Source organism: Sinohyriopsis cumingii, chromosome 17, assembly GCF_028554795.1.
Source record: "Sinohyriopsis cumingii isolate HCF-2022 chromosome 17, ASM2855479v2, whole genome shotgun sequence".
In the NCBI taxonomy this organism is placed as follows: Eukaryota; Metazoa; Mollusca; class Bivalvia; order Unionida; family Unionidae; genus Sinohyriopsis; species Sinohyriopsis cumingii.
In genome coordinates this window covers 101,196,570-101,340,748 of record NC_142977.1, presented here as the reverse complement: position 1 = coordinate 101,340,748, position 144,179 = coordinate 101,196,570, and the positions used below count along the sequence as shown (strand labels likewise).

Here is a 144,179-nt window from a genome sequence, read left to right as displayed (position 1 = left end):
GGAAGGTCGTATTCTCTTCGGTCGTGATAAAGGAGTCTGATACATTTGTTTCAGACTTCTTAACTCCGCTAAAATGTCCAACAGTACCGTAGCCGTTTGATTTTCACCCTCTTGTTTCTTTGCTGCTACTTCTTCTTGCTGTTGTTGCTGTTGTTTTTTTCTTACCTCTTCTTGTTGCTGTTGCTGTTGCTGTAGGAGAAAAGCTTGTTCCGCTTCCTTTTGTCGTTGCATAAATTTCTCCAATTCTTCTTTCTGTCTCTGTCTAAAATTCTCCACTTGCGGTAATGAAGAAGGTAACGAAGGTTCCGGAACAAATTCTTGCGAGGTAAGAAAATCCACAAAATCCCAATGTACCTCTTCTGAAAGTAAGTCCGGGTTCCCTTGGGCAGTCTCCCATGCTGGTGCACCCCAATGGATCGTTTTCTGAGTTTCCGTCATGTTGAATCACTGTCGCATAGATTGACTGCACACAAGCGCTAGCGAATCTATATAGACCAACTGACGTCACAGACTACTCTCTTCGGATTGGATGCGGGCTGACTGAATTTTGTAACGCGTGTTTGGATTGGTGAATGAACTCAATCCGTTTCAATCCTACCTCTACCTATAAATAAGCGCAGTTCAGTGCATTGATTCACTTGTTCTCGTCGCTTCAAGATGTGGACCGATGTGCAATCTTCTACGCTTGTGTCTTCCATGATGTTCCGGACGGACATACCCATGTATGTCCGATCCAAGTGGACCGTTGTCCACAGGACAAACACCAGCCTGTGGATACGTAGGATCTACGTTGAAAGACAAGGATGCCTGAAAAGAGTGCTGATTTACGGACCAACAGTGAGACGTAGCCTAAGGACAAGAAGAAGACCAATGCGGTACCCTTTATGTTAATGAATACATTAACATAAACCCAAAGGCCCTTTTCAGGGCCAGCCATATTTCTCGAAAAGAGATAGCCTTTCAATTGCCTAAATTTAAATTTAAATTTAAAAAAATTTAAAAAAAAAAAAAAAAAATCCCGTGTTCAATTCCCCTTGTCCCTAAACAAACCCAAACTCTATTCCCCCATGTTAAATTCCCCTTGTACGTAGAGTGACCCACGATTTTTCGCCATGTTAAATTCCCCTTGTACGTAGAGTGTCCCACGATTTTTCGCCATGTTAAATTTCCATTGTACGTAGAGTGTCCCAGGGGTCCCTGTAATGCTAATTCCCATTGTACGTAGGATATCCCACCTTACTACTAAGTAAGCTTATAATGAGTTGCTGATTTACAGAACTTCGTAAGTGTGACTTAATTTAACTAGATCTATTTCTCATATTATTCGCCAGATATTTTCAAATGAATGAAGGAGGTTCTATGTATTTTTCACATACGTACTGCAACTAAATACATGTTAAAGAACTTAAAAGCAAATTTCAAAATGATGTGTTTTTCAAATACTTCATTGATTATTGATGACAGAAAAATTCACTGTATCCTTTCTTGAAACAAAAAAACTTTTTTGTTACTCTTGCATGTGTCTGCTTGAAAAGCAATAGCAACCCTAATGCCTTGAAGTTAAAGAGATCGTATCAGAGACCCTCAAGTATATCGCAATGCATCGAAGAGGAAAAAAATACAAGCCTTAGCTTCCTGAGATCCTATTCATCAAAAACTGCATTCGAGTTTTTTTTCTTTGTATGAATTATGTTTGCAAAAGTGGTTACATTTCTAAACTGCAAATAAAACCGATTGTTATCACATTGCCAGGGCCTGCCAAACTTTGAGTCAACAACAAAAATTACATCCCACTTGTTCAATCGGGCAAGTGCTTCCACTTGAAACTTGACTGAAGTGAATTAGTAGGCCAAGTTAAAGACTACTTTTATGCAAACTGACTTAACCATCCACTTTCCTGAATTGGCAATCAAGTCCGTATGTTACCGTCTTCCCCTTCTTATAGGGAGGCACAGGAACCGTAAGGAAAGTTTCATGACACTATTTACCTTTACATATGTAAGCATGTATGATATATGACTTTTTTTCAAGTATCAAAATTGTCTTTGAAATTTGCTGGAACGTGAGCAGACGATGAAGACTTTGTTGACTTTGTTGCTAAGGAGACAGATAATAATATGAAATCTTTATCAAAGCTTGAAGAAGAAAAAAAAAAGATGCAACAAATAAATAAAGTGATAATAAAATATATGCTGTGTTGTGATCCTTTTATATACCCACTTATTCATTTTTAAGCATAAATGTCTGCGTCTTCGGCGTGTAAATCGTGTTAGCAAAACAACATGACGAAACAACTTTGCAAGTATTTTCCTATGCTTATGTACAATATAAAGGATTTTCTTACATTAAACAATATTTGTCTTTAAACAACGTTAAAGCAACTATAATGAAACTGCTTGACCTAGGCAAAAAACAAATTCAGAAAGAACGTACCCTTCATAACTAGATGGTCTGCAAATTTGAATCCAGTTTAGTGAATATCATATTTGTATCCTCATATCCTCAACCCCTGCATTAAGAGCACCTAAGTCTGATCCTGCCCATCGTATGGCCCTCCACCCCTACAATTTCATTAAGTATGAATTTTAAAAGAAAAGCAATTTAAAAAAATGAATGTAATGTTTTGGTTATTATTAATATTAGTGCCCTACTTCATTTTTCGACAGCGTACTAATGTTACAGCTAAATTCAGGCTTTCCACAGAAACTTAGACTGACTAATTTTGCAAGTGTGATTACTTAAAATATTGAATTTCGTCTGGGAACATATGCACCTCGTTTCGATTAGCCAATCAAGATTAACTTTCTCTAATTGCCAAATCTTTAACACGCCCATCGAAGCTAGTATAATTCTCTCTTTTCCGCTTATATTAAAATCTAGTCTGGAAAATATGTTATTATCTTATTTAAAATGGCCCAAAATTGTCCCTGGGTTGTTTCTATTTTGTCGATTCATCTACTTAATCCTGCGTTAGCATATCTGTCGGACCTTTACCCTAGCGGGACCTAATTAAAATCCAATCATGCATCAAACAGAGCGTATCTTATCCTCCGCAGCAGCAATTTATTGCGAGCCTAGCCCATATGTTAAATCAAATTGTTACGTGTGAAGCTGCCCACAACAGAATGTTCTTTGAGAGCATCTACAAACATTTTGCACCATTACAATCTAAGTACATGCATTTATAATTATCACGCATGAGCATTGCAGTTACATTTATAACAGTCAAACTAGTATAGTCTTTAAATTCTTCAATACGTGTGATATTATTGGCATATTTGCTTACTTGAAGTTATATTTATTCGATCACTTTTCATTTTATGTTCACAGCACGTGTGTATTTTAAGCAAACAAAGCGGATTTGTAATGTATACATGTCGTTCGGTCGATGAACAAAGACGTGTGAGCACGAAAAGTAGTGCAAATACGAAGCGATGAAATTTCGTAAACTCAAAATGTTGACCCAAAAAAATTGGACCAAAGTTTTCGTACTTTCGAGTTTTCCTTTTACACAGGGACTTGGTGAATCATTCGAGTAACGCTGAGTATTCGAAATATAGATGTTTTACTTTCCAGGGAAATACTCAAACGTACATAACTAACAATGGTCTATGAGAGGAATATTTGGAATACATTTTTTTTGGGGGGGGGCTCATTTCGGTATGAAAATCATAATGATTTTATCAACTTTATATCACCATTTTGAATTGTTAAGCACTGACATATATGTCAAAAAGGTTTTTAGAGAGAGCTATATTTATTGCGGAAACTATTTTGTTTTGATTGCATTTATTGAAACTGTATTTATATATGCAAATTGTCATTAAAGATTGAATAAGGTTCACTTTACAGTACTGCACTTTTAGAAATAGTAGATTAAACGTATATTCACTTCGTATATTTCCCGTCTGCAGAGAACGATATATGTAAGGGTACGTTTAAAATCAACATATTGTCCAGAAAAATAAACAATTTAACTTAAAGCCCCAAAGCCACCGTTTATCATAAATTTCACCATTCTTCCAGACTAACTAAAGTTTGGAATTAAGGAAATGATTTGTTAAAAAAGCTATCTGACATAAACCGTTCTTTGAAATAATTAATGTTGGTTTTAAACAAAGGTCAAATATTCAATTTAGAATTAAGAGGTGCCACCCCTTAATTCAGCCAACGAAGTTGTAACTCCGTTCTTTTTCGGGAGTGCTCCAACAGTGCTAATGCGATACATTCGACAAATTCTGTTAGCGACTAATGTATTATCAACAACATTCGCACGTGGCGCACAAACTGATTCTTGAGGGAATGACGAGAAGCAGGCCCGCTTTTTTTTAGCGAATCTAAGAAGGAAAAGAGTGCATTAGATAAAAAAAAAACCAGTTGAATATTGGCGATCAGCTGGTGCCCTGAAATACTTTGAAGCTCGCACTTACGCCGAAGACAATCTGACATCTCGAGCTGTTGACCTCTTAGGTTGGCAGGTTTTATCAGTTCGGAGGAGAAATTATCTGGATCATAATATGATGAAACGTCGATGTTATCTGGTTTTAATGGAACCCAATGCTCTTTAGGACACATATCTTTCAAGATTCTTTATTATTCGGATGATTTGGCATATATGACTTTTTGCACGTAATAGCAACATTGGGAATTTAAGAGTTTAATGTTTCACCTAGGACTTTTATGTATACTACAAGTGAACATTTTCAGTATATATTTTGAAGATTTGTTAAATAAATAACTGATACTCGCATTTTCCTTACGTAGCAATATATAATATTATACTAGAATAATTTGGAAAAATATTCTCTTCCCTTTCCTCATTACAACTGTATTCGAAACAATTTTGTGTTAAAAATGATGTCCTATATGGCTAAGGATCTGGTTGAGGCTTATATGCAGTGGACCTGATTCATAAGATGAATAGATTTTTGACTGGCATCAGTGATAAATTTATATATTCATACTATTATAAGGCATAGAATAAGAGCACGATATCGAAAATAGAGTTTCGAGCATCAAAAAACGGTCTTCAACTTGACTAAAATATTTGGCTCTCACAGTAGATTTAAGTTCTTGCGTGAAATGTTCGGTATTCCTTTTTAAGCGCTAGGAATACATTTGTATCTTTGAAAAATATATCCCACTCAAACAGATAAACTAAGTTACATCTGGTGTTCCTGACCGATAAACTAGCCAGTATAATACAGTTTCATACCCTACAGCAGCCAGTGCCATAGTTAAACTTCTCTGCCAAGAATTTAAGCTGCATCATCAACCAGATCGCTACTGCTTGGAGAAAATTACAACTTAAGTCTGAATACCAAATGTGGGTGCTCTGTGAAATTTACTGTGCAGTGAATGTATTATTGTTACTATTTTGAGATATTGTTTGTTTCTGGGCCTCAAAAAAAGCTGACAGCATCTTCCCAACAAAATCAGTAGTACTTACGAATGGAGGGACACATAGCTCACCATAAACAGATTCAGTGTAAAGGAAGATTTTCCACTTTCAATTCTATCTCAAGACCTCGGTATCTCAGGAAACAGACAGATGGCGTATCTGTCGACATCTCGTCAAGTGATGCGCAATAGATATGTTACAGATGTTTGAGTTAATGTCAAGCGTTTTAGTACAAGTAAGATTCCTACAAGTGGCAGCTATTGAGATTTTACTAGTATAAGAGGAAAAAAGACATATTTTGTTTTCATGTTTTGACGTGAAATATAGATTTTGTTTGCTGTTGTTTTTCTTTTTCTTATTGATTTCATCGTTGCCTTTATGATGCCATTTGTAACAATGCTTCGTCTGGTTATTACATAATTCATTGAATTCCTTGTTAAATTTTAAACATGTACGTTATCAATTCCTAAAATTATTGTTAAACATGTTTTCGACCTTCCCATTGGATGCCATTTTGTCACATCCGTACTCCGATTTATTTTATCTTTCCAAATACATAGCTCTTTTCAATTCAGTTTCAGCTGTGTGCACTACGTTGACCTTGTACCTCAACATGCGAGCGACCATTTCATTCCACAATCGGCTTTGCATTTCTGTGACGATCTTGCGGTTCTAATTTATGATGTGTTTTCTCGCACAAGAAATAGACACGGGTTCATGTAACAATTAAAATTCTTCATTTTTTCTAAAATTTTATTTAATAAAACACAACAAAATCTGCTTCTGCATCAGATGTTATTCTAAAATGGAATCATAACTCTGCTCTATTCCAACTGTCATCATCTTCAGAAAACCAATTATCGGATCCAATCTCACATATAATAATTGTTAAAACATCATTTATTTTCAGATCACAATATCTGGACGATATTTGTAAAAAAATTCAATTGATGGCTGTAAAACCTCCTTGTTCATATGGTGTTTATGATCGAGAAATCTTATTTGTAACACAAAAATTTTAAATAGGATTAGTACCAAATCCGCGAAATACATTGATCACGAAATGTAATATATATATATATATATATATATATATATATATATATATATATATATATATATATATATATATATATATATAAGTTCATCTTAAATTTCATTTTATAATATTGAAACTCCCTTCAATGCTTGTATCATTTTTGTCTACTGGCTATAATATTTACATATAAAACCAGTTGAAAATCAGAGCATTGACCATATTGCAGTATATATACAATCATCCTGTGAACTATTATTTTCATGTGGCTAATTAGATGTTGTCCTTGTGGTGAACAGAATGTCATCTACACGTTAAAATCTCAGACATGTTTATGGTGGCTTTTGCCATATCAAGCAACCGCTAAATCGTCTTTAGACAGATTTTTAGTGACTTTTGCCATATCTAGAAAACGACGTCACACGTCACAAGTTCCTGTGTTTTTCAAAAACCGATCGTTTACTTGTATGTATTGGTTCCTCTTCACAGTTGTTATGTACTTCTGACAGAGGTACAGGAGTAAGGTGAAGACCTTTGCATTAACAACGTGAACAATGGAGAGAATGTGGCAATGCCTCTATGCTACTTTCATGTGCTGTGACCGAAAGTTCTTTACATGTGGTAATCTTGAAAACTTTGCACCATCTAAAGTAGACCACTTATAAAAGTGTCTGCTCTATGTTCTCGAAAAATGAGCCTGAAATAGTTTAAAGCACACAACTTCAGTAGATATCAAAATAGAGAATCTGACTAACATTTGCCACAGAAGACAATATCGGCTTCTGAAAGTACAATAAATAAATAATCAAATACTTAACTAATAAAAAAGTTATTGTGCTGTTTTATTACAAATTACCTCTAAGATCCAGGAACTAAAAATGACCTGGCGGAACAAAGTCTTTAAAGATGTGCAGATCTGAAATAAAACAAGACTTTATACAATATGTTACCCATCATCATACACCAAAAATAAAAGGAGTTAACGCTTTCTAAGCAAGCTCCATTTTTAAATAACTAGGATAACCAGTGAAGAAACTATGAACAACTATGTTTCTTTCGAAAGCAAATCCTATGCGGAACCATTCTGATATTGCAGACTGGTTTACTTACCTAGAAAGCTGAGAGCCTTTCACTCTCTGAAACTGAAGACTTGACAACAGAGTACCATGTGAGCATTATCAATTTTACGTTTTGTAAGCCCTAGTATTAAAGGAGCAGTGCTACATAATATTAAAAAAAAATATAAAATTAAAGGAAACTAAAAAGGAACGTTGTCCTAGTAAAAACATAACTTTCTGCCCCATAAAGTTCGCATCAAACATTTGGACCGGATAGATAATCTAAGTCAAACTTCCAGATCTAAAAAAAAACAAAACAGCGACATCAGTTTTGAGTTCTGTATATAGAGCACAGCAATAATGTTTACGCATTGGAAAACTGCGACAATTACAGTATTAGCTCATGATTCCATGTTCACATTAAGATTATCGATGTTCACATTAAGATTATCGATTTCACATTAAGATTATAGATGTTCACGTTAAGATTATCGATGTTCACATTAAGATTATCGAAGATGCACATCCCAAAAGAAATGTGTTTTGTTGGAAATCTGCCTTTACATACTGGATTATTTTGATAAAGATGAAGGAGAAAGAAGAAATAGAAGACAGGATATTAGATACAATGGAGATAGACGCTTCCAATCTATATGGATAATGGATTAAAGTAATTAGATATAAGAAAACGAGAGGCGTCCCAGAACAATTATACAAACACTGCATTACTAATGTTCTAGAATCTAGATGGTACCATAATTTGCAGGCGATTCTTGCCGAAATATAAATCACAATGATGTTTTACATTAGTGATAGAGGAATGGATATGCATTCAATATAACGAATACAGTTATCGTTAGTGGAAATTAAGGTGGCAATTAAACGCGTGCATGGAGAGCATGGATCCGCGTTCACGTTGCACTCCCCATCACTACTCTGCCAAGGATCTTCTCGAGGCTGGTAAAGCAAAGGATCCAACTTGCAAACCGAATTCAGAATTGAATCCCGTTTACGTGCCACTACCGAGAGCAGCCCCCGGCGTGCCAGTGTCCTCTGACTTTCAAGCCATTGGACCGACCCTACGAGTTTTACAACTTTCCGTGGAGGGTATCTCAGCAGCCAAACAAACCATCATCAGCGCAATAGTTCACCGTCATAATGTTGATATAATTTGTCTGCAGGAGACTCACGTAGCAGACCAGGTAGCAGGACGATATACCATTGGAGGCTTTGATCTCGTCTCATCATTGAGGGACACCTAATTCAGCCGTGAAACGTATGCACGCTGTGACATTACTGATGCCTTTCCAGATTCCTCCACCAGATTCTGCGATGTAGTTCAGTTTTGAGGGTACAAGATTGCTAATGTCTACAAACCGCCCAGTGGCCATGGAGACAAAACTATGCTTTTAACTTTTGAACAGCTCTCTATATTGGCGATTTCAAAGGTCATCACCCTAACCTGGGCTACTCGCACCCCGATGAAGACAGGGAACATTTAGTGGAGTGGACCCGATACCGACATATTTTGATGTGACTTTGGACAGGTCACTGACATTCTACAACCACCTGAGGAAAGCTACAGCAAAACTGAGCACTCGAACAACCTACTCCGCAAACTGCCTGGCTCAACATAGCGGGCTAGTGCTCCGACACTCAAGGCATCATTCTGGCCATCTGTTAGTCAACAGCCGATTATTGTACCCCTGTCTGGACTCGATTGTCCCATGTCAAGCTAATTGACATCCAGCTCAACACAGCAATGTGCATGATATCTGCAACACTATGTCCTACTCCTTTGCCATGGCTGCCGGTAGTCAGCAATATTCCACCTCCACATCTATGTCGCCAGGAAGCAACCACAAAACTGTTCGCTTAAGGTTTAAGCCAGTGAGAAACTTCCACTGTACAAGATGAGTGGTCTTCAACCTATTTAAACCACTTCTTCGTTGCTAAGCAATTTGTGTGCCTCCTGGCTTCAAGCTTCCACGACATATGTGGACCACGTTGAACCGTTTCCGAACAGAACAGGGTCGTTGTGCAGTTAACCTTGTCCGATTGGACCAGGCCAATGATTCTTCCTGTAGCTGTGGAGCTCTACATACCTTGTCACACATTGTGAAAAACTGTCCACTGACAAAGTTCCCGGGTGGACTGCAGGATCTGCACCTTGCTAACGATGAAGCAGTTAAATGTCTTGACATGCACTACACACGATCGCGTGCATAACTGCAGTGCATATTATCACACGAGCAGAAACTCTTTCTTATCTCGTTAATATTGTTTATTTCAAAGACCTGTTAATGTTAAACCAGAATTCATTTGCCTTACTCCACATTTATTTCACTGTGTAATCAGCAGGGCATACTACTTTATCAATTTATTTTAGTTTATATTTTGTTTTCATTATCTTTGTTCATGTAAAACATCACACAAAGGAACTTTAAAACCATTGTTTAACAGAATTATTCAAGCCACCTTAGCAGAGACCAACCAGTGATTTTCCTTTTATTAGACTCCAGAATCATTTTGGTTGCTCAGACCCATTATGAACACAGTGTAACTGGTATGGTTAGGGAGGCTATTTATATTTTTTACACTGATAAGATCTATGCTTTACCTACAGTGCTTTCGTTGAATGGGTATAGTTTCTGTTTACAAAATACATTTAAATTTGTGTTATTGGACAGAGGAAACTGGTGTTTTGCATGAATATTTGCACGTAAAACGTTATTTATTTACGGTACCATAATAAAGATTATAATTCAGTATCTTAAAATTATCATCTGAAGGGAAGATATCAAATTTTCTTGCTTGCCAACATAAGTAAACTTTGAATACGTTGTATTCACAGGAACTCGGCTATCACAGATACCATGAAATCACTTACAGTTAGTTTCACACAACACTACAAACTTTAAAAGTTTGTATTCCAAACATAAAACTGGAGGAAATAATAATAATAATAATAATAATCGACTATAAGTGCACATGTCGCTACATGTCGCTTATCTTTTCCCATTCTCTACTTGTATGTACCTCACAACCATTCCTTCTACAATAATGACAATTTAATGGAAAATGTACATTTTATAAAAAAAAGAGGACGAAAATTGGAACATCATATTAATAGGAAAGATGAAAAAATGTTTTAGCTCGAGCTTCTGTTTTCTGTCGTTATAAAGGTATTGTTAATATTTTCCTTATGTAGTAATCTGTGTGGTTTTAGTTACATCATTATATTCAAATATAGATGTATGCAAATTTGTTTTGTGTTTATCATTTCATGAAACGCTGCTTTGTCAACCAATCAGAGATTTGTTCATATTGTTTGAAATCTTTGCATAATTATCATTCAGAATCATAACGTTTAAATTTAAAAAAGTAACGGTGACTTTTATCATCATGCATCTTTTAGAAAGTTGGGGATTATGTCCTTCCTGCCAATCTGTCTGTCTGTCCCTCCTTTAGTAACGTAGTGTATCTCCTACAACATTAAAGACAGACTTGTAATTATGCAGTATGATTGGGGGTAGTCTTGTTGCACACAATTGTTTAAAATGAATGGTTAACATTTCTGCAAAAATTTTATACATATAAGTATTTTAGGTGTAAATCTCAAAGATGGTTTGAGTCATCTTCAGTGCTAAGGCTATGACACATGCATTGGGATTTTGCTTTACACTCTCTTGTCTCGCTATGTGTGTATACTTTTGAGACCCCCAGTCAACAACCATATATGGTTCTGAAGGAAATGAGACAGAACTAAATATACCGCCATATCCAACGTAGAGCTGAGTCATAACTTGGAAACAGTTGAGAGATCCACACCTGTAACCATATATTGGTTGAAGGACATGAGAAGAAATCAAACACATTTCCAGTACTAAACTTGAGGAAGGAGACTTGCTCCTGGGTCCTCACCTGGAAACTGTTGATGTCCCGGGCCCATAATTATATATGGATTTGAAGGGAAAGAGGAACCAGAATTAGACATATATGCAGACCCTGACTCATAACATTTAAATTACTATGGTCTCCATTCTACAACTATATATACATTTAATGGGGTAATACAAACGATATATATATATATATATATATATATATATATATATATATATATATATATATATATATATATATATATATGTATGTATGTATATGTACATATATATTTGAAGAAGCTATCTGAAGGCTGGTAATTTATAGTTTTAATGTTAAAATATTCCAGTACAGTACCCTCCTACTTCTGAAAAGTAAAGGCTGGTCCTGGATTTTAACGGAAAAAAGGAGAACCCTTGTTCGAATTACCTTGTTCAGATGTAATATAAATCATGTATTGTAGGAATTTTATGCGTTACTCTGATACAAATTGTGATAATTAATTCAAATGTATTAAAAGGATGTGCAGCATGTATGTTAATAATTTATTTTACTATGTCTATGTCAATAAATCGCTAATTAGCAAGTAATGAAGTTAAGACAAGACGTGAAGTCAATTAATTAATTTGTATAATAAAGTCGTCTCCGTAATTAATTCAACTTTAACATGTGTTGTTCGTATAAAAAAATAACTGGTAAATTTTGTACACGTATATGACAACTACTAAAGTTAAAACGTGTTCTGATTTCTCTGGGGAAAAAAATACATTTCTCTGGATATCGCCGAATAATGTATGCCCTTCGCTCTATATTACTATCAATAGGATTTTTTTAAACTTAATTTACATCGATGTCTGCAAGGAAATTATTGTCAATTTGTCCATTTAGGCCGTCATCGTCGCCTCTTTATAGAATATATAGAAAAAAAGAATAATAATGTAAAAAGTCATCACTTCAGACTGAAATTGAAAACAGTGAATTAATGAACTGGAATACATTGAACGTTTGGAAGGAAACTTGAACTGGAATACACTGACGGTACAAAGGAATTGTAATACTCTGATGTGACAAAGTAACAAAAGAAGTGGCGTACACTGTACAAGGTACACATGAATCTGGCATATCCTGACGGTGCAAATGAATAGGAATACACCAGGGGTGTACAACCTTTTTCGGCCAAGGGCCAGATTGCATTTTCTAAGACCAGCCAGATTTCTGTGTTGTTTTAATTTGCCCTGAGGGCCGGACATAGCACGTTCGCGGGCTGATTCGGCCCTCGGGCCGGGAGTGTGCACCCCTGGAAAACACTGATGGGACAAAGGGACAAAAGAACTGGAATACACGGACGGTACAAATGAAATGGAATACACTAACGGGACAATGAGACAAAAGAACAGACATACATATACGGGACAATGGGGCAAAAGAACTCGGATACACTGACGGGACAAATGAATTGGAATAAGCAAATGGGACAAAAGGACAAAAGAACTGGTATACACTGACGGGACATTGGGGCAAAATTATGACTCGTAAGGAAAGGAAAGCGTTAACATAAATATTCATGAAAGCAGGTTAAACACAAATGGCGGTCTTCCAGCAAAGTATAAACGATATACATGCCTCACACAGATATTCGAGTTGGTCCCGATAACTGGCAAAATACTTAAATTCAGTCTCTTTGTAATGTTCGAGGTAACCCAGTGAAACACGCGGTTTTTTTAAATTTAATAAATAGAGCTTCATTTGGAGAATAAGAGAATAAAGAAACTTGTTACAAACCAGCAACAATGCATAATCCAGATAAAGAGCTTCGTTTATATATGGTATGTACTTGATTTAAGCGCACTGTGCTTGATGTGGGCATGTGGACATCTGTCTATCGAATAGTACAACATTTAAGACTTCTTTCCACTTGTTAAACTTTGTTGAAGGAGCATTAAAGAACGAAAACATAACTAAAACTGTATATGAATTTACTCAGGATGTATATTCAATGTCACGTGTTATTCACTTTTGATTCACGGGTGATCTTTCGGCTCTGCTTATTTGCTTTGACGTTCGGCTGGAACGGTTATTTTCAATATTTTTAGTCAACATCCAGCATTTGTCGTTAACCAAACTAATGCAAAATGAGATAATAATAATAATAATAATAATAACTATAATAATAATCATGATCATCATCAGCAGCATCTAATCACTTATATATGTCTTTTTGTGCCACATTTGATAAACAAGAGGTCGCGAGTTCGAACCTCGCAGCGACACCCCAATTTTTTAAATACTTTTTCGGTATTTTAATGTTCAAACTTTCTAGGAAACTTGCTCATCCCAATTTTTTTTAAAAAATTTTTTTAATTTTTGTTTTATTCCTTCCAATTTCGTGCATTTAACATAATAATAATAATAATAATAATAATAATGACAATAATAATGACAATAATAAAACAAATCTACTATTTATTATAATGCTGATCGTCGTCATTAGCAGAAGCCAGAAAAGGCATCTATTACTTCTCCTTTAATGTGATAATGATATAGTAACAATAATACAGTAGATGTTGTTGATGATGACGATAATAATAAATTGATTATGATCAATCTTATAATATATAAAATGAGTAGAACTGGGGAGGTGAATGTATATGCGCTGGGATAAACTTAATGTACAACGCAAACAAAGAAAACAGAAAGCAACAATGCTGGCAAAATCTACACAAACGCGTCTAGACTGAATAAGACAACTTGTACAAATTCATTAATAATTACAAAGATGCCATCTGCTCAAAAGGCAAGACCAAATAAAGCCTTGACGCCTGAAACACCAGTACGAGCAGACACCTGAACTGAGAGTGAATTACTAAATATGAGTGCTCAGTGTGCTACTGTGAGAAATAAGAAAAGCAACACTACCAGTGAAAAATATTAGACCCAACCCACAAAATGAACATCTTCCCTTTGGCCCCAAATGTAATACATACTCAAAATCAAGTAAAGAGAGATATTAAAGACATGACTAGAATTATGAAAGCATTCGATGCTCCTATCTGGCTCTGAAAGACGTATGGAATACAAGAGACTATGGAAACTGGAGAAGCCAGTAACACAAGACGAGAAAAACTTCAGGAAGATTCGAACTTATCAAATTCCATAAAGTGATTCATTGCACTATAATTCAATCTAATTTCAAATATGTAGTGGTAAATAATAATGAAAATAATAATAAAGAAAATAATCAAATAGGCATTAATCCCCAGGCGAAGGTGAAAAATTTAAACAACAATTTCAATTTAAAATATTTGACAACCTGCAACAATTCCCCTAGTACAGTATATATTAGTATTAAGGGCAAAGCTCTGGAGACAACTCGATCACAAGACTGTATTACAGGCTGTAGCTGTTCATATGTCCATTGATAATAGCCTGTACAAATTGAAGAAGATGTCACCCCCACAAAAGCCAAAATCAACGTATCAGACATTAGCCATCTTATAGAACAATTTGCAGATATTTTTTATTTATTATATCCGGCTTTTTAACCACCACCAACCGCTGTAAAATTGTCAAAAAGAGACGGAAGAAGATAGAGGGTTTCATTTTAAAGCACATTCTTTGATTTTTTTAACGTCTACCGTATACCTACCTACATCCTGCCAGAGGATCATACACCTCTTTTGATCTGACTATCTGCAATTCATCTCTTTTGCTTTACGTTTCTTCGAAAGTTGTTGAACTTTTCATTATTTTAAAATGTCATCGGTTTTCTCAGGAGGTACAGCATCAGAAAGTTTCTTAATTGCGGTTCACCTTGCAAGAGGTGTCCATGGATCAGGTATGTCTGTGCTACACACGAAAGGCACAAAGCTACCTCATCTCTTATGTGTGTGGGATGCAACTCTCCAAAGACGGCTTTGATGTTCCTTGTTGACTTTTCATTCCACGTATTTTGCCAATAATATACAGGGTGCCGATTTAGATAATATTTGAAACCAGTATTCGAAATCTTCATTCATAATCTGCAGACTGAAGGCCAGCTTTGGCTGAATGATTAACCTTTACATCGATGTGACTATGCAGCGAACTGTACGGAATACTCTTTCTAAACTTTTATGAGCAAATCATATTTCTTTAAGTTTCTGATATTAACAGATTGTCAAATGTAATGTTTTCATGCAAAGATCTTACTATGGTTGTATTATATACTGTACAGACCGTACTATACGCAGCACATGTTTAATATGGTTGTACTGTATACTGTACAGACCGTACTATGCGCAGCATAGGCTAAACTGTATGATGCATAGGCTGTCAAAGCTGTACTGTCTGGTAAACGTTTCGAGACGATGTGTTGCAATGGCATCTGCAATCTTTTGGCCGTTTGTCTGAACATCAGTATAAAGCGAAATGTGGCCTCCAAGTTCATTGAATCTACTACGAAAAATTATAGGATCGATAGAGTATATTATATGAAGGTGAAGGACAAATATTAATTTTGGTGTCTTATTGAATTTGTTTCTCATCTCACAATGATTGGTATCAGGACATAAAAAGACTACATTCTGTGATGAATCAGATGAATGTTCTTTGAAGGTGAAGTTATATATGCTCCAAGGTTAAGGCGAAGTCCCTCTTACTGTATTGGTTCAATCAGCTGCAGGTAAGATGTGCGAGCTGATCTGTACAGAATCGAGCCATAATTTAGTTTGGGTCTTAACAGAGTCGTGTATGCCAGGAGTAAGACCTACTGGTCTGCTCCACAATCTGTGCTTGCAAAACCTTATATTAAATTCAAGACTATTTGACTACCGTTGCATTGAAAGTCTGATAGGCGCTTATTGGATTCGAGACACATTAGATGTATTTCATTTATCATTCGTTCCTTAGTTGTTAAAATAAAAATGATGGGTGCATAATAATATTTTGATATTGACAAAACCGTTCAAGGGCACGTGAGCATACAATAAGCAAGAAATTGCTTGAAATCATATTGCAAAAAATGGATTTAGTAAAGTGATTAAAATGTGGTAAGAAAAGAACTTGCAAATGAAATGTTGAAAACATTTAGCAAAGCGAAATCGTTGCACTATAGCATGAAAAAACCAACCTGATGAGAAAGATCTAAAGCGTACCCGCATGTCTTATGATTAAAGTCTATATGTGGTGGAACAATTAAATGCGATATCTTTACAAACATAGCAAACGATACACAAAAAATAGGAACTGCAAAACTCTTGAGAGAAAGACTTTATAGCAGAAGCTTGAGACAAATATCAGAAGTTACCGACCAACACAACCACAAACAGACAAACACAGATAGTAAATGTGTTATAGTGTACGATCTGGTTGATTTTAGTGAACTGTGATCAGTCGTAAGTGATGATCTTTTAAAAAAGTCTTTTACAAAATTACTAGATCAATCATTCTTGTGGATATTCTGAAAAGTATTGTAAAAACTATAAGATCGCTCATGGTAGATAGCTGGTTCTGCAAAGGGTAGTAAAAGACAATTTGCATGCACCTTATTGACAGTGAATATATTGTACATAATAATACACATCATCCCTACAAAGACTGGACACAATGTGCAATTGTTTCAGTTTGTATTATATTAATATCGTACTGGATAAGACCTCACTTCCATCATTGGCAAAAAGAAGAAGGATTTGCAGTTCATAAGATACATTTTGCAAGAGACAATTGTTCAGAAGGTTAAATACATCGAGCCTGTGTTTTGTTTAGAAATATTTTGCTCCTTTCTAAAACGTTTTCCAGAATATTAGGTTCGTTATGTGCCGTTATTTTTTGGAACAAACTGTCTAATTGTTATATCCGCAAGCTTAATTTATTTTGTTCGTAGCTTGTACTTTTCATCCGTTGGATTTTTCTGTCTTGCTATTGTAGGCTTCTTCGATTTTGTTCCTTTAATTCAAGTGACTGTGTATCTCATTCAATCGTTACTCTGCTTGCGTCCATTTGCTTGCTGCTTTGCTTGTGTTAAATTACACCGTTTTCTCGGTATGTTCGATTTCCATATACTGTAGTAAATTCTACGTTTGACTTGTTGAGTGAGGGCGACCGGAGAAAATTTAAACATAACAATATTTAGATTACGAAAACAAGTAACAGACTGGTTTTTACCACAACTTTAGCACTGTACCAACTTCATTTGTGTTACTACAGTTCTAAACCATTTCCCAGTCAAACTGCTTTTATTGGTTGTGCAAACACATTATTGTGCAGCAGCAATGTTGAATTTTGATTCATTTTTATTTATTCATCGTAGTATTATTTCAAGCTATTCCTTGTTTGTCTGACTCAATATTTTATACATTTATTCTCTAATGTTCTCGCAAACCAATACGAGTTTGTTAGGTGGGAAATAACTATACTGCAAAAGTAATTTTTAAATTTTGATATTTAATGTTCTGGTATGTCCCCTATACGAGATGTTTCTAATGTTCTCATAAGGCTATGCAATCATTTTAGCATGAACCAGTAATACTGATCAGGTAATATTTAACTTAGATTCTTCATGTTCCTTAATTCCAATACCAGATCGTAATGAACACATATTGTATTAACGATGATTGGGTTAGCAATTTATATTTTTATTATTTATATACTGTTATACTCACTTATTTCGACTGCAAGAACAAACTTAAAGACCTAATAATGTTTCCTACCTTAAATATTCTCAGCATGTTTTTTAATGTTTTCTAATTTCATGGTGTTTGTTTTTGAAATCATATCATTATATGTTTTTTTTTTACCTTATAGGTGTTGTCTAATGTTGTAAAGCGCTTAGAGCTTCTAAAGATTAGGCGCTATACAAAGTCCTCATTATTATTATTATTATTATTATTATTCAATTTGCATCGTTTGTTTGTTAGATTTCTGTAAATTGTTTACTTCATTATTATGCTATGGGTAATATAAAATTGTATGTAATTGCTGATCTTGTCCAAGATTAGTGACATGTTTGTAAACAACATTGGCTAACTTTTAGGATTATTATCTTAAGCTGAGTCAGGACATTTGAATTTATTCACATAGCTAGAACTTGTGTACGTGATGTGTGTCACAAGCTTTGTTGTAATATATATAAAAAGAGAGAGGTGGGTATGAGATCTCTCTGGTTTATCTAAAGAATATGACTTAATCTTGAAACTACAATGAGAAATCTTGAATAGAAATTCGAGCCAGTAGGGAACTAACCGTCAGAGGGGGGCACTGAAACCACTCCCAATTTGGGCCTTCATCGTCGCCCCAAATATGATCAATCAATCAATCAATCGATCAATCAATCACTCAATCAACAGTCATTAGCGAATTATGCAGCGGGTACTTTTTTATTGTTGTATCTCCTTACCGTTGACTTCAAAATCTTCAATCAACTTTTATGCTAGCACATAAAAGGTTATATATGATGGAGACAGGATACCGCAGCACAAGAAAGGCTTGGAAAAACTGACAACAAAGACATAGAAAGTTAAATTGTGTTATTAAGCTTTGTTAGAATCACATACATATAAAGTATCTAACGAGATCAATGGTATAACTTTTCCTTTGCTATTTTCGATCGTAATTCGATTGTTACAAAATTCATTTTCAGTGGCATTTCTAAAAATGATAAAACTGCTGATCTGTTTAGAAAATGTAAGTTAAAGTAAACAGCAAATCGATCTGAAACGTAGGCTGTACTTTTATCTACCGGTGCATCCGAGACAAATTACGCAGTGAATATCTCAACATCACATTTTTCTTTCTGCTCTAAAAGTGCAGCATAGTACATTGCACTTCATCCATGATTAATGCCAGCAGTCAACTGAAAGAAATTCAACCTGGATGTGAGGAATGTTTTCGCAAATCAGAACTAAGTCAGAAACCTTCTGTTTTAGCTTTATCAATGTCTAATCGTTTTTTTTTTTAAAAAAGGTGATATGAATTCAAACAGGATTATTTAGATAGTCTTCCAGTGGCAAAATGCCCGCAACCCACTCCAAAAAAATATATATATAGACATCCTACCATCCATCCATCCATCCTTCCATGCATACATACATACATACATACATACATACATACATACATACATACATACATACATACATACACCTATACATACCTACCTATCTACCTACCTACCTACCAACATACCTACCTACCTACCTACATACATACATACATACACCGCAATCGAATGGACCAGTTTCTTTCAGCTGTATGCAATCTATTAGAGGATCGATCTACAATAATGATGAAGTAAGCCGCATATCCTATGTGTCGATGTGGAACGAAATGGAGGATCGACGATCCTTGATCTGTGAAGATGGTACTAAACGTACCAAAAATGTTCAAGTTGAGCGTCTTACACTGCAGATAACATAAGTGTACAAAGGCATGACGGCCAGAAACAAATGGGTATATTTATTTCTGATAGAAGTGACTACTTGCTAGTTTAACTTCGGTTAGTTGCAAAATTAAATTTCGTAGTCATTAAACAGTAGCCAATGCACGGAGTTGTGACAGTATGTTAATCTGTTTTAAGTTCCTTTCACAAGCTTTTACACAAAATAAATTATGTACGATTAAACGATATATCGTATTAACGAAATTCAAAATAACCTTTCAAACCTCAAAAATGTAACTTCACAATAATATCATAACCAACCATATCCAATAGTGTTCGGCCAGTCAGCAATCTTATATATATATATAAGATTTCTTATAACCAACCATATCCAATAGTGTTCGGCCAGTCAGCAATCTTATATATATATAAGATTTCTTATATAAAAAAGTATATATATATATATATATATATATATATATATATATAAAAGTATGTATATATATATATATATATATATATATATATATATATGAAACGGTTTTATTGTATTACAGCATGACAAACATAACAACAAACACAGAAATGTGAAATATTGTTTTGTGTATATATATATATATATATATATATATATATATATATATATATATATATATATATATATATACATATTGCTCTTATTAAAAAATATTGCAGAAAATTATAGGAGGTGGTTTTTATATTACAGTATACGAGCATGCATTAGGCTCAGTCAGATTGCCAATTATTTAATTAACTTAATGCTAATATCTAATGTATATTACATTTTCTGACTCTTTGAAAACAATCTTTCACTCCATAAACCAACTTTCGTTTCATGACCTCTTCGGTGGCCTAGTGCTTAGAGCGCCCACCTCGATGCTGTGGGTCGCAGGTTCGAACCCCGGCCGAGTCATACCACATACTTTTAAAAATGGTACTAACAGCTGCCTCGCGTAGCGATAAGCATTAAGATGTTAGTGTTAGGAGTGGTCGGCCTGGTGTCAGGATCATGTGACTGGATGGGACATGATGCTACATGGCTGCGGCATGGTGCTAGATATCACTATAAACTGCCAAACTGCAGACATTGTAGCGATATGACTGAATTTTTTTTAAGCTAAGTTAACAATCCAAAGCACACTCACACACACCCAAATATCCTTTCTTTTGTGTTCTTGTCAGAATTGATCACACTTAAATTCTATGCGTAACTGTTTCCACTAAACTGATAAAATGTAAAGTATAACTGGCATTCCCGACATAGAAATGGGGAAAATACAATTTCATCACCTACTGCAGCCAGTGTCAAAATGAAAACTCTCTGCCAAGAATGTAACCATCATCTGCTAGCACGCAACTGGATGCAGATAACGAAAGACTTGAACCGAAATAAGAATGAATGTTTAAAGACGATATATTATTTACAGGTCGAATTCCTTTAGTTAGCAACACTCAAATTAACCATCGTCTTAATTTAGTTAACTATACTTATAACAAAATCCTTGCATCTGGCGTTCGTTGAGTCATAAACCGGAGGTTCGAGATAATTGCAAAGTATCTTTTTGGCACCGAACATTCAGTACAGTTAGTAAGTATTTACCATGATATCTCAAAAGGTCGGGGTGGGGTGGGGTTTTTACAAAACAATATTTCAAATTTCTGTGTTTATTGTTATGTTTGTTATGCTGTGATTCAATAAATCCATTTCTGTATTTATTTGAAAATACAGAAATGTGAATGTCCAAGATTGTTATTCCAAAATAATTTTTCTTCTCGCTTGTGGCCGAATGCAGACAATTTTGTCATCAGAACTATGAGCATAAAACTACATGGTTTTTTTTTACCTTTTGTTGGTAAACTAGCATTTTTCCCCAAGATGATTTCCAAAATGCACTGAATGCTGAAATCGTTTCATCCCAGCATTTTCTTACGATTATACTTAAAGACAACAATTTTTTATTAAAACAAGACATTCACGCTTTTCGTTCTCTACTATGTAGCATATCAGAGAATTCATCCTGAATTAAACACATGCAACCTGATTTATTAGTGTAATAAACTCACATACCCCAGATTATTATTAAAACAAAAAGATTTTCCCTGTATAACAATGAAAAGAAAAATCCAGAGTTGCGTGGCGTGATATGTGGCGGTGGTTGGTCAGATGACGTTGACGATGACTAGTAACACCGGAAGTTCGCAACAGGCGAATATCGTAACACGCGAGCGTTGTATAATGGTGTGAACGACACAGACGGGACCGTGGAATAGACTTTGTATCCTATTTAATTACACTCAGTTTCCTTATAACTGGTAAGTGGTCTTTACTGTATTTTTTTTTAACAAAAAAAAGCCAACATCCAAAGAAAAATATGTATTATATGGTGTTGTTGTCGTTGTTATTGTTGTTGTTAGGGGTTCCTGTCTCGCTTTTGTAAAAATTTCAATCGTCACATCGTCACATTGTTCATGTTTATTTTGTGCTTAAAATTAAAGTAACCAATACCCAAAGAATTATTGCGCCTGATAGAATCCTAAATTGACCTCGCTGATCCTGTCATCCACCGACGGATGTGTTAGTGTTATATTTATACCATTCCAAGGTATCATTCTGATATCAACTGCTGAACCATTTCCGACCATTCCAGTCACAAATCATTATGTCCAGCTCCATAATCATAGTCTGGCTGAATTCTCCTGGCTTTTCTTAAATTAACCACAACTTGAAAATCTTCAGGCATTTACGAAACTCATATTGGATGCCGCCAGTAAGGTCTGGTAGGCAATTTCCAACAAATCGCTCAGGGTTATTCTTTCAAATACTTTTGGACCTTTTCTTGTTGTAATAGCGATCAGTCTGTCTAAGATACGAGTTGTTATTGGTAATGTTACTGGTAATTGTTATTGGTAATGATATTGTCCGCATCATTATGATCAATTTCAAACAACAGAATTGTGTCATTGTTTATGAAGCCATCAACTTCTTGAATTCAGAAGTTTAGTGGTTACTAAGGAATTGATCATTATATAACACCCTTTAATGACCACCCCATCCTAGCATTCTCTGCAAAGTCAAACATACAACCGCAGATTTTATTGTAGTCACTTTTAAGAAAGGCTATGATAATAAACTTACGTCTAAATAAAAGGTGGAAGAATGTAAAGCACAAATTATTGCACAACCCATAGGGCGGATTATAATAGTTAAGTCATTGACAGGCTTAACTTTTCGTGACAATATTTAATTTATAATGACTGATTGTTTGATATTTTGTCTTCCAACCAAGATGTAGTCCAAGAATGTCGTCATCGTTGCCTTCATTCTTGCCGTATTTGATTTGATTATTCAATGAACCCGTATGCCAGTCTATTTTCTATCATCTAACTATTTCAGTCATGTCAACGCCTATTGTCCTTTCCTTTCCAGATTCCTTTGGTTTTTTTTGGGTTTTTTTTGTTAATTAACCCCGTAATAGATTGACCAATGGGTCAGGGAACCATCCCAAGGTCACCTTACAATCAAACATTTCTGGTTATCAGATAATCTAGGGATAATAAATATAATCTACAGAGAAAGAGAAAAAAACACACACACTCATACACACATGCATATGGCACACAATCTAGGTGACATGGACTTTACGATATTACAGTATTTTGTTCCTGTTTACCATCAGGTCAGAGACAAGTTACATGTTCATTATTGAGGTCCATTTTTGAAGAAATTGGTCCTCTTTTTTATTTACCTTAGCAGTGTATTTTTAAATGTTCTTATGCATTGCAACTATTTGCTTAAAAGCAAATATAGAAGGATTTTTCATATTGAATCTGCAAGTATAAATATAATATTTTGCCAAAATAAGCAGGAAATTACCCAAACTGTCCAGTTGTTCACTTCCTAAGAATGTTTCTTTTTTGGACAGATGTACAATATTTGGGCACAAAGGTGCTAAAACTTCAATAAAACGGTACCAAAAACTGAAGTAATACTGCAGTCATATTACGGATTACCAATGCGGATTTTATGCTACGATTTACAGTAATGCATTTGGCTTCTCCAGTTTCTTGTTAAACACCCCACAAGCTAGCGTGCCGAAGTCATGGCGCTCACCTAAATGTCTTTTATTACTGACACATCCATGTTCACCTGCTTCTATTTTTTTACCGTCATAATTTCTAGAAGCCAAACTTTGGATACGTGTTGCCTTTTCCTGAACCTAAAATTTAACCGCCAAGAGATTCCGTGTACCTCGTGATTTGCCGTATATTTAGGCTGGCAACAACTTCTTTGTTACACGTTTTATACTTGGGAGATGTGCCAAACAAATGATCAAATGTTCCAGATTATTCGATAGACTTCTAGTCAAGATAGCTTTAAAGGAATGTTAATTTTCTGTTGAGAATTCGTAACACTAGCCTAGTAACACTCTGCAATAAAAATTACGATTTACAAAGAAAATATCCCGTCATTAAAGGTATGGCTAAGCTCCAAACATAGTAAATATGGATTTATGAAACTGTGTGACTATTGGAGGGGGGGTATGTACTCGCTTACAACTCGAGTCAAACTGCAAAAAGATTAAACCCTGATATTTTGTCGACTAACGCGCCAGGAGATCCGAATCTATGTTGTTTGTTCAACTGGTTACTTTTAGCAAACTGCAGCGAACCAGTATGACAGCACATTATGCGACGACAGTTATTGGTATGCACAGTCTGCAATTGGAATCAACTTAAAAGCGAGGACAGACATTATACAATAATGGTATACAACCGGACTACAGATGTATGTACAAAAATAGTCATTCAAGATTAAACGTTTTATATGCTCTATAATCCCCAACATTTGTTTATCCAATATTTTTCTAACTAATGTTCAAGTTGCAGAAATTACTTGAAGACATCTTTAAATAACGACAACACGCACGCACGCACCTCCCTGTATTTAATACGTTCTGTATGCATAACATTGGCTACAGAAGTTTCAAAGTATAAAATTTAATATATCTCTATCTTTTATCATCTACCTGTTGGCGGGTGCAGTAAACTGAATAAAACTTTGCACAGTCATGTATGTTAAGGTTCATACTGTTGTGCAATTGAATTATCTGCAGAGCAACCTTATAGAATGTTCATTTATCTAGCAAACCAACATGCACTGGTTCTTAGATAAGTCTAATCAAATAATAGGAACACCATTAGTAGGATGATGTAACGACTTTATCAGACTTAAAAGCATCTAAATTTTAAGTCATATAGATATGTGATCAGGCAATTGCCAAAACATTTATAAGAGCAAATTATACGCCTCTCAATAGAAATAAAATCAGATCCGCATTTTTGTTATTTACACACTTAAATTCAGATAACATGATATGATTAACGGTCATGTTCGAGGAGGCACGCGTGGCATCAGTTACTTTTGCATAATTTTGGAAAGATTTTGGTTTGCTTACTGACACATCACAGCAGCCGACCCCGCCTTGTCTGGTCAGGGATAGCGTTCCGACAACGACGATTCTGAACCAAGCATGCTTAAACGTTTGTTTATATCATTAGGTGTCAGGGGACAGTTAAGTAAATTGGCCCCTGTCAAATTTCGTAAGTTAAGGCTATGCTGTGACTTTCTGAGCTATTATTGTGTAATAATTAATGATATGGATATATTTGTGAATTTGGTCTTTCCAGCTCGTGCCACTGCACGGTATGTAGCGAGTGAAATACGAATAGTCGGTTATTAAACAGAGCTAGTCACTTAGAGCAATATACACGTTGGTTCAACGAAGGTACAATATCACTAAAACTACCTGGATGAAAACTATTTTGAATTGCATCAAGCTATGAATTAGACAATGTTTTTCAAAATTATCACTTACGGAAATGGCTTGTTTTGTCCTGTGAACATCACATGTGCTAAAAAATTGCCTTCGGACATGAAAAATGCATGTATAAATTTGGAGGTGGGGTGCATCAAAATTATATTCTATGAGCTTCCACTGACTTGTCAGGTCAAGTGAATGATATTTTATGTTTTGCTTTATTAAACCTATGCAAAAATATGGACCTTTTTAACCTCACTCGTATATTTTATTTTTCATGACTTTTTATATTAGGTAGGTGTACGCAACATCAAATTTATGCACAAAAACTGTCCCTTGCACCCTTAGATTATACGTACGATAACATCTTGGTGCCCAAATTAGAGGTTACTATATTATTGTTGTCCGCTTGTCTAAAATCAGTGTTTCCTGTCCAGACATAAATGATTTGATGATTTAAGGATTGACAGGATTTTCCTTTGCAAGTTGATCGAAATAATAAATCGAACATCGAGAAAACGCTGTGCAAACTGTACGATTCGTGAAGCCGAGCCAATTATGCCCACGTTTGGACTGCGCCTATCCTGTATCAAAGTAACAACAGAAAAGGATCCAGACTTATATTTAAGGTATTAGGGCCAATAATTATATATAATGGAAGGAGTAAAAACATGTATGCATGTATGTATGTATGTATGTATGTATCTGTGTATGTATGTATGAATGTATGTAACAAACCGAGGGTATATGCTATATGTATTTTCTTCTGAACTTTACTAGATTGTAATGATGATTTGTTTAATTATGGGGAATCGGTGTTGGGAAGATAATTCTCAAACTGAGACATTAACCAAATATTACTAGTAGACGTCATTATGCACAAACTTCGTAAGTTCTGTGTTTTTCAAAACTGATCACTTCCATTTACTCATTATGGAATTGCGGACTGTATGCAAGATTTACCTACCTCTGAAGCTAAAGAGCTTGACAAAGTGCAATTATAATTACACACCTCCGAAACTGAAGAGCTTGACAAAGCAAGTGATTCAGTGAGCATTTTGCATGTGCATGTGCATTTTGCATGTGCACAAAAGCAAAATGGATCATCACGTATATTCCACCACTTACGGATGATATTTTGTAAAATATTGGAGTATTTACCTTGTTAAGATTGACATAGCTAAAGGTCCAAGCAATCCACGTACAAAAGCAAAACAAAATCTATGAATGGTAAGAAATCTTTCATCAAAAATACAGCGGACAACATGTTGCACAAAGCATCATGTATTCTCAGAGACAAGGCTCTTTACACAATTCCTAATTGCCTTTTAATGAAGTTTAAAATAAATACAATATAACGTGATAAATGTTATATTCTATTTGACCAACAAAGGTGATAAATTCGTAAGTTTTGTGTCAGGTCCACTTAGAAGAGCACATAGAAGAAAACATCAGAGGTGACATAAGAAAAATTAATTTGTACAGAAAATAATCTTGAAATTCAACGTGATGGTATTTACTGACTTAGGTTTACTGGGAGCCACGGGCAATAATCCGCAGCGCTCCTTTATCACCCGTGGCTGCCTGTGCTGAGATTGGCTCGTTTTCATTCACGTCTACATAAACAAAAATACGTCATCACCAAAACAATGTCAAAATTTCCTAGACATCAATGATTTTTAATATTTTATCGATAGATGAGCGTGTGTGCTTGAAGACAAACTTTGAATTATTCAAACAACGTAAAAGGTCATCGCCCGTGGCTGCGAGGATGGTGATTTCGTATCTATATTAATGTTTAAACAGCTTAACTTTTGCATTAAACAGTTCATTATATCCTTTGGTGTACAAATGTTTCCTCTCATAAGAAAACTTTGCTCTAGTTCCAATGCAGCGGAATAAATTGAATTGCTAACACACGTTTAAAATGTTATATATGATGCAAATATTATGTTAACTAATTGGCGTGCAGTGTAACTATCAGCACTAGAGACCTTTTAGATCAAAAGCATCCATTTCTCAGTTATCTCAAACCTCCTTTTCCTAAATTTTATAAACTAATTTTAAATTTACAAATATCAAATGAATGACTTATTTCAAATAAATCCAAAATTTCGTTTTGAATCAGGAAAGTTATCAAATCATGAATCAGCTCCGTATTATAAATCCTTGCCCGAGAAAGGTATTAAATTTCGAACTTAATATGTTCATATCTTATTCTCTCTATCTGATGTACGAGTGCAGAAAAGCAGCAGAGAGGGTGAACAGACCACTTAGGGGAATGGTCACCCTTGTGTTTTACCAAAAAAAATAGTGACCACTCATAGAGGTCAATTACCACGTCTACGATTATTGTTTGTCCCAAACAGAACCGTAGACGCCCCTCTCTGCTGCTATCAATATTGGGAATCATCATCTGAATCATGGGAATCTTCATCTGTTTCATCTTTATTTGTTTCATCTTTATTTGTTCTATGTTTCAAGTAATATTCAAGTTCTGATGGTGGTTTTTCTATTTTTGGATTTATGTTCTTTCTGTGTTTATAATATATCATCAAACTTCTGTATCGATCTCCACCGCAATTTTTGCAAATCTGATATAATCCTCTAACGCCGTTGTTACATCCAACACATCTTCGTGGACCAGCATGAGGATTTTTCTTTATAAGATAATTATGTTTCTTGCAATATTCTCCACGGCACCTTTTGTTGCATTTATCTGTTGTTCCTTGACGCAGCCACGCACAGTTGTTCATTATATTAATGATATCTGTTTAATTAAATTTAATTTTATCATCACCCCTCTCTGCTGCTCCTCTTTTGCTGATATTAATTAAATTATCATGTTATAATAAAATGTTACATCCAGAATCTCATACTGCAAGAACAGCTCGAGAACGATTAGAAGCAATTAAAAAATTTCTTCCTGTCAAAGACTCATTTAGAAAAAATCTGCAAGCGCAGCAAGAAGCAAAAGTTGAGTATGAAGAAGACACTAAAAAACTGTTTAAGCCCGTCACTGCAGCTACTGAATAAGTTACAACTGTCATCAAAGAAGATCTTCTTCCGGTATCAAAACAAACTGCGGCTCAGGCTGAAAAAATAGCAAGAAGAACTAAACAGGCAAAGAAGATTTTACGAGATCTTCCAACTGGCATAGCCGGGAAAATAGCTGCGGCTCAGCCTCCACCTGTTGGTGAGGAAATACTTGAAGAAATTGGACAACTTCGTGCTGAGATAGGTGATATGAAAGATCGTGAATCAACAAAATCAGAAGAAGGAAGAACGATTATGCTGAGCAATAAATTTACTAGTGCGGGTATCAAGTTCATAAAAGAAATTGAGGATATTAATACGTTATCAAAACTTGCAGTAGAAAGTTTTAATAAAAAAGAAGAACTTTTAAGACCTGAATATAGTTCCACTCGTATTAGTGATCCTGAAATCTGGTATAAATGGATATATCGTATATATTACAATAAAGATAGAGTTTACTCTAGTGATGAGGCATATAATGATTATCGCAGAAAAATAGACATGTATCTTGCACAAAAAGAACCAAAATCTCTCAGAACAATAAGTGAGGAAGAAGAAGAAGTATCACCCTCAAGACTATTTAAGAAAAGATCACCCTTAAGACTATTTAAAAAATCAGAAGAAGAAGGAGCTACTGGCAGTGGTCTGGGAAATAATTTTATTTGTCCTGATAATATCATCAATGACGTGTCACGGTTAGAAGTTCTCATAGGAGGAAAACGTGCCGGAAATAATTCACCAGAAATAACCAATGAAGCAGCTGATATTTGTCGGCGACTATTTCAAGGTGGTATCATGGATATTGGCGTTTACCGAGAACTTATTGATGAGCTCGTTGATGACTAGTTGTTAGATAAATGGTAAATAAAATAAGATGATTGTGCATGATAATCATCGTAAACCCACACAGGTTAGAGCGGTAAACTCACGATTACCAATCTATAGTGTTATTTACGGAAATGGACTTGGTGATGTCATTCGGGGATTATTCACGAGGATAGCTCCAAAAGTAGCACCTGTTGCAAAACAATTATCGATGAAGGCTATTGATATTGTTCGTGATAAAGCTCCTGGTGCAATTGTCAATGTTGCTGGTAAGGCGTTCTCGGCGATCAAAGAAAGACTAGCACGATTATTGCGACGAAAACAACAACCACCGGTGAAACTGGCAAGTACTGAGGTGATGCCCGCAGATGTTAGTAAAATAATAAATCAGGCTGCAAATCAAAAACTAGCGGCGATATCTGAAGAAGCAGAAAAAAATATAACAGCAAATTTAATAGCAGGAAGTGGTCTTCGTCGACGATGATCATCATTTGGAAAAATGATAATTATAATAAAAATGTTCAGGCGCGAATCAGACCCAGCATTTGATATGGAGGCACCTGTCCTTAAGTACGAGTCAGTACGTGATTATCAGTTTTATTCCTATGACGCAAGACAACCAAATCATCCGGGGAGAATCGAATTACAGGTTCATGATACAAGTAGATATTTCTTGCCCGCTGAGGCGTTTATTGAAGTAGAAGGTAGACTTGTAACGAATGTTGTAGCTAATACGGCATATGCTGCTAATTTACGTGTTGGTTTTGTCAACAACGGGATTATGGCACTGTTTGATAGCGCCACATACATGATTGATGGAAAAAATATTGAATCAATTCAGAAGGATGTTGATGTTGCTACAACAATAATTGGTCTAGCGAGATATTCTGACGACTTTACAAGATCAGCTGGTCCAACAATGATGTTTGCTAAGGATATTACTGACAACGCTGATCATGTTCAGTATACCAAAATACGAACACCACGAGGTACTGCATCTGATCCACAACCAGTTGATTTTGAACACGCAGACAGACCAGCTGATGTTTTTGATATTGTAGGAAGCGTTAATGCGACTTACAACCTGGGATTTGCAACACGCCGATCAGCGCTGTCGGGAGATAATAGAAATTTTTCGTGTGCAATTCCATTATCTCATATCTTTGGATTTTGCAGAAATGTTAGAAAAGTCATCTTTGGAGCTAAACACACAATTGTGCTCGTAAGAAAAAATAATGATAATGATGCAATCTGGCGAGGTGCTGGTGTTGCCGAGGGTAAAGTAAATATATCAAAACTTTCATTGTGGATGCCAGTAATGACTCCATCTATTACTGAGGAACAAAAATTACTATCTTTTATGGATCAAGGCGGTAAATCATTGCTATCATGGTTAACAGTAACCACAGATGCTGCTCAAAGCAATATTAATGGTTTATTTACATGGCATATAGCATCACAACAGGGTGTTTCTGCACCACGACATATTTTTATTGCACTACAAGATAATGATCGGACGAATAATCAAGAACGTTCACATATGATATTTGACAACCTTGGAGTTAGTGAAGTTTCTTTACGGATAAATGGACATCAAGAACCATCCGAGGATATACAACTAAATTATGCACAAAATCATGTAGCGCGCGCATATCATCGTTTAATGTCATTCATGGGACGTGATCAAAATATAGATACCGGGTTGCAAATATCACAACTAGATTTTACAGGTCTATATCCGATTTATTATTTTTCACTAGAACATCTTGATTTATCCAAACAATCTGTTGTTGATATACACTTTCGAGCTCATGTTACTAACCCTCCTCCTGATATACCCGGTCCACCAATTGTTCGCGGCGCCTACAAAGCGATCGCGGTCATACTTAGCGACAAGGCCATGTTACTTGAAGGTGGTAGTGGTCGAATGAGGGTCGTTGATGCACCGGTGGAAAATCTTTAATCGTGTTATTTAGAAAAATATATTTTATATAAAAATGTCGTATAGTCATGTTAATGTTACTCTGACTCCTGGTCAGGTAAAAAAGCTTCAATCAAAAACTGCCAACAAATGCGGAACTAAAATATCACTAAAACGAGATCATATTAGTGGTGGTCCAAACAAATTATCGCTGACAAATAATCAGATTAAACATTTCAATAAAGCCCTAGAATCAAAAACTGGAGTTCAATTCCATCTCTCCCCGAGCGCCATCAAAGACATGGTTAAAACAGGTGGTATATTTCCACTTCTTGCGGCCATTCCGGCATTAATAGCTGCAGCTGCTCCAGCCGTAGCAAAAGCGGCCGCGTTAGGTGCTGTTGGAACAGCCGCTGGAATGGCACTAAAGAAAGCAACAGGGCAGGGATACAAAAAAAAGGGGCGCGGTCTAAGATTACCGGGATCTCGTTGGGGGAGAGGTCTAAGGCTTCCAGGGTCACTTCGTTAGACGTTCCAACATCAAATTTTGATTTACTTGATGCTGCTAAAAAATTAAAAATATCCGCCTTTAGAGGTGTTTTTATGCGAGATCAATTACCGAAACAACCAAACAAACTAGAAACAGGTATTATTAATCTTGACAAACGTTCCGGACCTGGTACTCATTGGGTATCATACGCGGTTGACCCGCGTGGAATTGTTTATTTTGACTCGTACGGGTTAGCTCCACCTGTTGAATTTATCAAGTATGTCGCACCACTCCACGCAACAACTAGCGGTTATAAAGTTTGGTATTCAACGCTACCCACACAAACAATGACAGATCCGCCAATATGCGGCCGTGAAGTAATTAATGTACTCCACGCAATATCAAAATCATCCAAGCCGCCACATAAAGTCGTGCACGATTATACAAGCAACCGATATGTTGCGCGTAAAGCATTTTAAACAACGGATCTTATTATAATGGTTGACATTTACGGAAGATCTTCACGCGTTAAGAAAATAAAATCCGACGTTGATCTGTCAAAGTATGCGACTAAAGATGACCTCGCTGATATTATGAACTTTGCTGGAGTTGATCCAGATGAGATTGTTATTTTTCAAGATCGATATGGTAAACTAAAAACCAGCAATATCAAATGGAATGATATAGTCCGGCGAGTACTTGGTGCAGTTACAGATAATATTCCCGTGTTTACTGATAGCGGCAAAATCAGAGATTCAAGTATATCACTTAAAACCATCAGAGATGAAATTGCAAAAAGTGTTGCTAATCGCGTGAGAAACACCGGTGACACAATGACGGGTGAACTCAGCATGAACGGAAATAAAATAGTAGTTTTAAGAGATCCAACATCTGACGAAGACGCAGCAACAAAAAAATACGTTGACGTCAACTATGGCACCGTAGATAATAAATTATCCACGTTACGGGCCGAATATGATGTTCACACGGGCGCGTTTACAAGGCTTCGAAGAAATTTTCAAAAAACCGATGAATCTATAGATAAATTCTTAGGTACTCCACGCGCCATTGACATGAAACTCGTTGATATCAAAAATAACCTAGACACGATCAAACAAACACAGCAAGACGTCGTAGCGGGAATTCCTGAGATTGTCAGTAAAACCAATTTGATTAAAATTCCAGCTGCAATAACTCCCGGGCATATTACAAACATCGTATGCACGGTATCATCGGGATTTGCAACATGGTCGCAGCAAAATAACACTATCAAATATACCGCAACAGTCACTGGCGTGTACAGGCTGTCTGTGTTTAGTGCTACAAAATTTGAAATATTTACAACGTTTCCATGGCGTCATTCCACAGACAGGTTTTCCGGGGTTGTATCTGTTATACTAAATATCGGAACCGAAGAAATATTTATTTTGGAATCAGCTGATAAGATAGACGCAACATCTTACTGGTGGTGTTTGGAATTTGTAGCTGAAACACCTCAATTGTTTACTGCATAAAAATATATGGACGGTGCACAATACAGATACAATCAAGCGCGTGAATGGCAGGCGGCGCTAAAAGATCAAGTCGATCAATATACAGTAAAAGTAAAAAAATATCGACGACGATTGGTTATCGTTGATGTGATTGTTTATTCAGTATCCGCTGTTGTTGCTGGAGCAGGTGTTATATTATCAGCGGTGACAATGATAGCACCAGTAGCCGTAACTATCTGTATTTCAGCAGCAACAACTATTGCAGGTGTGCTTAATATCATCGCAAAAAAAATATGTACTTGTACGAACGAAAAATTATCCGATTACAAAATAAAATTACATACAGCGACGGTAGCATACTCGAAATTATCCTCGTTGTTATCAGCGAGTCTCAGTGATGGAATTATATCTGATTTCGAATTTTCAATGATGACCAAAATATACGACGAAGGTATTAAAGATACAAGTATTAATAATGACAGAATTACTCCAGCAGATCGTGACCAACACAACTCCGCCAAAGATAACGATGATCTCGGTAAGTTCAATTAATCCTGAATTTAGTGTTAATTTTCCTATTGCAATTCCAGTAAAAGAAATAGCACTAGCTCAATTACGGGTATATTACAGCTGGCCAAATATCAGATCAAAATCATTTAATGGTACACCAGCAAATAATTCGCTCGTATTTACTAACAACAACAAACCCGATGGAACACCTGACTGGGTTGTTGTTGGAATACCAACTGGCAGTTACCAGATTGAAGAGATCGGTGAGGAATTTGCGCGAAGAATAAAATCAATAACGGGAAAGGAATCAAAAATATCAATAAACGTTCATGAGCCGACGTTGTCCTCGACGGTTGAAATAAACTCGCCTGATTATGCCGTTGATATTTATCAATCTTCAATCAGATCCGTGCTAGGTTGGCCTGAAATATCACCACCGATAACACCGATACCACCAGAACCGAAAAAGTCTGATTATGTCACGGATAGACAATCATATCATGAAATTAATCCATCATACGGGGAACAACTACGTATTATAAAAAATAAATCAATGCTTCACAATTTTTCCTTCTTCGGTGAAATTGAGTCATGGACTTTTAAAAATCCGGGAGAAACAGGATATTTTTGGGGTTTTTATCGAGAAACGATTATTGAATATTTTCAGGAAATCAATCAAGAGTGTAAAAAACAACTAGATCAACTAAATCAATATTTTAACGAACATATTTTTGACATATCAGCGTCATCGCGTGAAAAAATCATCACGCGTGTGGAAATATTAAATCAGCTTATATCAGATATGGAATATATTAATAACCGAATAGTTCAGGAGATGGTTAGTCTTTTAAAATCACCTGAAAATCCTGATGTATATAAATGGTTAGAAAAATATAAATTAACAGAAGCCGATGTACCGAATTATAAATTCCCCGGGTATAGTGTAACCGAGTTAAGAAAATCTGTCAGTGATGTCATTGATGAGTTTTTTCCTAAAATACTCGATGCATGGAGAAAATTAATTCCACCTCCAACTGTTCTCAGATATGATAATGATCCACATGGCGGCGGAAGACACGTATCCCCGCGGATCGTTAATATAACACCGACGGTCGCGGTCAATCTGGTTTGTGACGTAATCGATGGCAGCTATCAAATAGATCTCGGAAGATCAAATCAAGCTCAACAAGGATACATCCTGTACACGTTCACACCACAAGTTCCCCCTGGAAATTTAATTGTGCAAGAACCAACTAATCCCGTGTATTTGCGGTGTCACAATAATATGTTAACACGAATCAATTTTAAACTCACAGACCACCTTAATCGCTTGATTGACATACGTGAAGAAGAGCTTGTAATAAATCTGTATGTAAAGTCCTAAAGACTTTTGTATTAAGGACTTCCGTCGTAAGACTTCCGTCGTAAGGATTTCTGTCTAAGGACTTTTGTCGTAGATCTTCAGACTCAAATTCGATCAACTTAAAAAAATATTTTATTATTACTGGCACAAATTTGTGTTTGGTACAAATTAATCGGCCTAGGCAACTAAGGCCTAGGCAACTAAGGCCTAGGCAACTAAGGCCTAGGCAACTAAAAAAGCTAGTCGATGAAAGTAAAATTAAAATTTCTATCACAAAAAAAAATAATATTTATTAATTTTACTGAAATTGTACAAATTACTTGATTTTGACTACCAAATACCCCCTCAGAAACATAAAAATGCACGAACTACTTGATTTTGACTACCAACTACCCCGTCAGAAACATAAAAATGCACGAACTACTTGATTTTGACTACCAACTACCCCATCAAAATCAAGAAAGTTCTAACCTTGTCAAATTGTTCCTAACAAATTTTATTTATTATAAATTAATTTTATTTATTTATTTACTGAGATTTTTATTTTTTTTTTACTAAAATACAACGAAATTGCTCAATTTTCCTGATTTTGACTACCAACTACCCCGTCAGAATCAAGTAATTTGTGCATTTTTCTTGATTTTAGTAAAAAAAAAATAAATCCTCAGTAAATAAATAAATAAAATTTATAATAAATAAAATTTATTAGGAACAAATTTGACAAGGTTAGAACTTTCTTGATTTTGACTACCAATACACGTGGTCAGCGTTGACATGGACCCCAGTTACCAAAACTTTCATTTTCATTATCATCAGTAACGAAGTTACCTTGGATCGTTTCATCAGTAACGAAGTTACCTTGGATCGTTTCATCAGTAACGAAGTTACCTTGGATCGTTTCATCAGTAACGAAGTTACCTTGGATCGTTTCATCAGTAACGAAGTTACCTTGGATCGTTTCACCAGTAACGGGGTTACTCTGGATCGTTTCATCAGTAACGAGGTTACTTTGGATCGTTTCACGATCTAACATAATTTTTCTTAATAGTCTTATGCGAGTACTAATCGTTTTCTTTGCCTCATACTCGTGGGATAATAACGACTTAATTCTTTCTACGGCGGTAGAAAGAGGAACGAACTCCTTCACATGATCATCTTCTACGGTAGCTAGCGACTGAAACATTGCCGATTGAATCCGTTTCATGAGACTGTATTCAGATGATAGTGTGTGTGTCCCCATGGTTTTACGTTCTTGTAAAATCTCAAAGTCAGAAACTATTTTTTCAGGATTAAGTTCATCAGATATATTAATTCCATCTTTTTTTAATTTTTTAATAGCGACAATTACATCATTGATATTTTCATGGTTCATTATATAATATATAAATCTTTAAAATAAAAAAAATATCCCTAGAACCCCTATCGAGTGTATTAGCGAGTTCGTCGGGATGTTTCAAGGACAGCACAACCAAGAACTTGTAGCTTGCCACCGCAATCTACCAAGTTCATTAGGCAAATATTCCCTCTACGAGAGCCCCTAACCCGCCAAACAACGGTCTAGAGGCCCAAGAGGGAGGACAGCACAACCCTCATTAAACTCGTAGCTTGCCACCGCAATCTACCAAGTTTAGAGGATATACACATAACATATAACTAACTAAGGACAGCACAGTCCTCATTAAACTCGTAGCTTGCCACCGCAATCTACCAAGTTTAGAGGATATACATATAACTAACTAAGGACAGCACAAGGACAGCACAGTCCTCATTAAACTCGTAGCTTGCCACCGCAATCTACCAAGTTTAGAGGATATACATATAACATATATACAATGAAATGGTTATATACAATGAATGAAGAGCCCCTATCGAGTGTATTAGCGAGCTCAGATTATGAATGAAACGGTACTAACTAAGGACAGTACAAACATATACGCTCAGCAAAATCACACCCACAATAATTAATCCAGTGGGTGATACGAAAATATGTATCAACCACAAGTCAATATTGTGGTTGTGAATTTGCTGAGCGGAGGGGTTTTACGGTTCCCCCCACTATTATAAAAATCGCAATTATGCGCACCACCGACAAATTGTCAGCCATGGGGATTCGATCCTGGACCGCGAGCGCCACAGTCCAATACCATACTGATCGAGCTATCAAACATTGTTACGAACATATGTTTCGGAAAATATATAGCTAAGGAACCAATATTTACACTAAACAGCGGTTTCTGAATAATAACAGTTTCTGTATTTAACAGTTTCTGTATGTGTAGCGGTTTCTGAATAATAACAGTTTCTGAATAACAGTTTCTGTATTTATAACAGTTTCTGAATAATAGTTTCTGTATTTATAACAGTTTCTGTATTTGTAGCGGTTTCTGGATAATAACAGTTTCTGTATTTATAACAGTTTCTGAATAACAGTTTCTGTATTTGTAGCGGTTTCTGAATAATAACAGTTTCTGTATTTATAACAGTTTCTGAATAACAGTTTCTGTATTTGTAGCAGACCGAAAATCAATAATAACAGTAGCATTAATGCACCAGTCAAAGAACTTTCCAGAGTGTAAGTTCAGTGAACACACAACTGCAGGTCGATTACAATGAGTAACGGTTTCTGTTTACACACAGCTTCCTACGGATCATGTGTTGTATGATGGGAAAATATTTAAAAAACATAAATAATACTTCTACGAGTAATTAGTTACGATGTAATTAGTTACGATGTAATTAGTTAAACTGACTAATTACGATCATAAAAAACCAACCATCTACGAAGAAAACTATATATTACAAAGTAATCTCCCCTTAAATCAAAAATTCAGTAGTGTATGGAGGACCTACTGTGACATAAATTAAAAAATTAATTCAATGTGGTGATGATAGTTAATAATGTGGTGATGATAGTTAATAATGTGGTGATGATAGTTATTGATACTGAAAGATGATTTTCTGTTTATATTTTTTCGAGAAAGTAGATCTGGTTATATTATCTGCGACGTATTTTACCACACGCGAGTCAATATCAAAATATGTCGCAGCCGCGTTCATAGACTGAAACATAATTTCTTCACCGGTTTCTATGTTTGTAGAAATTACCGCCCTCTTTCTGATTGTCTTACATCTTCCTGTATTACCACATGCAGAGTTCACGCTTCGAGTGACAACACGAAGGTTGTGTAGGGAGTTATTTTGAGTGTCCCCGTCAATATGATCAATAACAAGACCGTCTTTGATCAAACCCCTGTGACACTCGTACGTAAATCTATGACATAGATAATGTTTCTTTCCAACTACAAATCTAAGATAACCAACATTATTAATACAACCAACTGGTCTCTTCAACTTGCAGTGTCTGATGATACCATTAATATTTGATTCATAGTTTGTTATGACAGGATGTGGGACAAATATATTTTGCTCCATTATAATAATATTATATGTTTAAATCATTGTTTGTCTGAAATCTTGATATATAATCCTTCACGGATTTTATAGCGTTTTCACCGCTATTATTTTTTTTGTCATAATATCTTTTAAGTTCTCTGAACCGTTTCCCGCCACACTTTCCACATAATTCTGTCTTTCCACGTACTCCAATACCACACCGCAGACATGGTATTGGTCCTAGACTTCCTCGTCGTATGTTTTGTGAGTGCATCCAACAAAATTCCTTTCTACAGGATTTGTTGCATCGATTTACTGAGCCGATCATCAACCATCTACATTGGGACATTGTGTATATATATATAATTTTCTTTATTTAAATATTTGTTTTAATTATATGAACGAGTTTGAGAGATTATCCCAAACTAGGCCTGTTAAGTATAAATTCAACCTTGACAGATTATCTTCTGACTTGCCAGTACGAGATCTGGTTGATCCGAAAAATAAAAGTTTGATCTCGAAAATTCATGACGCTAAGAAAGAATTTTACACGGATGGTGCATCTCATACATGGTCAACGTTCAAGATCATACGCACTGACTCCGTCAAGGACGCTACAATGAACGACAAGCGAGCAGCAACTATCATTAACTACATCGCTGAATACGAGGGCAATCAAAAATATTTCTTCAGAGTAAAATTTATTGTATTAACAGAAACAGGTAGTTGGATTATCCGTGACAAATATGATCCTGTCCTTGGTAATAATAAAACTATCATATTAAGTAAAAATTCCAGACCGGGTCTATTGACTGGTACTGATAAACCGTATTATGAGCGAGCGTATCCTGTAACAGCAGTTATTTATGGAATTTATGAGATAAATAAAAAACCCAACGTTGATAAACTAGCGCCGATGAAATTATCATCCTTGACCTTGTCAAGGTTAAATTGTGTAGCTGAACGAGTAATAGAACACTTTACAAACGCGATGCGTGGAAATGGATTAACTGATTTAAGGCGTGAAAAAATAAACTCGTGGGCTGATTCAGTTAAGGATAAAGGTGCTACAATAAAAGATGTTGCTGAGTTAGGAAAAATATTAAAATTTCCAATAACCGTAGCAACAATAACGGGAGAAGTACTGTACCAGTCGAAATATAAATCGAAAGGAGCTCCAATAAATATTATCGATCATAACGCGCACGCATGGACTAACGCAGTAACAATATTTCCACGTGATCGAACTGTTAGATTTTACCCCACAGAATTATCTGTGGCAGATAATTCTGTGGCAGATAATTCTGTGGCAGATAGTATGTTTGATTTTATCAACGAAATAAGTAAAACCGATCCTGTATCGGTATGGTTATTCAAAAATAATGAGGAGGGTGAATTTGATCAGTTTGTCAAACCGAACGGTGAAATATATCGCACAGAATCCCTCCATGACGAGATGAAAAATCTCGCGACGTTTTTACAGTGCAAGCACGCGGAAAATACTGACAAATTACTAACTAATTGTTTTACCGTTCCATCTGTTGCGGCTCATTTCGCCAGAGAACGAAATTCATGGAAACCAACACGATTTGATTTACTCGAGGACGTACGCGCAAGTTGCGTCGAATATGGACATGGCGGATTATGGAATACCAAATACAATTACAATGATGTTATTTCGGTTGATATGGTTGCATGTTATCCAGGAAGTTTTCTGGGATACGGAGATTGTTCTGTGTACTTTGAAAGATTTGGTCACCCTACAAACGAGATGACGCGAGTGGCAATTAATGGACTATTACCTGATTTTGATCTGACTGGATTCGCTTGTGTTGAATCATTCAAGCTTAACGAAAATCTTCACCAAATTTGTTATGTTTGGTTTGGCAGACATTTTTGTGAAAAACGTTGGGCACCTATAGTTCTGTTGCGATATATGCTAGATTGTATGATACTGACATCGTTGGTGGTCAGTGAGGCAATTATATCATATCATGCACAGACCAAAGTTTGGTTGCCCATGTCAGATTCTGAAGTTATCAGCGAGTTTAAGGATGATATTCCTAATAAACTCAAAACCGCAAAAGATCTCGGTAGAAAAATTATAGGTAAATTTACTCAAGGTGGTGCATATGATTATAAAAGACATCATGCACGATTAATTTTAGATGATGCCGAGTACGATTTTATAATCGCTGATACAACGGCGAAAAATACATTTGTAAATCGAGAGAGTGTTTATTTATCCGACGGAACAAAATTGGGTACGATCGTTAGTTACATAAATGATGTCTCCCCGCAATATACTCATCTAAGATCTTCCATGTTGGCTTATGTTTCTATAAATTTATTATCGATGATTAATAGATTTCCTGAGACCGCAGTCAGAGTCGCAACAGATTCGTTTTATATTTCAAGTAAATATTTAGAATCTGTTATGAAATTTACAAGTAATGATGAACGATGGGGTTCGTGGAGAATAAAAAAAGAACTATTACACAATTACACAGAATCAGCAGATGTTCCAATGAGAGATGTTTATCGTGAGGGTAATAAAATATCAGAAATGTCGAAGGCACCATCGTTGAGTGATCCAATAACTAGATATAAGACAGTATATCTCAATGGACCTGGTGGATGCGGCAAAACAACTCGAACGATTAATGTTTTTAGAAATTCAGATATAATCGTGCTGACACCCACACATAGACTTGCACGTGAGATGAAACAGCGGCAAGTACAATCGTGCACGTATCATAGTTTCTTCCGATGGCGAGGAGATACATGGACTCCTCAACGGATGGGGGAAAAATATATACCTAAAATAATTATTTGGGATGAGATATGCACGGTGTCATTGGATACATTAAAAATGTTTCTTGATTGGTTGTTGACGAAAAATACCGCTATAATAATGTGTGGCGATCATGGTCAACCTCCGCCTTTTGTTGGACCATCTCCACATGATTGGTTAAAAAATTTCGTTGATTATTACGAAGAAATAGATGATGATCATAGAGCTCTTGATGCAAATTTGAAGGAGTTTAAAAAATTAATCAGATTACAATCAAACAAAATTCAGTGCGAAATATTACGTGGAGTGATCTCAGAGACATCAATGAGTGATTTTTTAAATTTATGGAGACCCAACGATTTGATCGTAGCAAGTAGAAAAATAATCAGAGACGCTTTACAACAACAGTTATTTCAACTACATAAAGAACAATATTCAGAACTACCCGTTCCGTTATGTTATAGACCATCAGATACACGAAAACAGAATATTAATGTCGATATTCCAGGACAGACAGAGTCAAGGAAACAGAATCTCGTATTAAATGATATTGTCGCCGTTGATATCAGTGTGGTCGAAGATGCATTACGCGCTGACAAATCTCCATGGGTGTTGGGATACGCTATGACGATCCACTCGTCTCAGGGATTAACTATTTCTGATACACGAGTCTGGATTGTAGACGATCGAATCGAGTGGTCAAATTTAGTTTATTTAGCGGTATCGAGGGTCAGAAATATATCTCAATTACGTAGAATCATAATTCCTGAAATCGTTGATAAATTTAACATCATCGATGATGATATAGTAAGAAAAAAATTAATCGGATACAAACAATCTGATAAAAAAAATAAACGCGACTTTGATCTTGATGTTGAATTTATTACCGAGTTAAAACAGCAGCAGAACAATCATTGCGCAAGTTGTAATTGTATAATGTTATGGCGGTATTCGAGTAATGATTCAAGACAATTTACCGTAGACAGAAAAGATAATAGTCGCGGTCATACACGAGACAATACCATGTTAACCTGTCTTGAGTGTAATCGACGTAGAGGCGCTAGTTAAGTGATCGAAATCACCGGAGTGATCGCGGTGGTAGTTGTGTATCCGCGGAAATTATTTGTAGTTGTTCACGTGTAAATCCACGTTGAGGAGCAGCAGAATCTAATCTGTAGATTGCAGGTCTGGAAACGCCTACATTTCTTCCAGTGGATCTTGTCACGGTAGATATTTTGTGTGTGGTAACACTCCAAATAGGATCAGTTGCTCTCGCGCTACCACCTTCAAGTTCACCAGGCTCATATAAATATCTGACTGTGACATCACCTAATATTTTTTGTTTTCCAGCATCTTTCCGTTGTGTTGGTATATTTTTTTTTGTGACCGCGCTAATGGGTTTCATGTTGGTTGTTCGTGTGATTTCATTATTTAATGCAGCTATCACGATTGGTAATCTTGCAACCCATTCACGAGATCTTTTATCCTGAATAAATTCCCTCGCGTATTGATATCCAAATAACCGTTCAGCAAGTGTTCGATTAAATCGCTCAACAATTGCTTGATCACGGTGAATTGCAGTATGACCTCGTCGTATTTTGGTATTATGTTGTTTCATCAACGATGATACTGGACCAAGAAATTCCTTACCAGGATCAACCTGTAGTAGCTGTGGCCATCGTAGACCACCTTGTGGTCCAAGTCCTCGTTGATAAATTCGTTCAAACGAATCAGCTACTTCAGATGATGTTTTCGCCGATAGCGGCTCTGCTTCTTTATATCTACTTGCAACATCAACTACGGTTAGCGCGTATTTGTACGTTTTTCCACGCACAGTATCATGCGGTAAAAACAGAATATCAGCTTGATGAACTTCATTAGGAACACTGACATCGAAATACGAGTAACGAATTTGTTTAGGACGTGGTAGATAAATTTGCCATATTGCTTGTTTAGATAACCACGTTTTAGCAGTAGAATGTTTAACCCATGCTGCATCAGCGAGTTTACCAATTGCTGCTTTGCCTCTCCAGTATCCTCTCGGTGAATAATAAATTGATTCCATTATTAATTACCAGCCCCAATCGCTAATTTACCTTTCATCGAGGATCTTACTAACCAATTAGCTAATGATTCTCTAATATTTTTATTTTTTATAGAATTTAATGAATGAATTAATTTTACATCTGCAATATGCCTATCTTGTAGATTTTGACTTTTATAAGCTACATCATGAGCATGACAAGCTCGATCAATAGCATTTATTGGTTCCTCGCCTGGTTTTGGTTGATCTTGATTATCGAGCCTGATATCAAGTCGAGTACCAGGACCGCAATAATTATATCCTGGTAGATGTTTTTCTCCGCTGTATTTAGCCCATGGAGCACCTGGAAACTTTGACATCAAATTAGCAATATCACCACCGCGCTTATTAGGTAAAAACGAAAATTTCTTTCTACCGCATATAGAACATTTTCCACCGTACGCTATTTTTTTATTTTTTGTTATAACCGTAGCTAAATCAATAGTTGGAGTTTTAACTTTACAGCGTAAACAATATAAATTCATGTTATAATATATATGGATATAATTGATTTCTCAGCAACTCGGCAACGAGAGCCAGTTAAGCATCATCCTGCGCTACCGAACTCCATCAGAATGATTATCATAGGACCATCTGGATCGGGTAAGACGCAATTATTACTTAATCTGATAATGAGATGGTTGAAATGGGATAAGTTGTATTTAGTAGCACCATCCGTTGATGATCAGCGATGTTATGATGTACTTAAAGATTTCAATGAAAACGCGCGATTACTGGATGAAGATAATGATGTTATAGAGTTTATAACCGATATTGATGAAGCACCATCCGTAGATTCCATAGACGGATTTATTAATAATTTAGTTGTATACGACGATGTGATGCTAGATAAACAATCAAATCCAGCCAGAATATTTTCCCGAGGGAGACATAAAAATACAGACGTGATCTATGTTACTCAACGATATACACAAATTCCGAAGGTGATCAGAGACAACTGCAACATTTTAGTTGTGTTTAATGGCGTAGACACACACACGTTGCGAAATATTCATCAAACTTGGTGTGGTGGTGACATGGATATAATTAAATTCAAAAATTTCTTCTCACGAGCGCAAGCTACCCCGCATGGATTTATAACAATAAATTTACATGATCCAAGAACAAGATATCGTGTGGGTATTGATAAAATATTTGGGTAACAGGGGTGATGATAAAATTAAATTTAATTAAACAGATATCATTAATATAATGAACAACTGTGCGTGGCTGCGTCAAGGAACAACAGATAAATGCAACAAAAGGTGCCGTGGAGAATATTGCAAGAAACATAATTATCTTATAAAGAAAAATCCTCATGCTGGTCCACGAAGATGTGTTGGATGTAACAACGGCGTTAGAGGATTATATCAGATTTGCAAAAATTGCGGTGGAGATCGATACAGAAGTTTGATGATATATTATAAACACAGAAAGAACATAAATCCAAAAATAGAAAAACCACCATCAGAACTTGAATATTACTTGAAACATAGAACAAATAAAGATGAAACAAATAAAGATGAAACAGATGAAGATTCCCATGATTCAGATGATGATTCCCAATATTGATAGCAGCAGAGAGGGGCGTCTACGGTTCTGTTTGGGACAAACAATAATCGTAGACGTGGTAATTGACCTCTATGAGTGGTCACTATTTTTTTTGGTAAAACACAAGGGTGACCATTCCCCTAAGTGGTCTGTTCACCCTCTCTGCTGCTAAAGTACACTGCACTCTTCTTGCAGTATTTAAAATCACGGCGAATATTAATATTCAGCTTGGCTATTTGTAGAAGGCCAAATACACACACACACACACACACACACACATATATATATATATATATATATATATATATATATATATATATATATATATATATATATATATATATATATATATATATATATATATATATATATATATATATATATATATATATTATAACGCAAGAAAATAATTTACATTTTCAGCCTGGAATATATATAAATTTTCAACACATTTTATGTTGGGACCATCTTATATAATTTATAAACACACGTCTGTGCATACATGAAGGATATTTGATTGAAATGTCATCACCATGTGATGCTTCTTACCAAATTATATATTGTCCTTACATTTTTTCTACCATAAGAAATCATGCATTGCCCGTACAGATTCTCTACGATAGAAATTATGTATTGCCCGTACATATTCTCTACAGAATTTATGCATTGTCAGTACCGATTCTTTGCTATAGAAATTTTGCATTGCCCGTACAGATGTGTGTATATATATATATATATATATATATATATATATATATATATATATGGGGTGGGAGTGTGTATATGTACTTCTATGTTCTTGTGTGTGTGAGAGAGAGATTACCGGTTCGCAAACTCATTGCGCACAATTGGACTTCCCGATTACCTGAGGGAAAGGACGATCCAGCCAACTACATTGAGAAACATGCAGTTTAATGTATCATTCCTTTAGACAGTAAGTGTTGAATATATGGAATTCCTTCTTAAACCATGCTGACTGACTGACTTTATCCCAAATCGATTAGGACAGTTTCTGTTTTAGACAAACGGGGATGAAATTAACTACTCATTCTTTCAATCACGTTACAAAGTTTTGAATAGACCTAGGATTGGACAGTGCTCAGCTGCAGTTCGAAATTTATGTTTTTCTTGTTAACTCGTGATCACCTGAGGTACTAAGTAGTGCAGGAACAGATCATCTGAAGCCAATCTTGAAATAAACTCATCCATTTATACAAGTTTTTGGAGGGCAATACTCTCTCTCTCTCTCTCTCTCTCTCTCTCTCTTTGTACTAGTATGGGGAAAACAAATTATATTATGAACAAGAAAAGAAAACAATAAAAACAAAAGTTCCTGGATAATAGAGTGGTCTAAAGCGCTCGCCTTTACTAATCATTACAATATCACCTCTGTCGGCGTGGGTTCTAGGCTCACGCTCGGCCAATCTGGGTATGAGAGAAGGCTTGCCAGTCGCTTCACGTGGGTCGGTGGTTCTGTTCCGGTATTTCCCGGGGTCTTCCTCCACCAGTAATACTGGCACCATGCATAACCTAACGTGCGCTGAAAAATGGCGTTAAGCAAACAACAAGAAAAACAATCTTTGTATGTTTCATGCAAACAAACAGTGCGTAAAAATTCAATTCCGATTTATTTTATCCATGATCTATAGCTAATTACGATAATATTCAGCGAACTTTCAAAATCAGCCATATTATGCATTATTCACTCATCGAAAGTGCTGGGTCATCTACCCGACAACTCGTGTATCGCTAATGTTTCATCATTGTTGGATAGCCAAACCTAAATACTTTTGCATAAAGAATCAACGGTACTGAAGTGGGGTTTGCTCATAAGAGTTGTAAAATTGATGTATAATGATGAAAGTTATAATTTTATCAGGCCATTTGGTCTGAATGATAAAAAAAAATGGACAGCGTGATCTGCATCACGGGCATATTATTTTAAATGTCAAGGACAGTCATATTACATGGTGGAGTACCAAGCCTATACAAGACTGATGAGATAGAAGAAGAGAACAAAAACTGAAGTGATCTTAAGTGAAATTACGAGAAAGGAAAAACGAGCAAGAGAGTGCAAGAAGAGAGAGCAAAATGTAGAAAGGGTATGAAAAAATAACAAAATTTAGAAAGAGCATGAAGAAATAACAAAATGTAGAAAGGGTTTGAAGAGAGAACAAACTGTACCAAAAGGGATGAGGAGGAGAAGAGTACAAAATGAACAAAAAAGAAAGGTGATGTAAGAATGAGGATAAAGCGGGAACAAATGTACAAAAAAGAGGTTAAAGAGAGGACAAATTTACCAGAAAGAAGATGACTGAAGAGAGGAAAAAACCCTGCTAGAAATAGGATGAATGGAGAATGATGCGTCTAAGCATGGAGGTTACGACAGAAAACAATGTACGAGAACGGGTATTATTAGAACACAAAATATACAAGAAAGATGATGAAGCGAGGAAAATATGTTCGAAACGTGGTATAAAGAATACAAAATGTACAAGAAGCCGTTGGATGAAAACTAAATACACAAGAAGCAGTTTAAAGGGAATGAAATGTACAAGTAGTAGTATTTAAAAAACATAATGTACAAGGAGTAATATGAAGGGAATACAAATGTACAAGGAGTAGTATGAAGGGAATAAAATGTACAACTAGTAGCATGAAGGGAATAAAATGTACAGGAAGTATATGAAGGGAATACAAATGTACAAGGAGTAGTATGAAGGGAATACAAATGTACAAGGAGTAGTATGAAGGGAATACAAATGTACAAGGATTAGTATGAAGGGAATACAAATGTACAGGGAGTTGTATGAAGGTAATGAAATGTACAAGGAGTAGTATGAAGGGAATACAAATGTACAAGGAGTAGTATGAAGGGAATACAAATGTACAAGGATTAGTATGAAGGGAATACAAATGTACAAGGATTAGTATGAAGGGAATACAAATGTACAGGGAGTTGTATGAAGGTAATGAAATGTACAAGGAGTAGTATGAAGGGAATACAAATGTACAAGGAGTAGTATGAAGGGAATACAAATGTACAAGGAGTAGTATGAAGGGAATACAAATGTACAAGGAGTAGTATGAAGGGAATACAAATGTACAAGGATTAGTATGAAGGGAATACAAATGTACAGGGAGTTGTATGAAGGTAATGAAATGTACAAGGAGTAGTATGAAGGGAATACAAATGTACAAGGAGTAGTATGAAAGGAATAAAATGTACAACTAGTGGTATGAAGAGTATATGTGTGCGAATTGGATTTTTAACCTAGCTTTAACAAGTTTAGTTATATCTCTACGATGTCTGTAGTGTGGCAGTTTATAGTGATGGCTAGCACTGGGGCATCATGCAACAGACATGTAGCATCATGTCCCACCCAGTAAAATTATCCTGACACCAGGCCGACCAGTTCTAAAGCTAACCTCTAAATGCTGAGCGCAAAGCGAGGCAGCTGCCAGTACCGTTTTTATAAGTCTTTAGTATGACTCGTCCGAGGTTCGAACCCGCGACCTCCCGCATCTGAGGCGGACGTGCTAACTACTTAGGCCGCCGGAGCGGTCGCTTTCTAGAAAATTTCAGGACAAATTATACTCTTTTCGCCTGGTTGATTAAAAAATTTCGATCAAAGAATTACGATAATCGACAAAATATTGTATACCGAGGAAAGTATAAACCTCAGACCCCTGTTAGTACTTACCGTACGTATTAATAATAAGACAGACAGACAGACATACTGACAAAGATAAATAGATACCGTACATAGACAGAACATAAAATGAAACTCCAAGAAATATTTCTCTACAAGTCATTTCGTTTGTCTCGCATATGATCGGCCTGCACCATTAGTATTATAAATGTCAATAGAATTTAAATTAATATTTGTGATGGCGGACATAAATGTCAGGTACGTATACCTCATATTATGTTAAAGGCCACGTTTAGATTTAATTTCTGGAATTCTCTCTGATACCACTTTTTAACAACGCCTCCTCGTACTGTAATGGTTCCAAAACAAATGACTAATCTGGCGGTTAATTTCATCATGATCCCTCATATAGACCTGATTTCTTACATACCGTGCGTTGTGCGTGACAAAATTTTATCTTTGGCTGCCTTTGCTCGTCATTTTCGGAAAACAGTTTAAGTCCATAATGTTCTCAAATGGTTAGCAAAGGATGGCTTTCCATGTCAAATAAAAGTTTTAAAATCTCTAAGAAAATTATTTGGCTGGTTCACCAGTTTCTTTTATTATCTTTTTAAAGAACTTTGACAATGAAAATCTGACGCGACTGTTTTGTAGAGAAAAAAAAGAATAGGTTTGCGAGTTGTTGTATTAGGCATGTATGTCTGATACCATCCAATAGTATTGTATCAGATATGGCATGATTGATACTGTCCAATCGTATTCTATCAGATATGGCATGACTGATACCGTCCAACTGTATTCTATTAGATATGGCATGACTGATACCGTCCAATCGTATTCTATCAAATATGATTCTGCAAGAAATAGAAGCAACAAGTCATCTGTATAAACGTTTTTCAGAGATAACGATCGATCTTTACAATTTATAAGTATAAAAAAGAGCAACAATCGTTTTAAATTGACAACCCACTTTACTGTCTCTATTCGTGAGCTCTCTCGTGCATATCCGGTAAGGTCCTTTTTACTGCTTTATCTGCATTAAATCGTACTAAGCTTGAAAGAGAGTGAAGGCCTGAACTTGAGAAATAATTTAAGCACAGAGCTTTCTTCACTGCAGAACAAAGGGAAATAATAAAAACAATTTTAACTGGCTTAATAAAAAATTGTGTAAATAAATATTTGACATATACTGACTATCTGTGAAAATTTTACAGAATATAAGCGAAAGAGGAATAAACTTTGGGTCCAGTTCATAATGTTTTATAAATTAGAATTATACTTGGCACAAAATACGGCAATAAATTCAGACTTCAGTTTGAACAATGATAGAGTTCGTGATGGCGTTTTGCACAAGATCTGCTGTTTCAAATGAAATGTAATGAATTAGTGGAACTTGTTTATATCAATAATAGAATATTAAAAAGGCATATTTGATTTAAACGTTTTATTGACATATTTACAACACTTGGAATCGCGCTACAAGTTCTCACAATTTAGCAACAGCCCTCACCGAAATACACAAGTAGATACATGAAAATTGACAGGGACTAAGAGTATGTGTGTTTACTTATGCACAAGGACTAAGAGTATGTGTGTTTACTTTAGCGTAAGGAAAAAATTGTGTGTATACTTATTCATAAGGAAAAAGAGTATGTGTGTATACTTATGCATAATGACTAAGATAATGTGTGTTTACTTATGTATAAGGAAAAAGAGTATGTGTGTATACTTACGCATAGGGACTAAGACTATATGTGTATACATATGCATAAGAAATAAGAGTATGTGTGAATACTTATGCTCAAGGAGTAAGTGTATGTGTGTATACTTATGCATAAGGACTGAATGTGTGTTAACACTTATGCATAAGGACTAAGAGTACGTGTGTATACTATGCGTAAGGACTAAGAGTATGTGTGTATAATTATGCATAATAACTGAGTGTGTGTGTATACTTATGCATAAGGACTAAGAGTATGTGTGTATACTATGCGTTAGGACTAAGGGCATGTGTGTATAGTTATACATAAGGACTGAGTGTGTTTATACTTATCCATAAGGATTAAGAGTATGTGTATACGTATGCATAAGGACTAAGAGTATTGTGTGTACTTATGCATATGGACTGAGTATGTGTGAATACTTACGCCAAAGGACTAAGTGTATGTGTGAATACGTATGCATAAGGATTAAGAGTGTGTGACTTCTTATGCACAAGGACTAAGAGTATATGTATACATATGCACAAGGACTAAGAGTATTTGTGTATACTTATGCACAATGACTAAAATTATGTGCGTATACTTGTGCATTCTGACTGATTGTTTGTGAATACTTATGCATAAGGACTAAGAGCATGTGTATATACTTACGTACAAGGACTAGGAGTATGTGTTTATAGTTATGCATAAGGAATGAGTGTGTGTGTATACGTATGCACAAGGACTATAAGTATATGTGTATACATATGCATAACGACTAGGAGTATGTGTGTATACCTATGCATAAGGACTAAGAGTATGTATGTTTATTTATGCACAAGGGCTTAGAGTATTTCTGTACAGTTATGCATAATGACTGAGTGTGTGTATGCATATGCATAAGGACTAAGAGTATATGTGTATGCATATGCACAAGGACTAAGAGTATGTGTGTATAAATATGCACAAGGACTAAGAGTACGTGTGTATAAATATGCACAAGGACTAAGTGTATGTGTGTATAAATATGCCTGGATCAGAAATACAGTGCAATTTGTACAAATGAATAATGAAAAAGCCACCATGCTAGGGAAAAAGCGGAAACAAATTAAGAAAAACTAATTCAGAAACGCCTATGCAAAATACGAGTAAAACAATTAAGTTAAGGAAGAGGGAGGGAAGGAGAGTGGGATGAACCATAGGGGCATTCAGTGGCAGCTGTTGGAGGGAGAACGCGCCAAGAAGTAATTTGTCTTAGACGATTATTCAAATCTTTTATTACCCATAATATAAAAATAGAGGATTTTAAAAATGCAGATATTTTAGATTTTTGAAAGCTTAGCTGATCCAAACAGCTAGTGTACAAAGGGCTATCAGTAAGACAATTGAAAATAAGTCATTGTTTAAATCACTGCAGTTGTTTTTAATCTTAATATGATTAATAATCTCCTGCAACCAGAACAATAATATAGTGGGACGTTATTTTGTGTTCGGTAAAATTTTACTTTTAAATATTAAATAATCTGTTTCAAGTATTACTGGATGTGGCCAAGTGCCCCAAACCTTTGTTTCGGAAGCGGTATAGGAGACTCGAGATTTCTAGACCAGCATGTATATGCTGAAAATATTCTGCAAATTATATCGTGTTGTGTGTCGAACTAACGGAGGTACTAGATCTTGGAGGTAAGAGGGATATGAACCGTATATGTTTTGGTGACATATACATAGTCTATGAAAAAAAAACTTCTTTCCAACAATGGGAGACAACCTTTGTCGGAGTAAATATTGTTAGTAGACGCGCTACGGGTAAGCCCTGTTACAATTCTTCTCGCTTCATGTTGGAGTCTTTGGAGTCTAATAAGTCAGATCCCATATTATACCATATGGGGACGTATATGCGACAGATACATTCGTTCTAATGTTTTCATACCTAGACTGTATTACATATTCGTCAAAACATTCATAATTTTGGGTGCATGTAAGCATATAGTAATATGTATGTATGGAAAAGTTACTTAGTGAATGTCAGACCAAGGTGTTTATGATGCTCAAAAAATGAAGCTCATTTCGAAACTCAGGCAAGAGAAGAACTTGGTCTAATTTGTTGGGAAAGAAATTAGTACAACTTCGATCTCTGAAGGGTTGAAACTTACCAGCCAATTATTTAGACCATTGAGCACATATTAGATATCGTTGGTATTAGATGAGGAGTAAGATAGTCAACTATCATCAGCAAAAATTATTGTGATAGGTTATGAGCAATATCGTCTTCATATATATGGAATAATAACGGACATAGAACAGATCCTTGTGGGTCTCCAGCGAGCATGCGTTTGTTCGTTGGTCGAGATGTATAACAAATACTGTTTGAAGACTGCCAAAAATATAGTTGCTTAATCAGTTAATTAAATGAGAGTTTTTTTTATTATGTTTTAAATTTGAAGAGCAAACCATTTTGCCCTGTGTGATCAAAATCCGATAAAATATCAAAAAATTATATGCACACACACCTTGCGTTTATGTAAAGCAGTGGATACACCGTGATATATATATATACATATATATATATATATATATATATATATATATATATATATATATATATATATATATATATATATATATATATATATATTAACTGAAATGTGGTGGAGTTTTGAGGGGAACAACATCCTGATATATGCAAAGGACATTATTTGAATTTAAATAGTTGTGAATAAATTTAAATATAACTCTTTCCATTATTTTTTCGACACACCTTAACAAAGTAATCAGTCAGTATTTTGACCTATCCTTGTAATTCCATTTTCTAAAAATCCAGCATTACAATAGCTTCTTTACAAAATATGCGGAAACATTTTCCTAATGATTTATGGAATAAGACGCAGAGAGGTTTAACAATGACTGGGGAGGTTCCTTTTAACTTTCGATGATTGATTTTATCAAGTCCACAAGCCTTTTGTATCTGTATAGTTCTAATTAGATCGAAAATATCTTATTCTATAATCGTTATTTCAGACAGTTTTTCGGTAGCCTTGTAACAAAAATCTGAGTTAATTCAACATTGGTATCATCAACATCCTGCTTTTCCTAAATCACTATAGTTCCGTCGTCTTTTGAGTACGAGATTTGTGTTTTAATACTTATTTTGTTTTGCTTATAATTGAATGTTAATATGCATTGGGGCTGTATCCCATGTATTCAAGGTTATCATCTTTTGAGAATAACGTTTCGTTTGCAATTTGTTTCTGATTGATTACCTTATTTAAGAGTTTTCTAAATTGTGACCGTAGGCGGAGAACTGTACTCTTTGCTGTTTTTTTTATTTATTTATGGCATCTCGCGTTATTGTGGTTCTGCGCAATTTACTATCATACAAAAATGTATCGTTCGTTAACGTTGTTAGAAGTTTCAAGACGCGCATCTTTTAACAGAATCTGCAAACATGGAGGTACATTTAACTGCAGTTCATTCATGTTATATTGGTCTACAGCCGAAATGCTTCCGAAATAAATGTAGTCAAACATTACTCATTCTGGGTCATTGAGAATGAAAATGATGCTTTAAATTGTTGATTGGTTCTAGTTTTAAAGACTAAGATACATATTTGACTGTATGGATAAATCCCTGACTGGGTTTGGATAGTAATTGCTTTTTGGGAAAAACAATGAATGATGCAATTTGAAGCTGGTATTGCGTCATATATGATATGAATTACATCATGTTATTCCTAGACGTTATGGATGATGCAATCATAACTAAGCTTATATCACTCTGCTGAACAAATTGCCCTATATCAGCTCGAGAAATTACACAGTGTCGTGCTCTCTTATTTGTCAGTGTTTGATCTTGCAAAGGGATATATTTCTATTTAGCCAAAGTGAGCATATATGCCTCGTACTTGTATGAACAATGCAGATAACTTCTGCTGTGTTTGTGTGAAGTGACTTTTGCATCACAAAAGCGCAGTATAACGACTATGGTTAATAAAGTCTATCACCTTTATTTTTGCTGCAAAATTGGAGATCAGGTAAAGAGGTGGGTACCACACAGATGCTGCAACACTTGTGCAACAAATCTTCGCCAGTGGTTAAACAGGAAAAGGAAATCCATGCCTTTTGCAGTGTCCGTGAATTGAAGAGAGCCAACAGATTATATCAGCATTTGTTACTTCTCAATGGTAACTCCGGTTGGGAAAGTTGTGTCAAAGAATAAAACGTGGACTGTGTAATATCCAAACATTCCATCTGATATACACCCAGTACTCCACGGAGAAGGACTGCAGGTTCCTGATGCACCAGAATCGTTCTCACTTTAGTCAGACGAGGAAGAGCAAGAGGATGAAAATTCTAGTCCTGAACCATCAATGTGACATGACTCGTATGTTCTCCCATCCTCCTCCTCTGAACCACACCTCATATCACAAGGTGAGCTGAATGACCTTGTCTGGAATTAGGAACTATCCAATAGTAAGGCAGAGCTGTTGGACTCCAGACTGCAGCAGTGGAATCTCCTGGCAGGTGATGTTAGGGTTTTCATGTTCCGTGACCGTCAAAGGGATCTTTTCCCATTCTTCACAGAAGGTGATTTGTAGCCTGCAGCAACATCTGTGGTGTGATGGCAGCCCTCATTGTTCACTGATTCATCGAAGACGAGTCTTAAATCTGTTTTGCTGCATAATGGCAATGTTTTGCCATCAATTCCAGTTGGCCATGCAGTCCATATGAAGGAAACCTATGAAAACATGAAACAAACTTTGAGATGCATAAACTATGATCAACATCAGAGGCAGCTTTGTGGCGATTTGAAGATTCTTGCTCTCTGGCTTGATCTGCAGACCATATACACTAAGTACAGCTGTTTTCTCTGCGAATGGGATATTCGCGCGAGAGATTCCCACTTCATCAAGCGAGATTGGCCACTCTGACAGTCATTAGATGAAAAACTTTGTCAAGCCCATGGGCAAAACACAAGCAGCTTTCGAATACCTACTTGGAAAATTGCAGTTAGTGGCAACAAATGTTCTCGGAAAAAACAAGGCAGACAACTACAGGGAGTTGGTGGAAAACCTCCTCAAGGCATACGAAAGCTTTGGGTGCAACATGTCACTAAAGATACATAGTTTGCACTCTCATCTAAATATTTTTTCCCAACGAATTGCGGAGTAGTGAGCGACGAGCACAGCGAGTGATATCACCATGACATTGCAACAGTGAAGAAACGCTATCAGAGCAAATGGAGCACATTAATTCTTGCAGACTATTGCTGAATAGTGACAAGAGATGGTCCATTTAACGTTACATAAACAGGACATGTGAAATATTATCATGTAACGCAACCATAAATACATGAAAAGACCTAGGTTTACAATTTATAATTACAACTCTACAATCTACACGATATATATAGACGTAAGTGTAAACACTTAAATATCTTGGAAAGAGTAACCAATCAGTTGTATTCATTGTCATATTTGAATTTAGCACATCAAAAAAGCAGACGTCTTCTAAAAAAAATTAGACCAGTGTTATAAGAACTTTGAAATATACTTCCCTAGTTTGTATTTAAGATACTTTCATTTAATTTGTTTAAAAATCTGTGTTATATAACTAGACTTAACGTAGCTTTAACAATTATATTTATGGGGCATCGTGCCGCTGATATGTAGTATGATGACCCATCCGGTCACATTATCCTGACACCTGGCCGACCAGTCCTAACGCTAGACTGATATTGCTGTACGCCAAGCGCGGCAGCTGCTAGTACCATTTTTATAATTATAGAGCAGATGTATTATATATACTTCTGCAATATTATTAGATGAGATAAATTCCAGGGGAGATAACTATGAATAATGTTTGTAACATCAACTTATACACCCTGTGGAATAGATTGTTCTGATAATAGCATAGACGACGCATCATCAAGTTCAAGTCTGACCTTCATACTGGCATTGAATTCGGAATAAAGGACGTTACTGTGAGTTAGATGAGTATTCGGCACTTAAACCGCACAAGGTACGTTTCCTATTACTGACGTCACTACTTGTGAATTACACATAATTTTAGAAATTAAAGAAGCTGGTCTCTTCGCGCGGAAATCAAATGGCAAGATCTGCTTATTAGACAGTATAAATAACACGTGACGTTCTCTTACAAGTGATAGATATTTGGAATCTACCTCAAACCTCAATTTTCTCCTAGAAACACACTGTCATTTTATTTTCCCGCCATCTTGTGTGGACGCAAATTTCTTAACTGCGACTGAAAACCACTTGCATGTTTTTTCTTGAATATTTATTTTTTTCCTTTCTTTTTTTTTCCTTACATTTGCATGACTCATCAGTAAATCTTTCAAAGCTGAAGATCACTACTTGGCGCCATGCAGCACAAAATAAACTAACCAAACACCTGAGCCAAATGATTATTCTAATCTCAGATTACTACACACTTGTATGTGAAAATATCATGAGAATTCATTATGCTAAGAAATTATGCAGAGGGTTAATTTTACCGAACGAATCCATGTCACTGTTAAATCTCGCGAATACTATAAATTATGTTTATTATTTAGTAATTGCATAATTACTCGGTTTGAGATATATCTTTCCAACACAGACTCACTAAAATCTAGTTATAAACAGAGACGTAAAATACAAGTAGCACGTACCCTATAACTTTTACTGCATGTTCCGCAACTTTTCAAGTGCTCTCGTGTAAATTCGTTTATTATTAAGTATGAATACATGTGACAGGCTGTGCAATCAAGTAAGAGTTTTCTAAATCAAGACCTGGTCTAGTGGTTAGAGCGTCCGCCTCGGAGGTCGCGTGTTCTAACCCCAGCCAAGTCATACCAAAGACTTATAAAATTGGTACTAACAGCTGCCTCGCTAGGCGATCAGCATTAACAGGTTAGTGTTAGGACTGGTCGGTCTGGTGTCAGGATAGTGCGAATAGGTGAGACATCATGCTACGTGTATGCTTCATGACGCCGCATTGCTAGACATCACTATAAACTGCCTAACTGCAGACATCGTAGCGATATGACCGAATTATTTTGTAAAGCTACGTTAAAAATCCAACACATGCCACACTAAATGAAGACCAATAAACCGACTTCTTCCTGGCAACAACTAATACTTAACTCGATGATAGGAATCGTTTGCTTGAGTTTTGCTTCGTTTTTAAATATCAAAGTAGTTTTGACTTTGGCCACATGAAATAACCACAAATGTATCAATTCAATGTGCAATAATTGCTTGTTGACACGCTTTAAATTAGGGGTAAAAATATGCAACGGTTGACATTTTGTAATACTAACAGGCTGCTGAACATTTGACCTCGTGCTGTATCTGATTGCATGGGGTTCTTAAGGGGAGCAACGAAAATGTCGAAAGATTATTCTGTGTCAATGGTATTTTAGTGCCTTCTGTCATGCAAAATGGTTGAAAAAAGTTTAAGTTATAATTATTTAAAAGTTTCCAGTGATTAATCGTGAGTCGGATAGAACAAGTCCGTCAAACTATTCATGTTCTTGCTAATCATGTGCTGCTCACACCATTGCCAGAGTTTCTATTGGTCGGTGAATCACGTGTCTGGGTTTGAGTGACATAAAGTGGTAGGTTCATTTGGTGCACATATATAATTTGTATTTTATTAAGCCCTTGTGGCTTATTGGTTAGCGTGCCGGTCTCATGAACGAAAGGGTGCTCGTTCGAGTCCAACCATCGAGCCAGCCTTAGTCAGGTCCGTTAAGTGTACTTGGGCAAGGGACTTTACTCCAATTTCCTCGGAATCAAATAACTTACTGGTGTTGCTGTACCGTAAAATTCCAAACCAATCCAAATTTACTGCGTTCAGATCGAGATACCTTGAAGTAATGGAGATAATGTGTCACCAGCTTCATTCTTTTTTTTATCTTTTCTTTGTTTTTGTTTTTTCTTCAAATAATGTATGTATTGCTAGAGTATTTCGTTAAATGAATTGTTATTGAAGAGATATTGTATTGTATTAATTAATTAATTAACTAATTTTTTATTCATTCATTCATTCATTCATTCATTCATTTAGTTGCTTGCTTATTTAACTCCCGCGGCTTTTAGCCTAAGACAGCGTGAGCTATAGCCTGATGGTGCTATTTGTAATACAGGGACATTGACTGAAATGCATGGGTGTAGTGTTTTATAGCACTTAAGCACAACAGTGGCTATGTGGTGCCAACAAAAGGTTAAGTTCTAAATATGCAAAACGAATTTTACACAAATTTTGATTGTTGAACCATTCCAAACATATATAATTAAGTACAAGAAAAAAATTAAAATGTCAATACCTGAAAATTCTGTAAAATGTGTATAAAATAACACAAAAAGTAAAAATGAAAAGGTAAAACTCTAAAAGCATAATTAAAAGTTGCATAAACCACATTCTCCTAAAAGGTCCCAGATTATGTCCGGTGGTACGACCTCATACTTTTTATTCAAGCAGTTAACGTCGAAATACTTCTGTCCCACAGGTACGCACTCCGGTCAAAAGTATGTATGAGTTAAGTAGGTGTATCCTTTAAACGATCGGGTCAGTACCACCTCACCTCTCCGATTTGTTCTATACGAGGAATGCTACACACATTAATGGGGTCTGATGTTTTTAAGTGTGTTTGAGTAATTTTCATTCCACATATTTTGCCAAGTATGACGAACATATCAATTTATGTCATATTTGAAGTCATTATATAGAATCTTCATTTCAGAAACGTGTGAATACAGCGCAGCTTTGGCTGCTTTTTGTGCTCTTTTATTGGCTCTTAATACCAATGTGACTAGGCAGCCAACGTTACAGAATATTTTTCCCAGGTTGTACGAGAACATCGCGCCTCTGTAATTGGAAGAGGTAAGATCCTGCAAGGCTTTCACTGCGGAAAGGGAATCCGAAAATATGAAGTAATATGTTTTTTGAGAGGTCTCAGCGTTGTTAAAAATTTTGAGTAAAGCTGTACTTTCGAAAGTGAAATTGTGACTATATACGGTAATCGGCTCGTGATTGTGTCATGGGGTGTTGCAGTTGCTGTTGTATCTTGTCTGTTTTTCGAAACGTCTATATACGGGGACGTATGGCTACGATATGAGTTTGATTTCATTCAATTTATTCTGAAATAGTAGATTCTTTGTTACGGACAGTTTTGAATTCGCAAAGGTCAGACATTATTTTGCAAGGTTTTGATAACTACGGTGGGAATATAGAATTTCGCAACATCTCCAGTATTAATTTTCGGTATTACTAAGTGAGGACGAAACCGAATGTCATTTTCCCTTGGGTATCAAATATGTAGAGGATAAATTGTTTACGGTCGAAAATAAGACCCCAAAATCTGCTTCCTCCGCAACAGTAATAAGGCAACAATCAAGACGGGACTTCAAGTCATCATGAATTCCACTTAATCGATATAAATGCGCAGTCAGATAGTGATTTCGAAAATTTGAACCCATTTCCGAACTTTGTTTTTGCTCATTTGTAGTGGACATTCAAACGTATGCATACTCTTTGACCTATATCAGATATATATAAAAAAAACAAACAAAATGACCTGGAGTTCCTGGAATACGCCATTTCACTGCACCATTAATCTTGATGTTGAAAAGGGTGTGTGACAATATGCTGCCAAAGGTCAACTCGTCTCCTCCTGATATTTTTCGGAAAGCCTGTTGCTTGCCTTAACGCTGAAATTGCTATCTTTCAAAACCTTGGAGATAAAGTTAGGTAGGCGTCCCCTTAGACCTAAGTTGAATACGTCTTTAATTAAGCCAGACTTCCATTTTGGCGTTGTAAGCTTACTCCAAGTCAAAAACTTTGGCAATCATGTTTTTTATTTAATTTTTAAAAAAATTATCTGGTAAGTACTGAACGCCTGACAACATTGTATATTGTACTTCTCTAGCTTCTGAATCCATACTGAACGTCTGATAGTAGTCTCTTGGATTCCAGATACCAAATCAGTTTATCATTTATAATCCGTTCTATGGTTTTGCAAATGCAGCTTGTTAATGTAATGGGATGACAGAAGAAAGGGTTGATTTAGTCCTTTCCTTGCTCGAGTACTGGTTTCACTGTTTCTTCTCGCCGAGACTGCGGGAAGTCGCCAGTTTCCTAAATTTGATTGAAAACGTTTGTGAGTCTTTTGTGAGCAGTTGCTTGAGAACGGTTCAGCCAATCTTTTGAGATTTTTTTGATCCGGTGGTGACCATTTCATCCTATTTCGTTAGATGCCTGATACAGTTAATTTGTTTGGCCAGTGATGTTTCGTACCAGATTCCATGCTGATATAACAGAGGAACTAGAGTTCGACCCAGATATATCATCTTCACGTTTTCCTCCTGCTCTCTCTAATAGTACGACACGGTTTAGTTGGTTATGTATGGTATTTATTCAGATTTTTCAGGTGACTTGGAAATGTTGCAGGACTTTTCCAATCCCTGATGGCGTATTTACACGTATCATCAAGCCATGGTGTCATTGTGGTGGTGGAAATGATGGATCTCCCGTACTACTTATGATTTTTGGTTATCGTCATATAGAAGATGATCGACCAAGGTGGCATTGCCCGGATGGAGTAATTAATAACATAACATATGACATTATTGGATGGAATAAAATATATCTGAGCAGAGATATAGAATGGAATAACACGAGCACACGTATATAAAATACAACAACACATTCAATTACATAAACAATATTAAATCGAACATGACATGTGAATAATTTACTTTCTCTCAAAAAAAGAGTTACACAGTTATGAGAAATTCAATTAGCCGTTATATTACATTGATAGAACAAATTTCATCATATGATCGAGTGCCTGATTGAAATCAGATTACCGGCATGACAGCATCACCTAGTACTTCTGGTCTTTTCCAAATCACTGCTGGCGATAAGTCGGCTTCCCCCCCCCCCCCCGGTCATCAACCTCTTGGCTGCAGACTGTGCTTTTTCCCCATTGTACAATCGTATATAGCTATGTTATTTAAAATACAAACAATTATACTCAACCTAATCACTTGTCATGTTTGTCCATCCCCTACGATCAACAAATATTCCCACTCCCTCGCGTCAGATATCGTATTTCGAAATTCAGCAGAACGAGCTATGGTCATTCGGAGCCTAATATTGACACAAAATCACTATCCTATTATCATAAATCGACCTCATTCTAATTGATTATGACATATTTAGACATCGTTAGATAAACTGTCACACATCTCCCTGTGGCTATACATTTACCAGCTCCACTATGACAGTAGGAACACGTTACTCGATTCTCAATTGACGATAATCCATAACTTAATTACATACGAGTTAATGGGATTCACTCCTTGCCCTAACTACGTAACTTTACTATTTAGAAATTGATTGACATATATTTCAAGAAATAGATCAATTCTCATTATACCTTACACAAAACATGATATGAGTAATGCAAATCATTTAAGATAGATAATTTACTCCTTACAATTTGTGTCAGAAAGTTATACACGACATCCTGCACTAAATTATTTCTATTGCATGCACAAGAACTGAATTCGAACTCATTCATATAATGGAATATCGTATGACTTTCTTACAATTAATCAACAATATAACACGTACGATTATTTCTGAAGCCAAGGAAAAATTGAGTTATCAATTTACGACGAATAAATTCAACAATAATTACATACTTACGTCAATGACTATACATTGAATGCATTCGAGACCAATGTTGTGCTTTATTTGAGATTCCCACCTCCTTATGAAGTCAAATCTCTCCCTTTCCGTGTCCTCAACTTTTCGACGCTCGTCCTTATTGCGATTCTTTTTTAAGATAAAAGATATTTGTTATTTTTCCTCCGAGTCAACTTATTGGCGTTGCTCAGAAACTTTAATTAGTTTTAGAAGGGGAACTATTTTAAAACCCTGAATTCCATCTGTGAATACCATCTCGTTTAGCTTTGCAAATCAGGATTACTACTTTACCCGCCAAATACTTTATTACCCTCATAGAAATTAGCATAATCTCCTCTAGTGCGTCTTTATTAAAACCTCTTCTGGAGAATATCATTTTATGGCAAATGTTTAAAATGGACAACAATTTCCGAAAATTTCACCTGGACATTTTACCGGTATATCCTAGAGTTAACATTCCACTCATGTCTGTTCCTAATTTGTAACCGGGAATGTCCTAATTAAAATTCAATTTATGCCCCAATCAGGAAATGTTATTTGTATCTACCTACCAAGTTTCTCGGCAGGCTAGCTCATAGGTCAATCTTAATGTTTGCATGTTACGCTGACCACGAAAGATTGTACTGGGAAATATTCTACAAAATTTTACACCCTTAACGTGGTTTGTTGACATGTTTTGGAAGTGTTTGGTGTTGTATCCCCTGCAACATCCTGTAGTATCCTTGTACACATGAGTATTGGATCCACTGCGATGTCGAAAGGATCAGTTGTCGATTTTGGCTCCTAGAGGGATTGAAACGATTCCCATTCTGCCTTGTTCAATACACACACCTTGCGTGACCCAGTCAGATACTTTGCGTATATACGGTGTGTTATACAGAGTTATGACCCAACACAGATAACAACTACGAAGTTATCATTAACTTATAAAAACCATTTTCCATAGAAATCCCCATAGGTTTTTAGCATTGGGTTTAGGGTCTACTGTTGTATGCGGTCATTGTTTCCCTTCAAAGGTTGAGAATAGTAAACGTTATCAATTGGAACGTCCCAGATTAACGCAAGCCTTTGCTACATTTATAAAACTGGTTTATGTGCGAATTGATTTTATATTACACTGTATTTTAAAGACAAAGTGTTTGCTAAAACACCAAACTTAGCATGTCTCACAATCGATCGAGAAAACCGAGACCAACAGTACTCAACAACTGATCACGCTATTTAATAAAGGTGCGGATCGATATTGAAATTAGAAAATAAATCCTAAGTCACACCTAAGTATGACCTTCGTCCAGCAAATGTTCTCTTCTTTCACTTTATCCAATTATATTTTCTATCTAACTATAAAACACCTTACATTGTCGTCTGCTACTAAATAGAGATGTTCCTTGTACGAGACATTTCAAGCAAAGAGTACATTTTTTGACACTAAATTTATTTTGCGTCCATTTTTCAGTACCTTAATGCAACTTGTAGTCATGAACTCTGACCCCAATTCATTAGTATAACAGCGTTTTTTTAACTTAATGTATTGAACAATGCGGGACATTTTAAGCATGTCACTAAAAAATTCAGACAGTCTGATGAAAAATGTCGATGTTAATACGATGCGAATTCAAATGAAACCAACAATAAATGTGATCCTTTCGATTGCTTGTGTTCAACCGCCCAGCCTTTCGAAGACGTAATTAAAGAAAGAATCATATCTAACTTGCGATAGACTGATCAGATGTAAAAAAAATGTATGTTCTAATTAACAGATGCATTCAAGGCCAAATAATTAATTATCCTTTTTGCTGGAAATAAACTAGGAGAAATCGACTACGTATGACTGCCACAAGCCACATACACGTGACCGCTACAGAAACAGAAACCAGAACTGCAATGGTGCAAAAGTGACTGTGGGGGTCTGAAAGGCGTGTTGGTGATGGGGTTGATTGGCGGATTGTACCTTCTTACAAGGTGTCCGCTCTATTTGGTTATCGTTATCCAGAGGGCGATCGCCCTCGTTGTTGTTGCCCGGATCGAGTAAATATTAATATAAAGTGTGAAACTTGGATGGAATAAATAGAGATGTGAGCAGATATACAGAACAGAATGACACGAGCCCCGTACATGAAATACAACAATTTAATCCATTACATAAAAAACTGTGATAGGAAGATACATTTCTCTTTTGAAATAAGTCATTCACCGAATTTGAAACACAAATATACTTATATAAATGGCCAATCTGTTTTAAAAGATAGAATTGGTTCATCATAGAATCGAGTGAACAATCAAGTCATTGCCTTGTAGAACTTCATAACCTATTTATTTCTGGTTCACTACAACGTCACTGTTGCTGTTCTTCTTGGTGCTTTCGCTTTTTCTTCTCCAAACTCTCTATTTTCTCGCCTCTTTCGGCCCTCAAACTTTGTGTGGGTAGGTGGATACGTAAGTACGTAGATACGTTGATACTTGGATAAGTAGGTACGTGGATACGTCAATGGAGCTATTTCCCCATTCAAATTAAACAGAGAAGCAGCCGAAATCTTATGTCAGATATCAGACTGGGAATAGATCATTACTCCTATCTCGTTATGTCAGATATCGTCCAATCGGAATTCAAGTAGATACCAAAAGCTATCTGGTCAAGCCAAACATGGCAGACCATAGACAAACCTAGTTTCATAAGATTCATTACTTCCTAAAGGCTGTTTCATCACTGACTCACAGTAACATCACACAAGACATAACAGTTCTGTTCTCGTCTCAATTACATAAATGAATGAATGAAATTAATTACATGCCTTAACTACGTTATTTTCAACGAATACACACATTCAAGTCTTGAGCATAGATCAAATCTCACTTCATGTCTTTACAACGTTAATTTCAGTCAATACGCACTCAAGTCTTTATCATACGTGAAATCATCTAAGATCGGAGAATTCACACGGATTCTCGTAACTCATATCAACTAATGTAATTTTAAATTCTTAGAATACCTGATTCCTTATAACAATCAAGAAGACAAATTCAGACAATTCGGCAAACTTATATAAAGGAGATCATTGTACGAATTCAGATAGATGAACTCGAACATAGATATACTAATATCAAGAAAACTGATCTTAGCATTTAAGCAAATAAATTCGTGCAAATCATTATATAGGTATCAACAAATTACATGAGATTGCCGCAGATACCTTGTGCTTTCAAGCTTTGCTCGTTTCTACCACCATAATTGTGTCCGTCGATTTTCCAGACCTCCGGTCCCTCGGATAAATGTTTTACGAGAGAATTTCTACTAAATTCAATATCGGAGTCTCCAATATTTTTTCCTCTTGTAGGAAAACGTAGACTGACTTAATTTTGCGATGGGACATATTAAAATCAAGAAATTTCGTGTGAGAAACACGCCCCTTATTTCGCGTAACCAATCAGGATTAAATATATCTACCGCCTTTTATAACTAGGCGCCACAATTCCGGTCAGCCTGACTTCTAGATTTACAAATAACTGATTCTGGACAATTTCAACTCTGACATTTTCGATACAACGATCGAAGTTAACCTTTTCCTTCCAGTCTGTCTGACTATTAAATAAACGAAGGCTTAATTAAGAATCACTTCCTCTCATTACACTGACATTAAAAATCATTTTAGTATAACGATTTAACACTCATCTGTCCCCATAAATCTAATTAATTGTTATCTTGCCAAAATTAATGTGCTTCTTATAGATCGGCAGAAAATTGCACCCTTACAGTGAGTTGATACCCCATTATATATATATATATATATATATATATATATATATATATATATATATATATATATATATATATATATATATATTAGCTCTGTATTAATTCTAAACAAACACATTTACTATGTTTAACAATATTTTATTCTAAATCTAAGACTAAAATTATAAGTCACTCTCTAAATGTATCACGTTTCAATGTTTGTATAGCCGCAATGACTTACTTCGTTTACATCATATTTATGTTTGATAAAATGTGCTGCTGTACTTTCTAAATGTAAGGCCTAACATAGTTACTATAGCCGTTAAACACCCATTATGTCATATCAATGATGGAAACGTGTTTTAAATTAACAATGCTATAGTTTCGTTGGCATTTTAGAACAGGGCAGTTGGATGTTTTAAGTAGAGACTATTGAAGTTTGTGTCCATATTACGTCAAAATGTTGACACTAAATCAGATAACCGTGCGAATTAGTAGGCGTATCTCGTAGTAGATCACTTGACATTTGCTGTATTTTGAGTATCATGACAAAAACACAATGCACAAATCGTAACCACGTGTCTGATGTTATATTACACATTAGGATGTTGCGAACTATTATAGTCTCATGCCATATCACGAGATTATGAATCACGGCGAATCATAAAATGTGTGTCTGTCTGTGTGTGTGTGTGTGTGTGTGTGTGTTTGTAGACAATATAAGTATATATATATATATATATATATATATATATATATATATATATATATATATATATATATATATATATATATATATATATATATATATATATATATATATATGTATATATATATATGTATATATGTATATATATATATATATATATATATATATATATGTATATATGTATATATATATGTATATATATATGTATATATATATATATATATATATATATATATATATATATATATATATATATATATGTATATATATATATATATATATATGTATATATATATATATATATATATATATATGTATATATATATATATGTATATATATATATATGTATATATATATGTATATATATATATATGTATATATATATATATGTATATATATATATATGTATATATGTATATATGTATATACATGTCTATATATATGTATGTATATATGTATATATATGTATGTATATACATGTATATATATGTATGTATATATGTATATATATATATATATATATATATATATATATATATATATATATATATATATATATATCTATATCTATATATATATCTATATATATGCATGTATATATATATATATATATATCTATATATATATCTATATATATCTATATATATATCTATCTATATATATATCTATATATATCTATATATATATATCTATCTATATATATATATATATATATATATATATATATATATATATATATATATGTATATATATGTATATATATATATATATATATATATATATATATATATATATATATATATCTATATCTATATCTATATATATATATATATATATATATATATATATATGTATATATATATATATATATATATATATATATATATATATATATATATACACATCATGGCGACGGACTGAAGAGTTCTATGAACTTTTTGTGGTAAAATGTTATGAAAACTGAATGAGAAATGATGAAGTTAAAAAGATTTAAAATTACTTGTGTTATACAGTATACACTCTGGGTGACTCACGGAGATGCTGACAGGTCACTTGACCAATCTTCACGTTGAGTAAAATGGTGGGCGAGTACCAATCTGGATGATATGACTGGTTAGAGGACTTAATTCTATTTTACGCATATGATTCATTAATAAAAAATATTATCGGGAATATCTTGTGTGACATACGTTTTAAATTAGAATGATGTCGGCAAAGTACACGAATTTGTTCCCCCATAATTTTTTTTAAAGATGGTGTGTGTGTGTGTGTGTGTGTTACCCTGGATGCCCTGGCAACTGTTCCCATCCTGAAATTTCTAAAATTCTGCACAGACAAAAAGTAAAAATTAGCAGCAATATCATTCTATTACGCAAAAGTAGCTTAAGTATTGGAAATTAGGTATTTGTACAGCATCATAAAATATCACGTCGTATAGTATAGTCACATATATTCATTCATTTAAATATGTACGAATGAATGTGTGATGATACCTGAGTATGTTTGTTTATTGTCATTTTGTTTTAACAGACCAAATTACAAAATTGAGGACCACATGTCAGATGGGTCAGTCATGACCAAATGAATTATCCTCCTTAAAGAAAGTTGTTTATGATTATTATTATTATTATTATTATTATTATTATTATTATTATTATTATTCTCCGTCTTTTCACTATGCTGTCATCTTCTTTTAGACAAAACATTTTGTTACGAAAATTTGCATACCAATTTAAGCAAAATTGCAAAAGACGAATTTGTACATGTAAAATAGTAAAATTGATTCGTGTGTCAGTATATAGTCACCGATGACTCAGGCACATTGCTAAAAAAGGGAATTGCACAGTGACTGTTATGACAGGCTTAATGATTGATAAGTGACTCACAATCAAATTGGTAACCAGTCAACCAGAATCAAAGATAAACAGGCCGATATCGAGACATCAATATTTTCATAAATATCTGATAGCGAATTTTCTATATTTCAAGGTTCTGTTTCTGTTAATCCATGCTACCCCTGCTCCCGCAAGATTTGTAAAGCTTTTAAACCGCTGTAGAATGAAAATAATAAATAAATCTTTAAAACTGAACATTTTTTACTTCGTCTATTACAAACAGTAACCAGAACACACCATGTCAGTGCCAGGGATTTTTTCCTTAAAAATTGTTCTATCCAGGAAAGCAAATCCAGGTGTTGGCAAAAGATATACATCCTTGTAAATGTTTCACGAACATAGGCAGGAAAACATTCATTATGGGTAAACGTTGTTTACTTTTTATCTGCCAAAGACATCATTTAGTATTCCAAAACTAGATGATTCGACGCCAATGTAATTTATCGTAGAGAGGAAAGGAGAACCGAAACATGGGAACCATTCAAACTTGAAGTGAATGCATTAAGTACAGTAGCACAGAGGGCATGAAGTGGGTTAATTTAATAAAACAAGAAAAGAACAGAAGATACAATGTTAAAGTAAAATAAAATTAAAAATAAATTCACTATGTTATAGGCTTAGGTTCTAATCAAGTATACTCTGTGTATGTATGATACACAGTTTGATAATAATATCTGATACACATTTGATACCAAATATTATGCAAATTCAGAAAAGAACTGGACCCGGAGTGACGTCACTTCCGACTAATTTATTAGAAAAATAAGAGCATTTTCACTTTTGCAAAATACCTCTTTGTTTTAACTTTCACGAATGACATTTTAGACAAAAGGTACACTTAGGGAGCCCCCGCCCCCCCCCCCCCATTCCCTTTTGCTATTTTTTAAAGACTTTTTACAAGCATCAAAATTTATATTTGGTAACTAATAAATCAGCATTTCTACAGGTAAAATCAACACTCTTACAAGGTCAGGATTGTATAATGGGGCCTAGATGGGGGTCCCCTCAAGGTCAACAGTGCACGACAGTTGGTTCTTTTCCTTCTTGAAATAATGTGTCATTCGCGATTATCAATACTTTTTCATAAGTTTAACGTGCGTGTCGGCTTCAATAAATCTTTAAAATGATATCAATAGTGAAATAATAGTTTACCTACTACACTTTTTATGAGAATAATTGATTATATAAACAATTTGTAGACATATTTAGGTCTCGCAGTTGGGAGTGTCGTGAGCAACAAGACAACAGCTTTCCGAATGAGTAATGTCAGTCTAGCACACAGAAAAGCATATAGAAGTCCTCTCCCCGGTTATGATAGTGGGTGGATATATATATATATATATATATATATATATATATATATATATATATATATATATATATATATATGTATTTATTTATTTATTTATATATATATACATATATATATATATATATATATATATATATATATATATATATATATATATATATATATATATATATCATAAACACCTGCAACTTTTTTTTACGCTAACACGTTTACCGTACGTTGACTTTTTCTTTTTCAACAGTAGTTAACTGTATACAGCGTTAATAAACCAGTTCTCGTGTAGCCTATTTACCAGGGTGGATTCGGAATCGGACTTTTGAATCAACTATATCAAAACCCATAATTTAGTTTGACTTTATATCCGTAAAATATATCAGTTTGTTATGCATGTAGATAGTAATCACTATAAAGATTTCTGGATTCTTACAAACGTTAAAAAGCGTATGATTATGTATGTATGTATGTATGCATGCATGTGTGTATATGTATGTATGTATGTATGTATGTATGTATGTATGTGTGTGTGTATATGTATGTATGTATGTATGTATGTATGTATGTATGTGTGTGTGTATATGTATGTATGTATGTATGTATGTACGTATGTATGTATGTATGTTATATGTATGTATGTATGTATGTATGTATTCCTCTCCAAGTACTGTAGTATAAGATAATGATGACTTGTAAAAATGTTAACATGGCCTTTCGACCTTAGAATGTTCCGGAACCTGAAATAGATAAGCAGTGATTTTATAGAAGTACAAGAGTAATACATGATATGTCGAAATGGTGACACAATTCTATATTTTAAAAGCAAATAAAGACAAGGGGAGAGAAAGATAAAGGTAGAGGGCAACGGACAAAAACATGGAAAGACACACAGAAGAAATGACAAAGGGACATAACTCTATTGTCCTTGGATCAGATTTTCTTTTCAGCACTCAAACTTGCAACAGCAGTACCTCAACGTGATTCTGCAGAAGAAGTCACTTGGCCTTCTCTGCAATTCGAATGAGAACAGCTTTGGCTTGATCTACGTTTTATTTCCATGATGTACGTCCGGACATGTAAAAGAAAAATTCCTACAGGAAAGATACTCAATGTATTGAACTTCAGCAATTAAAAATGAGTAACGTGTGCTCTCTTTATTACAGAAAGGATGTCAACGAGATTTAGAACGCGCATACCTTCGTTTCCTCTATTACATCAGTTACATGTATTACATCTATTACATCTGAAAGCCTACTGTGCAAGTTCTTTATTATTATTTTATTATTGTCTAAATGAAATTTATTTTAAACAGAGGTAAACAATTGATACACCAGGAACTAAATCCTCTCAGTAGTGCTAACGCAGAATTTATTCTAGATTTGTTTTATTTCGCTTTCTTTTTTTAATTTAGCGACACAAACTTACATATCGGCTTTCCATCTAATAGTTACGTGATATAATCAAAGTTGTAAAGCGAGGCTACGATGTTAAAATGTTTTAAACTTTGCACCATAGCTCCTCATAAGGTAAGTGATTAATAATAATTGCGCATGTACGAATAGAATATCGCGCGCATGGATGACGAACGATAATTTATCTTTAACTTTCAAAATATGGAGATGCATTTTCAGATAGAAAAAGACAGCGTTAACTTGTAATCTATTAAAATCTACCAAATCGCAACTTCTTCATTTGAACAAAAATTAACGAACTGTTTAATATTGGAACTTACGAGTAATGCTTGTATGGTTAACAACACATTTAGAAAGTTACAAAATATAAAAATGGACATGTCGTGTAACCGTTTAGTCTCGTTTAGATTGCGAAATATGATTGTATTGTATGTGTTGCATTATATAATGATATTAATAAAACTGATGTCAATGCAAACGCTTTATGTATACGACACGATTTGTTCAGAAAATGCCATAATAGCTACGAAATTAGGATAGAACACGAAACAATTATGTAGTTGAATCTAAAAAGGGATGTAACTACCATAACAAATTAATTGACGATGATTGTATTAGGCAATAATAACGGCAATAAGTGTGTACAAATTTATTTGTTGAAGCGTAGCAATGTGAGAACGTTTCTTGACATGTATATTGTATCATCTGCTTTCATGGATCGGACCATTAACTTATTTCCCTCATAACTTAATGTTTATATATATATATATAACAAAATTAATTTCTTCATTTCATTGTCATACAAATCACAGATGGTTCCATTCGTTGCAGTTAGAGAAATATTTTCAGCCTTGAAAAACAGGTGATTCTTTACATTTTCTCTTGTCTCGTGCTGCTAAACAGAGGGACTCCCTGGTATGCACCTAATAACATAGCCTCGCACCAACAGTCCATATGATATAATGTCAGTGGGAAATTAAATACAGGATATCAAAATCAAAGTAAATATTTTGTTGCCAACTATATTTCACAGATTGAAGTTTGTGAAATGTATAATGGAAGAAAACTAAATCCATCTACCAGCTAATGTGCACAGATATTTCACCACTGGTGGACTGGATCTCGGGCTGACGAATACCTAGTGCACTTGGCCCTATACATTCGCCAGGTGGGTCCATACTCTCGGTTTGAAATATGTTAATAGACACATATGAATACAATGTATATATAAGAATTTATTTTGACCAGTATTATGTGGATAAGTATACCACTGTTTCAAAACATATGGAGGATGAAATCTGATTTACTTTTCTATATATATCATGAATTCGTTCGTTAATTCGTTCGTTTATTCATTCATATAACATTCATATAACTATTTTGTGTACATCATAACAACAGAGAAAGAGTCGTCTACAGTACTTACTAATAGGGAAATAGTCATAATACTATTAGTCATTACGACTAATAGTCCTTACTATTAATAGTAAGTACCACTTTCATTAATCCCATAAGTTCATGTATGTTATTCCGTTCTTGTAAATGAAGAGTTTGGGAAGATTCCTCCTCCGTACATGTCGGAACGAGGTGGTATAGCAGCTTATATATCCCGAGAGCGTAATTTGATGTTTCCCAGCTGTGTTGCATAGTCTGTTTATTATCTTTCTGTCTTTGTGTGAGGCAAACTCTCTTGGTCCTAATCTTGAATCTTTCGATATGTCAATCACGTGACCATTTAAAAATCAGTTTGTCAATAAATTGTATGTTCCGCGCATTTGGAGAATTAGCACCACATTAAAGAATAAAGCAACTGCAACTATAAATGGACGGTTGACACAAACATCCGCACATGCCAGTTGCTGGTCTGCGTTGATTAATGTAGATGAGCCGCTCATTCTTCCTTACCCAGTTACAAATACACATAAATAAAACTAGTAACTACCGTGTGAGAGATCAGCATGAGATAATTCGTAAATAAACTAGAAATTACCACGTGAGAAAGCTTACATGAAATAGTACATGAATAAAACTAGTAATTACCATATGACACAGCTTGCATTAAATAATACATGAATAAGACTAGTAATTACCGTATGACACAGCTTGCATTAAATAATACATGAATAAAACTAGTAATTACCATATGACACAGCTTGCATTAAATAATACATAAATAAGACTAGTAATTACCATATGACACAGCTTGCATTAAATAATACATGAATAAGACTAGTAATTACTATATGACACAGCTTGCATTAAATAATACATGAATAAGACTAGTAATTACCGTAATATATTTTACATTAAATAATAAATTAAAAAACTAGCAATTAACGTGTGAGACAGCTTACATGAAATAGTATATAAATAAAACTAATACTTACTGTTTGAGACAGCTTGCATGAAATAATACATACATAAAAATGGTAATTACCGTGCTTGACAGCTGACATGAAAAATATATCTAATAGACCCTCCTTTTAAATTGTTTTATTTTTAAATCCAAAATCGCCAGAGACTATTTTATTGTAAAATTTGCCTCTGCTAAATAAGACTTATCTGTATATGTGTATTTATGAAGAATAATGTTTCGAGAACTTAGCATAATTATTGTAAAACAACTGTTTGGTGTCAATACTTTCAAGAAAGAGCAATCATAAGCTCTCTAAAAAGGTATGACTCCATTTTTACGAGTTTCTTCGGCAGGATCTTGAGACTATTTTAGGAGAATTTTCTTAACTCGCGTTTTTCAATATGGAAACAAACAATTGGCCCTACATAATGGGCATGGTTACGGACAATGTTATTCTGAGAAATGCAAAAATGTAGCAATCTGGTACCTGAAAGGATACTTAGGACGAGTTTAGTAACCAATAATCCAATGTTTACATCAAATTTGGAGCATCTATGGCACCACCGCCCCGGTGGTCTAGTGGTTAGAGCGTCTGCCTCGGATGAGGGAGGTCGTTGGTTCAATCTCCGGCCGAGTAATATGGTACTAACAGACAGTTGCCTCGCTAGGCGCTCAGCATTAAGAGGTTAGTGTTAGGCCTGGTCAGCCTAGTGTCAGGATAATGTGACTGGGCGGGACATCATGCTAGATGTCTGCGGCAGGATGCCCCAGTGCTAGACGTCACTATAAAATATCACGCTGCAGACATCGTAGCGATATGACTGAAAAATTAATTGTTAAAGCTAAGTTAAAAATCCAAATCACACACACATATATTTGGCCTTTTATGTCATGTCATAACAATCTCAAATCAGATAAATCCTTTTGAGGGATGGGAATTTTACATTTTCGCTTTACAAAAGCGTGAGAGTATATATGTTTTCTAAATTCGTTAGTAAATCGCCAAAAGCAGATGCGTTTAGAAAGCAACGACGATGCTGAGTTCGTTTGACACAGTTCTCTGGCATTTTCACGGAAATTGCTTTTACACCCTGCATCACTTCATGCAAGATTTACGAATAGGATTTTGGTAATAAACCTACGAGATTTTCCGATTGATGTGACGTCATATGGATTCAGTTATCAAACTGCGCAGAGAAATTCTGGAATTTCCCGTGCGCTATTTTAATACCACACAGGAAACGTATTGTTTTTAGACAAAACGTTCTTAATGGTTATAATGACTTTAATTTTGGTCGGTCTATAGTATCTTGGAATATCTACAGAAATGAGAGCAAACAATTTTAATAACAATGATCGGATTTAAGATACCAGGATTTAATGTCCCACTGAAGAGATTACCTTCTAATGAAGTCTTATTGTTGAACGTATGTTGCAAGGTAAAAACCCATTGTACCATGCAGAAACGAACCCTCATCGGTCCGATTTGTAGTACTGTACAGTGGCGTCACAAGGTGAGCAGGGTTGGGGGAGGGGGGGTGCGGACCGCACCGGCTGACACCATCAGAGGGCGCGACACCAAAATAACTGTCTATAAAACTTTTGAATTTTTGTGCAGGAAGGAGGTAAATGGGGGTGACGCCATGAGTTACCGCACTGGGTGACACCAACCCTAATGACGTCACTGGTACTGTGGAACAAGTTTTATTATGCACGTTGAAATTCCTGAAAACGTTGGGACAAAATAATTACCGTTAGCAAGTACTGTAGCGGGATGATCTGAGACTGACCAAGACCAGGAAAATGTCCCATGGCACGCGAGGTTAAAACAAAATTGGGCCGACTGTAGATAAATCTGACGTCTTTGCACGATACAAAAGAGCTAGCGTTCAAGACGAATTACAGTTAACTAAATGCCTGTAGTTACGCCATTTTAGAAAGGCTGTGATTATTTGCATATTATCTAAGTGTGATAGATGCTATTCATTAGCACACATTATTGTAGAACAATGTTTTCTTGTTTATTTGTTGTTGTTTTTGTTTTTTGTTTTTGTTTGTTGGGAGGGGTGTTTGGTTTTTAAATTAAATATAGCTTTTGATGCTTTGCCGATAAATGAGTACTCTAAAAGTCAGATATACTCAATGACATATCTTGAAGTTTTTAATCTTATAAAGATATTTTTTCGTGATTGTTAAGGATATACGTTTACTGTTTTTTGGCTACGGTACAATAAATGGATTTAATAACGCAATCCACAAATATGTGAGTATGATTTGAATTTTTAACGTAGCTTTAACAATTTTTCAGTCATATCGCTATGATGTCTGCAATGTGGTAGTTTATAGTGATGTCTAGGACTGGGACATCATGCTGCAGACATGTAGCAAGATGTCCCACCCAGTCACATTATCCTGACACCAGGCCGACCAGTCCTAACACTAAGCTAATACTGCTGAGCGCCTAGCGAGGCAGCTGTGCGATTTTTATAAGTCTTTGGTAAGACTTGACCGGGATTAGAACCCGCGGACGCTCCAACCACTAGGCCACCAGATCGGTCCGTTAGTTAAAGAAAGATGGAAGAATAAAACATGCGGCACACCAAGCCATGAATGATCTGGAGTATTTAAACATTATGGATTATCATTCCTAATTCTAATAGACTGAAAGTAAAGTTGTAAACGTATCTCATCCATCATACGTTCCTCACATGTTTCTTGTGACGAGGAATGGCTTCTGTGTGACAACTGTACTTATTCATGTAACAGGATGTGATTTTCTTAACGAACGTAGTTTGTTCAGCCAGTCATCAGGTTCATGTATATTATACCAACTTTCCTAATTGTATGCACACTTACACGCACATACACTGATGGTGTCATAATCATGTTCTCTCCTCCCCCCCCCCCGATCTTTTGCACAATCATTGCCAATAATATTATCAAAATATATATGTCAGCCCTTATTCCTTTTATTGGAGCAGCAGGGAGGGCGAACAAGCCACTTTGTAGGAGCGTCCAAAACCGAAAATAAACCCTTTTATCTTTTATATTATATCTTAAGCAAATATATTTGAAACAAAAATATTAACCAACTCGAGGAAGCCTCGAACTGGTTAAATATAATTTTATCCGTGTTGATAGCGATCATATTACAAAATAATCGACTCAACTTGAAGTCGTGCCGTCCCTGCTGCTATTAATTAAAAAAATTATTGTTATAATAAAATGGTTCACTCTGAATCTCATACTGCAAGAATAGCATGAGAACAATTAGAAGCAATTAAGAAATTTCTCCCTGTCAGAGACTCACTAAGAGAAAACGTACGAGCGCAGCAACAATCCCAAGTTGAGTAATAGGAAGACACTAAAAAGTTATTTAAACCCGTCACTGCAGCTACTGAGAAAGTTACAACTGTCATCAAAGAAGATCTTCCGGTATCAAAACAAACTGCAGAACAAACTGAAAAAATAGCAAGAAGAACTAAACAGACAAAGAAGATTTTACGAGATCTCCCAACTGAAATAGCTGCGGCTCAACCTCCACCCGTCGATGAAGAAATACTTGAAGGTATTGGAAAACTTCGTAATGAAGTCGCCGACGTGAAAAATAAAAACTTGCACCTAAAACCAAACCAGTAAAAGAAAACGTAGAACTGATTAAACAACTTAATGAAACATTTATCAGAGAAATTATAAATACTGAAGAAGATGATTTACCTGAAAAATAGTAATTGGTATATTTAATAAATCTGATATTTTAAAGCCCGGTTATGAAAAAACAAACGATGAAAATTTTGTTAAATGGGTATATCGTATATATTACAACAAAAACCAAGCTAGAGGTTTAAAATGCAGAAATCTTGATAAAGAAGTAAAAAGACTTTATAGAGAGGAAATAAAACAACTAGAACAACAACGACTCTCCCAGCAAGAGCCTTCATATCAGCTTCCTCCACCTCTGCAACAAATAGAACAACAACAATCTTCTTCAGCGCAGAAAGAGATGATGTTGAGACCATCTAGAGAGAAAAGGAAACAGATGGCAGAAGAAATAAAGCAAAAAAAAGAAGAAAAACGGAAACAAAGAGAAGAAATATTTAGAGATATGGAAACTAAACAACAGGAGAAATTACGTTCACTAGGTGAATAAAGATATCCTGGTGATGATCCTCCTGGCGCTACTGGAAGTGATTTGGGAAGTGGTCTCATTGATTGTCCTAACAGTGTTATTTCTGACGTAGAACGACTAGAAATACTAATTGGAGGAAAACGTGCTGGAAATAATTCTCCAGAAATTGTTAATGAAATATCTGATATTTGTCGGAAATTATTTACTGGCGGTATTATGGATCGCAGCATTTATCGTTCCCTTATTGATGAAATTGTTGATGATTATCACAGCGACTAAACAATTAATTAATCAGTATATAAAAATGATTATACACACTGCTCAACGTGGACCAATGATGGTCAGGGTAGTAAACTCACGACTGCCAAATTACAAAACAATTTACGGAGATGGACTTGCTGATGTTGTTCAAGGTCTATTTACAAAGATGGCTCCAAAAGCAATACCGATTGCAAAACAATTAGGGATGAAGGCTATTGAGGCTGTTCGTGATAAAATTCCTGGCGCTATTGGTAATCTTTCCAGTAAAGCGTTCTTGACCGTCAAGGACAGACTAGCTCGATTAGTACGAAGAAAACCGCAGCAACTGGTGAAACTGGCCAGCACTGAAGTTATGACAGCAAATGTCAGTAAAATAATAAATCAAGCCGCAAATCAAAAACTAGCGGAATTATCTGAAGAAGCACAAAGAAATATAACTGCAAATTTAATGGCAGGAAGTGGTCTTCGTCGACGATGATTTAGATCGTAATAATTATAATAAAATGTTCAAGCGTATATCCGATCCAGCATTTGACATGGACGCACCGGTCCTCAAAGATGAATCAGTACGCGATTATCAATTTTATTCCTATGACACAAGACAACCAAATCAGCGGGGAAGAATCGAATTACAGGTTCAGGATACAAGTAGATATTTTTTACCCACTGAGGCATTTATTGAAGTAGAAGGTAGACTTGTAACGAATGTTGTAGCTAATACGCCATATGGTGCCAATTTGCGTGTTGGTTTTGTCAACAATGGGATCATGGCACTGTTTGATAGCGCCACATACATGATTGATGGAAAAAACATTGAATCAATTCAGAAAGATGTTGATGTTGCTACAACAATAATTGGTCTAGCGAGATATTCTGATGATTACACAAGATCAGCCGGTCCAACAATGATGTTTGCTAAGGATATTACTAACCACGCCGATCATGTTCAGTATATTAAAGTACAAACACCACGAGGTACTGCATCTGATCCACAGCCAGTTGATTTTGAACATGCGGATAGACCAGGTGCTGCTTTTGATATTATAGGAAGTGTTAATGCAACTTACAACTTGGGATTTGCAACACGCCGAGTGATGTTGAAAGGTAAAATTAGAGAGTTTTCATGTGTAATTCCATTATCTCACATCTTTGGATTTTGCAGAAATGTTAGAAAGGTCATATTTGGAGCTAAACACACAGTTGTGCTTGTAAGAAAAGGTGATAATAATGATGCAATCTGGCGAGGTGAAGGTGTTGCTGATGGTAAAGTAATTATAACGAAACTTTCACTGTGGATGCCTGTAATGATTCCATCTATTGCTAAAGAACAAAAGTTACTATCTTTTACGGATCAAGGCGGTAAATCATTGCTATCATGGTTAACAACAACCACAGATACTATTCAAAGAAACATTGCAGGTGTATTTACACGGCAAATAGCATCACAACAGGGTGTTTCTGCGCCACGACATATTTTTTAATGCGCTGCAAAATAGTGATCGGACTGGTAGTCAGGAACGTTCACATATGATATTTGACCAATGATCAATTACGTTCACATATGATATTTGACAACCTTGGAGTTAATGAAGTTTCTTTGCGGATAAATGGACATCAAGAACCAGCTAAAGATATATTGCTAAATTTTGATCAAAATCACGTAGCGCGTGCATATCATCGTTTGATGTCATTCATGGGACGTGATCAAAATGTGGATACCGGTTTGCAAATATCGCAATATGACTTTACAACATTATATCCGATTTATTATTTTTCGCTAGAACATCTTGATTTATCTAGACAATCTGTCGTTGATATACATTTTCGAGCTCGTGTTAATAACCCGCCAGAACTCGCGGCTGGTCCACCAGTTGTTTATGGTCCTTACAGAGCAATCGCGATTATACTCAGTGACAAAGCGATGTTACTTGAAGGTGGTAGGGGTCGAATGAGAGTCGTTGATGCACCAGTGGAAAATCTTTAATCATTATTTGGAGCGTGGTAAGTAATTATCATAAAATGTCGTACAGTCATGTTAATGTTGTTCTGACTCCCGGTCAGGTGAAGAAATTCAATCAAAAAACGACAACAAATACGGAACAAAAATATCACTAAAGCGAGATCAGATTTTTAGTGGCGGTCCAAACAAATTATCGTTGACAAATAACCAGATTAAACATCTCAATAAAGCGCTGAAATCAAAAACCGGAGTTCAATTTCATCTTTCTCCGAGCGCCATCAAGGACATGGTTAAAACAGGTGGTATTTTTCCACTTCTCGCGGCTGCTGCTCCAACCGTAGCAAAAGCAGCCGCGTTAGGTGCTGTTGGAACAGCTGCTGGAATGGCACTAAAGAAAGCAACAGGAAAATGATACAAAAAAAGGACGCGGCCTAAGATTGCCAGGATCTCGTTGGGGGAGAGGTCTGAGGCTTCCAGGAACACGTTAGACGTTCCAGCATCAAATTTTGATTTACGTAATGCTGCCAAACAACTAAAAATATCTGCCTTTAGAGGTGTTTTTATGCGAGATCAATTACCACAACAACCGAATGAACTCGAAACGGGTATTATTAATCTTGACTCGAATTCAGGAACCGGTACTCATTGGGTATCATACGCAATTGATCCACGTGGAATCGTTTATTTCGATTCGTACGGATTAGCTCCACCCGTTGAATTTATCAAATCGATCTTGGAAAGTCAAATCAGGCTAAATAAGGATATTTTTTATATACGTTCACACTACAAGTATCTCCTGGGAATTTGATCGTGCAAGAGCCAACCAATCCTGTTTATCTACGTATACATAATCAGTATTTGTCACAAATCAATTTCAAACTCACCGACCACATAGGACAATTAATTGACCTGCGTGGGTAGGAATTGATTGTGAATCTACATGTAAAGTTTTAAAGACTTTTATCGTAATGATTTCTGTCTTAAAGACTTTTATCGTAATGATTTTTGATCATAGATCTTTGATCAGAAATATTTTTATTTTTCTGAAATATTTTTTTCTGAAATATTTTATTTTATTTTATCAGAAATATATTATTTTATCAGAAATATTTTATTTTTTTCTGAAATTAATGGGGTAGTTGGTACTCAGAATTATGTAAAATGATCAAATTTTATGATAAAAAATATTTCAGAAAAAATAAAAATATTTCAGATAAAATAAAATAAATATTTCTGATAAAATAAAAATGTTTCTGAATAGTATAGTTCTGATAAAACAAAATAAAAATATTTCAGAAAAAATATTTCTGATAAAATAAAATATTTCTGAATAATATAAAATAAAATAAAATTATTTCTGATAAAATATTACACGTGCTTGGTCGTTTCATGATCTGACACAATTTTTCTTAATTGTCTTATACGAGTACTAATTATTTCTTTTGCCTCGTATTCGTGGGATCACTCAGATCTAATTTTTTCTACTGCAGCAGAAAGAGGAAGGAATTCCTTCACTTGATCATCTTCTATAGTAGCTAGCGACTGTAACATTGCCGCCTGAATTCGTTTTATGAACCTGTATTCGGATGATAGTGTGTGTATTCCTTGGTTCTTACGTTCTTGTAAAATTTCAAAATCAGAAATTATTTTTTCAGGATTTAATTCATCAGATTTATTAATTCCATCTTTTTCCAATTTTTTAATAGCAACAATTACATCATTAATATTCTCGTAGTTCATTATTATACGGTATATATATATATATATATATATATATATATATATATATATATATATATATATATATATATATATATATATATATATATGTATATATATATATATATATATATTTAAACCAGAAAAATATATCCCCATGTGAACCCCTAATCGAGTGTTCTAGCGAGTTCAAAGGGTATATGAAACACAAACCCCCATGCGAGCCCCTAGTCGAGTGTTCTAGCGAGCTCGAGAGGGCATGTTTCAAGGACAGCACAACATGTATAATGAATGAATGAATGAAGGACAGTACAAACATACATTTTGATTAAGGACGGCAGAAACATATACAATGAATGACAATCCTCACATGAACCTCTATTCGAGTGCTTTAGCAAGTTCAGGGGGTATATGGAATATACACAATGAATGAATGACAGTACAAACATATACAATGAATGACCATCCCCACATGAACCCCTAATCGAGTGTTCTAGCGAGTTCAGGGGGTACATGAAATACATACAATGAATAAATGTCAATCTTAATTAAGGACGGCACAAACATAAATCTTAATTAAGGACGGCACAAACATGTATGGGGCCATTCTCTACGCTCAACAGATTTTGACATCCACCCCAAATAATCAGCCCGTGGGTGATACAAAACATGTATCCACCAGCAGTGACGTGGTGGGGTGGGTGTTCTGTTGAGTTTTGAGGGCTGGCGGGGCCCCAATTAATTATAAAAATCGCTAATAAGCGTAACCACCGACATTTGTCAGCCATGGGGACTTGATCGCTGGTCCTCGAGTTCAGTAATTCTACGCGCTAGCAATAGGCCACGGAATCATCTGACAAATATATGTTTCAGAAATTATTATATCGGTTTCTGAATGGATTGTATATATTTCTGTATGGATATAATAAAACAGCGGTTTCTGAATGGATTGTATATATTTCTGTATTAAAATAACGGTTTCTGCCTTGAAAAAATAGAGTCTTTTATCATAATAGCGAAAGCATCCTAAAAATGAATATTTTTCACCCACCCACTGCACTATCAAATATTTTTTTACCTACAGATCAGTTTCTGAACACCCTGTAAAATATATAAATGTAACAGCGTGTTCTGCCTCGATTTCTCGTAACAGATTGTAAATATCTGCACTCAAACAGCGTGTTCTGCCTTGATAAAATATAAGTACATCTCCTACCACTGCACCATCAAACGTTTTATTACCTACAGATCGGTTTAAATATTTCTGCATTATAACAGCGGTTTCTGAACAGATTGTAAATATTTGCACTAACAGCGTATTCTGCCTCGATTTCTCATAACAGATTTAAAAATAACTCGCTATATTGTACGATGTAAAATACGTTCATTCTTCTATTTTGTAAGCTCAAAAACCATAAATATCTTTCTACGAGTATAATTATTGATATTAATTACGACGTAGATGGTTAATTGACTAATTACGACCATACAAATCAGAAATCTACGGAGAAAGCTATATTACAAAATTATCTCCCGTTCGCTCAAGTCGAAAGATAAGTAGTATACGAGTGGGAATTTCTGACAAAAAAGATAAATAATTAAAAAATAGTTAATAAATATAATTCTTCGTAATTACTTGATAGTGATGATAGTTTATCTCCATTATTGATACTGGAACATGATTTTCTGTTTATATTTCTTGGAAAGAGTGGATTTGGTTATATTTTCCGCGACAGAACATATTGAAAACCTTTCAATATTAAAATATTTGCCAGCTGCATACATCGATTGAAATACTCTCTCTCTCTTCAGCCGTCTCTAAATTTATAGATAAGACTGCTTTGGCAGTCTTATCATTACAACCGGTGTTTCCAAGTCTACAATTCTGACTTTGCGTAACAATTCTTAGATTGGATAAATTATTATTAAGTTTATTTCCATCAACATGATCGATCACCCCCTTGTGACACTCGTATGTGAATTGGTGACAAAGATAAGTTTTCTTCCCAACAGCAAACACTAGATAACCAGCATTATTAACAGTACCAACTGGTCTCTTCAACCTGCAATTTCTGATCGCACCATCAAGATTTGATTCGTAGTTTGTTATTATAGGATGTGGGACAAATTCTTGGCTCATTTATATAATAATATTATTTGTTTAAATCATAATTTGTCTGAAAACTTATTTAGATAATCCTCTACGGATTTTATAGCTCCGTCACTGACATTATTTTTGTATCATAATATCATTTAAGCTCGCGACATTTTTTCCACCACAACGCACACATAATTCTATTTTATCTCGTACTCCAACACCACATCGCAGACACGATATCGGTCCTAAACAATCTTTACGAACGGACTGCAAGTGAATCCCGCAGAATTCCTTCCTGCAGGATTTATTGCAGGGAGTTAATGATCCGATCATCAGTCATTTGCACTTGTTCTGTTGAGACATTCTATATATAATATTTTTTATTTAAATACTTGTCTGAAATATAATATGGGAGAATTCGAGAGATTATCCAGAATCAAGCCATGAAAAACACGTAAATTCAACCTCGACAGGATATCTTCTGATTTACCAATAAAACAGCTAGTTGATAAGAAAAATAAAAGTTTGATCAATAAAATTCACGACGCCAAGAAAAACTTTCACGCAGATGGTGCATCTCATGTCTAGTCAACGTTCAAGGTTATACGCGACAAAGATATAATTGACACTACGATGAATGACAAACGAGCGGCAGCTATTATTGAGCAGCTCGATGATAGAAGTTATCTTTTCAGAATAAAATTTGTCGTGTTAACAGAAACAGATAATTGAATTATCCGTGACAAATATGATCCTGTCCACAATAATAAAAAAACTGTTATACTGAATAAAAATTCTAAACCAGGAGCGCTGACTGGTATTGACAAACCGTATTATGAGCGAGCGTATCCTGTAACAGCAGTTATTTATGGAATCTATGTGATAAATGAAAAACCCAACATTAATAAACTGGCGCCGATGAAATTCCAGAAACTTCGATGAACAACTTTCTACAGACGTGGAAACCGAATGATCTGATCGTTGCAAGTAGAAAAATAGTTCGTGATACACTTCAACGGGAATTGTTTCAGTTACATAAAGAAAAATTTCCAACATTGCCATTTCCGTTATATTATCGACCAGCTGATACACGGCGGCAAAATATTGACGTTGATATACCGGGACAGACCGAGAAACATAATTTAGTATTAAATGATATTATCACAGTTGATGTTACTGTTGTTGAAGATGCATTATCGTTGAACAAATCTTCGTGGACAGTAGGATATGCAATGACGATTCACTCATCTCAGGGATTAACTATTTCTGATACAGTTGTTTGGATTATAGATGATTGTATCGAGTGGTCAAACTTAGTTTATCTCGCAGTGTCTAGAGTCAGAAGAATATCTCAGTTGCGGAGAATTGTCTTGGACGAGTCAGTGATTAGTGATGATATTGACAATGATATAATAAGAAAACAATTAGCTGGTTATAAACAATGTGATAAAAAAATAAATGCGATTTTGATGTTGATGTTGAATTTATCAGCACGTTGAAACAACAACAGAATAATCATTGTACAAGTTGTAATTGTGTGATGTTATGGAGATATTCAAATAATAATCCAAGACATTTTACCGTGGATAGAAAAGATAACAGTCGCGGTCATACACGAGAAAATGTAATGTTAACCTGTCTTGAGTGTAATCGACGTAGGGGTGCTAGTTAAGTGATCACGGTGGTAATTGCGTATCCTCAGGAATCACCTGTAATTGTTCGCGTGTAAATCCACGTTGAGGAGCAGTTGAATGTAATCTGTAGATTGCAGGTCTACCTGATGATCTTCTCACGGTGGATATCTTATGTGTGGTAACACTCCAAATAGGATCAGTAGCTCTTTTTTTACCACCTTCGAGTTCACCGGGTTCATATAAATACCTTACAGTAACATTACCTAATACTGGTTACGTTGAAAAATCATGTCGTTGTATTGGTATATTTTTTTGGTAATTGCATTAATAGGTTTCATGTTGGTCGTTCGAGTAATTTCATTATTTAACGCGGCTATCACACTTGGTAATCTTGCAACCCATTCACGAGATCTCTTCTCTTGAATAAATTCCTTCGCGTATTGATATCCAAATAACCGCTCAGCAAGTGTTCGATTATATCTTTCAACAATTGCCTGATCACGATGAATTGTGGTATGTCCTCGTCGTATTTTGACATTATGTTGCTTCATCAACGATGATACTGAACCAAGAAATTCTTTGCCAGGATCAACCTGTAGCAGCTGTGGCCATTGCAAGGGTCCACGTTGATAAATTCGTTTAAACGCAGAAGCTACTTCAGCAGCTGTCTTTGTCAATAATGGTTCTGCTTCTTTATATCTACTTGCAACATCAACAACGGTTAGCGCGTATTTGTACGTTTTTCTACCTACAGTATCATGTGGTAAAAACAGAATATCAGCTTGATGAACTTCCTTAGGGACGCTGACATCGAAATACGCGTACTGAATTTGTTTCGGTGGTGGTAGATAAATTTACCATATTGCCTGTTTAGATAACCATTTTTTAGCAGTAACACTTGTGACTTTTGCTGCATCAGCGAGTTTACTAATTGCTGCGTTACCATTCCATTATCCTCTTGGGAAATAATAAATCGTTTCCATTTATAATTAATTACCAGCACCTAGCGCTAATTTACCTTTCATCGCGGGTCTTATTAACCAATTAGGTAACGATTCTCATATATTTTTATTATTTTATAGAATTTAATGCATGAATTAATTTCACATCTGCAATATGTCTGTCTTGTAGATTTTTGCTTTTATATGCTACATCATGAACATGACACGCTTTATCAATAGCGTGTATTGGTTCCTCGCCTGGGTTTGGTTGATCCTGATTGTCAAGTCTGATATCAAGTCGAGTACCAGGACCGCAACACAGTAATTATATCCTGGTAGATGTTTTTCTCCTTGGTATTTTGCCCACGGAGTTCCTGGGAACTTTGACATTAATTTAGCAATATCACCACCAACTTTTTTAGGTAAAAAAGAAAACTTTTTTCTGTTACATACTGCACATCTTCCACCATATGCTATTCTCGCATTTTTTGTTGTAACCGTGGATAGATCATTAGTTGGGGTTTTAGTTCTACAGCGTAAACAATATAGATTCATGTATTTATATGATATGGATATAATTGATTTCTCAGCAACTCGAAAACGAGAACCTGTCAAACATCATCCTGCGTTACCGAACTCGATTAGGATGATAATAATAGGTCCATCTGGATCAGGTAAGACACAATTGTTACTTAATCGTATAATGAGATGGCTAAAATGGGATAAGTTGTATTTGGTAGCACCATCAGTTGATGATCAGCGGTGTTATGACATACTTAAAGACTTTAACGAAAACGCAACACTGTTGAATGACGAGAATGTGATTGAATTTATAACTAACATTGATGAAGCTCCGTCCGTTGATGATTTAGACGGATTTATTAATAATTTAGTTGTATACGATGATGTGATGTTGGACAAACAATCAAATCCAGCTAGAATATTTTCTCGAGGAAGACAGAAAAACACTGATGTGATATATGTTGCTCAGCGATACGTACAGATTCTGAAAGTGATCAGGGATAACTGTAATGTTTTAGTTGTGTTTAATGGCGTAGACACACATACATTGCGAAATATTCATCAAACTTGGTGTAGCGGAGATATGGATATAAATAAGTTTAGAAATTTCTTTTCACGAGCGCAAGCTACTCCACACGGATTTATACCGATACATTTACATGATCCTAGAACAAGATATCGTGTGGGTCTCGATAAAATATTTGGATGAATAGCAGCATGGAGGGCGCGACCTCAAGCTGAGTCGATTTTTTTGCAATATGATCGCTATCAACACGAATAAATTATATTTAACCAATTCGAGGCTTCCTCGAGTTGGTTAATATTTTTGTTTCAAATATATTTGCCTAAGATATAATATAAAAGATAAAAGGGTTTATTTTCGATTTTGGACGCTCCTACAAAGTGGCGGGTTCGCCCTCCCTGCTGCTATTGGTGTAGTTTTGCAATTTATGAGAGAGAGAGAGAGAGAGAGAGAGAGAGAGAGAGAGAGAGAGAGAGAGAGAATATGATGTGAACTTTCACTTTGTTTAACTTTAGATAACCACGTTGATCCCATCAAGCAACAACTGGCTTTTTATCTATTGTTCTGAAACATGTGTTTACTTATACGTAAAGCACTTTGTCGTGTTGACAGAGTGGTGTAAGGGAGATAACCAATGTACGGTCCATGTGCAATTTAAACCTCTGCAGTTGTGATTCTTTTACATCTAGGTTTGTTGGACCCAGCTTGCAATGAATATACATCATGTGAAGACAATTAGCAAATGTCTTAACCACCCATTCCCATAATAGAATGAATTACAGCTTTATATCATTCTGTGAAAGCATGATCGCTGTTCCTTCAAATAATTTTAGCAACCTGACATACAAGATCAGAACTGCAGATCGAATGGGACTTTGTATTTGGGACTGAATTGGAAATTCAACATGAGAGGATACCAGTAGTTAGTGGTACGTATACATGAACATATATACATTTTCGGACAATGTTGAGTGTTTAAAGAGAAAGGTTCAAAAGAAATACATTTACAATTTGGATTAAATATCCAGTATTCAGTATTCTTTCAACGTTGCAGTCAGAACAGTTAGCAGGGTGTACACGCATCAGTTCAATTCCAAGTTTCTTTGCTATTGCTTAATTTAATAAATGATTTAGTCTCGGTTCAGGGGACACATATGGTGAAGGATGTAAATCCACTGGATTGGATTGACTATGGACAGCGGAATTCCACTGGTTCGTGTCTGACTGCGGCCCACCTAGTGTGCATTTGGAAGGAAGGAGTGATGTAGAAAATATGGTATACTTTTGTTACCTGAGGGGCCCATTCTGCCTCTGGTACCGCAGGTAAGTTTACTTACGTAAAATAAAGCGAAGAACTGGGGAAACTGATGAGGCATTTGGTAGAGCAGGAATATAGTAAAGCTTCGAAATCTTATATTTGATGACAATGGATAATGGAGTTCATCTGGTTCGTGTCTGCATGCAACCCCACCTAGACTGCATTACTAACGAAGGAGTGAAGTGGAGAAGCGTGTCTACTTTTGGCACCTGATACTGAAGGAAAAAATAAACTCCATAAAATAAAGCGAAGGAGGGAGAGGGGTAGCAGATGAGGCAGGTGGTGGACCCGGCATGGATATTCACCTGCAAAAGTTAATATCTGATTATGTCTGACCCATGAGACCTAAGCATACTGGTCACCTTTGTCTTCCGGAATCTTTGATGTTACATTTTACGGAGGGGGGGGGGGGCTTCATTATTTGGCCCGATTATCACCTTATTCAAATCAATCTTCTCATTCTAATGCTAGGTTTGTACGATATTTGCTGTTTCTTACCCCGGAGTCGATGATCGCGCCCTGTACGGAGTGAGAGAACGTGTTGGGCCTGAGTTCCTGATCCATTTCTTGAGTGTACCACCATTCGTGGGCTGGTTCCGTATGTCATAATTTATTGTTCTCTACCCCCCACCAAAAAAAACCCCCAAATATTCGTAGTCAGTATATCAAATTTGGGAGCCCACTGTTATAAAACACAATCATCTAAAATTTCCTCATATATACATACAAAGTACTTTGGTTTAAATTTGGGTATGTCATGTATATTGTGATGTAAATGAAATGCGACCAATACAGGCTTTTTCGGAAACTAGGTTACTTCCCTTGCATTGGAACTCTTCTGTCTACTCAGTGCGCACGCCCCTCTTTGCACCTCAACTTCCGGGTACCATTGCTCCAAATACACGCAATCAATCACATTGTTATAGGAAGCAGTTGTAAAACCTGAAGTACCCAATAAAAGCAAGCCCAATAAGTTGAAGTTTGGAAATGTTATGTTTACTTCTGTATATCAGTATCTATTATTTCTTTATAAAATGTAAATAGGCATGGCTGCTGTTAGATTCATTATCTTCCATATGTTTACAAAAGGTCGACTGCATAATATAAAATAACCTTGTCCTCTGAAATTTCCTTTGATATCGAGATCCCTTTAAATAATTCTCGCTCACCACGCCTTGTTATGATAGTAAGCCTTCTCCCGAAGATCAAAGCAAGACAAGTGAATGCTTGATTACACATACGCTGAACAGATAGCGTGACAGTTAACTATTCGTCATTAAAAGTTTCCAAAAGGACTGAAAACAGAGAAAGCGCTACAAGTTGAATTGGATTTCGGTGGATTTTGCAGCTGTTATATTTCTTCAGTTCAGGACAGGACTCAGGCAAATAGAGGTAATCTGGGGCCGTTTCATATGTTCCTAGTGCATATATATCGCCGAAAACCAGCTTGTGCTTTGTTAATAATGCATTTACTCTCCAAATGTGCATCACATTTGTACCAAGGATTTACTTATGTTGAAATGTTTCTCACAATCTTTACGGTTTCTTGGTAGTGTAAACGAATCAGTTTCATGCAATACATCACCAAAAACAAACTGTAAGTTGTCATCAGGGATAAAGTCTAATAGATCCTCAATTCTTACAATAAAATCACTTGCCAACAGCGATAGCGCAGCTGGAAAAAGAGCTCTTCCTTTCGCTAAGTATGATTCGAACAACGTATCACCATTTTTCTCTTCACTTTGGTCATATACATGAGATTCTTTAGGGAAATATATACACAACATAGAATTACACACAACAGGAATACTAGTGCTTTCAACATTTATAATCATACAATTGTCTCACAAAAACATAGTTTAGCAACTTATCTGTAAAAAAAACAGAGACACCATCGCAATTTCTCACACAAACCTATCTTTTAAGATGTTTATATCCACTTAAAACGTTATAAAAGTCATTCGTATTACTATTAAACAATTGTATGACATCAAACAGATAACAAAACAAACAAAAAATGAAGTTTTACACTTTCACATACCTCTACGTCTGAAAATTGCTTCAGGAAAGTGGACATCTCCCTGAAAAGGCTTTCATTCAAAGTGACGACATAGAGAAAAATAGCACCATAAGTAATAAGTACTCGAAATTCACGAGGCACACGGTCTACCCACAATCGTTGCTCTGTGCACGTTGCAGTAAGTGAACAGAAATTGATATTTTTAATTCGCCGAACAAAATCATGCACCATGGGTAACGCTGTACGAGATAACGAAATCTAGTACACATTCATGTTCGTGTATAATAAAGAATGTATTGTGGTGCACTTAATTTTTAGACACAAAGTCGATATAAAATATTCAGCAGTTGTGTGTTTTTCTAAAACCTCTCATCATTATTCAATGTTCTTACATACAATTTTTTGCCTTTCATTTTCATCATTCAGAGTAGTTTGTCTGGCAAAATTTTATATGAAATGTGTGACGATAGGATACATTTTGGAATCCATTTCTGCTTCTTCACAGACTTTTCTTAACACCTTTGAAATACGAAACGGTCCCATTCCGATTTAATGAAATTAAACGCAATTTGTTTTAAAATATATTTTTAAAATATCAGAAGATGAACTTTCTCCGTCCATTTCCCGTATTGCACAAATTTAGTGTACACAAATGAGATATTGGCTCAGATTTTGGAGAAAAAATCCCTAATATTTTCCAGTTTTCTAATAGGTTGTAATAAACTTCAAACTTTTGGCAATTTAAATACAGGTGTGTGCTAACAAGTGCTTCGAAACGTTGATGCTATTACCAGATATAACAATCTCATAATAGCCTAAAGTCAGTACTATGCTTCATTATTATGTGGATGAGTGCCATGTAATGAGTAGAAAGCATTATTATTGTTTACCAAGACATTGCTTTCCTAGATGTCTGAAGTTCCTACGTATGAGTAAGTACTAATACTGTATGTTGGAGAAAAAATATAAACATGCATTCCTACATGCCAGACATGATTTCCAAGTTTGCTGTCATTCGCCAAGATGCGGGTTTGTACTTCTTATTCTACCTGTCGGGGCTGCATGAATACAATGACCTGCTTTATGTAGTGATTCAACGTGTATAATCTGCAGACACCGCTGCCGCTAGGGAAATGGAAAAAATGGTTTTCATGATATATTTCCGATAATGATAATAGGAGGAAAAGGCCATCTCCATGTCCTTTGACTTTGATGCTGAGAAATGAAAAACAAGTTAGGAAAGCTTACGACCACATTATTATTCAGAACGGTCTTTGTGTTACTAACACAATTCACTAGAACTGTACAAATACTGCGTTGTTATTTGACTACAGTTTTACGGTTTATTAAATAAAGAAAGTCAATAACAAATGATAGTAACTTTTTCAAAATAGTACAAATGTAATGTTTATGGTGATTAGTACGCGGAGTAAAATTAACAAAGGCAATCAGCTGCAAGACAGGTTTTTGGACATCGTATGTCCAATGTATTTATCAAGACTTGATCGCCATGCATTTTATTTAGTCATATCAATCGTGTAGTAGACCAGCGAAGATCGATCAGTGGTCTCCGCATCCAGTTCTGAATTCTGAAAGATTGTATCTTTTCTTCACACACGCCACCTGATCCTTGTCCATCTCAGTAACCACCGATATCGACCCTGGTCCGAATCCTGTACTCCCCGAGCACACCCGTTCAATCTCATCCTTGTATGTCATAATAAATAAACTGCCAAGCACTATGGAGCAAGCAAAACGGTAAGAGAGATGAAATACATTCCCCGGACCGGAGTGCTGGGTCGTCACGTAGGGGTAACGTACCGGTTGCCCTCATAGACCTTAACTTGGTCAAAAATTGACTTCTGTTCCGATACGTACTTTGTGTATTGAGACAGTGTAGCGGGGAAGGCGATTCCGGAAGGTACGTGTATTTTACTTCCGTGAACAATTGAACAAGACCCTTTTTGAGCAAAATACATTTTTAAATTGTTTACACAGAACTAATCGCAATTTTCAAAGCATATGGTCAAATTTCTAATCAATAATAGGCATGAGAATTAGTTGACTAAGTAGAACAATGTCCAAAACGTTTAGTATTGTAACTTATATTCCTCAGTTCATTTCGATTTAACATTCATTATTACATTTGACTGAAGTTATGTTTTGTTCGTTTGTGTATTTGATGGAAATTCCAGCATATAAAGGTACCTTAAATATGAAAATAAATTCCTGTTCCAAAATTAAAATGACAATGTTTATCGCCTAGTTATTAGAGAGATAGGTTCTCGTAGGTACACCATATAAGAAATATTTCAATTCGGTATATTACATTCAGATCAAAGTTACAAAAGAAACTAATTAAAGCACTTAATGCAGAAATTAAAATATCATATGGAAAGAGAAACTCAATGGAAAGATGATAAACAAATGGACGTAAGAAGAAAGTAGTGTCCTACCAGTCTCTTTGACGAAACGTTTCAGTTTTTCAGCTTGTAGCATAAACAAAACAACGTCATTCTGTTGAAGAAGGCACTTGACCGTTTCCTCCTCTAGTCGAATGTGAACAACTTCCAGATCTGCCAGTCCTACTTACGTCTTCCAAGATGGAGGTTCTATCACAGGCAGAAGCGGCAGAAGAGAAAACAGAAGTTTGACAGTCACTCCATGGCAATTGAGCGTACAGTGTTGGCGTGAAAACTGGCTCAAAGAGACCAGCTTATGACTTTTATACCGACTTAAGCAGATCAGCGTGCTTGGTGGGTGCGACATATCCATTTTATCTCGTAACCAAAACACTGTATCATGCAGAAAAGTTTGACAACGCTGCACAAAACTGCAGCCGTATTTGAACCAGAAGCCGTCGGTTATCATGATTTAGGTTACTACTAGGCATTTTCAACCAATCAAATTCATGTCCAAGCGCTCACGATCTTCTTATATTATGGGTCTCATGCTATGTTCTTAAAGCAAACAGTCATTAGAGAGCCAAATAAGATTTCTCTAGACTGAAGTGCCACATATACGTACATTGAAAGCCATTAAATTGTTATTGCAACCCACGCACTCAAATTTCGCAAACGATTTATGGCAACTGTCGTATCCTCAAAATCCACCCACCTACCTACACTTGTCAGTCAATATGTTGTTTATTTGTCATTATACAAAGACATTAGATCTGGATAGGCATGAAAGGGCAATTACGCCCGAGACAACAAACTTAAATACAGAAAATAAAAATAGTTGAGCTGTGCAACATGTATACATTCAATGCTTGATAAATTTATGATTTTTTTTGTCAGATTTTCTCAAAAAACTGAAAATTGCGTATTTACAAAGCGATACGAATTTGCAAGGAATGTCTTTGAATTTAATGGCAGCTCTGTTGTCTATTTAATTTGCATTATTCTTAGTTTTGGTCTCCATGATTATATGTTATGTATAATTGTAATTTGGATCCGACCTTGACCTAAATCAAGCTCATCTTGTACCTGGCCTGTATCATTTATTTGTAAACGACATCAGAATACATTGCTAATATTTTCCTGTCACTTTGGATTAAATATTCAGATTATTAGTAATGTAAACATATTTATTTGGGCCTGGGTCTAGGATATTCTGTTTCTTTGTTTCAGATCGTAGAGTCGTAATAATATTAACTTGCTAATAAGCGAGTGTGTTTATCTCGGTCAAGGGATTCGTCAGCTGAGAAAATACCTCATTATTTTAGATCTCTATCAAACCTCTTCAGTATCAAGGTTATATGTCAGATCTTTAGCAGCTAAGAATGTATATCTTGCTGGGGTGGGGGTATTCCAACAAAAGCTTACTCTATAGAATTGGCCAGTGCGTAGTTTCATTCAAAGCAAGTGAACTATTAAAAGAAATAATAAACCAACAAAAAAGGAAACAAAAGTGTGAATTAGGCTTGCTCGTTGTCTGACGGTATATTATAATTTCAAGATAATGCAATTTTCGCACATGCTGCTAGCTATCTCTGCTTTTTTCCGGACTGAGATTTTATTCTCGCAAATTACAAACGGGATAGAACTAGGTGATCTCAAACGTTATGACATAGGATGTAATATTATCAGCCAAATACAGCCTTATATATGTAATAATTATGGTCTACAAAATAGGTACGTCTCATGAAAATCCCACTGTATTCATGTTTGATTTTGTTGTCCATAGAGGTTTCAGATTATTATATTTTTTGTTTTTGACAAAAAATTTTTTTATCATGAAACGATAATTTTCTATCAGGTCATCATATATATATATATATATATATATATATATATATATATATATATATATATATATATATATATATATATTCGTAGCGATATACCTGTAATCATGCTGTTGCCTCCGTTAGTGCAGATATATTCTAATATATCTACCGTAAGAATATTTTCAGAACCGTAAGTAGAATAAATTCATATATATGATCCGTGTACTCAGTAAAAATCTAATGTCATTAATCTGTGTGTCAAGTGAAGATTGTTACCCATGAAAAGACAAAATAATCTGCGAGTATACAGAGTCGAGTTCAAAGTCGATGAGCTTAAGTGAATATAGATTATGTCAACATTGTCTGAGTGGGTCCATTTGTCATACAGGTAGATTTATTTTTATAGCTGTATATGCATCGTATTTTAGGTACACCACATTAGAACACGTTCGATATCGGTCTCAAGATTATAATTGACACATTCGATATCGGTCTCAAGATTATAATTGACATATTCGATATCGGTCTCAAGATTATAATGACACATTCTATATTGGTCTCAAGATTATTATTGACACATTCGATATCGGTCTCAAGATTATAATTGATAAGGGATGTGTGTTGGTTGCTTGCTTATTTCGACGGCACTTTTAACACAGTATTGGCTATAACACTTGCAGTGTATTGCGAAATATATGAGAGGGTGTGTAATAAATGCAAAACCACTTTAGTGTTTTGTTCCAAGTCGGGAGAGAATAAATCGTCTCGGCTAAGCGGAATAACGCATTCCTACGTCATATCAAACTCGGTGTGTCTATCGGGTTGGAACAAAGCAATTATTTAGTTTTACTACGTATTTGTGCATGAGTTTCTCCTTAAATCTGAAAAAATATATCTCAAAGAAAAACTGTGTCTTTTGGGGGGTACGATTTTAAATATATTTATTTTGGAATATCTATTTATTACGCTTTTACTGTAGTAAAACTCAAACATGTTAATTTTATGTGATTTCTTAAGAGACTAGGACAATATCAAAGCTCATATTTCGTTCTGGTAGAACTGTTGATGGAGCATCTGATTTAGGTTTTGAGAAGCACTTACAAACGATAGCCCCGATTGGCTTTGAGGGACAGCTGCCAAGTCCGTACGATGACGCTTTCAGTATATCGATGCTCTGCCGATGCATGGTAGGTAAAATAAACTTTGGCGTCTGGAACTGGAACCAAAGCAGTGAAAGTTATGACAGCAAAGCAATATTCTTGAAAGACTAATCTAGGCTTTGACCTGATATTCGACGAGGTAAACACTGATCCGCCAATGGCTTGTTGGAAGAAAGGGGGAAATAAGTCTTACATTCTAGAGCGGAAGGCCTCTATACCTGGTTTTGGCTCTTCAGGGTTCAAGACGGGTTTGTATTGTCCAAAGAGATTAAACTAATTTGGTGATATACTCATTTGCTCTGAAGCAAACTTTAATCACCTCAGATATGCTTTGTATTTCATTCATAGTGTATATCGAAGTGTATGAGAGAGGGTTGTAATAAATACAAAACTACATTTGTGTTTTGTTCCAAGTCGAGAGAAAACAACTCGTCTCGGCTTAGAAGAATACACGTATTTCTACGTCATATCAAACTCTTTGTGTCCGTCGATTTGGAACAAAGCAATTATTTAGTTTTAATTATGTATTTGTGCATGAGTTTTTCCTTAAATCTGAAAATATATATCAGAGAAAAATTGTGTCTTTTGGGGGTACGATTTTAAATATATTTATTTTTGAATATCTATTTATTACGCTTTTACTTTAGTAAACCGCAAACATGTTATGTCTATTTTAAAGAGAGTATGACAATATCAAGGTTCAGATTTTGTTCTGGTACAACTGTTGATGGAACATCTGAGCTAGTGTTTCAGAAGCTATTTAAATAATATCTCTGATTGACTTTGATGGACATCTGCCAAGAGGAATCGGTGCCACTTTCAGTATAGTGATGCTCTGGCCGATGCATGGTTGGTAAAATAAACTTTGGAGTCTGGAGCTGGAAGCCAAGGAGCGAAAGGAAAGACAGCAAAGTAATATTCTTGAAAGACTAGTCTAGACTTGGATCTGATATTCGACGAGGTAAACACTGAGACGCCAATGGCTTGTTGGAAGAAAGGGGGAGATAAGTCTTACATTCTAGAGCGGCAAGCCTCTATACCTGGTTTTTTGGCTATTCAGGGTCACAACGTTTCTGCAAACCAAACATACGTCCTTGTGTTCTCCAAGGCAGAGATCGTTTCGCTTCGGGCAGGTGTTAAAGGTCTTGACAACCATACATGGACTACACTAGTAATAGAGCTCACTACGTTATCTTAAAATGATCATGAACACCTTTCATGCGTACAATCAATCTCTTATTTATGACTAAAAAGGCGTGCCTGCTTCTCTAGGAGACATAATCGTTGTTTACCAGTTACCTGGAGACTCTACTAATGATCATGATGTTGGAACGTATGTATTAGACCGTGAAATAACTAATATGAAACAGTCTTGGAGCTAGCTTAATGTATCAAGCGAGAAAAATAAAGAATATGATAACAAATGCCATGTACACACTCTCTGACACTCTCGCTGCTCAAAAGAAAACAATTGCTTTCGCCACACGTGGGGTTACCGCCAATACTAAATTACTACTGGACGTTCACCAGATGCAAGGCTCGAGTCATAACAAAATCATTATCTGATTTCATGCACACTAACCGAGTTCTTTAGTCTACTATCTTCTCAGCAATACGAGGATTCAAGCGAAGCTGTGCTGGTTCTTGATTTGCTGCAGTCGAGCATTTTTTGGATTAGGTTTGTCATCAATCGGTTATCTTTACCGAGTTAATGGCTTGGTACCTCCCGGAAGACGATTATATCGCATTTTCCGTACTGCAAAACTCAATGGCCGTAGCAGAAGGAAATGTAACCAGAGCTGGTCATCCACAAACTCCCGCATGAACTATTATCTTTGAAGTTTTTATAAAAGATGCTGGCCGCCAAATTTTAAAATGTTTTTGGATCAGCGTATTTTACGCCTAAAATTACCATTTTGGCGTATGACATTTTAAGACACATAAAGCTAAAGAAAAGGTTGTTACTGAGGTGGTGCGTCAAAGAATCCTTTTTAATAATAATCCAATACAAGTAAAACGGATTATTGATGGACACTGAACTTATGACGAGAGTGTGGAACAAGATTTTATAACAATGACCTTAAACTCACTAGATTTGCCGTAATGCAGCCATTTAAAATTCTTGATCGTAAACTCGTTACCTCACAAATACAAGTTTATAGATTAAAGTTTAAGTGAATGAAAACGTTAAAGCTTTAAAATTTATTTCGTCAGGTGCAAAACCTTATGTTGTTTTCTTCCGTTGTTCATGCTTTTATTTTGTTGCGGTTTTATGTAGGTTTTGTTCGTGACAGTTTACTCTGTACGACACACACACACACACACACACACATATATATATCAAAATACGCCTGGTCAAGATCATCTAGGGTAGGGTAACTGTAACCTAGTAAATCAATACAATATTTGATTTTTTAAATACTTTTTATAACAGAGTAAACTAATTAATTTCCATTGACTGTTGTTTTTAATGAATTAAAAAATTCCAAATTTCTTTGCAAGATCAGCAAAATACTTACCTATGCAAGATTTGTTCAAGAAGAAACGTTTTAAAGGACAAAAATGACATTCTGCTGGCTAGTGATTGAGAAAAATTCTCTTGCACGGACCCAATATAAAACTATGATGAGTGAGATCACCCTGTTCCAGTAGTACTTGTGCGGCTCTCGGTTCAAACCTACTATTGTGAACAATTTACCCGGACGTAAGCTTCGCTTGTAAAAGGACTACATACATTTGTTTGCAGCAATTGTTTTAAACCAATCAACAACCTTCATTCTCTTACATACGGTATTGTTGTCCAGGAGACATGAAACGATTAGTTGCCTTCACCGAAAATAAAATTTAACTTTCACAATAGTTATGTGTAGAACAGCATTTTGTCCTTGAAATATTGAAAGCTCGAAGAAAAGCATAGTTGTTTACTAATTATTGTTTTATACATATCTGAATTTTGCTTTAATTTTTTATAGACCTTTATATCGATAAAGTAATAAAATATTGCACAAAAGATAAAAGTGAACCCTCAAAGACTTCTTTATATGTAGTGTTGACGTACATTGCAACAGGGCTCTGGAAAAGATAGGTAATTGTTTATCGTTCCATAGGTCCTAAGTCGGTATAACATATTCAGAATCTTTGCGCTTTTCAATAATTCTTTAAAGTAATTCAATCCGCTTACATAAAATTGGTATCATTTGACTTTCTTCATTTAAGTTGGCAAATAATTACACGAAAGGTGTGCCGTAGACCAGGAAAGAAAATCTTGGAAGTCACTTCTCCTTCTTTATATAGTTCTATTTTACAACCTTTAAGTGAACATTGGGCCACTTCCATTCGTAATGAAATCCCAAGTTAAGCTGACGTTAGTTATCAAAGGAAGTTGCTTCATACATCAACTCTGTCTCTTAATACTCTTTAAAACAATCAGTCACACATTTGAGAAAATGTCGGAAAATAAATTTTTTTAAAACATCAGAAAAATGTATCAAAATTGAACATGAAAGTTACAGAAACAAGATATCAAACTTAACAGAAAGTGTTAATGTAACCTCATTTAATATTCCGATTTCGTCTGGTTAGAAATACATGGTTTGTTTTCAAAAATTGGAAAAATGCAATATTTTAAGACAAACTTTGGTATAAGACTCATTTATTTTTCATCCCTAACGTATACAAATTGCAATCATCTAGTTTCATTTTGGAACGAAAAGAATTTGTAATCCTAGACTTATATGCTTGAATTTACGACAAACAGATTTTAGGGGATAGGTGTTATTAATGACACTGCTATGAAAATGCATTACGCAGCCTTGGATTAAGCTATTCCAGGACACATGTTTCTAGCATCGTATGTCACTAAAAAGTTGTACTATAATTCTAAAGGTCTGAATCTCACACAGCAGACAATGTATTCATACAATTACAAGCAAATTCACCCTAACAGGTGAGAAATCGGTTGAACATATATAATTTACCCCAGTTTACACTGGGTGTAATTCTTACTACAGTTCACATACAACTAATTCAAGCGCATCAACTTAGGGCTAAATTACTATACTTTTTTGGTAAGATAGGCAATTTACGGTAAACAGTCATTGCACTATCTATCCAAGAAAAAACTTCCAGAACGACGAAAATAATATGCTGAGCCGCTAATACTTAAAAAGTTATCTTTTAGGTGCAAATAAAACAAAAGAAAACATGGCGCGGTGAGATTTCACTTACATCCATCAACACTTGCACGGCGACAACGAAACAATGATATCTGTTTTTTTATTCAAGTCTACTATTGTGTACATTTTCCTATACGTACATTTCTCACAAAAATACTATAATTTATTACGGTAACTATTTTCAAGAAATCTTTACAGAATAAAATAGATTTTATAAAATAATTAGTTGATTATCACAAAAGGTCAAGACTTACTTTAATCACAGACTTAACGAAAAAATTATATTTGTTTTTTAGAATTCACAAAATGATTAATTGATTATCACCGAAAATCAAGACTTACTTTGATAATAATTATCCACAGACTTCACGATCTTCTCTTAAGTCCTGAATAAGCACAGTAATCCCACAATTCCGTTCTTGATAAGATTAATTAGCAGTTGACGTCAGACATAACATAATTAGAGTAATAGAAATTGCGTGTGCATATAACTGTTTCGAACAATTACTGTTGTTGCCAGAGGAAAAGATCTCAGACTATCTCAATGGCAGCATCATTCTTTATATGTACGTGGATGAATGCTTTGTGGCAAGCAGAAGGCCCCTATGAATAACAAATTGTAACGGCAGCGGACCCCCTGACCGTTGTGGGTTCCCAGAAATGAGTCCTAACATACCTTACCCTGACCGTGGCCCTGGTGGCAAGTGCGGTGCATTATTCTTTTCGACCCAGAAGTTTCACTCGGTCTCCATTGTTCCAGCCTTGTGAGCTTAGTAACACTCTGTGCACGATAAAAAATATAATGACAAATATGCATTCCTACATGCCAGGTTCCCAAGTCAGACGTCATTACCCATTAAATCGGATTGTGCTTCTTATTTACCTCTCCCGTTTCCACGAATGAAATGGTGTGTTTAGCAGAGTAGAATAACTCCACTAGTACAATTTGCTGAGACAGGTGGCGGTCGAGAAATGGGTGAAAAGTTATATGATGTCATTACGATAAGGACGGTAAGAGGGATGAACCTCGTTATGGTCATATATTCTTACATTTATGTCGGCAATGAAATATAATTGTAAATCGTCTGTGTTCATGATAGTCAAAAATGAAATTTGTGTTACAAATGAAAATTAAATATTGCATCAATTTGCCACTTGTCCAGAGTTTTAGTACATAAGATATAGACACGATCAACGCTTCTAGAAATTTTATTTAAAAATATTACCAGTGATTTGTTAAGGAAGATTAGCACGCGAAGAAAAAAGGTCGAATTCAAACAGCTGAAAGACAAATGTATAGACAATTGATTTAAACTTTTTATGGTAAGACCTTTACATATACATTTTTTGCTAACCATATCGATCAAGCAGTAGACCAGTGAATGCTGACCAGTGGCCTCCGGTGACAGTTTCTGAAACGCCAGGCATTTAATTGATATAGACCACCTGATCCTTGTCCATCACAGCAACAACTGTGACTGACCCTGCTCCTTCTCCCGAATACACCGTTCCAATCTCCTCCTTGTCTTTCATAATAATTAAATGAACTTCCTGATGACGTCCACCCCTCAAAGCGGTTAGAGAGAAGGAATACAGCCCCCTGGCAGGAGCTTTGAATATTCCAGTTGAAGAATCATAACTGTTTCCCTCACTGACTAGAATACGGTCAAATATCACCGTCTGTTCGGATACGTACTTTGTATGTGAAGAGAGTGTAGCAGTGAAAGCAACGCCATGAATTACCAAAGATATATTCCCGCGAGCACCTTAAATATACAAATAATCGTTTTATCTCATTACAATTTTTTAAAATCTATTTTAAAGTTGTTACTATTCAAAACATTTAAAAGGCGTGATTCGATTTCTAAATAATTATCGAAAGCATCTGAAACAGTTGAGTGAGTAGTACAATGTCTTAAAATTGTAGTGTTTATCCTTTTCTTGTTATTTACAGTCTTGCTTCATCTAGCTGTAGCATTTGTTCATTATATTTTACATAAGTTAAGTTCTTTTGGTTTTTTGTTCTTGTTTAGTGTGGGAGTTCGAATGTATTAAGGTGTCTTACATCATAACATTCATGACTACATTATTCTTCTGAACAAAACTAATAAGCATAATGACTAAGTTCTTACTAAGATAAGTTCTCGTAGGTGTACAATATGATAGAAAGTTCTAGTAAAAATAAACTCAACATCAATGTAACAAAAGGAAACAATAAGAGCACTTAATGCAGAAATATAAAACCATATAGAAATGGAGATTGATGAAATGACAATAATTAAATGAATATGTATAGAGACCCTGCTCGTCCCTTTCATGCTGAAAAACTGAAGCCGAATTTCCACTAGAAGCAGCCGATTATAATGACCAAGTGTATTACTACGCATTTTCAAATGTCAAGTTTAACATCTCACACTTAAAATAGGTAATACCATATATACGTTTACATTGCAAACTAGTAAATTGTCATGTAACCCGTGGCAACTGCCATGTCGTCAACTCCACCCATAAACCTTCAGCTGTCAGTCAATAAGCTCTTTATTCAGCATTCCAGAAGATCCTCAGAATGCATTATGTGTGAAATACTGCGCAATTACGCCTGAGACAACAACCATCACAGTGTTCCTGCCACGCACTTAACTGTTGGCAGAAAATCAGAGCAGTTGTCTGATATAACATATATACATTCAAGTCGGGAAAAATATAGTATTTGTCCTCCGATGTCTGTGGTATTTTCACAACAAACTGAAAAGTACGTCTTTATAAAACGGTACAAATTTAAAACCAATGTCGTCGATTTGAATGGCACTAACATGCTAGTAATAGTGCGTTTATCTCAGGTTTGGTATTTTTCAATTGGGTAAATACCTCGTTGGCTGTGATCTGTTCTAAAGTCTTAATGTTAAAGGCTGTTACAGAGTTTGTATAGCTCAGTGTGTATTCTGTGACGAGAGAGAGAGAGAGAGAGAGAAATTCATAGTTGTCAAAAGCTGACTCCACAAACTGAGGCTAGTACTTTCTTTTATTCAAAGCCAGTGGAATCTCCACAACTAGTCAGGACAACCAGCCCTTTTTATGACGGTTACTTTTAGTTTCAAGATAATGTAATCTCTTTTTCGTTCTTGTGTGGTAACATTCAGCGTATTAATCTGGTCGTGAACCGATTTCTTGGAAATTACAAACGGGATAGTATGATTATATACAACACGCATGATATGTAAATGAAGAACTTCACGCATGAGACACATATGCTGAACTTCACACATGAGACATGTGGAACTCCAGCGGTTCATGGATAAGATGCTTGTGATTCATTCCTTTGACATATTCAAATTTCAACGCGTAAAATCTGCACGTAGGACACGTCATTCACATCTTAATTTCACTTTTGATGGTCATATGTATACTCTGCAAGCATGATTCTTATGAATTCACTGCTTCTTTTCTCAATTGAAACTTTTTATGCAGTTTGCTTCTGGCACGTGCCACACTAGGGTTCGCGCATGTGCGTGGTACGCGCCAAGCCTGAATAGATACTACATACTATTAGCTTTTTGACACCAACTTTGGTCCTAAATATAATATAGATTATAATCTTATCTCACATTTTATTTTTATACACAATATCAAAATTATTATAATTTATAAATTATATGTGTTATTGTATTAATATTGTATTAACAAATAAATATAAATTAGTTTCGGGGACACGAGTGGCTGAGTGGTCTAAAGCGCTTCTCGTGGGTCGATGGTTCTTTCTGGGGTTTTCCCGGGTTCTTCCTCCACCATTAATACTGGCCGCCATGTATAGCCTATCGTGTGCTGAAAAATGGCGTTAAACCCTACAACAACAACAACAACAAATTAGTTTCAATGAATATGAATCAATGATAAACAAAATGTATCCAACGGAATGGAATCCATGAATGTATCTTCATCATAACAGTGGCAGAGAGGAATGGTTGATATTGTTCATAATAATAGTTAGCATCATCTCAAACTTCAGTAAAGGTGTAGTAAGATCATAATTCCGAACATCATGGAATTCTTAGCAGTTGTTGTGACATAAAATCGAATTAGAGATTTAGGAATTACATGCAGATACAAGGGTTTCGATACGTTGCTGCTGTTGCCAAAGTTTTAAGAATATCTCAAAGGCAGGATCATGATTCATATGTACGTGGATGAGTGCATTGTGGCAAATGAGGTGCAGTATTCTTTTTGTCCCGGAGGAAGTTTCACTCGATTTCCGGTGTTCCGATCGTTGTGTGCTTAGTAATACTCTACGTACCAGAAAAATATAAATCTGCATTCCCACATGTCAGGCATGGTTCCCATGTATGCCGTCATCAGCCAGGATATGGAATTGTACTTCTTATTTACTTCTCCTGTTTGCATGAATACATTGATGTGCTCAGTGTAGGAATTCCGCCTGCATAATCTGCAGACTGGGATGGCGCTGGAGATATGGGGAAGAAATTGTAATCATGATATCACTGCAACAAGAACGTTACGATTGATGATGTCTGCTTGGGTTCGAGTCCAGGATTCGGCGAATGTGGGTATGTGAGAAAGCTTGCCAGTAGCTTCTCGTGGGTCGGTGGTTCTTCCCGGGGTTTTTCCGGGTTCTTCCTCCACCATTAATACTGGCCGCCATGTATAAGCCTATTGTGTGCTGAAAAATGGCGTTAAACCCAACAACAACAACAACAAAAACAACAACAACGATAGATGATGCGTATTAATTAAGGTCATGTCTTTTTACTTTTATGCCGAGAAATGAGAAACAATAAGAAAGCGTCCGACTACATGATAAGCAAGAATGGTACTCGGTTACTATTGAAAATTCATTACAATGGGTACAAAACAGTGAGTCAGTCTACTAAGATTTCACAGCTTATAGTGCACAAAATATAGACACAGTCACTCAAACCTTCTAGTAGTTTAAATAACAACATTATAGATGATGTGTTAAGGAAGATAATCACGCAAAGTAAAAATGTCCAATTCAATCAACTGCAATATACGTTTATAAACAATTGATTTCCAAAGTTAAAACCTTTGTACACATACCGTTTATCGAACCATATTGCTTGACCAGTAGACCCGTGAATGTTGACCAGTAATCTCCATGGACAGTTTCTGACAAGCCAGGTCTTTCCTTGACATATACAATCTGACCCTTGTCCATCACAGCTACAACCATGACTGACCCCGATCCACCTCCAGCATATACACTTCCAATCTCCTATTTATTTTTCTGAATAATTAACTGAACGCGCTGAGAAAGTCCACCTGTTAATACGGTTAGAGAGAAGGAATACACCCACGTTGCGAGCGCTTTGAATCTTCCAGTAAAGGAATCATAGCAGTTTCAGATACGTACTTTGTATGTAAAGAGACCGTAGCAGCAAAAACAATGCCGTGCTTTACCAAAGATACATTCACGTGGGCACCTGAATTATAAAATTGTCGTTTCTCTCATTGCAGCAAAATCTATTTTGAAGGTATTTGCGTGTTATTATTTAAAACATTTAAAAAGTGAGGTTCAACTTCTAAATAATTGTGATAGGCATGAAACACATTTGAGTAGAACATTGTCTTAAAATTAAAGTATTATAGCTTTTATTGTTGTTTATATTCTTTACATCATATATTTCTTGCAATCTCGCATTATATCTCTAGCAAAGCCAGTCTTTGTTCTGTTCCGTTTTATGTGCATTAAGGAAGATCTAATGTATAATGAATATTACATCAGATCATTCATTATTTCATCCTTGTTCTGTATTAAAATAAAGAGACTAATAACTTAGTAATTAGTGAGATAAGTTCTCCTAGAAGCACAATATGAGTGAAATGTAAAGTCTGATAAATACACTGAACATCAATGTTACAAAAGTAAACAATAAAAGCACTTAGTACAGAAATATAAAACCGCATAGAAATTCAGACTAACTGAAAAGACGATGAAAATGAAAATGTATGGAAGATTATGATGTACCCTGCCTGTCCCTCTATTCAGCATAAGCACCTCAACGTCATCCTGTAGAAGAAATCGCTTGGCTCTCTCCTCTTCAAGGAGAATACGAACAACTTCCAGATCTGCCCGACTACGTCTTCCATGATGGCCGTTCCAACGCCGGCAGATGCAGCAAGTAAAACCAAAAGTCCAGCTGAGAATATTGTCAATCCAATGAAATATATCGTAGAGTGTTGGTGAAACACTGGCTGAGAGAGAGAGAGAGAGAGAGAGAGAGATCATGGTGTTCTTATCTATCTTAACATATCAGCGTGATTGTTTCAACCGCGACATCTTCATTTTATCTCGTAACCAGTCGCTTTGTCTTACAATTGTTCCCAATGCAGCAGAACAAATAAAGCCGTATTTACACTAGAAGCAGCCGATTATCACCATTTAGGTAATTACCAGGCATTTTCAAATAATAAAATTTTATTATCAACAGCTCACACTCTAGAAAAAAAATACGACATGCTCCACACACCAGTAAATTACCATGTAACCATGGCAAATGACGTGTCGTCAAACTCCACCCACATAACTTCAATTGTCAGTAAATAAGTTGTTTATACTAAATTCTACAAGAATCACAGACCTCATTATTTATGATATATTTACAATTACGCCTTAGACAATAAGAGTCAGAGTGTTCCTGAAACGCACTTAAATGTTGGCAAAGAATGAAAACAGTTGCTTCATAAAATATTTATACATTCAAGTCGGTATAAATGTATTATTTGTCATCCGATTTTTGTGGTATCTTTACAACAAATTGAACATGCTTTCTTTATAAAACGGTACAAATTAACAAGGAATGTCTTTAATTTAAATGACAATAACAAACTAATAAAAATGAGTAGTTCTCTCAATTTTCAGATCTTTAGTAGTTTAGAATGCGTACCTTGTGGAGAGGGACAAAGGCAGAAATATGCTATTACTTTGTTTTACTCGAAGTCAGTGAACGTTTAAAAACAAGTCAGAACGACCAGCACAATTTAAGACGGCAAATTGTAATTACAAGAAAATGTAATGTCTGCTACATTTATGTGTGGCAACAATCATTGTATAGTATGGTTATATATGCCACGCATGACACACATACATAGAACTTCTCGCATGAGGTATAAATGTAGAACTTCACAAATGAAATACATGTGTAGATCTTCACGCATGAGAAATGTAGGTAGAACTTCTCGCATGAAACATGCATGTACAACTTCACTCAAGAGGCACATCTGTAGATCTTTACACATGAGAGACCTCTCCGGTGGCCTAAGTGGTTAGAGAGTCCGTCCGTGGAAGGTCTCGGGCTCGAACGCTGGCAGAGTCATACCAAAGACTTATTAAAATTAGATTTGTATTAGGACTGGTTGGCCTGGTAGTTTATAGTACCTGTTTTGTACAGTGGGGAAAAGAGCACAGTTTAGCAAACAATGGGTGGATGACTCGAAGAGGAGAGAGAGAGAGAGAGAAAGAGAGAGAGAGAAGTGAATAGACGGAAACACCGTTCAGTCACCATTAGTGATTTCGGAAAGATCCGAAGCAGTAGAAGATCCTGTCGTGCCAGGCAATCTGAGTTCGATCTGTCACTCGATTATATGATGAAAGTTGTTCTATCAGTAACACAACCGTGAAATGAAATTAGCATAATTTTGAAACTCTACTTCTCAGCCAAGGCAAATCATTCACACGTCATATTCGATTTCATTTTTTGTTTGTTCATGTAATTGATTAAATTGTTGTATTTTATATGTAGAGGCTTGTGTTATTCTATTCTTTATCTCTGTTATTCCATCCATTATTTCATTTATTTTTATTTTATTGTTTACTCGATCCGGGCAATAACGGTCTGGAAATGATACTTCTAAACGGAAATATTGTTTCCTGAATGACCAGATTGGACTATATAAGACACAGAGTTAGAGCGACAGCAAATATTAGTGAAAGACTGGTAACTTTTTATACCGCACATTTTACTGGTTCTAACGCAGACTAGCTCTTTCCGGTACTGACACTTCTCAGGTTTGCAAGAAAAAGCTTGAAAGTAGAATACCTGCATTAAACATATTTCTTGGTCAAGAAAATCTAACTTGTTGGAATTTATAAAGACAACCCCTGAATTTGTACTTGCGTTAATACCATAGAGCCGTTTGATCTTTTGGTTTATTTAAATCAGCTTCACGAGAGTGAGTTTCTCTGATTCCAGATTAAAATCGATTTAGGAGAGGAAATATATATTGAGATGGAGAAGTAGGTAGGTAGCAATGTTTTTGGAAAATATTTTTAAATACTAGACAGGATAGAAATAGGTCATTAATTTGATTGGTCATGCTTAAATCCGCCCTTATGAAGTGAAAAACTTCGCATTTCTTTAAGGCATCGGGGAATATTCCAGTGTCTTCACAATTATTGAGGAGATCAGACAAAAGGGACAGAGAGTTTAACTGGTTGGGTTTTTCACTGATAACCGTTCTCAAGCTGATCCCGCGACCCTTAGGTTATGAGTATGATGCTCTACCAACTGAGTTAGAGAGGGAGACAGACAGACATATAGAGAGACAGACAGACAGACAGAGAGACAGAAACAATGAGATAGAAAGAGACGGATCTATAGTATGTCCAGAAAGATTTAATATCTTGGCACTATCGCTATCGGTTCCAAAAGCTCAAATTCTATCACGTTTTAACAGAATATTAAACGCTCAGTGAGCAGATATTCTAGTCTTAACTAATTCATATCAGATGGTACTAATTCTGGTGCAAATTCAGACAATAAACCAAGCAAAGACTCGTTGAGTTTAGTAGACGAAGGAATTAATATGAACTGCCGTTTTGTTAATAGTGGAGGAAAAAGAGTAAAATAAGTTGCAAAGAATAACCTGACACATGAAATGATAAATAATTACGGTACATTAAATATTTATCTCACTGCCTGAAAATCCTATGCTTCCTTTGACGACACTTTAAGCACGATATTCACTATAACACACAGATGAAACTGAAACTGTTCCTTTCCAGCGGACACACCAAGGAAGCCTCGTCGAGGATAACGGACGTAGAGTTTCGCGAATTAGGTATAGTATTGTCGTCCGCGAATAAATACCATTAATGTATTTAAGACAGAGAGGTTGATTGATAATACGGATTTAACAGGTCCCAAAATGGGTCCTTGTGGGACACGTTATTTTACTGGTTATTATCATGACTAACGGTTTCCAGTACTGACACGTTGTCCTTTTTGGTAGATGACGCTTGTACAAGAGAATGAATAGGAGATGAAGAGTTGTAAGTTGTTCATTTTTTTCAAAAGAAATCCCGTGATGAGGAATGAAGAAGACCTTTTAAAATGTATAAACTCCACACAAGTAATTTTACCCTAGTTACTAGCATAGCGCCATTGGTATATTGAGTTAAAAATGTTCCAGATAAAAATTGTGTCATTTTGCTAGGAAATTAAAGAATCGAAATAATTTCTCCTACTTATCCTGATGGAGACGATTTATTTTTCGCCAAATTGAACAATTCTACCAATCTTAATTTTATAATATCGGTATACCATACCGGTTGTATGTATATGTATGTGTCATTCAGTCTTTTTAGATTTAAATAGAGTATGTGTATTAGGTATGGAAACAACTCTTTCAGACAAAGCTTGTAACACATCGTCGGAATCGACTTTCAAACATTATGTTATTTTGAAGGGCGAATAAAGTAGAAAAGGAATAAATCCTTGTCGAGATGCTTAAAAGATCTTTATATAGAAGTTTAATAAGAACTTGCGTATGGTTTGATGAACCAATTTTGCGATATGCAGACCGGATAATGTTCAATTACACCCACGCCGTAAATACATTTATGAATTTATGTACCTGCACCAAATTACAAGATAAGAAAACGTATGGCCTGAGTCATTTTGCTCATGAATGCAATTCAAATATAGCATAAATGAAATACATAGAATATACCAATCGTCGAAATAATCAATATACATTTGTTTCTTGGTTTAGGTAATGGCAAAGAGGCCTTTTCTCTGAAAACGTGTGAAGACACAATTACTATTTATGCATCCATGTAGTTATGGATAGGTGAACAGGTAGTGAGCAGTTTGGTATGTAGAATGAGAAATATGTGCATGGATATGTGTGATAATATAAAGAACATCGAGAAATATATCGAATCCTTATTGTCAATAAATAAAACAACATGCTAGTTGCTTCTTTAAACGTAAGCAAAGGAAATGTCATAAATATACAAACTATTATTACATACCCGTTTAGTCTCACACGACAGATCAAGCGTTCAACATGGGTTTGTATTGTCCAAAGAGATCAAACTAATTTGGTGATATACTCAATTGCTCCGAAGCAAACTTTTATCACCTCCAATCTGCTTTGTATTTCATTCACAGTGTATAGCGAAATGCATGAGAGGGGTTGTAATAAATACATAACTACTTTTGTGTTTTGTTCAAAGTCGGAAGAAAACAACTCGTCTCGGCTTAGAGGAATACACGTATTTCTACGTCATATCAAACTAGTTGTGTCCGTCGATTCGGAACAAGCAATTATTTTGTTTTAACTATGTATTTGTGCATGAGTTTTTCCTTAAATCTGAAAATATATATCAGAGAAAAATTGTGTCTTTTGGGGGTACGATTTTAAATATATTTATTTTTGAATATCTATTTAAACCGCAAACATGTTATGCCCATTTTTAAAGAGACTATGACAATACCAAGGTTCAGATTTTGTTCTGGTACAACTGTTGATGGAGCATCTGAGCTAGTGTTTCAGAAGCTATTTAAATAATATCTCTGATTGGCTTTGATGGACATCTGCCAAGAGGAATCTGTGCCACTTTCAGTATATTGATGCTCTGGTCTATGCATGGTAGGTAAAATTAACTTTGGAGTCTGGAGATGGAAGCCAAGGAGCGAAAGTAAAGACAGCAAAGCAATATTCTTGAAAGACTAGTCAAAACTTTGACCTGATATTCGACGAGGTAAACACTGAGACGCCAATGGCTTGTTGGAAGAAAGGGGGAGATAAGTCTTACATTCTAGAGCGGCAAGCTTCTATATCTGATTTGGCTCTTCAGGGTCACAACGTTTCTGCAAACCACACATACATCCTTGTGTTCTCCAAGACAGAGTTCGTTTCGCTTCGGGCAGGGGTTAAAGGTCTTGACATCTCATACATTGACTACACTAGTACTACAGTTCACTACTTTCATCGTATAATGATCACGAACACCTTTCAAGCGTACAATCAATATCTCCTATTTATGACGAAAAAGTCGCGTCTGCTTCTCCAGGCGCCATCATCGTTGTTTACCAGTTACCTGGGGAATCTGTTAATGATTATGATTTTGCATCGTTGGTATTAGACTGTGAAATAACTTTCCGACCATGCAGCATATGAACCATCATTGATTTAACTGAAGCAAAATCCAGAAGCTAGAATAGCATAAGCAAGGGAACAAAATAAATAATATGATAATAAATGCCAGGTACACACCCTATGACACTCTTGCTTGCTCAAAATATAATAGTCGCATCCGCCAATACCAAAATACTAATGGGTGTTTGCCAGTTGCAAGGCTCAGATCAGAACAACATCATTGACTGATTTCAGACACGCTAACAGAGGTGTTTACCCTACAATTCTTTCAGAAATGTACCGGACGAGGGATGCACGCGTGGCTGTGTGGTAGGTGTCTTAATTTCCTGGAGTCGAACCTTTGGTGGACTAGGTTTGTCATCAATCGCCTAGCTTTTCCGAGTAAATGGCATAATACGTCCTGGAATACGATTTTTTTCGCCATTCTTAGACATTTTCTAGAAGGCGAGAGTATCGCAATAGGACCTTGGCATTTTTGAGTACTTAACGCAGCTTTAATTGCGTTTTCCGTCCTGCACAACTCAATGGGATTCGCAGAAGGAAATGTAACAGAGCTGGTCATCCACAAACTCCATCATGAACTATTATCTTTGAAGATTTTAAAAACGATTATCGCCGCGAATGTTAAAAATGTTCTTGGATCAGCATTATTTAAGCCTTAAATTACCAATTTGGCGAACGGCATTTAAAGCACATAAGGCTGAAGAAAAGGTTGTTACTGAGATGGTGCGTCAGAGCATCCATTTTAATAATAATCCAACACAAGTAAAACGGATTCTTGATGGACATTGAACTTAGGACGAGAATATGGACCTAGATTTTATAACAATTACAGTCAACTAAATTTGTCGTAACTCAACTATTAAAAATTCTTGAGTGTAGACTCTTTGCCTCACAAATACAGCAAGTTTATATGTCACCGGGAACATTTACAAGTATGTTTATTTAAATGAAAACGTTAAAGCTCTGGAATGTATATCGTCAGATGCAAAACCTGTTAATGTTTCCTTAGGTTTGTGTTGCTGCTTTTGTTTTATTAGGCTTCATTCGGTTTTGTTGTGTTCTTCTTTCGTGATAGTTTACTCTGTACGATGTTTATATTTCCTCATATATGTCTTTGCATACACAAAACTACACCGCGTCAACAACAACTAGGATAGGGGTAATTGTTATCTGGTAAATGAATACAATATCTGATTTTCTTTTTAAAAATTGTATTACTAACAAAGAAAACTAATTCAATCACCATAGACCGTTTTCTTAATGAAATGCCAAATTCCAATTTTTTTTGGCAACATCAGCAAAACACGCACCCTATTCACGATTTAGCCAAGAAGAAACGTTAATAAGGACAAAAACGATATGCTGCTGGGCTCAATATTTCAGACAAATTCCCTTGTAGGGACCCACTGTAAAACTATGAACGGTGAGATCGTATTGTTCCGGTAGTACTTGTGACGCGACAGTCATACATTTAAATGGCCCTCGGTTGAAACCTACTACTGTTCACAATTTACCAGGATGTAAGCTTCCTCTGAGAAAGAACTACATTTTTTTTTGCAGTAATTATTTTACGCCAATCAACAACCTTCATTCCATTACATACGATTTTGAATAGACTGCTTCCAGGACCCATACAACAATTAGTTGCCTTCACCGAAAATCAAATTTAAGTTTCACAATAATTATGTAAAGAATATAATTTATCCTTGAAATATCGAGAAATAGACTAAATGTTACATAAAAGATGAAAATAAACCTACTAAACCATCTTGATGTATACAGAATGAAACATTGATGGTCCTTATGCGGATATGTAGTGTTTATCGTAAGCTAAATGAATTACGACGCACGTTGCAACAGGGCTATGGAAAATGGAGGCAATTTTCGATTGTTCTGTAGGTTCCAAGTCGGTATAAAATATTCAGAATCTTTGCGCTTTTCAAAACATTCCTTAACGTAATTCAATCTGCTTACATAAAATTGTTATCATTTGACATTCTTCATTTAAGCTGACATGTCTGGCAAATAATTACACGAAAGGTGTGCCGTAGACCAGAAAAGTAAATCTTGGAAGTCTATCCTTCTTTACTGATTTCAATTTTCACAACCTTTAAGTGACCATAGGCCTTCATCAGATCCCAAATTAAGTTTTTGTCAGTTATCGAAGGAAGCTGCTTGTTAGACCAACTCCGTCACTGTACCCGAAGCGATGGAACTCTTAATACAATCAGGCACACATTTGAGAAAATGTAGGAAAATTAAAGTCACAATAAAAAATGTATCAAAAATAAACTTAAAAGTTACAGAAGCGACATATCAAACTTAACATATAGTGCTAATGTAAAGTCATTTAGAGTTTTGGTTTCGTCTGGTTGGAAATACCTGGTTTATTTTTTTCAAAAGTGGAAAAAATGCGATATTCGAATACAAATTTTGGCATAAGAATGATCCATTTTTTATCTCTAACATTTACTAATTACAATCGTCTAGTTCCATTTTGAAAAGACCAGAATTTGTAATCCTAGTCTTATATGCTCGAATTTACGGCTAATATATTTTTTGGGACAGGTGTTATTAATGGCGCTGATATGAAAATGTAACATGCAGCTTTTGATTAAGTTATTTCTAACATTCAATGACACCAGAAAGTTGCACTATAATTCCAAAGATCTAAATTTTACACAGCAAGCAAAGTATTCCTGCAATTACAAGCAAATTCATCCTAAAAGGTGAGAAATGGGTTGAACATATGGTATTCACAACAGTTTACACTGATTGTAATTGTTACTACAGTTTACATACAACTAATTCAAACGTATGAACTTAGGGCTAAATTACTATACTTCTTGGTAAGATATGTAATTTACGTTAAACAATCAATACACTATATATATATATATATATATATATATATATATATATATATATATATATATATATATATATATATATATAACTTCCATAACGGCGAAAATAATAGGCTGTGCCTCTGATACTTAAAAGTTATCTTTAGGTGTCTACAAAAGGAACATGGCGAGGTGATATTTCACTTACATCCAGCAATAATTCCACGGTGACAACGAAAAAATTATATTTGTTTTTTAGAATTCACAAAATGATTAATTGATTATCACCGAAAATCAAGACTTACTTTGATAATAATTATCCACAGACTTCACGATCTTCTCTTAAGTCCTGAATAAGCACAGTAATCCCACAATTCCGTTGCCGTTAAGATTAATTAGCAGTTAACGCTAGACATAACATAATTAGAGGAATAGAAATTATGTGTTCATATTAGTGTTTCGAACAACTGCTGTTGTCAGAGAAAAAGATCTCAGAATATCTCAGTGGCTGCATCATTCTTTATATGTTCCTGGATGAGTGACTTGTGGCAAGCAGTGGAGCGGACTTGATTTCTGGGCCCAAGGAAAAATTCTCCTGTAGGCCCTTATGAATAATAAGTTGCAACGGCAGCGGACCCTCTAACCGTTGTGGGGTCCGGAAATTTAGTCCTACCTAACACTCTGTGCACGATAACAATATTTTAAAACATATACATTTCCACATGCCAGGCATGGTTCTGACATCACTACCCATAAAATCGGATTCCAATTCTTATTTACCTCTCCCGTTTCCACGAATACAATGATGTGTTTAGTATAGTAGAGTAACTCCAGGCGTAAAATTTGCTGAGACAGGTGGCGCTCGAGAAATGGAGGAAGAGTTACATGATATAATTACGACATGGACGCCAAGAGGGATGAACCTCGTTATGGTCATATATGCTTACATTTATGTCGACAATGAAATATAATTGTAAATCGTCCGTGTTCATGATAATCAAGAATGAAATTTGGGTTACAAATGAAAATTAATTATTGCGTCAGTTTGCCACTTTTCCAGAGTTTATAGTAAATAAGATATAGAAACAATCAACGCTTCTAGCAATTTTATTTAAAAACATTACCAATGATTTGTTAAGGAAGATTCGCACACGAAGAAAAAAGGTCGAATTCAATCAGCTGATGGACAAATTTATAGACCATTGATTTAAATTGTTTATGATAAGACCTTAATATACATACATTTTATCTAACCATATCGATCGAGCAGTAGACCCGTGAATGTTGACCAGTGGTCTCCTCCGACAGCTTCTGAAACGCCTGGCATTTCCTTGATATAGACCACCTGATCCTTGTCCATCACAGCAACAACTGTGACTGACCCTGTTCCATCTTCCGAAAACAGCCTTCCAATCTCCTCCTTGTCTTTCATAATAATTAAATGAACGTGCTGGGGATATCCACCCGTCAATACGGTTAGAGAGAAGGAATACAGCCCCCTCGCAGGAGCTTTGAATTTTCCAGTAGAGGAATCATAGCAGTTTCCCTCATTGACCTTGACGTGGTCAAATATCACTGTCTGGTCGGATACATACGTTGTAGTTGAAGAGAGTGTAGCAGTGAAGGCAATGCCGTGGGTTACCAAAGACACATTTCCACCTGAAATATAAAATGATCGTTTATCTCTTTGCACCAAAAACCGTGTTAAAGCTGCTGACGTGTTACTATTCAAAACATTTAAAGGTCCAGTTCGATTTCTAAATAGTTATGAGATAGTCAGAGAAATAGCTGAGTGAGTATAACAATATCTTAAACTTGAGGTATTACTGCTTCTATTGTTTATATTCTTTACATAATTTGGTTGTTGCATTCGCTCATTATATTTGACTCGAGTAAGGTACGTTTTTGTTCCATTGAGTTTTAAGTGCTTTAAGAAAGTTCTATTGTATACAGATTATTCTTTATTTCATCCTTCTTCTGAATGAAAATAAAAGCCTTATGACTACGCAATTAGTGAGATAACTTCCCGTAGGTGCACAAAATGAGTGAATATTCTAGACGGAAAAATAAACTCAACATCGACGATAAAAAAGGAAACATTAAGGACACCTGATCCAGAAATATATAACCGTATAAAATTGGAGATTCACTGAAAAGATGATTAAAAATGAATATCAGTAGAGAGGATTATGTACCCTGCTTGTCCCTTTGATCACATTTTCTTTTCAATTCTTCAACTTGTAGCATAAGCACCTCAACGTCATTCTGTAAAAGAAGCCGCTTTGCTTTCTCCTCTTCTAGTCGAATGCGAACAACTTGCAGATCTGCCCCACCTAAATCTTCCAAGATGGCCGTTTCAACGCCAGCAGAAGCGGCAAGTAAAACCAAAAGTGCGACTGAGAACATTGTCACTCCAGTGAAATATATCATACAGTGTTGGTGCAAAACTGGTTGAGAGACAGCATAGTGTTCATATTTATACCGATCTAAGCAGACTAGCGTGATTGGTGCAACAGCGACATCTACATTTGATCTCATAACCAATCGCTTCAGCTTACAGCAATTGTTCTCAAATCTACAGAACAAATGAAGCCGTATTTACACTAGAAGCAGCCGATTATCACCATTTAGGTAATTACCAGGCATTTTACAATCAATAAAATTTCTTGTTCAACAGCTCACATTCCTGATAAGATTACGACATACTTCATAAACCAGTCAATTGCATGGCAAATGACGTGTCGTCAAACTCCGCCAATATACCTTCAGCTGTGGGTAAGTTGTTTATTCTGCAACAACCTCACACCTCATTATGTGTGAAATACTGCAATTACGTCTGAGACAATAAACGTATGAATGTTCCTAAAATGCACTGGCAGAGAATAAAAACTGTTGGAAGAGAATGAAAACAGTTGCGTTATAAAATACGTAAAATATGTATACATTCAAGAAGGGATAAATGTATTATTTTTCGTCCGATTTTTAGGGTATATTCATAACAAACTGAAAATACATTCTTCATAAAACGGTACAAATTCAAAAAGAATGTCTGTAATTTTAATGACACCGACAATCTAATAAAACTGTGTAGTTATCTCAGGTTTTAGATTCATCAGCTGGGTAAAATACCTAGTTAATTAGATCTCTTCAAAAGTCTTCACTGTAAGGTCTCAATTTCGGATCTTTCGTGGTTCAGAATGCGTATTTTGTGGAGAGAGACAGACAGACAGACAGGCAGACAGACAGACAGACAGAGATATGCTGATTCTTTCTTGTACACAGTCAGTGAACGATTCAAAACAAGTCAGAATGACCAGTCCATTTTAAGAAGATAACTGTAATTCAAAGAAAATGTAATCTCTTCTTTATTTTTGAGTGGCTACAATCAGTATATAGTACTACATGGTTATATATGCCACACACGACACACATATATACAACTTCTCGCATGAGATATGTATGTAGAACTTCACAGATTAGATACAGATGTAGAACCTCCCAAATGAGATACTTATTTAGAGCTTCACTCATGAGGCACATATGCAGAACTTCTCGCATGAGACAAGCATGTAGAACTTGACGCACGATACACATATGTAGAACTTCTCGCATGAGGCAAGCATGTAGAACTTGACGGATGATACACATATGTAGATCTTCACATGTCAGATCCCGCTCTGGTGGCCTAAGTGTTTACGGCGCCACATTATCCTCCTGCGACCTCCCGCATCCGAGGCGGACGCTCTAACCACTTAGTCCGGAGCGGTCATGTATGTCTGTCTGTACGTACGTAGGTAGGTAGGTATGTATGTATGTCTGTTTATATTAGCTTATAACAACACCTCAGCACACAAAAATGTATGGTGCCATGGAATGGTAATTTTGTCAAAATGGAGAACTGCAACACAAATAAAACTTTCTTGTTTTCAATATTTCATTAATTTTTTTTCTTGAATAAATCTTTCTCATTAACAGTATTTCTCTAAACTCGATATATACATCTGTAGAGATAATTTTAGAGTGTCTGTTTGTATACGCAAATGTGTGGATACAATATTCATATGAAGTTTAGTCCAACCTAAAACAATAAAAGAAGAGCAGTGTGTGTGTATACAATAGATGTTTACTATATGTATATATTTTATAAGGTATGAGTGAAAACATAACCAGGGTACAATAATTTAAGTTTACTGCAAGAATTTCTAATTTCGAATTGAATGGCATTTAATAATTTTCGATCAAAAACAAGTAGAATATTTCTTAAATAAAAAAAGTGAGATGGTCGAATAAAATGCTCTAATTTGAAAGGAAATATGATACTGTACTAAATGTTTGGTGAGGTATGATATATTTTTCAGGAATAAGGCAATTAACCGCCTTGGATATTATGCATTCTTTCTTCAATTCAACTCCTTCACCAAATCGTGAAGACACCTCAGAAAATGGCATAAACATATCAGATTTTAGAAGTATTAATGAAGCTCGTTTTGTGATTTATTAATCTATTCCCATTAAGTGAGAATGCAGCTGCATCAAATGATCCATCCATAACCTGATATTATGGAATAGAATATAACCACTGAAATGTAGGTGAAGAATATTTTCAGAAATGTAATTTAAAAAGTATTCATACGTGCGAGTTGTTTGCACAGTAAATGACAAACGTGACTGTAATGTTGGAAAATTTTGTAGAGTGTGTTCAGTAGTATGTGTAAAGGGGGTTATGAGCACAACTCCCTGTAAGGGGTTATGAGCACAACTCCATGTAGGGGGTTATGAGCACAATTCCATAAAATAGATTCTGGTGCAACTTCATGCCTTTTTCTTGTGTGAACAAGACTAAGATAATTCTAGCACCACCATAATCAATTTACAGCGGCAGGTCACACACACGTCTTGGTGAGGTTAAATATTAACTGAAGGGCACATCTCAGCGATGAAGTAATTTTTACATATAAGTGAGTGGCTCCCCTTATTTTATACCCTAAATCGTAACAATATGTCATTTGAATGTAAATCAAAAATATAATGTCTTCTTTTATTTGTTTCACAGCGGAGTTCTTCGCAAATTAGTACAAACGAGGCAGATTTTCATCAAGACCAGAAATTTACTCAGAAAAAGGAATCAGAACAACTTGCATAAACATAACAGAGTCGTTTATAACAGGGCTATCGCATCTAGAGGTCTTCAAGTTAGTGCAGTAAAAATTAGTTCAGCAAAAAATGGAAGCAATTATGTTGTATCACCTGATGAATCTAAGTGGGTAATTTATGATACAAATAATGAAAAATTATCCACGTGGGCGACTTCTGAGCCAGTTAATATTATAAATAATGCGATTAATAACTTACCAGATCATGTAAAGTACGAACTAACAATCTCTGGTTTTGTAATGCCCTAACGCAAATGTGTTAATAACATCTTCGCAATATCGCTTGTCTCAAAATTAATTAATCCCTGTTTATAAATCCTGTTTGTTTCAGTCTGGTGTTTCGTGGATCTTATCGTAGTCATTTTTGCGATGTGATTTCTTTCTTTGCCGAATATTACCCTTGGGTATAAATCATGTGTAAGGTCTTCTTGACGACGGCCTTTTTAACACCCTTGGCCTTCATCATGTTTTTAGCTTCACTGAGCGACAACACTGAATACATTTTAGAACGAAGGCCAACAAAATCAATAATCGGGTCAAAGCACAATTCATCTTTAAACTTTCCTATTACTTTTTTATTTGTATTATAATTAAACTTTCCTTTTACATCAGATAGATCAAACAACTCGCGGTTATTGTAAATATCTTCATATATGTCACAATGTGGTATCTCATAAGCAAGTGAATCTGTGTCTGTGAACAATAAGTTTGCATCTGGCCACTGTTTTTTAACAAAACCGTAGTGAAATTCATACATTAACCACTTTGAGATATCCAACACAGCTGCACCAACATATACGGGTTTATCAAGTTCAATATTATTTTTATGTTTTTTCACAATAACAAGGCCACCGTTTATTACTATCCTACCGTTATATCTTTCCGAGGAAACAAGTTTACTGAATCGTTTTATGTTTTCATTGACGAGCTCAATATCACACCGATTACGTTTATTCTCCATGGTTTTGCCAAATACTGAATTGTTCATTAATTTATAGAAATCTTTTTTGAAATCTGTGGTCGCTTTAGTTCTCATATCAGTATTAAACTTGATATAATCAGCTAACCATCGTCTTTGGCTCATCTTCAGCACACGGTAGACTTTTGTTGCTTTTAGCCCATATGATATAGCCTGTTGTAATAACCGATAGTGACAAACATAACCGCATTTATTTAATAGATTTGGTACTAACTTTTCCATGGTACATGGTTTTCCTTTACATACTAATAACTGATTAGCTGATAATAGCGAATCTGGTATTATCATTTTTTCTGCTATAAACGGATAATCATTATGCAAATCATGTAATATGTCAGGGTACTCAATATCAGCTTCAACAAAATATGTAAAACCTTCTTCAGAGAGATCTTTCGTCATGTTATCTGTGTCCGCGAGAAACGAATCCATGTTTTTCCATCCGATGCATTTGTCAGGCATCTTTTGCGACAATGCCCAGCCATACAGATCAAAGTAAACAATATAATTACTGGGTTGTGTTGGATCATAATCATGTAGGTATTTGTTGTTTGCGTGCGCGTGTTTCTTAGTTACAACACTGATTCCTCCTCGTGTTGCTTTTTCAATGAACAAGTACATGTCAGGGTCAGTTATCAGCGTTAGTTCAGCTTCAGTTAATTTTAGCGCGGCATCCCAAGCTAGCCCCGGTGATGAAAAATACCGGCAGGGATCAAGTTTATAATCATTTATGCTGGTGCTGCGAAAACATTGAAAGACATCATCGAGTAATAACACGTCTTGGATTAAATATAAGTCCATGTACTCGCCAATACTCCGGCAATTAAATTCCTTCCAAATTTTAAGCGCGTGCTCAAACTCATCTTTGGAAACATTACAACCAGAAAGTTCTGAGTAAAATTTGCTATGATCTGGTAATGATGTCTCGCTGAGGCGCTCGAAGTCATCCAGGTACTCATATGGAAAGATTCCCTTGTGCTTCATAACGTTTACACTGTCAGCGATATGCTCTGTTAATGAGGGAAATTCAATACAATTTTTTGCTAATTGATCAAGACTCGATGGCATAAACTGAAGGCTGTCTCTGAATCTCAGTTTTCCGCACAACGTCAGTGATATGAATTTTTCAATATTAGTAGGAATTCCTTCTATGCGGTAATTACCACATAAATTGATAATTGTTGGATCATCGAGCGCGTTCACAATAAAATGACTATTATATCCTCGGAAATTATGGGCTATAACAGGGATGAATTTTAGTTTGTTAAACTTTTCAGCGCACGGTCCGTGTGCGGCACCACGGTATTTTCCTGTTATAAGGCAGAAATCATAAACTCTATTATCCGCAAACTTTTCCGTACAAATATGACAGTGCGTTGCAGAGTCAAATTGGTGTTGCTGTTCTTCTGTTATAAACGACTCTGTTATGTTTATGCAAGTTGTTCTGATTCCTTTTTCTGAGTAATTCTCTGGTCTTGATGAAAATCTGCATCGTTTGTACTCATTTACGAAGAACTCCTCTGTGAAACAAATAAAAGAAGACATTATATTTTTATTTTATGGAATTGTGCTCATAACCCCCTACATGGAGTTGTGCTCATAACCCCTTACAGGGAGTTGTGCTCATAACCCCCTTTACATATACTACTTGTTCATAGTGTAATATGTCTGCAGATAATTTCACGGAACATTCTTTCGTGGTCAGAGTGACACGTACCTATCGAGATTGATGTATTGGCTAGTCTCACAATAAATTGTTGACCGCGAGGGATAGAATCAGCTCTGCTTGGGACATGAATTTTAGTCAGGGCACGATTAATTAACAATTAGGAGCGGACGAGAGTGCAACGTTAACTAGTGGTCATAGCAGTAACATGTCCCGAGCGATATGTACCAATGATAAAATTTTACGAAATTGTAGCCTATTTGAAACAGGTGCCACAAAATGATATTTTCCAGGATAGATATCAATAAAGGCGGACTGGGGAGAATTTTTTTACTTCGATTGTAATGATAAATATTGTTAGTGGGTAAAATAGAAATGCTGGTTGGCTAAGCTAAACGTGGGTGTGTGTGTGTTCCCCGACGGAATCCAGTTATTTAGAATTCTTGTGATTCTTGCGTTTACGAATGTCGTACAATATTTCGTTATATATTGAAACTTCTATTGTTATTTATACTGTGAAGCGGAAAATTTCTGGCGGTCTATGAATCGAGACCAGAGAACAATTAATTAGATTTATTGGGACAGGCGCGTATCAAATCGCCATACTGCCATGATCGGTAATGTCTTTTCGAGGGGGTGAATTTCATTCCTAATTAAGCACTTGTTTAGACAGCAGCCAGACGGACTATTAGGGACACGGTAAACTTTATTTTCATGGTAAAACTGTCACAATTGAAAGATCGCAGAAACTCTGTTACTCAAACTGCCAGGTCAAAAGGGGCGTGTTTCCCAAACTAAATTTCCTAGGTTTTAATATCGCCACATCGAAAATTGTAATCAGTCTCAGCTTTTTCTTCAAGAGAAAGCAAGAGTAGTACTGCGAGAAATTTGAAAGAAATTCTCTCGTAAACACTGTTGTCCATTAGTTAATATGATTACGATAATCCGTGTGAATTCACTGAATTTAGAAGATTTCAAGTATGATTAAGGGAGAGTGTGTATTGACTGAAATGGCGTAGAAGCCATGTAATGTATTTCATTTATTCACTTGTGTTAATGTGTGGTGTTAATGCGTGATGAATTAGCCATTAAACTAACTAGGGTCATTATAGGACATGGGGAGCCTACTGATAGCCTTAGTATCTGGTTAGCACCGATACTAAGATCTGATAACGAGGGGGAATAATGCAAAAGCCCCTGTTATCATAAACAACAGAAAATTTAGGTTGTCTCTATTTATATTTTTTTTAAAGGGAGAAAATAACTCCTGCGACTTCTGGTGCGAAGGATTAATTCTGCGATGTAATATTAATTCGGACACAAATTCTGAGACTAATTCTGAGACGTATCATGGGACCTATCTGTGAATCTACGTGCTACGCACAGAGTGAGGACCGAGAGAGGCAAGACCGACATAATCGAAAGAACGGCAACAGTGGAGTGGAGGAAGAAACAGGTTATGCAATTGTACAAGGCATTGACTTCGACTGTTCACTCGATCCTATGATGAACTAAATCTATCAGTAAACAGATCGGCTATTTTATTTAAATATATTTGTGTTTTGTTTTCTTTACTGTAATTCCGTGAAAATTTTATACCTAAAGCAGAGTATATACCTGATGTAATGAATTCTCACAGTTGTTTTATGTAATTGATTAAATTGTTTGTTTACATGTACGGGGGCTCGTGTTGGTTTGTTCTATACATATGCTCAGATCTCTGTATATTCCACCTATAAGTTTCACCACTTATAGTTATATTTACTCGAACCGGGCAATAATATTGAGGACGGTCAACCTGTAGATAACGAAAACCACATTAAGGACGATACCAGAGAACCTTACATATACTAACACTTTGTGATACAACTCTTTATGGTAGTATCAACAGAAAAAGAGAATTTGACACAATATTGATTTCAACAGTTCCTGCTGAAATGTCTGCTATTGTAAAACCTTTCTCGTTTATGTTGTTTAAATAAAACAAAGAAGCATTGGTGATAGCAGAAAAGTTTCCTTCAAATGTGACCGAGCCACTGTTATCGACTGCATTTGTTTCAGCTGCTAGTAAGAGAACAGTGGAAGGATAACAGCTAGTAGTGCCTAGAACGGTTGCCTCATCCAGACGCAAAATCTGCACCCAGGCTCAAAAACATATACTTGACTCATTTTATTACCTGATTGCCTAATTAACTTTATAATACCTTGACACGCCCATCTTCCTAACTTTCTGGAGTTTTGCAAGCCGAACGATAGAAAACACTAAACATGACTTCTAGGCATGCTGGGATAAAAGTTAGCTAACATGTCCAATATTTACGAGCTTAATTTCTGTTTAACTTGGTGACAAAAATGATTTTCATATTCGCCTATTTATGACCATTTCTTTCTCGGCACAGTAGGTCATGTTTTGTTGAAATCCAGCCATCAGTACAAGTGGCAAAACGAGTCGCCATCAGTTGTTATAAGGATTTCCAACCAGTCGAGGAATGATACCATGTAAATAGAGCTCCCGTATTTATACAAACATTTGGTGCCTCTAACATTTCCACGTCATCTGGCGTCACGCCAAAAAAAACGGCTTCGTACCGCGTAGTCTTTAAAAGTCTACAAGTACGCATGCATTTAAGCCGGATTAGCGATAGCACAATCTGGAGTGTGCAATTATAGGTACACACTGAATCATCAATTAAACATGCAAATTGTCCTAGTGTAAATAAAAGGTACCCAGACATGAAACCGTTTCAGATCCCCTGCTGACTATGGATGGCTCACAGGTGCTAAATGCAAAAGACTACAGCCGTATGGCACTAAATTCAATGACAAGATCTAATTAAGATTTATTGTGGGGGGAAAAACAAACAAGCTTTTCGAGAGAAAAGAAACCGAGCAACAAATATCATATCAAATTGTAAAGGTAATGACACTGATTACGTCGCTGCAAACAACGTAGCCAACCCCCACATTCTTTCTGCGCTTAGAGATTACAGTTCAAGACTGACGGACAAAGTGTATTTCACCGAAGATGACCACTAGTCGAATTGTAAAAGGACATTCGTCAAGACAGCCGCCAAAACCCAAAACCACGATTTAATGCCCGCACTTGTTATGTTGCCGACCGACACACCCGAGCTCGTTCTGAGATCTATAGTCCTGGTTGGTCTTGAGGTATTTTTCGCGTCCGATTCAGCAAACTGGCTGATTTTAGACATATGAATAGACATGTCGAGCACAGTATCCGACTCAGAAGAGTGCCAGGTGATGTACACGTGACTGGCTGGGGAGGTACCTTCAGTGCCTGATGCCACTTCTTGGTGGAGTAGGTGTGCCATTAATCGGTTACCTTTCCCACGTTGACCGTCTAGTACTTCCTGGATATGATCTTTTTGGCCGTCCCCCGTATGTGTTGCGGCAAGCGCTTGAAATTTGTGTGCGGTAGAATTCACCGCCATGCAAAACGGAATGGTTGTTGAACAAGGCAATGTAGCAGAGCCTGCCTTATACTCGCGATAACATCACCGATATAGACAGTATATTTGGAGTTTAAAAACACAGACTGGCCAGGAAATATTAAAAATGTTTCTGGATCAGGATATTTTGAAACTTAAATTACCATTTTAGCACACGACAATTTAAGAAACATAGAGCTAATAGAAAAAGTATATAATGAGGTGATGTGCCAGAGCTCTCCATTTACATCTTACTCCAAAAGAAGAAAGAAGGTTTCGTGTTGACCAGAGTAAGTATGAAGGGAACGTGGAACTATATTTTATGACAACTACAGTAAACTTACCAAATTTACCGTAATTCAACCATTTAAACATCTTCAGCGTTGGCTTACTTTCCTATAATTACAGCAAGGTAATATTTTAGCAATTAACTGATTAACAAGTGCGATTAAGACAAAGAATACGTTAAAACTTGTAAACATTTCCATCACCAGTTGCAGAGCCTCTTCTTTTTATCATTATCATTAGTAGTAGTAGTAATAGTACAAGTACTTTTGGTAGTAGTAATAGTAGTAGTAGTAGTATGTAAGATACACAGACGTACCTATTTATGGAATAATTTACTCTGTATAATACATGCTTACGATAAAGAACCCAAAGGAGAGATATTTTCCTCATATACTTTGCATGCACCAAAATAAACCTGCTCAACGTGAGCTAGATGTATTTATAACCTATGATTAATATTGACACAGAAAACTATTTCAGTTTCTATAGACGGTTTTGTAAATGCAATTTGAAATTACAATTATGTTTTGGCAATATCAGCATAGCACGCACCCTATGCACGATGTATTCAGGAGGAAACTTTTGAAGGGCAAAAACGATGTGCTGCTCGTCTCGTGATTTAAAAATTCCCTAGAACGGACCCACCATAAAATTCGGACCCAGTGAAATCTCGTTGTTCCAGGTGTACCTGTCGTGCAACAGTGATAACATTCAAACATGCCATTGTGTATAGTTTACCAAGACGTAGATATCGTCTTTCGACGTAATTATTTAAGCCAATCAAACTACCTTGGTTAGCTTCAATACGGTATCTGATACGCTGCTTTCATATTCTATACAATAATTAGTTGCATATCACCGAAAATGTCAATATACCGCCAAACGAATATACTTTCTTGATAATAGCGGCAAGACACGCCTAATCCCGCGTGCGTTCGATCCAAGAGGAAACTTCCAGAAAGACGGCACAAATATGCTTTAAAAACGTTCACTTTTAGATGCCCACTATAAAACTCTGGTCCCGTCAGATCTCTTCTCCTACATCCAGTAACACATCGGCAGCAACAAAGACAAATAGACATTTGTTTTAGGTTCTAGCTGCTATTGCGTACACTTAATTCACGCGGAAGCGTCTTTGAACAAGAATACATTAATTTTTATGGTATATATTTAGAGCGAAATCAGCTACCTTCCTTCTTTAAAAAACGAAATTCGATATAGTTCATAATAATAATTAACTTTCCTATATTAAAATCATATTTTACTTTTATAATAATTATTAACAACCAACAATATTTTATTCAAACCTTCTGAGAAAGCACAGTCTGATCAAAATATGATCTCCTCTGTCCTACGTGATAATCTGACAACAACAACTTAGGGATCATGATCTGGTGACCTAAATTATTACCATAATAGCTAATTTTATCAGTTAATCAGATGAATTCTTATACCTTCGCGTTTATGAGGCTGATCAGTATAGCTGAAGAGCATGAGTGTGAGCCTATCGATTTTATTCACTTTCAACTTTCTGAAAGCTGCATTTCCACTGGCTAAGGCAAAAGTCACAAGAACATGACCCCTAATCGTTCGTTGTTAGATCTTTACCCAGGACAGTGGGGATCGGATTTTAATCAGACTGAGGAAGCACAGCAATCCCATAATGCCGTACCTCCTACAATTATTGGCAAGTAATGTGTCATATTATCAAATTAAAAGATTAGAAATAACATGTACATACAAGTCTTTCGATATGTTGATGATGTAGCCAGATTAAAACATCTCAGAATATCCTAGTGGCATCACCATGCTTCTTATATACGTGGATGAGTCACTCATGGTAGTTGAGGTGCGTGATTCGTCTTGACCCGGAAGAAGTTTCACTCGATCTCCGGTGTTCGGATGCTTGTGTACTTAGCAATAATCTATGTACGAGAAATATATAAATATGCATTCTCACATTCCAGACATGGTTCTTAAGTTTGCCGTTATCAGTTAAGATATGAGACTGAACATTTTAATTACCTCTCCCGTCTGCATCGATACAAAGATTTGATCTGTGTATTAACTCCAGAAGTAAAACATGCTGACACAGGTGACGATCGAGAAATGACAAACAAATAGTTTCATGATATCATTCCAACAAGGACGGTACGAAGGATGAATCTGATCAATGAAACCTTCTAGTACTTTTATTGAAAACTTTACAATTGATGTGCTGAGGCAGATTAGCACATAAAGTAAAAAAAATCAAATTCAATCAACTGCAAAACACATTTATAAACAATTGGTTTCCATGTTTTATGTTAAGACTTTGATATACATACATTGTATCTAATCATATCAATCAAGTAGTACGCCAGTGAATGTCGACCAGTGGCATCCGTGGACAGTTTCTGATTGGCCAGGTCTTTCCTTGACATAGACCACATCACCCTTGTCCATCACATTTACAACCATCACTGACCCTGTTCCGTCTCCTGAATACACCCCTCCAATCTCCTTCTTGTCTTTCATAATAATTGCATGAACTTACAGGGGAAGTAGCCATGTCAATACAGTTAGAGAGTAGAAATACATCCCCCTCGCAGGGCTTTGAATCTTTTAGTAGATGAATCATAGCAGTTTCCCTCATTAAATATTTTACAGGAACATATGAACGAGCTTTTCGGATGGAAATACTGCACCACCATGGAAGTACAGTATATCCATCCGACAAAACGATTCCTATTTTCCCATACGAATGCAGTAACCTTTTTATTCTATGCTCGTTTTCTTATTCTACCTAATGCTTAATTGTATTCACAAAATACACAACAAGAAACAAAGTAACGGAATGTATGCCGTATTCCAAATTAAATATACAATCGCAGATTCATCTTTGCACAATTTCAAAACTATTACTGCGCACATAACTCCGCTCAGTTAAATTTGAACTTAGTCGCGCTCGACATAACTTTCGAAAGAAACTGACGTGTGCAGTTAAAATTGAAGTTAGGAGTCACATTGTGAATGAATGCATCAACTTTTCCATTTGATCTGGAATGAATAGATTTTGGGTTTGTTTTCGATTCTACGAAATTTCGTGATTATGGACTGGATTTATATGTGACAATTCCACATGAAATACATCGTATTGAAGAAGCGAGGGAGAAGCATTTTGACATCTGCAAATGTTTTTCTTTTTCTGCCATTAAATGTTTGAAATAATAATGTGGGAAAAATGTGTAGCCTTTCAATTGCAATTAACAAAAAGACGCTGTGGAATTTAATGCTTATTTCATTTTGTGTGCAGTAAGGAGGATGCAATTGCATTTATATTCGAAATTACAGTACATGTATAATCAAGACTGAGAACCTATGACATGGCTCATGTATTTCGGATTTGCAGAACTAAGAAAGTACATTTTGAGGAAATTCAGGATGTAAAACTGAAAGTACATTTTCTTTGCCATTCTTATTACCAGCTAAAGAAGACAGTTTATGCCTTGTCACTTGTATGTTCTTTGTAAATACCCGTTCTTGGGCCTACTGTATAGCTAGCCTAAATCCGAAACATTGTATCAAAAAAGTTAACGCAGAATGGGCCAAAGCAGCTGGTATGTGGCAGTCCACGACACATCTGCTTTATTTCATTCAGAAACAAATTTAATCAACCAAAACGTAAAGCACCTACTACGCGAGTGTATATGATTTGTTCACAAATCAAAAGTGCTGGTGTATGCGTCCATTCTTTGTTTGCAATAGAAAATAGACGGAAAAATAAACTCAACATCGATGTTACAAAAAGAACAAAGAAGAACACCTAATACAAAAATATATAATCGTATAAAATTCGAGATTCCCTGAAAAGACGATGAAAAATGAATATCAATAGAGATGATTATGTACCCTGCTTGTCCCTTTGATCACATTTTCTTTTCAGATCTTCAACTTGTAGCATACGCACCTCAACGTCATTTTATAGAAAAAGTCGCTTGGCTTTCTCCTCCTTTAGTCGAACACGAACATCTTCCAGATCTGCCCGACCCAGCCTTCCAAGATGGCTATTCTAAAACAAGGCAGAAGTGGCAAGCAAACACAAAAGTGTGACTGAGAGCACTGCCAATCCAATGAAATTTATCGTACAGTTGTCGCGTGAAAATTCCCTCCAAGAGGGAGTAATCAGTGCTTATTTATACCGATGTAAGCAGATCAGCGTAATTGGTCTCATAAACAAGCATTTGTATCATAATTAGATGTTTTCAAGCTGCTGAAAAACTGAAGCCGAATTTACACTAGAAGCAGCCGATTATAATGATCAAGTGTATTACTACATATTTTCATCCAATCAAATTTAATGTTCAATTGGTCGCACTTAAAATAAGAAATACCACATACGGAAACATTACAAAACCAATAAATTGTCGTGCAACTCATGGCAACTGTCGTGTCGTCAAACTCCACCCATATACCTTCAGCTGTCAGTCAGTAAGCTGCTTATGCGGAATTCCACAAGAACCTCAAACCTCATTATGTGTGAAATACTGCGCAATTACGCCTGAGACACTAACCTTCAAGTTGTTTCTGTCAAGCACTTAACTGTTGGCGGAGAGGGCGGGATAATGAGAAATTTCATGGTTAATTAACGATGGCTCTACACACTAAGGCCAGTACAAGAAATGCCACATACATGAATATTACAAACCAATAAATTGCCATATAACCCATGGCAATTGTCGTGGCGTCAAACTCCACCCATTTACCTTCAGCTGTCAGTAAATAAGTTCTTTCCTTGACATTTTACTTTAAGACCTCATTATGCGCAATTATGCATGATACAACAAATTTCAAAGTGTTCCTGTCACGCACTTAACTGTTGGTGGAGAGGGGGGAATTAAAAATTCATAGTTAATAAATGCTGGGGCCAGTACTTTCAGTTTTGCGAAGCCAGTGGTCTCTTCATGACATGTTAGGACGACCAGTCCAGTTTCGGACGGTATATTGTAATATGACTTTGTTTTCATAGCGGGAATAATGAGTATACGATTGTCAGAAGAGGAGCGTAAGTATCTTGCTGGTGTGTACACATGGGTGAGGTCGGATAGGTATGTTGGACTAGAGTCCGAAAGTGAAACGTAGCACAGAGAACAAATTTTGTGTTTGATTCTGGATCGAATGGATAGTCAGTGTATGGTACAGAGCAGCGGGGAGGTGTGTTCTCATCGTGGTACTCTAAGTATGATCCAAGCAGCTGTGTTTTGAACTTTTTGAAGTTTCTGGAGCAGATATTGAGATGAACCAGACAGAATTGAGTTACAATAGTCCAGTCTTGAAAATACTAATGAACACACAAGTGTTTTAGTGGCATCAACTGAAAGATATTTGCGAACTGAGCTGATGCGTCTCAGCTCAAGATATGCAGCCTTGCATATGTTCATGACATGTTGGTGCAATGTGAGACTACTGTCCAGAGTAACACCTAATTTTCGTACAGACTGTGTGAATTTAATGTTGCTGTTGCTGATATTTATTGTTTGAGGTAAAGGATGTGAATGAGAAAGTCTCTGTGTTGTGATCAGAATGACCTCAGGCTTATCATCATTCATCTGCAGCTTGTTACATGTCATCCATGATTTCACATCAGAAATGCACCTCTCTACACCTTGGATGGTAGCATCAACTTCAATTGGGTGGTTAGATTTGTATATTTGGGTGTCATCAGCGTACAGTTGGTGAGACACTGGATGATGATGTATGACACTTGAGAGCGACTGAGTGTATAGAATGAAGAGAACAGGTCCAAGAACAGACCCCTGTGGAACACCACAACATAGATCAACTGGGCTGGAGTGTATTCCATTTGCAGATACAATTTGTGTCCTGTTGACCAAGTAGGACTTGAACCACAGTAAGGCTGTATCATGAATACCAAAAACATGATGGCGACGGTGAAGTAATATATCATGGTCTATTTTGTCAAATGCGGCAGACAAATCAAGGAGGGTGAGGGCTGTAATTTTTCGGTTATCCAACGCAGAGAGAATGTCATTAACTACTTTTAGAAGAGTAGTTTCAGTACTGTGGCAAGGGCGATATGCAGATTGTACATTGCTAAAAAGACTGTTTGAATTTAGATGAGATACAAGCTGGGATAGAACAACCTTTTCTAAGATTTTTTATATGAATGAGAGATTAGAAACTGGGAGGTAGTTCTTTAAATCGTTATGGTCGAGTGTTGGTTTCTTCAGCAGAGGCTTTACAATGGCAGATTTGAAAAATGTTGAGAATTCCCCGATGAGAGAGAAGTATTAATAACATCAGTTAGTGAAGGCAATACTGGATCTAAGCACTCAAGCAGCAGTGATGTTGGAATTGGATCAAGTTCACATGACTTTGGTGTACTCTTCATCACGACTGTACGTACGAAATCCATAGAGACAGGTACAAATGTTGCTAGTGGTTACCGCTGAAATTCTGTATCCCAACTGTATGGTGACGACGAGTCAGTTTAAATTGTGGTGTCATGCTTATCTCTAATGGTTTGTACTTTGTCACGGAAGAAATTTGCAAACATGTCCGGAAGGTCGACTGGAGAGAAGGTAGTTGGAAGTGGTGTACATTTGTTCCTTGACATGAGCTTGCTAGTAATCTCGAAGATCTCTTTGCAGCTGAAACTTTCCATGATCTTATTAGTGTAGTGGGCTGATTTCGCTGCATGGACTATATTTGTGACATTCTTCTTAGCGGAGTCATAGATTTGCATATGAATAGTGAGTCTGGTGAAAAGCCAAAGCCTCTCAGCTTTACAGCGGTCTCTTTTAGGAGTGCGAAGCTGGTCCCTAACACTGCTATACCATGGAGAACACTTTTGAATTGATACACTGCACTTGGTAGCTGGGGCATGTTTGTCGAGCAATGAACGAAGGTGGTTATCGAGTTGTTCTGCTGTAGGAGGTAAGCAAATTGTTAGGTTTGCTTGGATGTCGTGCATTAGTTTGGTTCTATTTATCATACGGAGGTTTCTCTTAGTAGCAGATAAAGGTGGAGGGTTAGGGACTGATACGTCAAGATGGCATATAATGCAGAGGTGGTCTGATGCAAGGTAATTGGATACCAGGGAGGACCGTAGAATGTTATCATCAGGTCTATGAAGAATCTAGTCTAAAATGTGACTATGTTTATGGGTGGGTTGGTTAACTGACTTTCAGGTAGAAAACATTAATGGAATCTAGGAGTTTTGATGTGTTGGGGTTTCCGGAACAGTCAAAGTGAAAGTTGAAATCCCCAAGAATAGTCAGGTTGCCATCTATCGAATTTCCATACTCCAGGACATTCGGAAACTGCTCCAAAAAGAGAGATTCAGCCTGCTTGTATTTTCTGTTAGGAGGTGGGCGGTACAGGCAGAAAAAATGGACTGACCTTTGCTCCAGTGTGAGTGTGGTTTGGACTAATTCAAACGATGTGTGGTCGAAATTGAATGTTGTGGTGTGGTTAAGACGTTTGATGATGGAGTTCTTTGTGATGACCGCCATTCCACCTCCGCGAGAGTTACGGGTTAACGACTTGATGGAGTAACCAGTGGGTTTTAGATTCGCACACTTGGGCTCATCGCTTGATGTTTTTAGCCATGTTTCTGTCAATAAAAAGACGTCAATATTCTGGTCGTTGATAAAATTAACTATTTCTGTGCGCTTTTCCGGTGGTCCTACTGACTGGGCATTGAATAACGCAATACGCAGAGGTGTCTCTTGGATAGTTGACACAAAGGTTGACGAATTAATAGGGATTTGAATTAGGTTATTTAAATTAACGGTCGTTTTTTTTTTAAATTGTTGAGCCGAAATAATGGAGAAAACTGGAATTCTTCTTCCTGTTCTACGCTGGCCAGCTTTGAAACAACGTTTCTTTTTTCGCTTCTGTTTACATTTAGGTAATTATGAATGTAGTCCCAGTTCGTTTAGTCTAGAGCACAATGTAGTGTGGAGAGCCAAGGAGTGATCATTTAAAGCAATTAATGAGGGTCCTAATAGAATAAACGGGGTGACTGGCGAGTATCACGTGATGGCGGTTTGCTCAAAAACAGTGGAGCAAGACAGCTGAGAAAAGGTCTAATTGTTCTCATTTCCAAAACAAGGAGATGAAGAAACACATACGAATTGAACAGCCAATACATAATGAACACAATAACGTAGATGAAGACAGGCAACAAGCACAAATATCATGAAAACGGCACTAAAAAACGGAACAGCTGCTTCAAGCCGGTTAAGCGATAGCCGCCATCTTGTTCAAGACACATGTGATAAATAGACGATTTTCACATGCGATAGTCATTTGTATTTACTGCAAAAATGATTCTTATGAGATCCATCACGTGAAACTAACTCTGCTTTTTTTCTGCTTAATTTAAAATATTTTATACAGATTGCTTTTGACATGATTCACACATTGGTTGGCGGATATTTCTCTCGAGCGTGCCAAGCCTGAATGCGTAATACATTGATACAATTAGTTTTTTGACACCATTTTTGGTCCTCAATATTAAGATGATTATCAACTTACCTCACATGTTGTTTGAACAGACAATATTAAAAGGATTCGAATTTATAAATCAGAGGTGGATTTTATTAGCAAATAATTACAAATTAGTTTTAATGATTAGGTAACAACGATGCTACAAGATGTAGCCAACGGAATGGGACCCCTGAAAATGTCCTCTTCATAGCAGTGGCGGTATACTGGAGTGTCTTATGATGATGGAACAATTTGCTTGTTTTCCCAATATTTTATTATACTTTCTTAATTTGTAACATTTAATAGGGCAGCTTGATGCATCGATGTGGCTGTAAATGGATGGATGGATGGAAGCATGTAGGTATGCATTTATGTACGTGTTAGCGTTCATGACCACATCAGCACAGAGATAGATGCCATGTAGAAGTACAGATGTAAAAATGAAGAATTGCAACCAAACACGTGACGAAGGTAAACCTTTATGGATAAATGAAATCAGGAAGTATTTGTAAGTACAATCTTTGAGGCAAAGATGTAAATATTTTGTTAAATTAATATATAATAAAATTTAAAGGTATAAAATATAAAAGTCTCTATAATATAAGGATGTATTGTTTCCAATATTTCAATTGTAATAATGAATAAAGCTTTCTTATTGTATAATATTAAAGCGTTCTCTCTAAGCTCGAAATATACTTCCTTACAAATGTCAGTATGAAGATCTAATTGTCTGTTTGTCTGTCCGTTTCAATAATAATAAGGATAATATGCTTAATTTCAGAGAATAAATCAGTTGTTGCCATCAGACAATATTCATAGGGACTTCAGATTAGACGCATAATCCTACTTAAATTTCATTAAAATCGCATGCAAAATATTAGTGAATGATATAATTAACTTCAAACAATAAAAAAGCGAAATAGCAGTATAAAATACAATCGTACTATAAGTATAGATTTTATTTTAATGTGAGCCACATCATAGTTATCATACGAGACTTAGATTTACTGAGAGAAGCTGAATATAGGATAATTTCAAATCTGACAGAGCCAGAGATTTATTGAAAAAAGGAAGAGGGATGTTGTGCTAAAAAAAATTTCTAGTTTGAAAAGAATATATATATTCAGGTACTAGATGTCTAACTTTCTTCAATATCATGTAACTTTCTTTCAGTACAACTCGTTTTCAGAATGGTAATCAACTTAATCAAGAAAATATTTCGCAATATTATGACGATATCACGTTTTGTTAATTAATTATTAATGTTGACAAATAACGTTATAATGCAGTTGCCTCAAATGCTGCACATATAATCAAATATTGTAGAATGTAGCTATTGTAATATAATCTAATATTGGAGAATACAGTTAATGTAATATAATCTAATATTGTAGTATATAGCTGATGTAATATAACTTAATATTGTAGAAAATAGATATTATAATTTATACCTGATGTGATATAATACAATATTGTAGAATATGGCTGCTGTAATATAATCTAATAGTGTAGAATATAGCTTATATAATATGACCTAATATTGCAGAATATGGCTCCTGTAATATAATCTAATATTGTAGAATATAGCTAATGTAATATAATATAATATTGTAGAGTATGGCTATTGTAATGCAATCTAATATTGTACAATATAGCATTCTGACTGGAACCAATTGTCATACAAGGAGTTCATAATAGATGTGTATGCTTTTTCAAGTGCACGCCATTTTAGAACAGATTGAATATCGGCTTCGTGATGGCAAGTTATGACAGAATGCAGAGTTTAGTGAATTATGAATAGTTGTGTCGTCGGGGAATACTTTGCAATTAGAGTATCATAACTCGATGAAAGCCGATGAAAAACATTAGAACCGTAAATGATCACAAAATGATGCCTTGTGGGATATTATATTTTACGGGCTATGGTAAATTTGTTTTAAAACAGTTCAGGCTTCTTGCCTTCGGTTTAATCTTGGTGATTAAAATTGTTGCCAATATTCAGCGACTAAGAAGGCAATTAAGGTTTACTTACAATGGGAAACACTCTTTCACTGTCACTGTTGCTGATCTCCGACTGAGAAAGGCAGGATATGTTCAACAAGAAACCTCACAAACAATGCTTCCGCATTGGAAATGCAGAACTTGAGTATGTAGCTTAAAGTACTCCAGAGCTGAAATATGATGGGTGCTCTTCATATTTCCAATATATATGTGTTTTTTGCAAGCTGTGTGTGGTTTTTTTTTTACATTGTTCTGCCACATGCCCACGGAGCCTCGTATCGTTGCTTCAATTTATCTGTCATACATGTACTATATAATACTAGTATTATATAGTGCATGTTTGACAGGTACATTGTAATCAACGATATGAGCCTCAGCGCACATTCCCAATTCTAAAATTAGCGGCATAATCCTATACGAAAAGCATAATGTACATCGATGTTTGACGGCTGAACGCAATGTCAATTTTAGGTGTACTCCAATCTATATTTCACTTTTTTTGGAATAAATATATTTTCAGTGGAGTTGAAAACATTTTAACTGTTGTGTAACTTAGTTACGAAATGGTGTTAATTCGTAAGATGAAACGTCGAACGATTAAGAATTAGTGTTGTCGGCGCATATGAACTCAAGCAAATTATGATGCATGCTAATCTTTCAATAACAGAAAAACTTCTACACTCGAAAAAGCTCTCTTCATTTGGTGTTTGTTTTTTTCAAAAAATTATTCCCACGAGTATGTACATGTGCCACTAAAAAATCAGTTGAACCCCGTTTTCTTCACGAGTATTTGTAAAACTTCTCATCTAAATATAGATTATATAGTTTAGAATGCTTGCTACATGGGAAACTGTAACAATTAAATCTAGTTTTACTAACATCGCGACTAGCAATACAGGACCGTTATGACCACTGCTGCTATTTTCAATTGCACCTAAAATTTATTTTATTCACGATTTAAACAGATTGAGAATTCGGGAATTCTTGTTTTTATTTTTTACATGCGGAGTGAATCCGTGAATCGCTATCTCGCGAGGGTTGTCAAGTATGTGAAATAGATATAATGTATAATTAGTACAGCGCCTAATCTTTAGAAGCTATGAGCGCTTTACAATATTCGAAATATTTACTGGCTGAATCCGTTCATCGAAACATTATTTCTTCACCTGTCTCTGTATTTTCGGATCTAACCGTTCTTTTTGCAATTATTTTATATTTACCAGTACCACCAAATTTGCAATTCTGACTTTGTGTATTAGCTTGTAAATTACCCAAGAAATTATCTTTCCGATCTGAATTAACATGAACGGTCACAAGACAGACTTCGATTACCCCGTGAAAACACTTGTACACGAACCTATGAAAGTAATACCTTCTCTTTTCATCAACACCAAACATTAAATAACCATTACTATTAACAAAACCGACTGGTTTTTTAATCGACCGTTTCTAATTATACCATCACAAAATGCATCCTAATTCTTGAGAATAGAATGTTTTTCAAACATATATTCCTCCATTTATATAATAATATTATCTGTCTAAATAGTTATTTGAAAATCTGGCAAGATCATCTTCGGCGTTTCTTATAACTTTGACATTGCCTGCATTACCTTATAATCATAATATCGTGTCAGTTCTCCGTATCTCTTGCCACAACTTTGCACACACAAATGCGTTTCTCCTCTAACCCCAAAACACCACACTTCAAACACGGTTTCGGTCCTAGACATACATATATAATTTTATATCAGTTTAAATATATATTTGTTTCAATTATAATATGGAAGAGTTTGAGAGATCATCTACAATTGAACATTTTACAATCTACAATTAAACCTTTTAAAGCTAGATTCGATCTTGAGACAAAAAGCTCTGACTTGCCGAGGAGAGCTCTGGTTGATCCGACAAAAACTCTGAATAACTGTTCATGACGCCATGAAAGAATTTCGCTATGATGGTGCAACGCATGTGTGGTCAACATTCATAATGAGCAACAAATAAGATGTCTCCGATGGTGTTGTCGATGCTACAATGAATGACGAACGAACAGCGTCGATTATTAATTATCTCAACAGTCAAAGATATTTTTAAAGTAAAATATATTGCGGAGCTAGACGATACTTGGATTATCCGTGACAAACTTGATCCTATCCGCGTTTACACTAGAAATATTGCTACGTTAAATAAAAATTCTAAACCAGGAGTGTTGACTGGTATTGATACACCGTATTATGAAGGAGCGTATCCTGTGACTGCAGTTATTTATGCAATATATCTGCTGAATAATAAAACCAGCGTTCATGATTTCAAACCAATGAAATTTTCGAGAGAAAAAAATGAATAGTAGTGCGAATTTCCAGAACACTTCACATACGCGATACGTGGAAATAAACTAACAGATCTATGACGTGAAAAATAAACAAATGGGCAGAAACAGTTAGAGATACCGGAGCGTCTATCAAACATGTTGCTGAACTGTGAAAGAAACTAAAATTCCCAATAATGGTAAAAACATTAATCGGAGAGACTTTGTACGAATCGAAATATAAATCCAAAGGAGCTTTGATAATAATGCACATGCGTGGACATCTGCGGTGACAATATTTCCACGAGATCGATATGTATCTGTAACGGTGATATGTCTAATTTTATCAAAAGTGGTGGTGTCTGCGTCCATTGTGAGTTTACAAATGAAAGTAGTTCCTTTATGCACATGAATGCAATATGAAGGTGTGCAATATTGCAAAATACTGAACGATTCTGACAATGTAAAGTTAACGGAGAAACAATGAGCATATAATAAAATATGGTTAAACATCACCGTCTGTTCGGAAACGCACTTTGTATATGAAGAGAGCGTAGAAGAGAAGGTAACGCCGTGGGGTACCAAACATACGTTCCCAGGAGCAAATGAAGCATAAAAAGGTCGTTTATCTCATTGCAACAAAAACTATTTTAAAGCTGTTGACGTGTTACTCTTCAAAATATTTAAACAGTCTGGTTCAATTTCTAAATAATTATGATAGTCAAGAGAAATAGTTCAGTGAGTTTAGTAATATCTTAAAATTGTAGTCTTAGTGCTTCTATTGTTTATATTCTTTACATCATTTGGTTGTTGCTTTCGCTTATTATATTTGACACCAGATTTTGACCTGACTGGATTCGCTTGTATCGAGTCATTTAAGTTTGCTGAAGATCTCCAAATGATTAGTTATATATGGTTTGACAAACACTTTTCAGAGCAAATGTGGGCACCAACAGTTTTATTACGATATATGCTAGACGTAAATATAATATTATTGTTAACAGTACGTGCAGCAATTATATCATATAGTTCTCAGAAACAAGTTTGGTAACCACAGCAAAAGAAATATTTTGGTGATGAAAGTCCTGATAACTGATTCTGAGAACGAAATCGCAAAAGATCTAGGGAGAAAAACTATTTGGTAATTCACGCAAGGAGGATCATGTGATCATAAACGACATTGTACAATATTAATTATAGATGATGCTGAACTCGATTTTATAATTACCGATACAACGGAGAAAAACACATTTATAAGTGGGAGTATTGTTAACTTATCGGACGGAAATAAATTAGGTACAATTGTTAGTTACACTGATGGTGAGCCACCGCTGTATAATCATTTAAGATCTTCACTGCTCGCGTTGATTTCGATACATTTATTATCGATGATAAGTAGATTTCCTGATGCCGCTGTTAGAGTTGCCACAGATTCATTTTATATCAATAAAAAATACAGGATTGCTAGAACAATTACATATAGGCGCTGATGCATCATGGGGTGAATGGAGAGTCAAACAAGGAAAGGTAATTAGTTATTGTGAACCTTGAAGTTGAAATCAAAGATATTTATTACAAAAATAATCAAATATCAGAATTGTCATCTGCACCATCTGTATATGAGCCTGTCGCCAGACCTAATACTTTTTATCTCAATGGACCAGAAGGATCACGAAAGACAACACGTGTGATCGAAATAGTTCATCGCAGTACTTCGAACTGAATTGATATGATTGCGTTAACCCCTATACATAGACTAGCTAGGTAAATGAACGAACAAGGAATTAAATCTTATACTTATCACATCTTCTCTCGACGAAAGGGAGATAACTGGACTCCTGAACGATTGGGTGAGAAATATATAACAAAGATTATTATCTGGGACGAAATATGTACAGTGTCGCTAGAGACATTAAAAATATTTCTTGATTGGTTGTTGACAAAAAATACTGCTGTGATAATGTGTGGTGATCATGGTCAACCACAACCTTTGGTTGGATTGTCTCAGCATGAATGGTTAAAAACATTTGTTGATTATTATGAGGAGAAAACTGATAATCATAGATCGCTTGATCCGGAATTAAGAGAGCTTAAGAAATTATTCAGACTACAAGCAAATGAAATTCAGTGTCAAATAATGTCAGAAACTCTTATGAACAATTTTCTGCAAGTGTGGAGATCAGATGATTTGATAGCTGCAAGTAGAATGATAGTTCGTGATCTACTTCAACAACAATTATTTCTGTCACATGAAGTAAAGTTTTCAAATCTACCTGAACCATTGTGTTATCGATCAGCAGATACTCGACAGCAACACATCGACGATGGCATTCAAGGTTCCATGACAGAGTCAAAGAAACAAAATCCCGTGTTAAATGATATTATTTTAGTTCCTGTCAGTGTTGTTGAGAGCGCGTTAACGATGGACAAAACTCCATGGACGCTAGGATATGTTATAATCATTCATTCGTCTCAAGGATTAACTATTTCGGATACTAATATTCTGATTGTTGATGATCGCATCAAATGGTCAAATTTAGTTTATCTCGCAGTATCTCGAGTCAGAAGAATATCTCAGCTGCGGTGGGATACCATAGACTTCACAGAAAATAATAATCAAAGGAAGGCAATAGCGATGATGTAGTAAGAAAAACATTAGTTAGTGGATCTTATCACGCTGGAAATTGTATGTGTCGTCACACTCCAAATAGGATCAGTCATTCTTTTTGTTACCACCTTCCAGTTCACCGGTTTCATATAAATACCTCACAGTCACATTACCTAGTACTGGTTGTTTTGAAAAGTCTTGTCGTTGTACTGGAATAAGCTTATTGTGAGGTTTATAGGTTTCATAGAAATCGTTTCATTATTTAACGCAGCTATCACACTCGGTACTCTTGCAACCATTCACGAGATCTCTTGTCTCTCTGAATTATTTCCTTTGTATATTGATATCTAAACAATTTCTCAACATGGCTGATCGCAATGAAGTGAGATATGTCCTCGTCTGATTTTGAAGTTTTTTGTTTTCATCAGAGATGATACTGCACCAAGAAATTCATTGTCAGGGTGAATCTATAGCGAATGTGGTCATCGTAGACTACCCTGCCGTCCAGATCCTCGTTGATAAATTCGTTCAAATGCAGATGCAACAACAGCTGCTAATTTAGTTGATAGTAGTTCTGCTTCTTTATATCTACTTGCAACGTCAACGACAGTTAACGCATTTGTATGCGCGCGATTGACGTCTACGTGTTTTAATAGTATCGTGAGGTAAAAATAAAATATCTGCTTGATGAACTTCGTTGGGTGTGCTGACATCAAAATGTGCGTACTGAATTTGCTTAGGTGGTGGTAGATACATTTCCAATATTGCCTCTCGTGCTAAACAATTTCATCAACTGAACGTGTGACTTTTGCTGCATCAGGGAGTTTACTACTCGATGCTCTACCTTTCCAATATCCCCTTGGACAATAGTAACTTCGATTCCATTATAATAATCGGTTGATTAATTACAGGCGCCTGGCACTAATTTACCTTTCATCGCAGATCTTACCAACCAATTAGCTGATGATTATCTGAGAGATTTATTTTGTATGAAATTCAACGAGTGAATCAACTTCACATCTGCATTGTAGATTTTGATTTTTATACGCTACATCATGAACGTGGCATGCTTAATTATATCCAGGAAGATGTAATTCTCCTGGATACTTAGCCCATGGAGCTGCTAGTAATTTTCCTAATAAAGCAGCGATATTACCACCTGTCTTCATACGAGACGAAATAAATTTATCTTTTTTGTACATTTTACATGCTTATCTGGAAGTGCACGCTTTTTTTGTTATCATTATTGTTATTCCATTAGTGGGGGTGGATGCACTGTATAGAACACAGTATAAATCCATATGATTCATTATTATTGTACAACATGGATGTCATTGATTTTCAGCGAAACGAAAGCAAGAGTCAGTCAAGCATCATCCAGCGCTACCAAATTCTATCAGAACAATTATGTCCATCTGGATCTGGAAGACGCAGTTGTTGCTTAATCTAATAATGAGATGGCTCAAGTGGGGTAAGTTATATTTAGTGGCACAATCCGTAGATAATTAGTGATGCTACTATGTCCTTAAAGATTTTGATGAAAATGCAAAATTGTTGAACGAGGATGGTAATTATATTATTGATCTTAACATCTATATTGATGAATCCTCATCCGTAGATGACCTCGATGGATTTATTGATAATCTCGTGGTATACGATGATGTAATTCTGGACAAACTATCAAATCCAGCTCAGATATTTTCTCGATACAAACATAAAAACAAAGACGTGATTTATGTTACTCAGCGATATACACAAATACCTAAAGTGATCGGAGATAACTACAATATTTTAGTTGTGTTTAATGGAGTTGATACACATACTATGCGAAATATTCATCAGATTTGATGTTTAGAGGATATGGACATGATTAAGTTCAAAAACATCTTTTCAAAAGCACAAGCTACCCAACATGGATTTATCACGATAAACTTACATGACCCTGGATCACGATACCGTGTAGGTCTTGATAAAATGTTTGGTTAAGAAACAGCAGCAGGGTGGATGACGATAAAAAGTGAGTGTCCGAAAGGTAAACAAACACAAAGAAGACTTGCTCCAAAAGTGGTCAGTTCACCCTCCCTGCAGATGCATATGTGTGGTGATAGTTTTCTTTCTTTTCTTCTTCCCCATCTGTAATAGATGCACCATAGATTACAAAAGCATGCTGGTCGATGGCAACTATCATTTATACAGAGTTGAAATTTTAAAACAAACTGAGAAGGCGGCATTGATGAATGCTGTCAATTAAGCGCAAGTAATTTAAGCCTCTAAGACCAGTTTCAGTAAGAAGCAAGTTCATTTAATTATTATGAAAGACAAGAAGGAGATTGGAAGGGTTTATTCAGGAGAGGGAACACGATTAGTCATGTTTTGAACTGTGATGGACAAGGATAAGGTGATCTATGCCAAGGAAAGACCTGGCATATCAATAACTGTACACGGAGGCCACTGGTCAACTTTCACTGGCCTACATTTACTATCATACTACTCGATAGATATCATTAGATACAATGTATGTAGATCGAGTCTTAACGTAAAACTTGGATAAAAATTATTTATAAATTTATTTTGCAGCTAATTGAATAGGACATTTATCATTTATGTGCAAATCTGCCTCAACACATCAATTGTAATGTTTTTAAAAAGAGTACAAGAAGCTCTGATTAACGATGTCTATAGTTTGTGAATTATAAACCCATAAATGGTGGGAAAGTATTTGTACCCAATTTAGTGAATTTTGAATAGTAACCGAATATCATTCATTC

The 144,179-nt window shown here is 35.6% G+C and overlaps 3 protein-coding genes across 4 annotated transcripts; all 3 read right to left on the bottom strand.

Annotated features, from left to right (window-relative positions):
* Positions 1–50,114: 50,114 nt before the first annotated feature.
* Positions 50,115–106,555, bottom strand: LOC149779560 (cerebellin-2-like). 2 transcript variants are annotated; one of them, XM_089940283.1, is made up of 4 exons: positions 106,204–106,555; positions 105,276–105,658; positions 100,545–101,968; positions 50,115–55,119 (listed from the first exon to the last, which is right to left on the bottom strand). In XM_089940283.1, exons 2-3 carry the CDS (start codon positions 105,406–105,408, stop codon positions 101,631–101,633), a joined length of 471 nt encoding a protein of 156 aa, XP_089796409.1. In that variant the 5' UTR covers positions 105,409–105,658; positions 106,204–106,555; the 3' UTR covers positions 50,115–55,119; positions 100,545–101,630. The 2 variants fall into 2 exon arrangements, 1 of the variants encoding a protein (XP_089796409.1); XR_016415674.1 differs by lacking the exons at positions 100,545–101,968; positions 105,276–105,658; positions 106,204–106,555 and adding an exon at positions 62,100–62,481.
* Positions 106,556–115,560: 9,005 nt separating this feature from the next.
* LOC149779559 (cerebellin-2-like) lies at positions 115,561–116,934 on the bottom strand. Its single transcript, XM_089940282.1, has 2 exons — positions 116,665–116,934; positions 115,561–116,128 (listed from the first exon to the last, which is right to left on the bottom strand). Exons 1-2 carry the CDS (start codon positions 116,897–116,899, stop codon positions 115,719–115,721), a joined length of 645 nt encoding a protein of 214 aa, XP_089796408.1. The 5' UTR covers positions 116,900–116,934; the 3' UTR covers positions 115,561–115,718.
* A 3,082-nt stretch (positions 116,935–120,016) lies between these two features.
* LOC149779558 (uncharacterized) lies at positions 120,017–121,582 on the bottom strand. The gene has a single exon (XM_089938443.1). It carries the CDS (start codon positions 121,580–121,582, stop codon positions 120,017–120,019), a length of 1,566 nt encoding a protein of 521 aa, XP_089794569.1.
* Positions 121,583–144,179: the final 22,597 nt, after the last annotated feature.

Excerpts from the sequence above, each read along its gene's own strand:
- LOC149779558 (XM_089938443.1), bottom strand. The coding sequence starts at position 121,582 with ATGAAGCACAAGGGAATCTTTCCATATGAGTACCTGGATGACTTCGAG.
- LOC149779559 (XM_089940282.1), bottom strand. The coding sequence starts at position 116,899 with ATGATATATTTCACTGGAGTGACAATGTTCTCAGTCGCACTTTTGGTT. Across the intron at positions 116,129-116,664 it reads TGATCAAAGGGACAAGCAGG|GTGGAAATGTGTCTTTGGTA; the intron begins GTACATAATCCT and ends TTTATATTTCAG.
- LOC149779560 (XM_089940283.1), bottom strand. The coding sequence starts at position 105,408 with ATGGTTGTAGCTGTGATGGACAAGGGTCAGATTGTATATGTCAAGGAA. Across the intron at positions 101,969-105,275 it reads GCAATATGGTTCGATAAACG|GTGCTCGCGGGAATATATCT; the intron begins GTATGTGTACAA and ends TGTATATTTAAG.